This window comes from Elephas maximus, chromosome 4, assembly GCF_024166365.1.
Source record: "Elephas maximus indicus isolate mEleMax1 chromosome 4, mEleMax1 primary haplotype, whole genome shotgun sequence".
Classification (NCBI taxonomy): Eukaryota; Metazoa; Chordata; class Mammalia; order Proboscidea; family Elephantidae; genus Elephas; species Elephas maximus.
Window position 1 is genome coordinate 94,941,331 of NC_064822.1, and position 144,179 is coordinate 95,085,509.

Here is a 144,179-nt window from a genome sequence, read left to right on the forward strand (position 1 = left end):
TCCCACTCAAAAAGTGATTCTCAGTATCAGGTACTTTGTTCTCTTGTTTACCGGATCTGAAAAATAAATACAACTTTGCAAGTAATTAATAAGCCTATGTGTTCATTTTATGGTGATAAGAGTACTATTCTGCAAATCAAAAAGAAACTGGGTCGTACCATAGCTCTCTAATGTACTCTCCTTCATCTCCTTAGGCCATTATCCTGTTTCATTTATTCCCTTCAAAACTAACTTCTTGAAAAAGTACTCTTTGTTCTCTTTTTCCACTTGTCTATGCCAGTTGTATCACCTGTCATTTCACTACAACTCCGTCTGCTTATGATTCTAGTGGCTTCTTTGTATTTCTTTCCCTCGGGTCTGATGTCCTCTCCTGTCCTTTCTTGCAACGGTTTTCTTGCTGTTTCTATAACATCACTTTTAATTAGTTCTTCTACATTTTTGGGCAACTTTATTTGTGCCAATTCTTTAAACCTTAGTTTTCTAAAGCTATATCCTTTTCTTCTCATCACTTTATTCAGGTTCCTTGACTACTCATTAACCCAGGTAGAGCTAACAACTATTTACACACTGAGGATTTCCAAATGTCCGTCTCCAGCCCCAAACTCTTCTCTGAAGTCCAAACACATTGATGCAACTCAGAGCTTAACATCTCTAACTGAATATCCAATAGGTTCTACAAACTCAGAAAGACCAAAACTAAATATTATTCTCAGCAAATTCACTCTTCCACTGTATTTTATATACCGGTTAATCAGTTATCTAGGAAATGTTGAGTTTGACCAACATTGTGATTGTCATCTTCAATACATCCCACTACTTTTTTGCCTCACAAACATAAGCTCCTTCCTAGACATATATTTCCAAATGTGCCCCATCTAACATTATTTGCATATTTATGTGCAATTCTTAACAATCTTATTCCCTTCCCAATGTGAAGGCAAACCCAATTTATCACAAATCATTTTCATACTGCTCCTCACCTTTCTTTAATACTTGGACTAATGGTAAATTTAACCATCATCAAACTACTATACATCCGATGGTGAAGGAAGGAAACTGGTATGTTAGTACACTGTTAACTGCCACCAAAAGGTGAATCATCACTAAATACAGGTGGATATTATAAATCTCACATCTTCATTTGGTCCCAAGGTCTTTGACTTTCCTTCATGTCTGCCACTGATTCCAGATCTTTCTTCCTCTCAACCCATACCAGAGTTGGCCAGTTGTCAAAATCATGAGGAGCCTAATGGAAGAGGTTATGGGAAGTTTTTAATATCTTTTACCCCTGGAAATGGTAGTACACAGAGTCAGCAATATCCTATCTCTACTGTGTTGTAGCAACTTTATTCTTCCTTGATAGTAAGAACTGATTATCCCAAATAATATAATGACAGTTTTTTCTGCTTAGGCTTCCCTAGAGGCATGAGAGACCCAAAATGGCTAGCTGAGAGTTTCAGCACATGGAAGAGAGATTGTGCAAATGTTGATTTCTGGTTCAGATAATATATTCTGCAATCAGTATACCAACTTCACATGGCAGTATCCCTCAGCTGGTGGCAGAGCTTTCTCAATATGCCAATATTTAAAGTCTACTATTTGCAAATGACATCAGTGAGTGATTTGTGTACCTATTGCCTTTCCTTTTTTTTAATTTTGAAATAAGTTCCTGGGTTGGGAACAATGCCGTGCAACATTTCATGGCAGTAAATAAAGCCCAGTAAGCCCACAGATAGCACCACATAAGGCACATCCGACACAAAAAGAAAATCCAAATCAAGAACTGGTAATCTCAGAGAAAACAAGTGCTGCTCTCCACCCAAGGATCAGTGTTGTCCACCCGTTAGTTACCAGGTGCCCGGCTGGCTCCTCATGACAGTGCCAAAAAGTAAGATCATTCTGTTGTTGGCATAGTGGCTTTCAAACTGGCTTTAGCAGAGGAAATTTAGGCTGTTGAGCTCATGCATGACCTTGATCCCTGCTACAACGGCTAACTTATTCATTAACCTCATTTAGCAAGTCCTGTGCAGGCTGGTTAAGAAAATGTATTGTTAACCACAAACTGTGACAATCACAGTCAATTCATACTATTTATTACCTGATTCTCCCATGAAAATCCCTACCGGGGAACTTCTGGTAAGCATCCAGTTACTTATGTTCAGACTCAGGGTCTATTTGGGTGACCCATAAAATTTCCTAACCTTCCTTGACAACTTCCTTCACATTTTCACCATTGAAGTCCTTGGCTAAATATCTAAATTGCTACTTCTTAAGAATCAATGTAAATCCTGACTGCAGGCCAGTCGCCAAGAACAATGGTTAATGAGAATTTTCTTTTTCAGTTTTTTTTCATGGTCACTCCTGAGATAGGATATAATGCTACACAGCTCACTTTTCATTGATAGTGGAGCCACAGACAACCCAGGCTTGAGAATTTTCACCCTGTATCAACTAGTCATAAGCAAAGTCTCCTTCCAACAGAAGACATAAATTCATAGATGTCACCCAGTTAGGTGGTATCATATTATTGGTATTAAGAAACTATCTCATGGATCTGATGTGTGCCTTTGAGATCTGATTTATGGTTATCAAAAGCCAATTTCTCCAAACCTAAGAGTAAATAAATGTCAAATCTATCACTGCATATGAAAAAAAAAAAAAAAAACATGGAGAGACATTGTCTAACCATTTAGACTTTTCTGTTGTCCATGACGCAAACACACCACCTAATCATAGGGTGATTGTAAAGACCAAATGAGCTCATTGATACTTGGGATTTTCTATGAAAGTTCTAGTCATATGTCAAGAGTTCCTCTGTTCTTACTGCTTTCCCTGCTTTCCTTTTCTTGTCCTTCTAAGGCCCTCCCTGCTTCCCAGTCTTTCCCTACTCTCCCCAGGGATGGAGCTATGTGATGCACAGCCTTACAAAGTCTCTAGGGTCAATTCTACCTCAGGAATCAGAGATTAAGAAGTTCTCACTCAACTTTTTACACTCTTGTCACCAGTCTGGAGCAGACTTTGTGCCTTGATTCTGATAACTGATCCTCCACCTTGTTCTTAAAATCTGCACCTACCATGTTCTCCTTTTTTGAGTGCATGCTTTATTTTCCTAATGGTTGAATCTCTTTCTTGGTAACTTGACAAATAATATCATCTCAACAGATCTACCTTGCTAATTTTTCTCTCTCTTCTCTCACTTTTGCTCTTTTTCTGAGTTTTGTGTTCTGCTATTTGCTGACAAATTTCTTCTGTTCTACTTATTGTCTGCCTGGATCTACAAATAAGTTTTGGCCCAGTTAGGAAATTTTGTTAAGCCAGCACGTGGCTTAGCCAACACTGCCCTCTAGAGTATTCAGTTGCCCTGGGCAGTAGGCTCAGGAAATTTCTCTGTTGTGATAGATTATTCAAGGACATTGAAAGAGTTGTCCATTCACATTCCTTGATTTGAATGGAGTTTAGGAGTCTTGGGACAAAGGACATGAACCTGCCTATATGGTGTTACCATGAACAGACCTGTCTTTCCACGTGGTTTAAGGCTATTCTCAATTACATTAAATGTTAAGCTCTTAGTGATCCTCACCAACCTTAAGCTACTTCTTACGAGGTTCATGAGAGAGCTACATATTTAAGAAACAACGGGAAATGAAATACAAGCTGTCCCTATACTCTTAGACAGACTTCTTCTGATGGCATATTTGGAATATTTTCTTCTCTTTGGGTGAGAAGTCAGGTAAGGAAAGAAAATGTTCACCTATCTTCTCAATTTTCTGCATTGTGAATCAATTCACTGATCATAATACCACGTTTATGGTCAGGGTAAGACGGTCTTGCAAGATAAAATAAATAAGTGGACTATATAAGAGAAGTATTGCCTGCATATTTATGTAGCTGTTTAGCAATGTTTCATATTGTGCCTATGCATCCATTTGGTTCTAATAATGAGTTGGGAATTTTAATTTTTGTCTTGAGAAACCTCTATCATTAAAATGTATCAGAAGACATTATCTAAGTTAATGCTAATTTCTCACAATACAGTTGGCCAAAAACTCACCTGCTGTTTTCAGATTATGTCCAGCTGTGTAATCCAATCTGGTGCACTGTGTAATAGCCACCACATTGATTCCTTCCATGAATATTTACTGAGCACCTCCTATTGTAGATCCTGGAAATACGGTGATTCTTAAGCAGATTAGATTCCTTACACAAAGTTTACATTCTAGTTGAGTGGGAGTATAACGGAAAATAAATAACTATTGTTAGGAGCTACGAGGTTAGTGAAACAGAATGTTAAGACAAAGAATGAAAGGATGATGAAGCAGTTACTTAAAATCGTGTATTTAGTGTACAATCAGAATAGGCCAGGGTATGCTGCGCTAACAAATTAACTCCAAAATCGTAGTGGCTTATAAAAACAAATGTTTCTCTGTCACTTATGCAAAGTCCACAATGGGTCTTTTAAACTCTCTAAGACAGCATTTTTTTTTTTTAAGACAGCAGTCCTTCTTGTCATGACTCAGCAACCCAGGCCACTTTAATCTTTTGATTTGCCATCCCAACATGAGACTCTTCAATTGTGACAGCAAAGGAAAAAGAGAGGTTAGAATATTGAGCAGAGAATTTCCACTGCTTTAGCCTAGAAATGAGGCATTTTACTTTTGTTCATAGTCTACTAACCAGAACTGGTAAAACACCCTTATCATACTGCAAGAGAGTTCAAAAGCATAGTCTTCCATATGCCCAGCAAAGGGAGATGGGCTCTAGTGATATTATGTAGGAAAGTCATTCTGAGGAGGTAGTATTTCAGGTGAGATCTGTATAACAAGAAAAAGCCAGCCATTTGAAAGGAAAGCGTGAGAAACATACTAGGCAGAAGAGAGAGCTAGAGCAAGGGTCCTAAGGTAAGTACGGGAGGACCAGTGCCGTAAAGGAAGAGTTGTTTTTGGGTGCCGTGGAGTAGATTCTGATTCATAGCAACCCTACATGATAGAGTGATACTGCCCCATAGTGTTTCCTAGTCTGTAATCTTTACAGGAGCAGATCCCTAGGTCTTTTCTCCCATGGAGGCAGAGCCGCTGGTGGGTTCGAACCAGGACTTTGAACCAGTTCATTCCAGTTTGAACCCTTACTGAGAATTTGCTTTTCCACTCCAGACATACTGAATCAGAATCTTCATTTTAACAAGATCTCCAGGTGATTCTTCTGTGTAATAAATTTTGAGAACCCCTGCTCTACTAGTGGTTCTCAGAGTTGGCCCCTAACCAGCAGTATCAGCATCACCTGGGAACTTGGTAGCCCAGTAGTTCAGTATTCACCTGCTTACCAAAATGTCGGCAGTTCAAAGCCACCAGCTACTCCTTAGGAACCCTATGGGTTAGCTCTACCCTGTCCTATAGGGTTGCTGAGTTGGAATCCACTAAACTATACGGCAACGGGTTTGATTTGATCGGTTTTGGGAACTTGTCAGAAATGCAAATTCCCAGCAGGGGTACAAACTGGTTTGAGGGTCTTGTTCAAACCACTGACCTTTCAGTTAGCAGCCCCAGCACTTAACCATTGAAAAACCAGGGCTCCTCAAGGGAAGAGTATATGAGATTATATCAAAGAAGAACTTAAGAGACACATAGGGCACGTAGGACACAAAGAGCAAGCAATTTGGGTTTTATTGTAAATATGATAAGAAACCACTGAAGGTGGTTAGAAAGAGGAGTGTCATAATCTAATTTATATTTTTATAAGAACAGACTGACTGATATATAGACAGTTGACTATATGAAGGCAAAAGTAGAAGCAGAGCATTATTGTAAATATCCACACGAGAAACAGTAGTGGTTTGGCACCTCATAGTATGGTAGATTGCAAAGTGGCCTCAAATTCCTCCTATCTTTTTATGCACAACCTTTGTCATGTGACTTTGCCATTCCTCCCCTCAAGAATAGAGTCAATTTCTCCAGTCCTTGAACCTGGACTTGGCATGGTGACTTGCTTTTATGATACAAGCAGAGGCTTGAAAATCACAAGCCCACTGGAGTTTGTGCAGCCTCAATCCTGGTAATCCACCACCGTGTGAACAAGTCCAAGGACTAGCATCCTTGAAGATGAATGATTACATGGAACAGTGTCCCAGCCATCCCAGCTACCCCAGGTGAGGCCTCAAGCATGTAAGCAAGGTCATCCTAAACTCTCTGGACCTAGCTGAACTAGTAGTGGGGACAATGGAAAAAAGTAGACATATTTAGAATATGTCTTAGAGAAGAAGTTTGTAGGACCTCCTGAGAGTTTAAATAAAGAGTAAGAGAGAGAAAAGAATCAAATATAGCTCCTAGATTTTTAGCAACATTTATTATCATTTGTTATCAGAGTAAGTCATTTGCAGAGAAGGGGAAGTTCACTTAACAGAATTACTCACAGTACCAACCATGTGAAATTCTCCAAATATAAACACTATTCACTCCTTACCATTATTATTTCCACAGAAAAGCATATAGCCCATAGACAAATGAAGAGATAAAAGCTTAAGAGATAAGAGATACAAATATAAAATCAAATGTTAGGCAAAAAAAATACTTTTCATTTTTGCAAGTATTGGTATGAACTCATTCTAAAAGTATATCTGTTTCTTAGCTCTATTCACTCAGTTGTCTAGAAGCAATGGCAAAAGGTAGAAATGAACACTAGTGCACTCAAATACCATTTTCCACTAAAAGGAGCCACTTTTACTTAGAGAAATGACTTATTTCTCATGTGAGAAGTACAAGATGATTCAGAGATATTTTGTCATTCCTAAAACCAAGGAAGCTATCAAAAACTCTTGAGATCATGACAAAAAGTCATAGAAGCTATTTTGAAAGGACTCATGCTGGCCAAAGATGGATCAATTTGAGCAGCAAAATAATAATTACTTAAATGCACTGAAGCACATCAAATATATAAAAGTCTGTGAGTTTGTAATGATGCTATTAAGAAAAAACCCCAACTCTTTAGCCACTTTTGGATAGTTGCTAGATACCAATTGATTTTTCTGGAAATTGTTGAATAAAGGGAAAGAACCAAGCATTTATCTAGCTATTACTGCATGTATAGGTAAGATAACTAAATAGTTGATGAGAGAAATTTTTTCTTTATAGATGCTAATATATGTAGGAGGAATGACAGCAGTCAAAGATCACCATTTTGCAAACCCTATTAGAAACCCTGATGGTGTAGTGGTTAAGAACTATGGCTGCTCCATCTAAGATGCATCAATTGGTCTCAACCCACCTGGATCAAAGGAGAATGAAGAACACCAAGGACACAAAGCAATTACGAGCCCAAGAGACAGAAAGGGCCACATGAACCAGAGACTACATCATCCTGAGACCAGAAGAACTAGATGGTGTCTGGCTACAACCAATGACTGCCCTGGCAGGGAACACAACAGAGAACCCCTACGGGAGCAGGAAAGCAGTGGGATGCAGGCCCCAAATTCTCATAAGACCAGACTTAATGGTCAGACTGAGACTAGAAGGACCCTGGTGGTCATGGCCCCAGACCTTCTGTTGGCCCAGGACAGGAACCATTCCCGAAGCCAACACTTCAGACATGGATTGGACTGGACAATGGGTTGGAGAGGGATGCTGGTGAGGAGTGAGCTTCTGGATCAGGTGGACACTTGAGACTATGTTGGCTTCTCCTGCCTGGAGGTGAGATGAGAGGGTGGAGGGGGTTAGAAGCTGGCATAATGGACACGAAAACAGAGAGTGGAGGGAAAGAGCAGGCTGTCTCATTAGGGGGAGAGTAATTGGGAGTGTGCAGCAAGGTGTATAGGGGTTTTTGTGTGAGAGACTGACTTGATTTGTAAACTTTCACTTAAAGCACAATAAAAATTATTTAAAAAAAAAAAAGAACTACGGCTGCTAACCAAAAGGTTGGCAGCCCAAATCTACCAGGAGTGCCTTGGATACTCTATGGGGCAGTTCTTCTCTGTCCTATAGGGTCGCTATGAATTAGGTTAGGTTAATGAAATAATGAATCTAGGCAATGACCATCAATGGCTGCTTAAACCATCATGTAAAAGATTGAAGAGGATTTTGTGAAGACTGACACGTCCTAGTCCATCTTTTGTCATATTAATATTATCAGTAATGGAGAAATCAGACGCTATGTTCAATGGTGCACAGTTATACACTAGTCTTGCTGTAAGCATTAAGCCTGGATCTAATCAGGCATCTAACTCAAACTATTAATTACTGGAACATGCTAAGTGACACTGCAAAGATACAAAAAGTCAAAACGAGAGTGTGGGATATTTAGAGAAATAATGATCCAGTTTCTTCGGCAAATGGAAGTATAAAGGAGGAGGCAATGTTTGTATTAGAAAAGACTTAAAAATCGTGAGTTCAATGCAATGCATAGATGTGATTTGAACAAACCAATCATAAAAAGACATGTTTAAGACAAAGAAAATTGAACATAAATTGTGCATTAATTGATAGTAAGGAATTATTATTAATTTCATTTGTTATGATGTTGGCACTGTGGTTATACTTTCTTTTTTAATCCTTATGTTTTAGATATACTTACAAGAGTATTCACTGATGACATGATGTAATGCCTGTGATATGCTTTAAAATTCCCCAGGAAAAAAACTGGTAATAATCTTGGGCAAGTCCTATGTCACATGCTGGGTGGAATTTAGCAAAAGAGACATTCTCTAAAGACAATGAGGCACAAAAGGGCTAATATCGGGCTTTAACTACAGAAAGTTTTGAAATAAAATTCATTTATATTTCAGTGAATTCAAACTGTGACATTTTATAGGAAAGTAATGCTAGGTTGGCAATATTTCTATGTTTGTTGTACGCTTTCAAATACTGCAATTCTTATCTGCGCACTTGAAGACATTAAAAGACCCAGTGTGACAAAGTCATCACCATTCCATTACATTCTCTCTCACAGTGTGACAACAGCTCCCAGTATGTGTAAATCATCATCTTTTCAAGCAGTTACCTCAGTTGCCCTTCAGCAATGTATGCTGTATTTTCCTGCCCTGGCTGTTCTCTTATACATTCACAAGTCAAAAGTTCTTGCACATTTCCATAAAAATGAGATCTAATTTTGGTGCCAGCTTGAAAGTTTCACTGTCTGACATTGTCATCATAGTGTGCATATTCAATTAATTATCACTGAACAGAAACAGACAGCCTTCCTATGGGTTTTAAAGAATAATTTGAGAACCACTGTCACTCACCACATTATTGCAACTGTTTTGGTAGACATTTCTAAACAGAGAGCTACTTACATCTCTTGTTGACTCCTCCTTCACTAAAATATTGAAGGGAAATGGACCACGTGACATGGCTGAACTTCAACAAATTCCTTTGGAATAACCAGTAGGCTATTTATTTTAACATTCCTGATACATTGGATGTTAATGTTTTACGGCACAACATAATAATCTTGTAAACACTTTATGCAGACGAAGTGGTTAAGGTCTTTGTTTAAATTATATTAAATTGCTGATTTTATATGTCAATATTACCAAATGGCTACAATTTCATCTAACTCCCTATGATATTTAAACCAATACATGTATGCTGGAGAGACTTATTTTTCTAGCAATCATTTTATTTATTTATTTTATTGTGCTTTAGATGAAGTTTTACAGAGCAAATTAGTTTCTCATTAAACAACTAAAACATACATTGTTTTGTGACATTGGTTACCAACCCCACAACATGTCAACACCCTCCTCTTCTTGGCCTTAGGTTCCCCATTTCCATTTGTCCAGCTTTCCTGTCCCTCCTGCTTTCTCGTCCTTGCCCCTCGGCTGGTGTTCCCATGTAGTCTCATACATGGTTGAGCTATGTGTATTATTGTTTGTTTTTATGGGCCTGTCTAATCTTTGGCTGGAGGGTGACCCTCAGAAGTGACTCTTTGGCTGGAGGGTGAACCTCAGAAGCGACTCTAGTACTGAGTTCAAAGGATGTTTGGGGGCCATACTCATACTCTCAGGGTTTCTCCAGTCTCTGTCAGACCAGTAAGTCTGCTTTTTTTTCTTTTTTTTTGATGAGTTTGAATTTTGTTCTACATTTTTTTCCAACTCTGCCTGGGACCCTCTATTGTGATCCTTGTCAGAGCAGTCAGTAATGGAAGCTGGGCACCATCTAGTTTTGCTGGACTCAGTCTGATGGAGGCTGTGGTAGTTGTGATCCATTAGTCCTTTGGACTAACCTTTTCCTTATGTCTTTGGTTTTCTTCATCATCTCTTGCTCCATATGGGATGGGCCCACTGGAATATCTTAGATGGCCTCTCACAGGATTTTAAGACCCCAGACACTACTCACCAAAGCAGGAAGTAGGACATTTTCTTCATAAGCTATGTTATGCCAAATGAGCTAGATGTCTCCTGAGACCATGGTCCCCAACCCTCAGCCCAGTAATTTGGTCCCTCAAAGATCTATCAATGACTTTAGAACTTTGGGAGAAAAATTCTAAATTACTATTGTGTACCTGAAGTCCTTAGTAAATAATTCTCAGTAATTTTTTTAACTTTAATTATACCAACATCTTCTTACAAAAAATTATTTGCAAGCACTTCCAATAAAAAGATAAACACCAAATATTGTAACTTGGACAAGGCCCTAGCAGATGTGGGAAAGGGAGAATAAGGGATGGGCCAAGATTACAAATCCAGAAGTAACCAGCTGGATTGAGAACGATGGGTATACACTGAAGGTCTGACAAGTGAGAGAATCAAGTTAGGAGCCAAAGTTAAAATTCAGGAGGTCAGGATCCCTGCCCTACTCATACATATTCTTTAAAAAGACACGGTCGGTGTCTGGCTTAGAGACTACTATAACACTAAGTAACCAAAATATAAAATGGGAAAGAAAAAAGAAGAGAAAAAATTATACCAGAGTTGACATCTGAGCATGCCAAAAGGAAACAACAACATTTTTAACTCTGTCTAGTGTAAAATTGCACAGCACATGAGAGGATACAAACTCTGTCCTAGTTCTGCACTATGGGAATAATTTGTTATGAGATTATTAGAGTTCCTTTCAATACCACTTTTGAAAAGAAATAGACTTGAAGAATGTATATTTAATATAAATATTTGTAAAAGAAATTATGTATAAAAACTGTGCGTATTTAAATAAATTTCTCTCATAGTGTAACAGGAATGAGTTCATCTCACAAAAACAGGTGAATGTTCATTTTATTCATGTCTTCTTATAATTACTATTCATTCTTTCATTCCTCCATTCAACAATTTCGTTTTTAATTGTACTTTAGACGAAGGTTTACAGAGCAAACTAGCTTCCCATTAAAAAGTTAGTACACATATTGTTTTGTGACATTGGTTACCAACCCCAAGACATGTCAACACTTTCCCTTTTCAACCTTGAATTCCCTATTACCAGCTTTCCTGTCCCCTCCTGCCTTCCAGTCCTTGCCCCTTGGCCGGTGTGCCCCTTTAGTCTCATTTTGTTTTTTGCACTTGTCTAATCTTTGGCTGAAGGGTGAACCTCAGGAGTGACTTCATTACTGAGCTAAAAGTGTGTCTGGGGGCCATACTCTCAGGGTTTTTCCAGTGTCTGTCAGTCAGTAAGTCTAGTCTTTTTTTTGTGAGCTAGAATTTTGTTTTACATTTCTCTCCAGCTCTGTCCAGGACCCCTATTGTGATCCCTGTCAGAGCAGTCAGTGGTGGCAGCCGTGCACTATCCAGTTGTACTGGACTCAGTCTGTTGGAGGCAGTGGCACTACTGGTCCATCAGTCCTTCAGACCAATCTTCCCTTTATGTCCTTAGGTTTCTTCAACCTCCCTTGCTCCTGATGGTATGAGACCAGTGGAGTATATTATATGGCCCTTCACAACCTTTTAATACCCCAGACGCTTCTCACCAAAGTAGAATGTAGAATATTTTCTTTTTAAACTATCTTATGCCAATTGAGCTAGATATTCCCTGAGTCTATTGTCCCAACATCCCTCAGCCCAGCAATTCGGTCCCCCAGGGAGTTTGGATGTGTCTGTGGAGCTTATACAACCTTGCCTTGTACAAGTTGTGCTGGCTTACCCAGTATTGCTTACTGTCTTATCCTTCACCAAAGTTACTATTTATCTATTGTCTATTTGGTGTTTTTCCATCCCTACTCCTCCCCCCCATAACCATCAAAGATAGTTTCTTTTTGTGTGTAAACCTTTTCACGAGTTTCTGTAGTAGTGGTCTCATACAATATTTGTCCTTTTGTGATTGACTTACTTCACTCAGCATAATGCCCTCCAGATTCATCCACATTGTGAGATGTTTCACAAATTCATCATTGTTCTTTATCATTGTGTAGTACCGCCATTGTGTGTATGTACCATAGTTTGTTTATTGATTCATCTGTTGATGAGAACCTAGGTTGTTTCCATCTTTTTGCTATTGTGAGCAATTGCATGATACAATTTTGCAAGACCAATGACTTCTTCATTGCAAATACCTTTTTTTCATCAACATAAACAATAACTATACAAGTGGACCTTGCCAAGTGGAATACACAGGAGTAAAATTGACTACGTCTGTGGAAAGAGACAATGGAAAAGCTCAATATCATCAGTCAGAACAAGGCCAGAGGCCAATTGCAGAACAGATGGCCAATTGCTCATATGCAAGTTCAAGTTGAAACTGAAGAAAATTAGAACATGTCCATGAAAGCCAAAGTACAACCTTGAGTATATTCCACCTGAATTTAGAGACTATCTCAAGAATAGATTTGATGCATTGAACACTAATGATTGTAGACCAAATGAGTTGTGGAATGGCATCAAGGACATCTTACATGAAGAAAGCAAGAGCTCATAAAGAAGACAGGAAAGAAAGAAAAGACCAAAATAGATGTCAGAAGAGACTCTGAAACTTGCTCGTGAATGTCAAGTAGCTAAAGCAAAAGGAAGAAATGATTAGGTAAAAAAGCTGAATAGATTTCAAAGGATAGCTCAGGAAGACAAAGTATTAAAATGACATGTCCAAAAACCTGGAGCTAGAAAACTAAAAAGGAAGAACGTGCTCAGTATTTCTCAAGCTGAAAGAACTGAAGAAAATATTCAAGCCTCAAGTTGCAATATTGAAGGATTCTACAGGGAAAATATTAAACAACACAGGAAGCATCAAAAGAAGATGGAAAGCATACACAGAGTCACTGTACCAAAAAGAATTGGTGAACGCTCAACCACTTCAGGAGGTAGCATATAATCAGGAATCAATGGCACTGAAGGAAGAAGTCCAAGCTGCACTGAAGTCATTGGCCAAAACCAAGGCTCCAGGAATTGAGGGAATACCAAATGAGATGTTTCAGAAAGTGGATGCAGCTCTAGAAGCGCTCACTCATCTATGCCAAGAAATTTGGAAGACAGCTGCCTGGCCAACTGACTAGAAGAGATCTATATTTATATCTATTCTCAAGAAAGGTGATCCAACTGAATTCAGAAATTATCAAACAATATCATTAATATCACACATAAGTAAAATTTTGCTGAAGATCATTCAAAAGTGAGTGGAACAGTATATCGACAGGAAACAGCCAGAAATTCAAGCCAGATTCAGAAGAGGACGTGAAACGAGGGATGTCATTGCTGATGTCAGGTGGATCCTGGCTGAAAGCAGAGAATACCAGAAAGATGTTTATCTGTGTTTCATTGACTATGGAAAGACATTGGACTGTGTAGATCATAACAAATTATGGATAAAATTGCCAGGAAAGAGAATTCCAGTACACTTAATTATGCTCATAAGGAACCTGTACATGGGTCAAGAGGCAGTCGTTTAAACAGAGCAAGGGGATAATGCATGATTTAAAGCCAGGAAAGGTAAGCATCAGGGTTGTATCCTTTCACCATACGTATTTAATCTGTATGCTGAGCAAATAATCCAAGAAACTGGACTATATAAAGAAAAATGGGGCATCAGGATTGGAGGAAGACTCATTAACAACTGCATTATGCAAATGACAACCTTGCTTGCTGAAAGTGAAGTGGACTTGAAGCACTCACTGATGAAGATCAAAGACCACAGCCTTCAGTATGGACTGCACCTCAACATAAAGAAAACAAAAATCCTCACAACTGGACCAATAAGCAACATCATGATAAATGGACAAAAGATTGAAGTTGTCGAGGGTTTCATTTTACTTGGATCCATAGTCAACACCCATGGAAGCAGCAGTCAAGAGGTCAAACAATGCATTGCATTGGGCAAATCTACTGCAAAAGACCTCTTTAAAGTGTTGAAAAGCAAAGATGTCACCTTGAAAACTAAGGTGTGCCTGACCCAAGGCATGATGTTTTCAATCATGTCATATGCATGCAAAAGCTGGAAATGAATTAGGAAGACGGAAGAAACTTAGAACAAGTCCATGAGAGCCTTTTTAATTGTGGTGTTGGCCAAGAATGTTGAATATACCATGGGGTGCCAAAAGGACGAACAAATCTATCTTGGAAAAAGTACAACCAGAAAGCTCCTTAGAAGCAAGGATGGTGAGACTATGTCTCACACACTTTGGACTTGTTATCAGGAGGGAACAGTCCTTGGAGAAGGACAGCATGCTTGGTAGAGGGTCAGCAAAAAAAAAGAGAAAGACCCTCAATGAGATCAATTGACACAGTGGCTGCAACAAAGGGCTCCAGGATAACAAAGATTGTAAGGATGGCACAGGACCAGACAGTGATTCATTCTATTGTACATAGGGTCGCTATGAGTCGGCATTGACTCGAGGGCATCTAACAACAACAACAATCTTGTAGATTGAGTTTATAGTTATGCTAATCCCATCTCATCAACAACTTAGAGGTAGGATTTACAAAACATAGGGAAATCACGTCAGGTGACAAAATGGTGGGCAATCATAAAATACTGGGAATCATGACCTAGCCAAGTTGACAGATATTTTTGGGGGACACAATGCAATCCATGACAGCATGTATTATCCTGAGATTATCCTGAGATGAGGCCAGAGAACAAGCAGGTGCCAACATGTAAGGCTGTATAGGTAAAGGTGTGGCTTTCAGATTTTATTCCAATTATAATGGAAGTCATTGAAAAGTTTTAAGCGGGGAGTGACATGGTTTTATTGATTTAGTTTAAGAACTTGGTTGTTATGTGGAGAATAGATTGGAAAGAAAGAAAGAAAAGAACATCCAGGTGTGAATCCTCACATTTATATATCACGTATCCACAAAGAAGAACGTTATATAGATACAGCCTTTGGCTTACAGAAATACACTTTTTATATTGTGGCCCAATGAAGTATTCCTGAATTCTGATTGCCTCTACAGTTGAATTGTGTGTTGCTTGCAAATACGTATGCAAATCCCAAATTATCTGAATACTCTTATATCTTATTTGAACTCTCAGCTACATTCACCCATTTTCAGGTCAGTAATCCAGTTGGTGACTTGATCATAACCCAAAAAGTCACAGTAAATCTGAGCTAATTACAAATTTCTAACCTGGAGAAATATAGAATAAGGGCAAAGGGACATACACCTGACATCATCTCTCCAGGGATAAATCATTCTGTATTTTTATAAGGAAAAACAAACTATTTTAGAGTTCTGTAGCTCTGTGTTTATATGGGAGCCCTGGTGGCACAGAGGTTAAGAGCTTGGGTGCTCACCAAAAGACTGGCAGTTCAAATCCACCAACAGCTCCTTGGAAACCCTATGAAGCAGTTATATTCTGACCTATAAGATCACTATGAGTCAGAATCGACTCAAGGCAACAGATTTTTTTTTTGGTATTTATATGAGTTATTTCACTGTTTGACTTGATCCAATTTATATTTCATCCAAATATACTGATGAAGACGGTTTAGTATCTTAAGCCCAATATTGGGCTAACTAAGTTTTGTTAATTTGGAAAGAAGAAATATATGCAACTAAAAGTAATCAAAGTAACCAAGGCTTAGAGACATTTTGCTAAGGATGCTGGATTTCAAGGCCTATGTGATCATAATAATTTAAACTTTAGTTTGAAGGAAAGGTAGGATTCAAGTTCATTCCAGGTTTAAATCGTGAGTGATTAATAGTCAAATTCAGTGTGGTGGACAATCTAAATATGACGGAAGAAATTCATCCATTTGTGGAAATAATCCAACATTCAACGTTTCCCAGAGATTTTACTTAATTTTCTGTATTTTAATTCTCAAATGGAAACATTTTAAAGAATTTTTTTTTTTATGGACAAATAGGCCTTTCCTCTATGACATTCTGTTCTATAAAAGGACAGAAGACCAGTAAAAGTACATTTGAAGGACTTTATAAACTATTTTACCTACTGCCTGGACAATCTAAAGAGTTATCCAGAGCAAGAGCATGGCAAGTTAATTTATTTCTCACTGACCCAGCAACTAATGTATGCAGTACTACTGAAACCTTTGTGCATTGTCATGGCAGGGCTAAGAAAGGTATTCCCATGTGGTTTGCACCTTTAGAGCTTTTTCAACATTCTCTGAAATATTTGACATGTATTTCTACAGAGGTTTTCTCTCCTAGTAGCAGAAACCTATTTTGTTTAACTGAAAACTAACAAAACATAGGCGTCAATAGTAAATTAGCAAACACTAGTTACAATTTATAATCCAGGGTCAAATTTAGCCACAATAGTAGTATAGGAAAAAAAAAAGAGTTTGTGAACACTGCATTTGGCATTTTAATGAGTGGAATTAGCAGGCAGTTCTCATAAAAAAAAAAAAAAAAAGCCACCCTCAAATAATTAGAGAATTGTTGTAGAGCACACAAATTATTTCATTTTGCACTCTTAATGTTATATCTCACACTTTCTATTTTTCTTTCAAGTGCAAATTCATTGACCTACTTTTTTTGGTGCCTACTTGTTCATGAAAACTTGCTTTATGATAGATATTCCTCTCTAGTCACCATATGTGAAGGATTAAACCAACACTTTGCTCTTCAAATTTTTTTTAACCTAATTCTACAAACCTTAAATATTTAAGTATTCTTTATCCTAAAAAATCATGGTGAAGTGCCTGAATTTTCTTGGATGTGCCATTCTGTCTCATCCTTGTGCCATCATTTATTATTTTTTCTTTGCTACCTTGTCCATATTTTAAATACCCACTTGCCTGTTATTGCCTACCTGCTCACAAGCCCTTCTCATGAGAGTGCATAACTACTGGAAAAGAAAAATCCTTTATATATGGTGAAGCTCTGCTCCCTCTTAGCCACAGCCGACTGGACCAGGGTGGGTGACCGATTCAACCAGGGCTAACTGGTTTCTCTTTCCACAGAATTTGGGTTTGAGATCCTGAGGGGCTGTATAGAAGCAGCCTCAGGCTGTACAGGAACAGATATTGAGAGATACAAAACCACTGATTAAATAGTAGGTACAATTCATAATTGTCATCAGTAAATTGAAGCTACAAGCAAACTAACATTAAAAGTCTTGAACAAGAAACCAAGAGTTTTGAAAAGCGAGAAGACTGGAGAGCAGCAGAACTGAGAGACAATGTTGTCCTAGAGAAACAGAATCAATAGTTAAATTTGTCATTCTCATGAGGCCACACTGTTGTGTTTTGTTTTGCTTTTTTCCTCCATAGAAGTTGATTCCATTCAATCTTTTAAAAAATTAAAAAAAAAAAAAAAACTGAATTCCTTTTCAACTTGAGCTAGTGGAGTGAGCTTCTGTAGTTTATAACAAAAAAGTTTTGATAAGAACACCATTTTTCTGTATTCAACTCAATTTCACCCCTTCAACTCCCCAGCCATCTCTCTCCCACAACTCCTATCTTTTCCTGCTTTTCCTAGTAGAACAGCCCTTCTATGATGATAAAACCAAAAAAACAGAAACAAACAAACCAGTTGCTGTTGAGTTGATTCAACTAATGAAGACACCATGTGTGCAGAATGGAACTGCTCCATTGGGATTTTAAGGCTGTGACTTTTCGGAAGCAGGTCTCCAGGTCTTTCTTCTGAGACATCTCTAGGCAGGTTCAAAATGCCAACCTTTCAGTTAGTAGCAGAGTGCTTAATTGTTTGCACCACCCAGGGACTCCTCTATGATCATATCCCCATATATACTGTATATGCTGCCTTCACAACCCCCATAATACTTACTGAATATATTTTTATGTGTCTGCATTTCAGTTATGGTGTTAACAAAGAATATTGAATATATCATGGGCTATCAGGAGAATGGAAACCTGGTGGCATAGTGCTTAAGAGCTACAGCTTCTAACCAAAAGGTTGTCAGTTTAAATCCACCAGGCATTCCTCGGAAACTCTATGGGGGCAGATCTACTCTGTCCCATAGGGTCGCTATGAGTTGGAATCGACTCAGCCACAGTGGGTTGTTTTTTTTTTTTCTTTTTGGTTTGGTCAGAAGAATGAATAAATTTGTCTTGCAGAGGTACAGCCAGGATGCTCCTTAGAAGTGAGGATAGAAACACTTCGTCTCATATACTTTGGACATGTTATCAGGAGGAACCAGTCTCTGGAGAAGGATATCATGCTTGGTAAAGTAGAAGATCAGCAAAAAAAAAAAAAGACCCTCAATGAGATGGATTGATTCAGTGGCTGCAACAACGGATGCAAACATGTTGCAACAATTGTGAGGATGCAGCAGGACTGGGCAGTGTTTCATTCTATCGTGCTTAGGTTTGCTGTGATTCAGAACCGAATTGCTGGTATTCTAAACACAATAATTCCCGCATGTTCACCCATGTTAGATGGCAATGTCTTCTTAAGAGATGGATTTTATTTTTTGACATTTATATCCCTAGCACCTAGCACAATGCCAAACACATAACTGAGTGCTTGATAAATGCTTATTGAATAAATAACCGAAGGACTAAGCAAATAAAATAAAGAAATAAAACATTGTATATTCCATTAAACTATTTTCTAATATTTCTTTCTGGAAGTTCTAGAGTGTTTTCCAAATGTGAGTCCACAAATAAGTACTTGGTTGGTTGCCTAGGAGTAAATTCAAATTCAGTAGGTCTAATGTGCGGGCTACACATTTTTTTAAGCAGGTTTGGGAACCCCTGGTTTCAGATAAATACTGCTTCTATGCTAGGAAAATTACTCTTTCCAAAATTAATGAACGTCAAATGGCCAAACCTCATGAATCTTTTTTAGTCCTCATGCTGCCTGTGTTACTTTCAGCAACTGCCACTGGGACCCCTTATTCCACTGGTTTTGGAGATAGCACTACTTTAATATTTATCCCATCTTTTTAAATATCCATTAGTTTTGATCTTTGGTTTCTCTTATTTGGCTTAAATTTCAAGCGGATGTGCATCAAAACCTAAATACTGGTCCAGCAAAGCAAAGAGAATTGGAAAAAAACAGAAGTCACAAATAACAAAACAGCCCAAGCATGTCTCAGTATCAGGTTGTGGAAGAGGAGGTGGCATGGCTGCACGGACAGTGGCAACTCGAATGATATCAAGTAGACCTTGCGGCCTTCTGTTCCACTGTTTCTCATAAACGCAGAATTTGGATGGACATCATACAGCCATCCACCTCAACCTTCAAATTTAAAGATAAGAAAACTCACCCCCTGAAAGGTGAGGAGACTTGCCCAAGGTCACACAGTTAGTTGGTGGCAGAGCTAAGCCTGGAGCATATTCACTGGTGGTATAATCCAGTGCTCTTTCCAGGAAACAATTTTTTTTTGTCTTATTTTGTATTTATAATAGGTTAATTTTGCACCTATGATAATTTTGGAAAGCTGCTTGGCAGTATCCACTGAAGCTGAGAAGAAGCAAATCTATGACCCTTCTATTCTTGGAAATATACCCAACAGAAATGTACACCTATGTCTATCAAGATCGTTCATGTTGTTTTTGTTGTTGTTAGGTGCTGTTGAGTTGGTCTGACTTATAGAGACACTATGTACAGCAAAAAGAGAGTACCTGGTCCTGTGCCATCCTCGTAGTCATTGCTATATTTGAGCTCATTGTTGCAGCCACCATGCCAATCTATCTCTCTGAGGGTTTTTCTCTTTTTCGCTGACCCTCTCTTTTAGCAAGCATGATGTCCTTCTCTAGAGACTGGTCCTTCCTAATAACACATTCAAAGTAAATGAGACAAAGTCTCACCATCCTCACTTCTAAGTAGTATTTGGCTATCCTTCATCCAAGACAGATTTGTTCATTCTTTTGGCAGTCCATGGTATATTCAATATTCTTCGTCAACACCATGATTCAAATACATCAATTCTTCTTCGGTCTTCCTTTTTCATTGTCCAGCTTTCACCTGCACATGAGGCCACTGAAAATACCACGGCTTGGGTGAGGTGCACCTTGTCCTCAAAGCAACACCTTTGCTTTTCAAAACTTTAAAGAGGTCTTTTTGCTGCAGATTTGTCCAATGCAATATGTTGTTTGATTTCTCGACTGCTGCTTCTATGGCATTGATTGTGTATCCAGTAAATGAAACCCTTGACAATGTCAATATTTTCTCCATTTATCATGCTGTTGCTTATTTGTCCAGTTGCAAGGATTTTTGTAAAGATCCATATTTTCATAGCAGCACTAATTTTAATAGCCCTAAAGAAAAAACAAGGAGCCCTGGCGGCATAGGGTTAAGAGCTCGGCTGCTAACCAAAAGGTCGGCAGTTGAAATCCACCAGCTGCTCCTTGGAAACCTTATGGGGCAATTCTACTCTGTCCTATAGAGTTGCTATGAGTCAGAACCAACTCGACGGCGCACAACAACAACAAAGAGAAAACAACTCAAATATCCATTAAAACTAGAGTGGACAAATAAATTATAGTATGTTCACAAAATGGAATATTACATATAGCAATGATAATGAAAAAAATTACAACTATGTACAATAATATAGATGAACTTAATTACAAAAAATAATATTCAGGCAAGTGCATGAGACACTAAAGATTACGTGTCTTATGATCCCATTCTTGGACAAAACCTATGACGAAAATAGAGAGTAGTTACTCTTAGGTGGTAGTGTTCGGGGAATTACTGGAAAGGGGCAGAAGAGAGTCTCTGGAATTCCAGTAATATTTTGTTCCTTGATCTGGATGCTGGTTACACAATGTGTTCACTTTATAAAAATTCATAGAGCTATACACTTTTCTATGGAGTGCATGTATTTTTGTAAATTTTATTAAAATAAAACATATATTTAAAAAAGGATAAATCATCTCGGTAGAAAATTAGAAATGCACAGAAGATATTAAATGAGCAAAAAATAAATCATCCATATTTCCACCTCCCAGAGTAAACAACTATTAATATTTTTGTACATTCCCTACTGTATTTTATGCATATAAACGCTATTTGCATTTTTTAAACCCCAGAAGTTCTAAAAACTTTTTTTTTTTTTTTTTTTGGACCTTATTTGACGGCAAAATCCTGACCTCAGCTGAACTTATTTGGTGACAAAATTTGACCTCTACTGACATGAGGTTATTTATAGTCTTTATTTTTCCACTTGGTATGAATATTCATACATTTTCTATAGAAAAATTAATATATTTGAATATGGGATGCTGCTACAGATACCAGTGAGGATGCTGTCTTCCTAATTTTTAATTTCTAATTGAAGTTCACATGGCAAATGGTACAGACACAAGGAAAAGTGTAGAACTGGGACCAAAAATTTAATCTACCATAATCTCTTTTGCTATGAATCAAAAAAGCACCACTGAAATTAAATATGGGCTTGGACTATGCTAAACTGTCAAGGATCCAAAAAGGACCGTAAACTGTCACGGAAGAAAGAATGTATGGATGGGATGCAAATACCGAGGTAAAAGGGTTTTATCTGATTAGTAAGAAATTAACCATGAGTGAGGAAATGGTTTAAAACAGCAGTTTATAAATATCTGGAAAAGCATCCTTACAGCTGACAATTATTAGGTTATATAAAAGCAGTATCTAGAACAAAGTATACATTCACTTAAAATATTAGAAAGATGATCAAATTTATGCCCTGGTTTCTTAAACCAAACATATTTAGGCTTAGATTGACTTCAAAATTTTATGGGTTAAGAAATTCATCTTTAGGAAGGAGGTGAGTGTAAAGAGCCACTTCAAAGCCCTTCATAATCTCCCTATTACTCATGGTCAAGGTGAGCCCTAATCCATTGCTGTGAAGTCAATTCCAACTCATAGAGACCCTATGGTACAGAGTAGAACTGCATAAGATTTCCGTGGCTGTAATGGCAGTGGGTTTTTAATCTTTATGGAAGCAGACTGCTACATCTTTCTCCTCCTGTGGAGTGGTGGCTGGTAAACCCCGCTCGTAACTGCTGTGACCCCAGCGCTCCTTATATACATGTATAGTGCTTGGATTTTTAGTTCTTATTTATTGCCCTACACTCTCTTTTACTCTCTTCGCATTGTTGTTGTTAGGTGCTGTTGAGTTGATTCTGACTCATAGTGGCTCAATGTGACAGAGTAGAACTGCCACATTGGGTTTCCTAGGCTGTAATCTTTACGGAAACAGATCGCCAGTCTTTCTCCCTCCTTGCGCCACCAGGGCTCTTTACTCTTTGAACAGCCACGTCATATTCAGGTCAGATATGAAATTTCACTTTTCTGCCTGAAAGCCCTTTCTTAGAACTTCCTCAGTTCCACCACCAAGGCCCGTATCTCCTTGCACAGCCAGTCCAGTCCCAGCCCAGGCTCCCAGAACTCCAGTCCTGGTCTAGCATTTCAGGCTCTGGCTGTTGACAATAAGAAGAACAAAGACCTAAATAGAATGGCCTATCAAAGCCAAATAAACTTTTCACTTATTAATTTGTACGCTCTCATAATTCCGTGTCATATCTTAATAAAGGAAGTATGATGCACACATCATGGGCAACAATGTGATCATTCACACATTTTGCTTCCATCAAAGCATTTTCAGGACTTTATGTGGCTGAGTCCTCTATGTGACAGATTCTAAATATAGAATATGATTTGGGCTAATGGAACCAGAAATAATTGATTCTTGAGGAAGTTACTCTTATTAACCACATTTCGTGAGACTAGCAGTCTCTTCCCATGGGCAGGCTTCACAAGAGCCATAATATAATCACTACGGAATTTAAGTAACTTGAAACAGCCTTTCCCATCATAAAATACCCTTGCCAGTACAACTGTGCATCTTGAAACCACTGGTCAGGTTTCCTTCCCTAAAAAGTGTCAGCTTTAGGCATTTACCAAATTCTGTATCTATTCCTCCTTTTCTAAATGAGATGTGATTTGTCTTCTGTTGCCAGCTCCTTCCTTTGGCTATGTTAATGTTTCTATCTATGCCAATTTTAGACTTCGAATAAATATCTTCATTGGAACTTGGATGCTCAGGAAACTTCTTAGCCATACATGTTCATGAAATCTCATAGGTGAGGTGGCTTTGAATGATTCACTCTATGTGTTATATACAGATGCTATTAGATTAGAATGCTGTGCTCTGGGGAACCTCAATGATTCCCTCAACAAATATTTATTGAGTGTCACTATGTGGAAGGCACTGCTATGAATACTGTAGATATAGCATTAAATTAAAAAAACCTGCATCCTCATGGATCTCGCATTATGATGGGTGCGACTACTTTGGTTCAGCAAACAAACAATTATAACATTAAGCTGTTATATGAGCAATAAAGAAAAAAAAAAGGAGAGAGACAGAAAGAGTCTGGAGGTGGTGGGAAGGGATATTTAGATTGGGCTGTCAATAAAGCATCCCTGAGAAAGTGATATTTCAATGCAGACATACGAAGAATAAGGATCTGGGGGAAAAATATCCCAGGGAATAAAATCTTGAGTTAGAAGGCACTGAGTTATGCTTAGTATTTTCCAAGGTGGCTAATGTGGCTACAGCGCAGTAAGCGAGAGGAAAATGGCAGGATATGAGGTAGAAGAAGGAGCCAGGGTTTAGGAATTGTAGGACTTTGAAGGCCATGGGATGACATTGGATTTTTTTCCTAACAGTTATGAAAAACAAAAGGAGAGCTGAGATTAAGATATTAACATAACCAGTTTTAAATTTTAAAAGGATTACTAGTAACTCTTAAGGACCATACCCAGGAACCCAATGAGAAATGGTCTACCAGGCTGTATAGAATGTATTTTGGCAGGGAGCTAGTGCCACCTAACATGGGCTGAAATTGAACAATTGGCTGCCACACTATGGGATGGAAAAATGGTGTCCCTGCTAAAAGACCCTATACCTAACATGGGCTGAAATTGAACAATTGGCTGCCACACTATGGGATGGAAAAATGGTGTCCCTGCTAAAAGACCCTATACATTTGGTATGAAAAGGGGGCATGACCCACAGAAGTATAGGGATTTCTTTGTTGTATTAATGAGGTCATGACAGTGTAGGGTATGTTTTAAGGCAATCACTTTTGAGATATGAAAGAGCAGAATAGGCACAGAAGAAAGCCAGCACAGATGGGGAAAATGGATGCCAAGCCACATGAAGATTGCCAAGGAGCCCAGGAACAAAAATTGAAAAGAGATAAGAAGCTTCCTCCAGAGCCGACAAAGAGGGAAAGTCTCCCCCTAGAGCCAGTATCCTGAATTTGAACTTCTAGCTTCTAAACTTTGAGAAAATAAATTTCTGTTCATTAAAGCCACCCACTTGTGGTATCTCTGTTATAGCAGCACTAGCAGTCTAAGAGAAGTGGATAACTTAATTGTGATCATCTCAATTTTACTTGACTTTTTCTTTCTTTTTTTTTTTGCTCTTTAAAATTCTTTTACTTTTCTTCAGTCTCTGAAACTGCCAACAGACTTAATAGGTTTGGTTTAAAGAAGTGTTACTACAAGTAAACACTTAAAACATTGTAAATTCTGAATCAATTTTAAAAGATTAAAAATATACTAAAAACTAAAGCTAATTTTTTTTTACATACAATTTTGTTAAACACTATTGAAGAGCTTAAAAAATAACTTTAGTTCAATCCATTAGAGGAAATATTTTTTTAATACAAGGAAGTTTCTGAGAAACAAACTGATTAGTTATGTTGTCGTTGTTGTTAGGTGCCATTGAGTTGGTTCCGACTTATAGCGACCCTGTGCACAACAGAACGAAACACTGCCTGGTCCTGCACCATCCTTACAATCGTTGTTATGCTTGAGCTCATTGTTGCAGCCACTGTGTCAATCCACCTCATTGAGGGTTTTACTCTTTTCCGCTCACCCTGTACTCTGCCAAGCAGGATGTCTTTCTCCAGGGATTGATCCCTCCTAACAACATGTCCAAAGTATGTAAGACGCAGTCTTGCCATGCTTGCCTCTAAGGGGCATTCTGGTTGTACTTCTTCTAAGACAGATTTGTTCGTTCTTTGGCAGTCCATGGTATATTCAATATTCTTTGCCAACACCACAATTCAAAGGCGTCAATTCTTTGGTCTTCCTTATTCATTGTCCAGCTTTCACATGCATATAATGGGATTGAAAATACCATGGCTTAGGTCAGGCGCACCGTAGTCTTCAAGGTGACACCTTTGTTCTTCAACACTTTGAAGAGGTCCTTTGCAGCAGATTCACCAACGCGATGCATCTTTTGATTTCTTGACTGCTGCTTCCATGGCTGTTGATTGTGGATCCAAATAAAATGAAATCCTTGACAACTCAATCTTTTCTCCATTTATCACGTTGTTGCTCATTGGTCCAGTTGTGAGGATTTTTGTTTTCTTTATGTTGAGCTGTAATCCATACTGAAGGCTGTGGTCTTTGATCTTCATTAGTAAGTGCTTCAAGTCCTCTTCACTTTCAGCAAGTAAGGTTCTGTCATCTGCATAACGCAGGTTGTTAATGAGTCTTCTTCTAATCCTGATGCCCAGTTCTTCTTCATATAGTCCAGCTTCTCGGATTATTTGCTCAGCATACAGATTGAATAGGTATGGTGAAAGAATACAACCCTGACACACACCTTTCCTGACTTTAAACCAATCAGTATCCCCTTGTTCTGTCTGAACAACTGCCTCTTGATCTACGTAAAGGTTCCTCATGAGCACAATTAAGTGTTCTGGAATTCCCATTCTTTGCAATGTTATCCATAATTTGTTATGATCCCCACAGTCGAATGCCTTTGCATAGTCAATAAAACACAGGTAAAAATCCTTCTGGTATTCTCTGCTTTCAGCCAGGATCCATCTGACACCAGCAATGATATCCCTGGTTCCACATCCTCTTCTGAAACCAGCCTAAATTTCTGGCAGTTTCCTGTTGATATACTGCTCCAGCCGTTTTTGAAGGATTTTCAGCAAAATTTTGCTTCCATGTGATGTTAATGCTATTGTTTTATAATTTCCACATTTGTTTGGATCACCTTACTTGGGGATGGGCATAAATATGGATCTCTTCCAGTCAGTTGGCCAGGAAGCTGTCTTCATATTTCTTGGCATAGACGAGTGAGCACCTCCAGCGCTGCACCTGTTTGCTGAAACATCTCAATTGATATCCCATCAATTCCTGGAGCCTTGTTTTTCACCAATGCCTTCAGAGCAGCTTGGACTTCTTCCTTCAGTACCTTCAGTTCCTGATCATATGCCACCTCTTGAAATGAATCAACATTGACTAATTCTTTTTGGTATTACTCTGTGTATTCCTTTAATCTTCTTTTGATGCTTCCTGCATCATTTAATATTTTTCCCATAAAATCCTTCACTATTGCAACTCGGGGCTTGACTTTTTTCTTCAGTTCTTTCAGCTTGAGAAACCCTGAGCATATTTTTCCCTTTTGGTTTTCCATCTCCAGCTCTTTGCACATGTCATTATAATACTTTACTTTGTCTTCTTGAGAGGCCCTTTGAAATCTTCTGTTCAGTTCTTTTACTTCATCAATTCTTCCTTTTGCTTTAGCTGCTCGACACTCAAGAGCAAGTTTCAGAGTCTCCTCTGACATCCATCTTGGTCTTTCTTTCTTTCCTGTCTTTTCAATTACCTCTTGTTTTCTTCATGGATGATATCCTTGATGTCATTCCACAACTTGTCTGGTCTTTGGTCACTAGTGTTCAATGTGTCAAATCTATTCTTCAGGTGGTCTCTAAATTCAGGTGGGATATACTCAAGGTCATATTTTGGCTCTGGTGGACTTGCTCTGATTTTCTTCAGTTTCAGCTTGAACTTGCATATGAGCAATTGATGGTCTGTTTCACAGTCGGCCTCTGGCCTTGTTCTGACTGATGATATTGAGCTTGTCCATCATCTCCTTCCACAGATGTAGTCAATTTGATTTCTGTGTGTTCCATCTGGTGAGGCCCATGTGTATAGTCGCCATTTATGTTGGTGAAAGAAGGTATTTGCAATGAAGAGGTCATTGGTCTTGCAAAATTCTATCATTCAATCTCTGGCATTCTTTCTATCACCAAGGCCATATTTTCCAACTACTGATCTTTCTTTGTTTCCAACCTTCACATTCCAATCACCAGTAATTATTAATGCATCCTGATTGCAAGATTGATCAATTTCAGACTGCAACAGCTGATAAAAATTAGTCATAAGGGCCATTATATCTCTTAAAATGAACAGAAGATTCCCCTGGAAATTATATAAATATTCATAAAAATATTACTTTCACTAAGATGACGTCATTAGCTTTATTAAAATCACCTAATTTGAAGTATCCCCAGAGAAATATGAGAATATAAGGTAAATGAATATTAAATATGACAAATTTTTTAACACAGCGGTCCTCCTCTCCAGTTCTTCTTATTTGTCTTTTTATGGCAAGTGAATTTAATGAGTAGCTTTAAAACTTAGAAACTACTGTCATCTGTACTACAAGGTAATTCAGAAGGTGATAGTCTTTGGTGTGATGGTTTGTTGGTAATGGCCAAATACTGATAGAAGAAAGTCTATATTACCTAGAAAATAGCTTACAAAGCATGAAATGGCAAATTAGGATTCAGGAGTTCTATTCCTTGATCATACAAGGAGTTGCAAACCAGGGAAAACAAAATAAAGGACTGTAAAACTAGGTTTGGTCTATTCACTCTGAATGATCTTAGCTGATAATTTGATTTTTGGCCATGAAACCTCAAACTGACTTGCTGATTCCAGGATCCAACTGTCTTAGTCATCTAGTGCTGCTATAACAGAAATACCACAGGATGGCTTTAACGAAGAGAAGTTTATTTCCTCACTATAAAGTAGGCTAAAAGTCCAAATTCAGGGTATCCACTCCAGGGGAAGGCTTTCTCTCTCTGTCGGCCTTCTCATCAATATTCCCCCAGACTAGGTGCTTCTCTGCACAGGGATCCTGGGTCCAAAGGAAGCACTCTGTTCCTGGCACTGCTTTTTAGTGGTGTGAAGTCCCTAACTTTCTGCTTGCTTCCCTTTTCTTTTATCTCTTGTAAGATAAAAGGTGGTGCAGGCCACACCCAGAGAAACTCCCTTTACTTTGGATCAGGGATATAACCTTAGAAAGGGTGTTACAATCCCACCTTAATCCTCTTGAACATAAAATTACCATCACAAAATGGAGGACAACACAATATGTGGAATCATGGCCCAGCCAAATTAATACACACATTTTCGGGGGGACATAATTCAATCCATAACACCAACCCAAACCAAACCCATTGCCATCGAGTCAATTCTGACTCATAGCGACCCTGTAGGACAAAGTAGAAATTCACCATACGGTTACCAAGGCTGTAATCTTTAGGGAAGTAGACTGCCATATCTTTCTCATGCTGAGTGGCTGGTGGGTTTGAACCTGCCACCTTCTGGTTAGCAGCCAAGTGCTTTAACCAGTGCGCCACCAGGGCTCCTGGGATTCCAGATGTGTCCACAATTTATAGTAGAGCTAGACTAGTAATACAACTTTTCCTTAATTAAAAATAGAGGGTTTAAAAATCATCATAGTTATGTGAATATGTATTTTTTCATTATGGATCTATGTTTCTCTAGAAAAATTTTTGGGCTCAAAATGTGGTAAAATCAGCCTCAAGAATGTGTCAAAGTTTTTTAAATTGCCTAAGACAAAAAAAAAAAAAAATTTTTTTTTTTTTTTTAAGAACAAAAATTCCCTTATTCTGAGAATTATAATTATCACTCTAATTTCTGTTAACCTAGATTGTACTCTCTGCCTACTATATTATGCCTACTTCGGGAAGTGAAATGTCAGACATTAGAATATCACTAGAATTATTCTGCTTTGCTAAAAAATGTGTTACTGTGTAGGGCCCCAAGTATGGTTTACGTATGTGTCTCCAAAGCAGAAATAGCAATCCTTAAAATTTTGTCAATTTTCTTCAGTCTCAATTGCACTTGTAAAGTTATATTCAATTCATTTTTTATCATATTTATTTTGAATTTCATATTATTTCCTGTTGCTCTTCCCATGATCCCTTTTTAGGTACCTTAAAACATAATAACCCCTATAACTTTTATTTGCTGAGCACTTACTATGTGCCCAAGTGCTGCTCCAAGCATATGATACATAGTAGCTCATCTAATCCTCACAGCAGCCATAAGAGGTAGGATAGTTTTCGCATCCTCATTTTACAGCCGGAAACGGAGGCACATTAACATAAAGTAGATTGCTTAAGGTCATTCAGCTGGATAGTGGCAAAGATTTAAAAAAAAAAATTTTTTTTACCTTTTGATTTCAGACCCCACGCCCTTAACCATCTTGCTATATAAATTATTTCTTTACTTCTTTGTCTTTGTTTAGTTTGGTGGTAACCTTTAAAAGAGCACACAGGTGGTCCCCGACTTATGACGTATTTAGGTTATGACGATCTACCCTTACAACCTTTTTTTTTTATATACACCTTATAGTTAGTAATATGTGCTATATAACAATTTTGCAGCATGTAATTTGCTGTTGTAGCATTCTGATGCCAGCCTCCGAAGACAGACTGGCTTTATAAGATACCGATAAAGGCAATAATAATGAAAACTAAAAAAAAAAAAAAATGTGGTATTCCTCTTATGTCAGAACCAACTAACAACGGAGTAAACCGAATCGAACCCCGCGGTGAGTGCGGACTACCTATATTACATAAAGCTAAGGAAAGAAATCTCCAGTTCTTGCTTAATGACTGAACTTTAGCTCCGGAATCTCTTCAACATACCATACCATTCCGTCAACAACTAGGGCTCTCTTGCAATGATTGATAAAAGTGTTTCAAGGCCCTATGCAATTACTGATTTATTTGATTATTGCTTGGGATAACATTCTGGTCTCCGTGAACAGTATCAGATACTTGCACTAAGAAACATGTTTAATGCAGAAGATGGAAAAATTAAGTACTGTAGGAGAGAATGGGTACCAGATGAGGGGCAGCTTGAATAGATCAAATATCCCTAATTTGGAAAAACATTTTTACTAGTGGTGATATCTGGCTTAAATCAGGAGGTTTTTAACTTTGAAATTCAATTAGGGAGTCTCTATTATGAATTAACCGTATTTTTATGTAATTATGGATTTCCCTGAATAGCCCAACATTATATTGGTAGCAACAATTTCGTTAAAATTGCTCATATCAAAACAGACAATGAAGCATGTTTTTATGTCTCTTTATGTCACCTTTTTATTTCAAAACGGTTTTGATTATTCACCCATGGATATTTTAGAGAAATCTCTAAGAAAATCTTCTATACTATTAATTTTCAGTTGCCCATTATAGCATTCTTTGATGATTATCAAAGAGCTTTTAACAAAATGTTATTATATTAAAAACAAGTGGCAGGCATCACCAACCATATCATACAGGTGATCACTCCTGAGGCACAGAAACATAATGGTTTTGCCTGATATTACAAAGCAAATTAGTTTCAGGGCTCAACAGCTGATCTGATCTATTATCTATGGCATGATCTGATTTAAAAAAAAAAGTTAAAACTCCTAGGAAATACATATAATAACACCATGAAAATATCTGTGGTAGGACACAAAATTTAAACTTGTATTTATAGAATTCTTGAACTGAAAGAGACCTTAGGGAACAATTTTGTCAAGTTTCCTGGTAATTTACAGGTGAGGAAAGATTAAGTGACTTACCCAGTTTTCTCCTCATAGAGACAGTACTAAAATTTCATTTTCTTCCCTGTCTACAGTAACTGAAAGGAAACTATTTGCCAGTTCTCTGCTGTGTGATAGGAGTTGAAAAATTAATAATGCACTAGAATTGCTAGTACCCAAAACCCATTGCTCTCTAGTTGATTCCCACTCATAGTGACCCGATAGCAGAGTGTAACTGACCCATTGGGTTTCCAAGGAAAAGCAGACTGCCACAGCTTTCTCCTGTGGAGCGGCTGGTGGGTTCAAACCACAGACCTTTTGGTTAACAGCTGAGCACTTAAAGACTCTGCCAGGATTGCTAGTTTAGGAGGTAAGATGATTATTGTAACACCACATGAGAGCGCATGCCATCCCTCACACCACTGCCTCCTTGTATTTCAAGTCAGGAAAAAAAATGCACTCTTGTTAAAATGATTTTGGCTTAGAAACCACACCTGTAATTATGCTTATTAAAATCTGGAAAAGTCAAAGTTATGGCTGGCAAAAATATTTTTTCAAATTTTATTTCTCTGGAAAGATTATAGATAGATAGATATAGATATAAATACAAATGGATATTATATTCATATTCTAAGCAAATAATCACAAACTTGTCCCTGTTTCCCCTGAAGCTTAAAATTTGTTATCAGCAACACATAAATGCACATGTCAGCCAAAAAAGGAAACTGAATAGATGAGGAAGTACAATAATTAATATAAAGGATGCATTGTAACTTGGGACTTTGGAGATATTTATGGCTCTCATAGCAGGGAAAGCCCAGTAGAGAAAAGATGAGCTGGAGAAAATCATTGCTGAAATTCACCTCCAGGATGTCTTGAAGAATTGTGACAGTGGTGAGAATTGCTACAATCAAAACACTTCTTAATAAAAAAAAAAAAGTAATATAAATGTGATGCCTTAATTAGTACAAGCACCTGGCGTACATTACATTTCCCCTAATTGTCGAATATTGAAGATTTTTTGTATCTGCACATTCCCTCATTACACTCTATTCTTTTTTAATTTCACTACTGAATTCACACTTCTAAGGGCAAATAATAGCCTAGAATCTCCTATAATCCCACATTGTATTTTACATAACTGCTTTCCTTTGAGCACATTATTACCACTTCTCAATATCTGATCATTCTCTGCCTGGTCCTAAGCATACCAACACTAGCATATCATTTTCCGCAGACGTTAAGTTTATGAAATTAGTTTTGCCAAGACCAGCTCTAATATGAAAGGCACAGTTGTCACAGAGAAGGCTCCACTGGTTTTCTGACCAGTCTCGGGCATCTCACTGAAACTCTTCACGGTTAATGTTTTTTCCTCTTTTTGAATGTTTTTATTAGGCTTGGAGAGGCATGAGGGCTTAAAAAAGTCATTTCTGAGAGAGAAGAGGGGTACCCTGGGGGAAATTCTCTCAGTAACATCAAGAAGTGACAAACGGAAAGGTGCAATAGAATGCAGAGTATAAAGAAAACTGGTGGAGAAATTGGAGCCAGAGTGGTGAGGGGAAGCCAGCAGGCTGTGCAAGATGGGATTTTCTGTTTGTTTGTTCTTATGATTTCCCTTTGTCAATATTGTCTCAACCTTAATACTTCTAGGTGGAGCACACGTGCTACAACTCACTTTGTACACCAACATATGGTATTACATAGAAAAATGTTAAACTCTCTGAAGGCAGATGTTCAAATTAATTGGATCAATGTGATTTTTTTTTTAAATATCCATGTATAGCTTTTGTTCATGAGAGAGTATTTATAGTTACCCAGTGTCATCCTGTTGATTCCAACTCATATTTACAGTTATCAGGATTTAAATCAACATTCAGTTTACTAAGGCTGCAAATTAAAACAGCCTGATTGTTTTTTTAAGCCCTCAAGTTCTGCTTTAAAAACTCATTGTATTTATAAGTCTAGGAAAATGAGAGTGATCTCCTTCAATTTTTCTTGGATTTGTGTTTGGTTGACTTAAATGAAGCAAGTTTTCTAAAGCAAGAAGTCTCATTTACTAACTGAATTAATTAAATTTACTGGAAAATTTTAAACTGCTTTTATAGATACAACACATTTGAACTGCAAAACATTGCTGAAACTACAAAACATTGCTGAAAAGTTAAACTAAAAATAAATAAATAGAAACCCCATTGCCATCGAGTTGTCTGTTCCAACTTGTAATGACCTTATAAGACCGACTCATAGAACTGCCCCCATAGTGTTTCCAAGGAGAGGCTGGTGGATTCAAACTGCTGACCTTTTGGTTAGCAGCTGAGCTCTTAACCATTGCACACCACCCCCTGCCCGAGAGCCCCAAAATATTAAAGAATAGCTAAATACATGGAAAGATAATCCATGTTAATGAGTTGGAAAACTTAACATTATAAAGATGGTAAGCTTCCCCAAACTGTCCTACAAATACAATGCAATAGAAGGCCGTGGGGGCTCAGTGGTAGAATTCTCACTTTCCATGTAGAAGACCCAGGCTTGATCCCTGGCCAATGCTCCTCAAGCACAGCCACCACAGGTCTAAGATGCTGGAAAGGCTTTAGCAGAGCTTCCAGACTAAGATAGACTAGGAGGAAAGACCTGGTGATCTACTTCCGAAAATCAGCTGATGAAAACCTTAAGAATCACAATGGCCTGATCCCGTTGTACATGGGGTTGCCATGAGTTGGGGGCTGGCAGCTAAAAACAACAAAAGGATCCATAAGTGTCTTGGATGGTCTAGCAGGTGCAGCCCAGGGAAGTAAGACTCATGCATAAAGGGCAGAAAATAAATAGAATTAATTACTCACAGGTCCTAGAGAGGAAACTACAGCAAACTTCACCTCAGGGCTAAGCAGGGGGTTGAAGGGGGTCAAAGTAACAAAAAACTGGAATTTTAGGAGAGGGCTTATATATGGAAAGTAATGTGGAGTCTCGGGGTTAGCATGTACTGAAGTCTTATTAGCCAGTTTAAAAGTTTCTAGTGAATTAGTACAGGAAAAGAGAGAAGTTTTAATCTTTTAATCACAGGAAACCATATGGCCATGACTGGTAGAACTTGTTAGAGACTACAACTGTTGATAGGCTGTTTGATAAAACAGAAACAGCCATATTAGAACCTAAGTGAAAGGGCAAATAGGATAAATTAATGGATTCCAAGGTAGCAAACCACGTAGGCAATAAACTGGCCTTATGACAACAAAATGACCTTAAAATCTATATGGAATAGCCAAAAGTTCTTGAAATAGAACAAACTTGGAGGACTCATACTACCTAATTTCAAAATTTGCTACAGAGCTACAGTAGTCAAGACTGTGGTAAAGACAGACATATAGATCAATGGAAGAAACAGAGTATAGAAATAAACCCTACTATATTTTTTATATACCATATACATGTATGGTCTATTGATTTCAGATAAATGTGCTGAGGCAATTCAATGGGAAAAAAAAAATAGTCTTTTCAACAGATGGTGTTGCAACAATTGGTTATTCATATGCAAAAAGATGAATTTAGACACTTGTATCACGTCATGTGACATGTGCAATGACATGTGCAAAAAGCTGAGGCTAGAAAACCAAAAGGGAAGAACAAGTTCAGCATTTCTCAAGCAGAAAGAACTGAAGAAAAGGTTCAAGCCTCGAGTTGCGATATTGAAGGATTTCTACCGGGAAAATATTAAACAAAGAAGGAAGCATCAAAACAAGATGGAAGGAATACACAGAGTCACTATACCAAAAATAATTGGTTGCCATTCAACCATTTCAGGGGGTAGTATATGATCAGGAACCGATGGTACCGAAGGAAGAAGTCCAAGCTGCACTGAAAGCATTGGTGAAAAACAAGGATCTGGGAATTGATGGAATACCAATTGAGATATTTCAACAGTCGGATGCCACCCTGGAAGCGCTCACTTGTCTATGCCTAGAAACTTGGAAGACAGCTACCTGGCCAACTGACTGGAAGAGATCCATATTTATGCCTACTCCCAAAAAAGGTGATCCAACCAAATGTGGAAATTATCAAACAATAATATCAATATCACATGCAAGTAGAATTTTGCTGAAGATCACTCAAAAGTGGCTAGAGCAGTATATTGACAGGGAACTGCCAGAAATTCAAGCCATGTTCAGAAGAGGTCATGGAACGAAGGATATCATTACTGATGTCAGATGGATCATGGCTGAAAGCAACTACCAGAAATACTTCATTTTTGCTTCTGTTTTGATTATTCAAAGGCATTTGACTGTGTGGATCATAACAAATTATGGATAATATTATGAAAAATGAGAATTCTTCTTTGTGCACGTGAGGAATTGTACATAGATCAAGAGGCAGTCGTTCCAACAGAACAAGAGGATACCGTGTGGTTTAAAGTCAGGAAAGGTGTGCATCTGAGTTGTGTCCTTTCACCATACTTATCAGTATGTATGCTGAGCAAATAATCCGAGAAGCCAGACTATCTGAAGAAGAATGGGGCATCAGAATTGGAGGAAAACTCATTAATAACCTGTGTTATGCAGATGATACAACCTTGCTTGCTAAAAGTGAAGAAGACTTGAAGCACTTACTGATAAAGATCAAAGACCACAGCCTTCAGTAGGGATTACACCTCAACATAAGGAAAACAAAAATTCTCACAACTGGGCCAATAAGCAACATCATGATAAACAGAGAGAATATTGAAGTTGTCAAGGATTTCATTTTACTTGGATCCACAATCAACACCCATGGAAACAGCAGATGAGAAATCAAAAGATGCATCACACTGGGCAAATCTGCTGCAAAAGACCGCTTTAAAGTGTTGAAAAGCAAAGATGTTACCTTGAAGGCTAAGGTGAGCCTGACCCAAACCATTGTGTTTTCAGTCACCTCATCCGCATGCGAAATCTGGATGATGAATAAGGAAGACTAAAGAATTGATGCCTTTGAATTATGGTATTGGTGAAGAATATTGAATATACCACGGACTCCCAAAAGAATGAATAAATCTGTCTTGACGAAGTACAACCAGAATGCTCCTTAGAAGCAAGGATGGTGAGACTACATCTCACATACTCTGAATACGTTATTAGGAAGGATCAGTCCCTGGAGAAGGACATCATGCTTGGTAAAGTAGAGGGTCACCACAAAAGAGGAAGACCCTCAACGAGATGATTGACACTGGCTACAGCAATGGGCTCAAGCATAGCAACAATTGTGAGGATGGTGCAGAACGAGGCAGTGTTTCCTTCTGTTGCACATAGGGTTGCTATGAGTTGGAACTGACATTAAGGTACCTAACAACAACATCACATCATACACAAAAATTAGCTCAAATGGACTTTAGACCTAAATGTAAAACTATAAAACTCGTAGAAGAAAACATAGAAGTAAATTTTTATGACCTTGGGTTAGACCAAGATTTCTTAAGTATGATACAAAAACACAAGTGATAAAAAAATTTATACCAAAACCTTTGTCCTTCAAAAAACACCATTAATATATTTATGCACCCAATGACAGGGCTGCAGGATACATAAAAAAAACTTTAACAGAACTGAAAAGTGAGATAGACACCTCCACAATTATAGTAGGAGACTTCAACACACCACTTTCGGAGAAGGACAGGACATCCAATAAGAAGCTCAATAGAGACATGGAAGATCTAATTGCTACAATCAACCAACTTGACCTCATTGACTTATACAGAACACTCCACCCAGCTGCTGAAAGTATGCTTTTTTTCTTCTAGCGTGCATGGAACATTCTCTAGAATAGACCACATATTAGGTCATAAAACAAACCTTTGCAGAATCCAAAACATCAAAATATTACAAAGCATCTTCTCAGACCATAAGGCCATAAAAGTGGAAATCAATAACAGAAAAATTAGGGAAAAGAAATCAAATACTTGGAAACTGAACAATACCCTCCTGAAAAAAGACTGGGTTATAGAAGACATTAAGGAGAGAATAAAGAAACTCATAGAATGCAACGAGAATGAAAATCTCTGGGACACAACAAAAGCGGTGCTCAGAGGTCATTTTATATCGATAAATGCACACATACAAAAAGAAGAAAGAGCCAAAATCAGAGAACTGTCCTTACAACTTGAACAAATAGAAAGTGAGCAACAAAAGAATCCATCAGGCACCAGAAGAAAACAAATAATAAAAATTAGAGTTGAACTAAATGAATTAGAGAACAGAAAGACAATTGAAAGAATTAACAAAGCCAAAAGCTGGTTCTTTAAAAAAATTAACAAAATTGATAAACCACTGGCCAGACTGACTAAAGAAATACAGGAAAGAAAACAAATAACCCAAATAAGAAACGAGATGGGCACATCACAAAGGACCCAACTGAAATTAAAAGAATCATATCAGATTTTTACGAAAAATTGTACTCTAACAAATTTGCAAACCTAGAAGAAATGGATTAATTCCTAGAAAAACACTACCTACCTAAACTAACACAATCAGAAGTAGAACAACTAAATAGACCCATAACAAAAAAAGAGATTGAAACAGTAATCAAAAAACTCCCAACAAAAAAGAAAAGCCCTGGCCCGGACGGCTTTACTGCAGTTCTACCAAACTTTCAGAGAAGAGTTAACACCACTACTACTAAAGGTATTTCAAAGCATAGAAAATGACGGAATACTACCTAACTCATTCTATGAAGCCACCATATCCCTGATACCAAGACCAGGTAAAAAAAAGACATGACAAAAAAAGAAAATTACAGACCTATATCCCTCATGAACATAGATGCAAAAATCCTCAACAAAATTCTAGCCAATAGAATTCAACAACATATTAAAAAAATAATCCACCACGACCAAGTGGGATTTATACCAGGTATACAAGGCTGGTTTAATATTAGAAAAACCATTAATGTAATCCACCATATAAATAAAACAAAAGACAAAAACCACATGATCTTATCAATTGATGCAGAAAAGGCATTGGACAAAGTCCAACACCCATTTATGATAAAAACTCTCACCAAAATAGGAATTGGAGGAAAATTCCTCAGCATAATAAAGGGCATCTATACAAAGCCAACAGCCAACATCACTCTAAATGGAAAGAGCCTGAAAGCATTTCCCTTGAGAACGGGAACCAGACAAGGATACGCTTTATCACCGCTTTTATTCAACATTGTGCTAGAGGTCCTAGCCAGAGCAATTAGGCTAGACAAAAAAATAAAGGGCATCCGGATTGGCAAGGAGGAAGTAAAATTATCTCTATTTGCAGATGACATGATCTTATACACAGAAAACCCTGAGGAATCCTCCAGACAGCTACTGAAACTAATAGAAGAGTTTGGCAGAGTCTCAGGTTATAAGATAAACATACAAAAATCACTTGGATTCCTCTACATCAACAAAAAGAACATCGAAGAGGAAATCAACAAATTAATACCATTCATAGTAACCCCCAAGAAAATAAAATACCTAGGAATAAATCTTACCAAAGATGTAAAAGACCTATACAAAGAAAACTACAAAGTACTAGTGCAAGAAACTAAAAAGGACCTACTTAAGTGGAAAAACATACCTTGCTCATGGATAGGAAGACTGAACATAGTAAAAATGTCTATTCTACCAAAAGCCATCTATACATACAATGCACTTCCGATCCAAATTCCAATGACATTTTTTAATGTGATAGAGAAACAAATCACCAACTTCATACGGAAGGTAAAGAAGCCTCGAATAAGTAAAAAAAAACCACATTACTGAAAAAGAAGAAGAAAGTGGGCGGCCTCACTCTACCTGATTTCAGAACCTATTATACAGCCACAGTAGTCAAAACAGCCTGGTACTGGTACAACAACAGGCACATAGACCAATGGAACAGAATTGAGAACCCAGATATAAATCTATCCACATATGAGCAGCTGATATTTGACAAAGGTCCAGTGTCAGTTAATTGGGGAAAAGATAGTCTTTTTAACAAATAGTGCTGGCATAACTGGATATCCATTTGCAAAAAAATGAAACAGGACCCATACCTCACACCATGCACAATAACTAACTCCAAGTGGATCAAAGACCTAAACATAAAGACTAAAACGATAAAGATCACGGAAGAAAAAATAGGGACAACGTTAGGAACCCTAATACAAGGCATAAACAGAATACAAAAGATTACCCAAAATGACGAAGAGAAACCAGATAACTGGGAGCTCCTAAAAATCAAACACCTATGCTCATCTAAAGACTTCACCAAAAGAGTAAAAAGACCATCTACAGATTGGGAAAGAATTTTCAGCTATGACATCTCCGACCAGCACCTGATCTCTAAAATCTAGATGATTCTGTGAAAACTCAACCACAAAAAGACAAACAACCCGATCAAGAAGTGGGCAAAGGATATGAACACGCACTTCACTAAAGAAGATATTCAGGCAGCTAACACATACATGAGAAAATACGCTCCATCATTAGCCATTAGAGAAATGCAAATTAAAACTACGATGAGATTCCATCTCACTCCAACAAGGCTGGCATTAATCCAAAAACACAAAATAATAAATGTTGGAGAGGCTGCAGAGAGATTGGAACTCTTATACACTGCTGGTGGGAATGTCAAATGGTACAACCACTTTAAAAATCGATCTGGCGTTTTTCTTAAAAAGTTAGAAATAGAACTACCATACAACCCAGAAATCCCACTCCTCGGACTATACCCTAGAGAAATAAGAGCCTTCACACGAACAGATATATGCACACCCATGTTTATTGCAGCTCTGTGTACAATAGCAAAAAGCTGGAAGCAACCAAGGTGTCCATCAACGGAAGAATGGTTAAATAAATTGTGGTATATTCACACAATGGAATACTATGCATCAATAAAGAACAGTGACGAATCTGTGAAACATTTCATAACATGGAGGAACCTAGAAGGCATTATGCTGAGCGAAATTAGTCAGAAGCCAAAGGACAAATATTGTATAAGACCACTATTATAAGATCTTGAGAAATAGTATAAACTGAGAACACATACTTTTGTGGTTACGAGGTGGGGGAGGGAGGGAAGGTGGGAGAGGGTTTTTTACTGATTAGTTAGTAGATAAGAACTACCTTAGGTGAAAGGAAGGACAATACTCAATACACGGAGGTCAGCTCAACTGGACTGGACCAAAAGCAAAGAAGCTTCCAGGATAAACTGAATGCTTCCAAGGTCAGCGGAGCAATGGCGGGGGTTTCGGGACTATGGCTTAAGAGGACTTCTAAGTCAATTGGCAAAATAATACTATTATGAAGACATTCTGCAACCCACTTTGAAATGTGGCGTCTGGGGTCTTAAATGCTAACAAGTGGCCATCTAAGATGCATCAATTGGTCTCAACCCACCTGGATCAAAGGAGAATGAAGAACACCAAGGTCACACGATAACTGTGAGCCCAAGAGACAGAAAGGGCCAAGTGAACCAGAGACTTACATCATCCTGAGACCAGAAGAACTAGATGGTGCCCGACCACAACTGATGACTGCCCTGACAGGGAGCACAACAGAGAACCCCTGAGGGTGTAGGAGAACAGTGGGATGCAGACCCCAAATTCTCATAAAAAGACCAGACTTAATGGTCTGACTGAGACTAGAGGAATCCCGGCGGTCATGGTCCCCAAACCTTCTGTTGGCCCAGGATAGGAACCATTCCTGAAGACAACTCATCAGACATGGAAGGGACTGGAGAATGGGTTGGAGAGAGATGCTGATGAAGAGTGAGCTACTTGTATCAGGTGGACACTTGAGACTGTGTTGGCATCTCCTGTCTGGAGGGGAGATAGGAGGGTAGAGAGTGTTAGAAACTGGCAAAATCTTCACGAAAGGAGAGACTGGAAGGGCTGACTCATTAGGGGGAGAGTAAGACTGACTTGATTTGTAAACGTTCACTTAAAGCTCAATAAAAATTATTTAAAAAAAACACCATTAATAAAGTGAAAATAATAACCACAGAAAGGGAGAAAATATTTGCAAATCATATATCTGAAAACGACATGTATGCAGAACACATGAAGAATGTTTTCAACTCAATAAGAAGATAATCTGGTTAAAAAAAATGGTCAAAGTTTTTTTTGCGTGTGCATGTGTATGTGTTTTTACTTTAGATGAAGGTTTACAGACCAAACTAGTTTCTCATTAAACAATTAACACATATATTGTTTTGTGACATTTGTTGCCAACCTGGGGATGTATCAACACTCTCCCTTCTTGATCTTGGGTTCCCCATTATCAGCTTTCCTTTCACTCCTGCCTTCTCATCTTTGTGCCTGGGCTGGTGTGCCCATTTAGTCTCATTTTGTTTTATAGGCTTGTCTAGTCTTTGGCTGAAGGGTGAACCTCAAGAGTGACTTCAGTACTGAGTTGAAAGGGTGTCCGGGGATTATATGGGGTTTTTCCAGTCCCTGTCAGACCAGTAAGTGTGGTCTTTTTTTGTGAGTTAGAATTTTGTTCTACGTTTTTCTCCAGCTCTGTCCAGGATCCTCTGTTGTGATCCGTGTTGGAGCAGTGGGTGGTGGTAGCTGGGCACCGTCTAGTTCTGCTGGACTCAGTCTGGTGGAGGCTGTGATAGTTGTAGTCCATTAGCCTTTTAGACTAATCATTCCTTTGTGTCTTTGGTTTTCTTCATTCTTCCTTGTTCCAGGCAGGGTGGAGTATCTTAGATGGCTGCTCACAAGCTTTTAAGACCCCCAGTGCTACTCACCAAAGTAGGAAGTAAAACATTTTCTTTGTAATCTATGTTATCCCAGTTGAGCTAGATGTTCCCTGAGACCATGGTCCCCACAGCCCTCAGCCCGGTAATTCAGTCCCTCAGGGAGTCTGGATGTGTCTGTGAAGCTTCTATGACCTCACCTTGGTCAAGTTGTACTGGCTCCCCCAGTATTGTGTACTGTCTTACCCTTCACCAAAATTACCACTTACATATTGTCTGTTTAGTGTTTTTCCCTCCCCACCCTTCCCCTCCCTCGTAACCATCAAAAATTGTTTCTTTTTGTGTGTAAACCTTTCCATGAGTTTTAGTGGTCTCATACTATATTTGTCCTTTTGTGATTGACTTATTTCACTCAGCATAATGCTCTCCAGATTCATCCATGTTGTGAGATGTTTTGCAGATTCCATTGATCTTTATGGTTGCGTAGTATTGTGGGGTTTTTTTTAGTATTCCATTGTGTGTATGTACCATAGTTTGTTTATCCATTCATCTGTTGATGGGCACTTAGGTTGTTTCCATCTTTTTGCTATTGCAAATAATACTGCAATGGACATGGGTGTGCATACGTCTATTTGTGGGATGGCTCCTATTTCTCTAGAATATATACCTAGGAGCAGAATTGCTGGATCATATGGTATTTCTACTTCTGCTTTCTAAGAAAGTGCCATATCATTTTTCAAAATGATTGTACCATTTTGCATTCCACCAGCAGTGCTTAGAAGTTCCAAATTCCCGCAGCTTCTCCAACATTTGTTATTTTCTGTTTTGCTGATTCGTGCCAGTAGTGGTGGTGTGAGATGGTATCTCATTGTAGTTTTGATTTGCATTTCTCTAATGGCTAGTGATTGCAAGCATTTCCTCATGTGTCTGTTAGCAGCCTGAATGCCTTCTTTGGTGAAGTGTCTGTTCATATTCTTTGTCCATATTTTAACTGGATTATTTATCTTTTTGTTGTAGAGGTGTTGGATTTTCCTATGGATTTTAGGGATTAGATCTTTCTTGGATTTGTCATAGCCAAAATTTTTTCCCAATCTGTAGGTTCTCTTTTGGTGAAGACTTTTGATGAGTATAAGAGTTTGATTTTTAGAAGGTACAAGTTATCTTGCTTATCTTCTGATGTTTGTGTATTGTTAGTTATGGTTTCTGTGCTTTTTATGCCATTTATTAGGGCCTGTAGCATTGACCCCTATTTTCTCGTCTATGATCTTTATAGTTTTTGGTTTTATATTTAGGTCTTTGATTCATTTTTAATTAGTTTTTGTGTATGGTGTGAGGTATGGGTCCTGTCTCATTTTTTTTTTTTTTTTTTGCAGATGGACATGCAGTTTTGCCAGCACCATTTGTTAAAAAGACTGTCTTTTCCCTAGTTAATGGACTTTGGACCTTAGTCAAAGATCAAGTGACCGTAGGTGGATGGATTTATATCTGGGTTCTCAATTCTGTTCCATTGGTCAATGTGTCTGCCATTGTAGCAGTGGGCTGTTTTGACTATCATAGCTGTATAGCTGGTTCTGAGGTCAGGTACTGCAAGTCCTCCTACTTTGTTCTTCTATTTCAAAAGTGTTTTATTTAACTGGGACCTCTTCCTTTTCCATATAAAGTTAATGATTAGTTTTTCCACCTCATTAAAAAATGCTGTTGGTATGGTAAAGGATTTTAATAGACATTTCACCAAAGAAGATACATGAATGGCTACCAAAACCAAAACCCACTGTAAGCACATAAAATATCCTAAGCACTGTTAATAATTAGGGAAGTACAAAATAAAGCCACAATGAGATATCGTTTCACATCCACTAGAATGGTGATAATCAAAGAGAAAGACAGTAAAAAGTATTGGGGAGAATGGAGAGAAATGGGAACCCACATCCATTGCTGATAGAAACCTAAAATGGCATAGCCACTTTGGGCAACAATTTGGCAGTGTCTTAAAAAGTTAAGCATAAATTTACCAAAAGACACAGAAATAGCACCTAGGTACCTATCAAACAGAAATGAAAACGTATACCTACACAGAGGCTGGTATGTAAATAATCGTAGGAGCATATTCTTAATAGCCCAAATGTGGAATGAATCCAAATATTCATTAACTGATGAATGATAAACAAATTGTGGTATTGCCACACAATGGAATACTATTGGGCTATAAAAAGGAAAGAAGTTACAATATGGATGACCGTTAAAACATTAGGAGCCCTGGTGGTACAGTGGTTAAAATGATCAATTGCTAATCAAAAGATCACTAACTGAAAGATGGGCAGTTCATAGCCATCAGACTGCAGATATGGCAGTCTGCTTCTGTAGAGATTTACAGCCTTGGAAACCCTATGAGATTGCTATGAGTTGGAATCAACCCGACAGCAATGTGCTTAAAACATTATACTAAGTGAAAGAAGCTGTTTTATGAAATGTTCAGAAAAAGCTATCTATAAAAACAAAAAGTATATTAGTGGTTGCCTGGGGCTTGGTGTGGGAATGGAAAATGTGGTGGGTGAATAACAGCTCCCCAAAGATACCCACATCCTAATCCCGAAAATCTGTGAATATGTTACCTTACAGAGGAAAAGAGACTTTGTAGATTAAATTAAGACTCTGGAGATGGGGAGAGACTATCCTAGATGATCTGGGTGAGCTCAATGAAATTACAGAGTCCTTAAAAAAGGGAGGTAGGAGTGTCAGAGTTAGGGATAGAGATTTGACTATGCTGTATTGTTCTCTTTGAGGATAGAGGAAGGGGCGGAGAACCAAGGAATGCAGACAGCCTTCAGAAGCGGTAGAAAGGTAAGGGAACAGATTATCCCCATGAGAGTCACAGGTAGGGGAACAGATCTCCCCTAGAGACTCCAGAAGGAGCACACCCTGCAAATATACATTGAGCATACCATATGATATAAAATGATCTCCCTGTGTCAACAGCCTTAACTTAATTACATGTATAAATTTCAGTCTTGTAAGATCCGGTTTGGATTTCCGACACCTAGAACTATAAAATAATATATTTGTGTTGCTTTAAACCATTAAGTCTGTGGTAACTTTTTACAGACGAAATAGAAAACTAACACAAGGAGTAACTACAAATAGCCATGAGAGATCTTTTTAGATTATAGTGAAGATTGCACAAATCTGTAAATTTACTAAAAAATAGTTAAGTGTACACTTAAAAGTAGTAAATTCTCTGGTATATAAATTATACCTCAGTGTATTAGTTTTATGTCCAAAATGGGTCTCAACCATAAAAAAAAAAAAAGAAAAACCCTTGCAATCGAGTCAATTCTGACAGCGACCCTATAGGCAGAGTAGAACTGCCCCATAGGGTTTCCAAGGAACAGCTGGTAGATTCAAATTGCTGACTTTCTGATTAGCAGCCTGAGCTCTTAACCACTGTGCCACCAGGGATCCTTAAAACTGGGTTAAAATCAAGGCGTCAGCAGGGCCACACTCCTTCTAGAGACTCTAGGGGAGAATGGATTTCCTGACCTTTTCCAACTTCTGGAGGCTGCCCACATTCCTTGGCTTACGGCCCCCCATTACTCTGATTTTTCCTTCTGTCATCATATCCCTTTCTCTGATTCTGACTCTTGTGCCCCTCTTTTCATTTACAAGAACCCTTGTGATCACATTGGGTACATTCACATGATATAAGATAATCTATCTCAAAGGCCTTAATTACATCTGTAGAGTCTTTTTTGCAAGGTACAGGAACATAATTCTACATTGTGTTGTGCTTGTTTGAGTTCCAGAGATGGGAAACTCACCCCTCCTAAGATAATTAATTCTTTTCCTAGATATAGCAATGTTATGGATTGAATTGTGTCCTCCCCCAAATTAATGTTGAAGTCCTATCCCCTGGTACCTGTGAATGTGGCTTTGTTTGGAAATAGGATCTTTGAAGATGTTATCAGTTGAGTTAATATGAGGTCATACCAAAGTAGGGCGCATTCTTACTTATCCAGTTTGAGTGGTGTCTTATAAAACAGGAAAAGAAACACAAAGGGACAGAGAGGAAGACAATCATGTGAAGATGCATTTGTAAGTCAAGAAGCACCTGGGCTACCAGAAGTTTAGAGAGACAAGAAACGATATTTCTCTAGAGCCTTCAGAGAATGACCCTACTGACACCCTAAATTCAGGACTACTAGTCTCCAAAACTGTCAGACAATAAATTTCTGATGTTTAAAACCACCCATTTTGTGGCACTTTGTTACGGCAGCCCTAAAAACTAATACAATCTATTAGAATGTCTTTTCCTTTATTGATTCAAATCTGTCTTCTATTTTTTAACCAAGGGTCTTACTAAGGTAGAGCTTATCCTGAAATTTAAACACACTGAATGATAAACGTATACTTTTCTGTTGATAGTTTTGGATTTGGGGGTCACTATTATTTTCAATATAATTTTTGTTTGTTTCAAAGGTAAACTATTCCCCGAAATGTCTTCCATTGCAGTAATAATTCTCTTTAATGCTTGTTGCCAGCATGACTCCAGTAAGTGGCTGCTTTTATAAATTAACTTTGATGTTACCTAACTAATGAATATGAATGTGTCCAGTTTTTCCATTTCCTTTCAGAGTAAGCGCATCTGATACTCAGAAGCATTGCTGCAAACTCACACAAAGAGGGTTAGTTGATGAGGCTTCTTGAATATCTCAAGTGCCCAAGCAAAGCAGCCTGGCTTCGCCTGAATACTCTATTTCATGCACAAATACTGTGTGAGTATCTAAAGCTGCACATGTCTTTCTGATAGTTTTTTGCCTCCCTGATATGCTGGCCAATATCAAAGGCTTTACTCTATCTCTTTGGTCATTAGCTGGACCCCGGGGTATCTTCCAAGCCTGATGTTTTTATGAGACTGGAAGTCAATAAGCCCATTTGCCCCACCGGAAGTGTCTCTGCCATCTGGCATCAGAAAATTGGGGCATATCTTACTGGTTCAAAGTAAACCAGTAGTACATCTTTCTTATGTGGCAGCACAAAATACAATCATGAAAAGACTGCCTTTGAAAGGCATGTACATCTTTGGAGTAATCCGCAGCATCATTTGACCTACGTGTGCTCACCAGGAATCCATCAGTCTAATATCATTCATGAACACCTATTACATTGTAAATGTTTTATATTCATTATCCTTAATACTCACAAGAACTACATGTAAGTTTTATTTCCCCAGTGAATAGATGTGCTATTAGGCTCAGAGAGATTAAGTGAGAAGCCCAAGGTTGGGCAGCCCAGCAGAGATGCCTCTTGAACCCAAACCTGCATTGGTACCAAGGCCTCATGCACACTTGCTTTCTACAACCTAACACCAGCTCCCCGGCAGCGTAATGTTTCAGCACTCAGCTGCTAAATAAAAGGTTGGTGGTTTGAACCCAACAGTGGCCCCAGTAGAGATAAGATCTGGCCATCTGCTCCTGTAAATATTATAGCCCAGGAAACCCTATGGGGCAGTTTTACTCTGTCCTATATGGTCACTATGAGTTGGAATCAACTCAGTGGCACACAACAACAGCTTGCTTGGATCATTCTTTCCTGTTCTGGTACCATTCATTTACACTGTGATCAAAGAACATTAGATGAATATTACTTGTAGATTCTTTTCCTGGAAAAGTAAACAAAATTTGAATTAGAAAAAAACAGCAACAGTACTTGCACTTTAATATTTTCCAAAGCCAGAAGAGAAGAGGGAGTACTTAAAAGACTTCTGTAAGTTTTCTTTCATTACATGTTAGTCATTCTGGTTTTTAGCTCTTTCTTAATTACAAAGATTGCTTTGTTTACTTACCTTCAAACAATGTGTTTCAAGCCAACTTATTTCTATTCATTTGGGCAGAAAAACTTAAGTAGCATGTAAATGTGATTGAAAAGGAAAAATCGTTGTTGTTAGGTGCTTCTAGTCGGTTCTGACTCATAGCAACCCTATGTACAACAGAACGGAACACTGTCCAGTCCTGCACCGTCCTCACAATCATTGCTATGTTTAAGCCCACTGTTGCTGCTGCTGGTTCCATCCATTTCATTGAGGGGCTTCCTCTTTTTCGCTGACCCTCTACCAAGCATGACGCACTTCTTCAGGGACTCGTCCCTTCTGATAACATGTCCAAAGTATGTAACACAAATGTCTTGCCATCCTCCCTTCTGTAGAGTATTCTGACTATACTTCTTCCAAGACAGATTTGTTCATTCTTCTAGCAGTCCATGGTGTATTCAATATCCTTCGCCAACACCGAAATTCAAAAGGAAAAACTATTAACTAATCCAAATTCTTTGATCATTTCAAATGATAAGCCTCAGTCAGAAAAGAAAGAAGGCTAAGGCCAGATATGTCACCATCTCAGCTGGGGAATAAAGGAATCCAGAAAGAACTTCTCTTTTGTTTAAAGTCACAATCAATAAGGATTTTATAGATAGCAAGCTAATTGTACATTTAAACGTAACCTTCTGATCTTTAGTGCACATTATATCAGAAATTTGGAGTAAAAGAGCAAGACAATTTCTTTTCAATTTCTAGTATCAATTCTCCAGGAAAAAGTACCAAATGAATGTTTTAGAAATCTTAGAATATTAATTTGAGAAGTCATTTTCTGTGACAAACTGCATACAAGAAAACAAAAACCTTCTTTTGTATTTGACCTCTAGAACCAAAAGCTTTCTTTTTAACCCTTTTTGTGTCATCCAAGTTTAAAGATGTAGAAATTGCATTAGTTTTCAGAGGAATTGAGATATTAATTTTTGGAGAAGATATATATAGATATATACCAAAATATTAAAATGGCATGAATTAAAGCAACAAAAAGTAATAATCAGAAATCACTAATTTCAATTGGAGGAAGAACATCTCTGCAGTGCAATGGATCACTGTGTGGCCTTTCTCACCATGTTCTTGTAACTTCCACCTAGGTGACTGGGCGGGACTGTGAAGATAGGGTAATTGTTGCCCACCAAAGTGATTGGTCAGTTTTGCCATCCCACAGGGCTTGAGGTGAGCAACTCCAGAGGTGGGAGGGAGAAAAGATTTCACCACCACCAAGGAAGAAACAGCCAGGAGCTAGCACATCCTTTGGACCCAGGATCCCTGTGCTGAGAAGCCCCTGGAAGCTGGAGACAGAGAGAGAAAGAATTGTAACACTGAAGACACTAAGAAGCGGCAGCAGAGACTCGACAGCAGGGGATGACCTGGTGAGCTTCTTGTCCCACTGAGAGAAAATCCTGAGTGACTTTGGGCAGAGGCTTAGGGCCAGCAAGAGGAATGCCTGCAAGCGCAGCTGGGAAGAGGCTGTCCTGATGGAAGGACTGTATCCTGAGTACTCCTGAACCTGAATTGTAACTGTTACCTTTCAAATAAAGCCCATAATCATGGTATCGTCTGTGAGTTCTGTGTAGCCATTGCAAGGAATTACCGAACCTAGCAGAGAAGTAGATAGTGCCATGGGAGGGACAGTTGTCAGAATTGGTAAAGATGGCAGAGAGAGGAGGCATGTCTGACCTACACCTCACAAGAAACAGCATTGGGCTGATGATCTTAATTCTCCTTCCCCCTTGTGAAGTGAGAGGAGGTCAGACTCAGCCCCCATGCCATTTTTAAAAATTCAGAAAAAAAAGGTGAGAATGGTTGCAGAACTCGAAGAATATAATCAATGTCACTGAATTGTACATGTAGAAATAGTTGAATTGGTGTATGTTTGCTGTGTATATTCTCAACAAAAAACAACAAAATAATCTTTTTTAAAAAATCACTAATTTCATGCAGTTGTTTTATTTTTGGAGTCCCTGGGTTTTGCAAACATTTAACATGCTTGGATACTAACTGAAAGGTTGGAGGTTCAAGTCCACACAGAAGCACCTTGGAAGAAAGGCCTGATAATCTACTTTAAAAAAAAAAATCAATCACTGAAAACACTATGGAGCACTCCTCTGACAAACATGGGGTTGCCATGAATCCAAATCAACTGCAACAGTTATTGTTTGTTTTACTTTACCAGTAACTTCATACTTCGTCAAATGAACAGACATCTAACAATGGAATATGAAAATTTTTGTATTTCATGAAGTTTTTTTGTAACACTCTATCTTCGTGGTAGTCTCTAGTCATCCAATCTACGCAGTAGACTTAGGTTCTACAGGTCTCAATCAAAAGGACAGTTGCTTGGTTTGGGGCTGATTATTCAAGTCTCTGGCTAGAAAAGTAACCAGGAATAGGGTAATATGGATTGAAAGACCAATTCATCTGAATTAGGACTGAAAGCTTCTTAGGTAAGAGCAAGCTGGAAGTCAAACTTGGAAGACAGGATAGAGGTGGAGTTTGGTATAGAGCTAACTCATCTGTCAGTTTGTTGCATTGTGGTGGCTTGTGTGTTGCTGAGATGCTGGAAGCTAATGTTAGTAATGTCAAATACCAGCAAGGTCACCCACAGTGGGCATGTTTCAGTAGAACTCCCAGATTAAGATCGACTAGGTAGGTAGAAGGACCTGGAGATCTACTTCTGAAAAAAAAGATCAGTGAAAACCTTATGAATGGCAGCAGAACATTGTCCGATATAGTGACGGAAGATGAGCCCTGATGTGGCATGACTCAAAATGAGAAGAAACTGCTACAAACACCCATTAATAACTGGAACCTGGGATGTATGAAGTATGAATCTAGGAATATTGGAAGTCATTAATAATGAAGTGGAATGTATAAAGATTGATAACCTAGGCATTAGTGAGCTGAAATGGACTGGTATTGGCCATTTTGAGTCAGACAATCATATGGTCTACTATGCTGGGAATGACAAATTGAAGAGAGATGACATTGTGTTCATCACTAAAAAGAACATTTCAAGATCTATCCTGAAGTACAACTCTGTCAGTAATAGGATAATATCCATATGCCTACAAGAAAGACCAGTTAATACAACTATTATTCAAATTTACTCACCAACCACTAAAGCCAAAGATGAAGAAACTGAAGATTTTTACCAACTTCTGCAGTCCGAAATTGACGAAACATGCAATCAAGATGCACTGATAGTTACTGCTGATTGGAATGCAAAAGTTGGAAACAAAGGAGGATTGATAGTTGCAAAATATGGCCTTGGTGATAGAGGCGATGCTGGAGATCACATGAATGAGCTTTGCAAGACTGATGACTTCTTCATTGCAAATACCTCTTTTCACTGACATTAACTACGACATACACATGGAACACGCCAGGTGGAAGACACAGGAATCAAATTGACTACGTTTGTGGAAAGAGATGATAGAGAAGCTCAATATCATCAGTCAGAACAAGGCTGAGGCCAACTGCAGAACTGACCATCAATTGCTCATATGCAAATTCAAGTTGAAGCTGAAGAAAATTGGAGCAAGTCTATGAGAGCCAAAATATGACTATGATTGCTAAGGTTGTGTGTCAACTTGGCTAGGCCATAATCCTCAATGGTTTGGCAGTAATGATGTAGTTTGGCAGTTGTATAATGATGTAATAATCACTTCCATGATGAGATTTGATATATTGTGACCACCCCCATGATGGGATCTGCTGTGAGTAGCCAATCAGCTGAAAGGGAGTTTCCTTGGGTGTGTGACCAGCATCGAGTATAGGCAGACTTTCTGGCAAGGCTCTCAGGCTTTTTTTTACCCTGGATCCTGAAGCTGGTTCCTGTTCATCTGACCTCCAGTTCTTGGGACTTGAGCTAGGGACACCTGCCAATCTTGGGATTCATCAGCCTCTGGGTTCTGTGAGCCAGTGGCCTGTTGTCTGACCTGTCAGTTTGGGTTCTCCAGCCCCTGCAGCTCCATGAGTCAGGAGAAGCCTCCAGCCTGACCCACAGACTTGGGACTTTCCAGACTCTACAACCATGTGAGCCATTTCCTTGATATAAATCTCTCTCTATATACAGATAGGTTGGTAGGTAGGTAGGTAGACAGACAGACCGGCCGACCAACCGACCGATTGACCCACTGATCAACCGACAGACAGACAGATAGATAGATAGATTAGATAGATAGATGCTTCACTGGTTTTGCTTCTCTAGAGAACCCAGCCTAAGACAACAACCATAAGTATATCCCATCCAAATTTAGAGATGATCTCAAGAATAGATTTGGTAAACGCAACAGTAATGAGTGAAGACCAGACAAGTTGTGGAATGATATCAAGGACATCATACATGAAGAAAGCAAAAGGTTGTCAACCCAGAGCTAAAACCATTCCCGAACCCAACTCTTCAGACAGAGATTAGACTCGATTATAAGACATAAAAGATTATTGTGAAGAGTGTGCTGCTTAGTTCAAGTAGATACATGAGACTAAATGGGCAGCTTCTGTCTGGAGGTGAGATGAGAAGACAAAAAGGGACAGGAGCTGGTTGAATGGACATGGGAAATCCGGGGTGGAAAGGAGGAGTGTGCTGGTATATTACAGGGATAGCAACTAGTGTCAGGTAACAATGTGTGTATAAATTTTTGTATGAGAAACTAACTTGAGCTGTAAATTTTCATTTAAAGCACAATAAAAAAAGAAAGCAGAAGGTCATTAAAAAGACAGGACAGAAAGAAAAGACCAAAATGGCCATCAGAAGAGACTTCAAAACTTGCTCTTGAAGGTTGAGTAGCTAAAGTAAATGAAAGAAATGATGAAGTAAAAGAGCTGAACAGATTTCAAAGGGCAGCTTGAGAAGACAAATTAAAGTATTATAGTGAAATGTGCAATGTCGTGGAGTTAGAAAACCAAAAGGGAAGAATACACTTGGCCTTTGTCAAGCTGAAAGAACTGAAGGAAAAATTCAAGCCTCAAGTTGCAATATTGAAGGATTCTATAATGGAAACCCTGGTGGTGTAGTGGTTAAGTGCTATGACTGCTAACCAAGAAGTCGGCAGTTCAAATCTGCTAGGCGCTCCTTGGAATCTTTATGGGGCAGTTCTACTCTCTCCTATAGGGTTGCTATGAGTCGGAATTGACTCAATGGCAGTGGGTTTGGTTTTTGGTTTTTTGATGGGCATAATATTGAACAATGCAGGGAGGGTCAAAAGAAGATGGAAGGAATACACAGAGTTGTACTAAAAAGAATTGGTTGATGTTCAACAATTTCAAGAGATAGAACTGGTGGATTTGAAGGAAGAACTCCAAGCTGCACTGAAGACATTGGCGAAAAGCAAGCCTCCAGGAGTGGATAGAATACCAATGGAAATGTTTCAACAAAAAGGTGCAGTGTTGGAGGTGCTCAGGCATCTATGCCAAGAAATTTTGAAGACAGCTACCTCGCCAACCAACTGGAAGAGATCCATATTTATGCCCATTCCAAAGAAAGGTGATCCAACAGAAGGTGGATATTATCAAACGATATCATTAATATCACACACAAGTAAAATTTTGCTGAATATCATTCAAAAGTGGTTGCAGCAGTACATTGACAGGGAAATGCCAAAAATTCAAGGTGGATTCAGAAGAAGACATGGAACAAGGGATATCATTGCTAATCTCGGATGGCTCCCGGTTGAAAGCGGAAAATACCAGAAAGATATTTACCTGGATTTTATTGACTATAAAAAAGCACTGGACTGTGTGACGGTAACAGATTAAGGATAACATCGTCCATAGCATACAGTCACTATGAGTTGGAACTGACTATAGGTCACCTAAGAACAGCAACTACACAGAGCCAAAGAATTTAGAAAGAACACACGGGTGGGATACTATAGGACCACAAAGTTGGTGAGTTGAGAGAAAGAAACCAAGTGTTGGGACCACCTAACAGAATAGGATTTCTATAATCCTGCTTTGTCCTATCATCTTTTGCCATATATCCTCCTAGATGATATTTTCAGTTATCATGGATTAAAATAACATTTTTGCAATGATCACCTTGAATTTACGTTTATTTTTTACAAACTTCTGCCTAAATGCTATTTTCATAGAGTGGAAGCCCCTAAGGGTACAGTCTCTGTGAAGTATAGAACCCCCTTGCAGTGGATGATTTGGCCTTGACATTGAGAGTAGGACCACACCTGAGGCCAATTAGTAGGGGTCTACCTAAGAGGGATCACCTGGGGGCCCGATGCTGGCTAAGCCTCTGGAGGCCCATGGTGAGGTCAATAAAACCTGGGAAGCTGGAGGCTCATGGGCGATTCCTGAGTTGGAGAGTGTGAGCTTTTGGCATTTGGAGGAGGCATGAGTATGTCCCCTGGGGCCATGGAAACTCTGTGCTGAAGAACACCCCCTCTCCTCCTAATCCTTGTCCCAGGGTGGAGACATCAGCCTGGGAGATAAGAGATTGGAAAATTCTTCAGAAAAGACTGGCACCAGTAACAGCACAATCCTTGGGCCCGGAGAGCTGGGAGAAAGCACTAGCCATTGTTCGCTGAATAGAGTGGTATCAGCAGAGCAGTCTGAGAGAAGTCACCAAGAACTGTAATGCAGTTCCAACACTGGAAGCGGCAGAGAGCATGAGTGAGCCTGACTAGGAGCAAGAAGCCAGATGTGGCAATGGTGGTGGTGGCAGTGGTGGCAGTAAGATGGAGCAGGCTAGGCAGCCACGAGGCTACGGGGTAAGAGCTGGACCAGCAGCTAAGGGGGCAGAGCATCTGCTGACACCTGAAATGCGCCCACCCAGTGATGTAAACATTGATTTTCCATCTTGAGCCTGTTATTTAAGAGCGGACATTGATTTCTATTTATTGTTTTTTAGCCACTTTCTATGTGCTAATGCTCTAGGAGTGTCTTGTGTGTTCTGCCTCTGATTGGATGAACATGATATTTATTGAGGTATCACCATTAATGAACCACTTGCGTGTGCACCACAATAATAAATTTGTACTGTTTAAATAATCTGTGCATACCAGTCTCAAAAATAGAAATCTTGCATTTTCCCCAACTAATTTTCTTTCCTCTGTTCTTCAGTTCAATAAATGGTACCACCATTCCCTTGCCAATCATGTAAGTCAAAAAGTTTTCCTTTCCTTGCACTCACCTAAGCAAGCAAGTACTGCTTAGGTGAGTGCAAGGAAAACAGAGTCCAAAGGATTTCTGAATTTACACACTTCTCTGAAAGTGCACTGCCATCACAACATACAAGGAGCATCTCTCATCTACTGCAGTGTTATCCCAATTCATTTTCTTATTTTCATTCTTGTCCCCTTATAATCCACTATTTGTCAGCAGTAAGTCAACTTAAAATATAAATTACATCATGTTTTCCACTTGCTTAAAGCTTCTCTGTGTTTTTTGATTTAACGCAGAATAAAATCCAAAGTCCTCTCAGTAGTCTAAAGGCCCTGCATTATCTGGACCTACCAACATCTTTTATTATCTTTCTCTTCATCACACCCCCACCACAGGCCTCCACAGTCCACCATATGCTAAATATTCCAAACTCTGTTCTCACTGCCTTGGCAGATGCTACCCAGTTTGTCTAGAATTACCCCAAGTTTCTACATGACTGGATCATTATTTTTGGGGGGACTCTCAAATGCTACATCCTTATGAAGTCCTCCCTGAACACCTTTCCTAAAGTAGGCTCTCATCTGGTATTCCATCCAGCCCTTGTTTCCTTCAAAACCATCATTACAGTGTACAGCTGTGAATTTATTTGCCCATTTCCATTTCTTTTCTTGTTTCCCTTCACTACAGGGTAAGCTCCCTGAAGTCAGGGGCTGTGTCTTCCTTTTTCACTATGGTATCCCAAATATCTAACATACCAGAGCCCTGGGTGGTGCAGCAGTTAAGAGCTCAGCTGCTAACCAAAGGGTTGGCAGTTCAAATCCACCATAACCGTGTCTTCCTTTTTCACTGTGGCATCCCAAATGTCTAACATAACCCAAAAACCCAGTGCCTTCGAGCCGATTCCGACTCAATAATGCTTGGCATATACTAGGCACACAAAGCTATTTATTTAAAAAAATGAATTGATTGATGGTCAAAGAGCCTAATTTATTTGTAGAAGGCAATCATTTGAGAAGGTGGGCCAAGAGGGCGATTTTTAAGGTTTCCTGAGGAGGATTGCTGGGTTGAAAATGTTGAGGAAAAGAATTTCCTCCAGAATATTCTGGTCAGCCCTGCCTTGCCTCAGAGTAGTCTGTCGCATCACTTGTATTGTTACTCTGACTGTCATTTCACTCTTAGTTGTTAAAGAAGTAGTGGAGCCGTTGAAAATCTCTAAACTATGGAGATCTGAGAAACCTTATCCCAGATCAAGCAAATTCTCCTAGATTCTCAGTAGAGTGCTTAATTATTGCTTATACTGGTCTAGTCACCTTCTCAGGGGCTTGAAAGGACTAGAAGAATCGGTCAGGTGGCAAAATGGATTGTCACCAGGTGGCAGCAAAGAGTTGTTTCTTCTTGCATGGCTACGTTTTAACTTTGCCCTAATATAAGGATATATAATATTATAATATATTATATATATATATATAAGGATATTAAAATATACCTCTTTTCCAGACACATTTAAAGCATCAATGAATTTCCCATTTGGTATTTATCTGTTTACTTCAAACATCACCAATTAATAGTTAAATGGAAAAATTCTACTGGATAATGGGATATCTTCAGAAAAGAAAAACATTTAAAAGTTACACATTTATTTGATAGGTTTTCCTTTCCTAGAAAATTATTCTTTTCCTCTAATACTCTCAGAATAATTATAGGCTGTACATAGGCTAAATGATAAGTTATGATGCAGAGGTTTTATATTTGAAGATGAATTAATTCACTTGACTACGATTTGACTCAAGAAAAAGAAAATAATGTGCATCGTTCCATTAGGTGTTCTTAGTAATAATGCACAACACCTGTGTAATTTTAGTACTCATTATGATCATTTTAGGAGTCCCTGGGAGGCACAGATGGTTAAGTGCTTGACTAGTGGCTGAAAGGATTGCAGTTCGAGCCCATCTAGAAGTGCCTCGGAAGATCTGCTTCTGAAGGGTCACAGTCTTGAAAACCCTGTGGAACAGTTCTACTCTGCACACATTGGGCCGCCGTGGGTCAGAATCAACTCGGCGGCAACTAACAAACAATGAGAACAACATGATCATTTTGCTTTCCTGTTAGAAAACGAAGGGAAGAAAAACTCCGAACTACTTAGTCTGGCATAAAAGCTGTTAACATCCTGAAGCCTAACGAGCTTTATCAACAGTTATGTTGTTGTTGTGCGTCCTCAAGTCGATTCCGACTCTAGTGGACCTGTAGGACAGAGTACAACTGCCTGATAGGCTTTCCAAGGCTGTACTCTTTACAGGAGCAGATCACCAGGTCTTTTCTCCCTTGGGTTTGAACTATCAAACTTTTGATTAGCAGCCTAGAACTTAACCATTGTGCTGCTAGGGTTCTTTTAACCAACAGTAGCTACCGCCATTTTCCCTCCCCATCTTCTATTCTGATCGCATAACTCTCCATTCCCCAAACACTTCATTCACTTCAGCGCTTTTGCTCAAGCTAGTCCCAGTTCTGGGAATACCCCACAAGGTCTATCTGACAAGTTCCTAGTTTTCAAGATGAATTGCAAATGTAACTTCTTCTGGAAGTGTTTCTGTTCTTTACTCTCAGGCAACAAGGCCCTCTTCTTTTGTTTCTGTAATACTTTATATATGTTGCACTTCATTCATTCGTCCAGCAATTATTATGCTACTACTGTATGCCATGCCTGGGTGCGAAGAAGTATAACAATCATGCAGCTGCTCTCAGAGATTCTACCAGGATAGAAAGACATTGCGTGAATAATTAGTAGTATGATTAATGCTATGAAGATATATAAGACGTAAAAGAAGCATGTCTTTTACGTATAAGCTTTCCTGAGGAATGACGCAAAAATCTGGAGAATGAGAAGTTAGGTAGACAAAGAGAGGGGAGACAGGTATTCCAGGCAGAGGGAATAGCATGTGAAAAACCATGTAGTTAGAAGATGGTATATGTTAGTTCAAGGAACCGCTAGAAGTCCAGTGTGGCTAAAGCAGAGGGAAAGAAGGGAAGAATGACATTCAGATGAGGCTGCAGCTATTGGCAGGGGCTGGATTCTGCAGGGCCCTTAAAGCCTTATTGAGGATACTGGACTTTACCCAACAGCAATGAGAAATCACCAGAGCTTTTAAAAAGAACAATAAAATAGTCAGATGTTGTGTTTTCAACATTACTCTGATTGCAAAGTGGAGAATGGATGAGGAGAACATAAATAGGTTTGAGAAAGTGTAGGGAGGCTATTGCAATAATCTAGGCAAGAGGTCTTGGTAGATTGGCCTACAGTTTTAACGGTGGGGGAAGAGGGAAGTGGAATAATTTGAGTGTTATTTAGGCAAATTAACAGGATGTGATGATTGGCTAATGTGGAGTGAAGGAGCAGAAGGAATATAGGAGGGCTCTAAGATTTCTGGGGGAAAGACATAGTGATCTACTCTTCTAAAGATTACAGCCTAGGAACCCGTATGGGGCAGTTCTACTCTGTCCTATAGAGTCGCTTTGAGTTGGAATTGACTTGAAGGCACCCAACAACAATAATAACTAAGATTTCTAGATTGAATAGCTGAGTAGATAGTTGTGCTATTTCCTAAAGTGTATAGACTTTTATATTTTTTTGTATAGGGTCGCTATGAGTTGAAATCGACTAAACGGCAATGAGTTTGGTTTTGGGTTTATACCTGTTGCATTGAGTCAGTTCTGATTCATAGTGACCCTATAGGACAGAGTAGAACCGCCCCATAGGGTTTCCAAGGCTGTAATCTTAAGGAAGCTGATTGCCCATCTTTCTCCTGAGGAGCCACTGGTGGGCTCAAACCGCCGACCTTTTGATTAGCAGCCGAGCACTTAACCACTGGACCACCAGGGCTCCTGATTTTTATATTATCAGCTAGTAAATAGAATTACACTGATACTCTACCTTCTTATGTGACTGAGAAGTATATAATAACAGCATATGTAATGACATTTCAAATCTAGAACATGGGCTTTCTAAAAAATACCCAGTGCCGTCGAGTAAAGGCCATGTTAAAAAGAATTTCTGGGATTCCCAAAAAATACAAGTTGTAAATATTTCTGTTGTGCTGATAAAGGGACATACTGGACTGGGATACTTTCGGTAGCAATAATTCCTCCTGTGGTCAAACTCTTCCTGTGGCTGCTTCCCAAAGGAAGCATTTACGTTTTCACCTCTCCTATTTTCCTGTTGCTATATTCACACCCTGCTTTTGTGTCTTGCATATGTAATGCTTTAAAAATTAAAAATAGTTTCTCCAAGCTGCAGAGGTTCTAATTGAACGATTTAATAACTTTTTTTCTTTGTGGTAATCAACTTCTTAAAGTGTGAGCTATTTTTAGCACTAGTTACATTTGTACCTTGTGGCCCAATTCTCATTCTCTTCACATCGCAGATGATCTTTCGGCAGCGCTCTCTTTGAAATCAATCAGTGCTTTCAGGAGAGAAAGCTATGCAGTGGGGGATGAGAACTGGGTCATGGTGAGCATTCTCCCTCACATAATGCTGGATTCTTTTACTTCCAGGTGCACAGACAGGGTTAGATGATTACCATTTGGAGAGCACAAAGGGGACCATTGGAGTAAGCCACAAAAAAAAAAAAAAAAAAAAAAAAGTGCATCTCAGGTTATTTCAGACTGGCTACATTGTTGTTTTGCTTCCAGAATTTTGAGTTCACTTAGAAACAAATTGCAGAGTAAATTTGCTATTAAAAAAAAAACAAAAACTAAGTCTTAAAAATGTAAGTTTCAGATACAGCCTCCTCACACTCACACTTTCTACTCAGCTTTCTGAGAAGACTAAGAAAAGACCAGCAGATAATTTACTTCCAGGAGCTTTAAAAATTTCCATTAATTTTAAGTTTGATGAGATTTGGAGTTAGGAAAAAAATAGTGATTTGCCCTCTTTTTTCTTTTAAGGGAAAGTGAAAAAACTCATACCTGAAAGAAGGTTTGCAAGATCTTCATTCTTCCCACATTGTCTGTCTTTTTATTAGCAGTTCAGGTTCTATATCAGCCAGAAGAAAAGTACATCATTCCTTTGCTATATTCTTATTCATTTTGAAATGATCAGAGGTTATTCTTTCAGACTTTCTTCCCCACCCCCAACATTCAAGTAAAAAGGTAAGATTGGCGTGGACTAGAGCCCTTAAGAAGCTGTAAGAAAACTTTAATTCCATGCACTTAATATCTTGAAATTGGTATATAATTTGGAGTTATTTCCCTAAATTTTCACACAGATGTGATTTCTTATTTATCCACCTACTCATTGAAGCAAATGGTCTTAATCGCCTTAAGAGCCTTTCAATTGCCTCTGTGAAGGGAGAGCACTAAAATTCTTGGGGGAAAAAAAAAGTCCTGAACAAGTTCTTAGGAAATAACATATCAAGAAGAATGGTCTTAAAATCCAAGAGAAGGAAAAATCTGATTTTGAATTCCATAAATAAATGCTTCAACTCTTCTAGGCCAAAGCTTGAAGGAAGACAATGTCATGTTGGACTGGGAAGTGAGTAGACAAGGAGCCGATTTCTGATCCTCCTCACTATACACATCCTTCCCTTTGGTGGCACAGAAGAAAGGTAATAAAATCCATTATCGTCTTGGGGAAAGAACTTGAAGACAGGGAGAGAAGAGCAAAACTGGTGCCATGTGGGCATCTGAGATAGATATCTCAGATACCCCTCCCAATATCAAAATCTTGATAGATATTTGCAAACAGTTTTGAGAATTGGAGAGTGGGAGTGCCTCGTGCCCCACTTCTTATCTGGATTGCTGGGAGAGGGATCTTTTACAGAGAACTATGGAGTAAAACTGAATGCAGGGCAAGATATTTCTAGACATGCAGAGCAGCATGCATGAGTATCTGAATGATTTCCATGTCTCTGGGAAAATGATGCAGAAAGAGACTGAGAGAATCTAGGTGACATTGGATAGGTCTTGGAGCTGGAATGAGGAATATGTGGGGTGGCTTGTATTGTCCAGGCAATTGGAGAGCAAGACAAAAACTTAGTTGTCAAGTCAACTCTGACTCATGGCAACCAAATATATATCAGAGTAAAACTGTGCAAGAATCTAGTATGGATATCAGCAGCAGATGTCGGAGAAGACAGACGCTGATAACTAAAGGCCAATATGGATTATATTTCTTAGTGGAGGCCAACTAGGGCAGAAAATGACCATGGATCGCTATTTGCCCTTGCAGCCTTGCTCATATGGAAGCTCTTTCTCCCCTGAGGAGAAGGAGGAGCAGATAGTCTTGAATTAATAGAATTAATATTCCTATTTTAAATTCAGTACACACTGAAATTAATATGAGCTGACCAGTTTAAGATTTTTGTCATTAGCCAAAACAAAATGGAGGCTTGGGGCTAAGTTTAGTTCAGTTAATGAGAAACCAAAAGAGAGTTCAATTTTTGCATATCTGAGTTTTGTGATACTGATAATCTCACCAGATGGGATAAACACATGGGCATAGAACCTACCTTCTGAAACTGTCACTACAGTACTCCGGTGGTTTATGACCTTAGCCAAAAATGATCCAGATATTCTGTTTCCTAACACCCAGTGGATCTCTGCAGCTATAGCTTCATTTATTGATGAATAGTATAATTGACCACCACTCATCTGTCAGTTTGCCGTACTGTGGTAGCTTGCATGTTGCTGTGATGCTGGAAGGTATGCCACTGGTATTTCAAATGCCAGCAGGGTCACCAATAGAGAACAGGTTTCAGCAGAGCTTCCAGACTAAGACAGGCTAGGAAGAAGGACCTGGCAGTCTACTTCTGAAAAATAGACCACTGAAAAACTTACGAACAGCGGTGGAACATTGTCTGATATAGTGGCAGAAGATGAGCCCATCAGGTTGGAGGGCACTCCACATAAGACTGGGAAAGAGCCGCCTCCTCAAAGTAGAGTTGACCTTAATGATGTGAGTGGAGTCAGGTTTTTGGGATCTTCATTTGCTGATGTGGCACAACTCAAAATGAGAACAGCTGTAATCATCCATTAAAAATCAGAATGTAGAGTGTACGAGGTATGAATCTAGGAAAATTGGAAGTTGTCAAAAATGAAATGGAACTCATAAAGATCGATATCCTAGGCATTAGTGAGCTGAAATGGACTGGTATTGGCCATTTTGAATTGGACAATCACATGGTCTCCTATGCCAGAAATGACAAAATGAAGGTGAATAGTGTCACATTCATCATCAAAAACAGTATTTCAAGATCTGTTCTGAGGTACAATCCTCTCAGTAATAGGGTAATATCCATATGCCTATAAGGAAGACCAGTTAATATGACTATTATTCAAATTTACACACCAACCACTAAGGCCAAATATGAAGAAATGGAAGATTTTTACAAATGTCTGCAGTCTGAAATTGATCAAACATGCAATTAAGATGTATTGATAATTAGTGGTGATTGGAGTGCAAAAGTTGGAAAAAAAGAAGGATGAGTATTGGAAAATATGGCTTTGGTAATAGAAACAACACTGGAGATTGCATGATCAAATTTTGCAACACCAATGACCTATTCATTGGAAATACCTTTTTTAAACAACATAAACAGTGCCAAATGGAATACACAAGAATCAAATCAAGTACATCTACAGAAAGACAATGAAAAGCTCAGTATTATTGGTTGGAACAAGACCAGGGGCTGACTGTGGAAAAGACCATCAATTGCTCATAAGCAAGTTCAGGTTGAAGTTGAAGAAAATTAGAGCAAGTCCACAAGAACCAAAATACAACCTTGAGAATAGCCCAACTGAATTTAGAGATCATCTCAAGATTAAATTTGATGTGTTGAATGCTAATGACCGAAGACCAGATGGATTGTGGAATGACATCAAGGACATCACACCTGAAGAAAGCAAGAGATCATTAAAAAGACAGGAAACAAAGAAAATACCAAAACAGATAACAGAAGAGACTCTGAAACGTGCTCTTGAACGTAGAGTAGCTAAAGTGAGTGGAAGAAATGATGAAGTAAAAGAGCTGAACAGATTTTAAATGGCAGCTCAAGAAGACAAAGTAAAGTATTATAATATAATGTACAAAGGCTTGGAATTAGAAAACAAAAAGGGAAAAACATGGTTGGCATTTCTCAAGCTGAAAGAACTGAGGAAAAAAAAAAAAATCAAACCTCGAGTTGCAATATTGAAAGATTCTATACGGAAAATGTTGAATGATGTAAGAAGCTTCAAAAAAGATGGAAGGAATACTCAGTCAGAGTACCAAAAAGAATTGGTTGACGTTCAAGCATTTCAGGAGGTAGCATATGATCAAGAACCCATGGTACTGAAGGAAGAGGTCCAAGCTGCACTGAAGGCCCAGGAATGGATGGAATATCAATTGAGATGTTTCAACAAAAGGATGTTGGAGTGCTGGAGGTGTTCGCTTGTCTATGCCAAGAAATTTGGAAGATAGCTACCTGGCCAGCTGGCTGGAAGAGATCCATATTTATACTCATTCCAAAGAAGGATGATCCAACCAGAAATTATTAAACAATATCATTAGTATCACACACAACCCGACGATCCAATGCAGAATTATAAATAATATCATTGCTATCACACACAAATAAAATTTTGTTGATGATCATTCAAATTCGGTTGCACCAGTACATTAACAGGGAACTGCCAGAAATTCAAGCTGGATTCAGAAGGAAATGTGGAATGAGGGATATCACTGCTGATGTCAGATGTATCTTGGCTGAAAGCAGAGAATACCAGAAAGATATTTATCTACGTTTTGTTGACTATGCAAAGGCATTTGACTTTGCGGATCACAACAAATTATGGATAACATTGCAAAGAATAAGAATTCCAAAACACTTATTTGTTCTCATGAGGAACCTGTATGTAAACCAAGAGTCAGTCATTCGAACAGGACAAGGGAATATTGTTTCGTTTAAAGTCAGGAAATGCGTGTGTCAGGGTTGTATCTTTGCACCATACTTATTCAACCTGTATGATGAGCAAATAATCCAAGAAGCTGTACTATATGAAGAAGAACACAGCATGAAGATTGGAGGAAGATTCATTAAGAACCTGTGATATGCAGGTAACACAACCTTGCCTGTTAAAAGTGAAGAGGGCTTGAAGCACTTACTGATGAAGATCAAAGATTGCACCTTTAGTATGAATTCACCTCAACATTAAGAAAACAAAATTACCCACAACTGGACCAATACGCAAGATAATTATAAATGGAGAAAATATTGATGTTGTCAAAGATTTCATTTTACTTGAATCCACAATGAATATCCGTGGAAGCAGCAGTCAAGAAATCAAATGACATATTGCACTGGGTAAATCTGCTGGAAAAAACCTCCTTAAAGTGTTAAAAAGCAAAGATGTCACTTTGAGGACTAAGGTGTGCCTGATCCAACCCATGGTATTTTTAATCACCTCACATGCGTGTGACCACTGGACAATGAATAAGGAAGATTGAAGAATAACTGACGCCTTTGAATTATGGTATTGACAAAGAATATTGAATATTCCACGGACTGCCAGAAGAACAAACAAATCTGTCTTGGAAAAAATACAGCCAAAATACTCCTTAGGAGTGAGTATGGTGAGACTTTGTCTCACATACTTTAGACATATTCTAGGGAGGGACCAGCCCCTGGAGAAGGGCATCATGCTTGGTAAAGTAGAGCATCAGCAAGAAAGAAGAAGACCCTCAACAAGATGGATTGACACAGTGGCTGCAACAATAGGCTTAAGCATAACAATTAGGAGAATGGCACAGGACTGGGCAGTGTTTCCTTCTGTTGTACATATGGTCACTGTGAGTCGGAACCAACTCAAGGGCACCCAATAACAACAACAGTGTAATTGAAAACATGTGCTCACACACACATTAACAAATAACTCACAATGTAGGATTTCTGATAAACTTCTACAGCACTAGAAAAACAAGCATTTCTTTGAAGAGTGAAGGAAAACATACCCAGACCCAGTGCCGTTGAGATAGTGCAGGAAATTAATTGTCACAAGAAAAAAAAAATTGGCAACCTGAATAGAACACAAGAGAACATAGCCACAATGAGATAAGTTGAATCTGGAAGATGATGAAAAGGGGAATAAATAGAAAATGAAGAGGGTTTGCAAAGATAAAAACTTCCATCATCAAATTAAAATGTGTTTTTGTAGAGATTGAAGTTATCATATTGACTTTGTGGAAAATTATATTGAGGATATCTTGAGAAGCACTCACTGAATAAACAGGGAAGGAAAGGAGCTAAAAATAACAAGCTAGAAGATAATAAATATGGAGGTCATAGAGCAGAAACCCCAATTAAAGAATCAGGCTTTTTTTTAATATTGTGTTTTCAGTAAAGGTTTACGCAGCAATTTAGGCTCCCATTTAACAATTTCTACACAAATTATTCAGTGACATTGGTTACATTCTTCAAAAGGCATATACATTCTTATTCTGTTTTAGTTGTTCCATTTCCATTAATCTAGTTTCCCTGCGGAAACCCTGGTGGTCTAGTGGTTAAGTGCTATGGCTCCTAATCAAAGGGTCAGCAGTTCTAATCCACCAGATGTTTCTTGGAAACTCTTTGGGGGCAGTTCTACTCTGTCCTGTAGAGCTACTATGAGTTGGACTCAACTTGATGGCAATGGGTTTGATTTATTTTTTGTTTAGTTTCCCTGCCCCCTTACATTCTCATCTTTGTTTTAAAGTAATTGTTGGCTGCTTTGTCTCATACATGTGATTTTTTAAAGGACCACAGTACTTACAGGTGATATTCATTAATTTGGGAGCCAGTCTATTATTTAGCTACAGCGTGACTTCAGGGGCTAGTTTCAGTTCAAAGTTTGAAGAGTATCTCAGGGCAATAAGTCTCAGGGAATCCTCCAGTGTCAACCAATCCAATAAATCTGATTTTTTGTTTGTTTGTTTTAAGAATTTGAGGTTTTGTTCTACATTTTTATTCCATTCTATTTTCTTCCTTGGTAGTGGTGGGATCCTGTCCTTTCTGCCTCTAGCATGGCTCATTTCAAACCCAGCAGGATGGCAGAACTGACCAATCCCTTTGGTGGACCACGATTACCTTATTTTCACAGTCCCACCCAATCACTTGTATCCCACCCAATCACAAGACCATGGTGAGAAAGGCCATATAAGAACAATCCATCACACCACAAATGGTTTCCCTAAAAAAAATAGCTGCTGTTCTTCTAACTAAAAAGCCAGCACAGTCTAATCTTAGAGATTCTGAATTATAACCCCAGTTAGATTTACACATCAACTTACATGAAGTCTTTAAAACTGAAATAGATGGGAAATCTTGATGGGTACATCTTGAGCTACATAATTAAACATTCCATTGATCTGGACAGTGGAGACCTGAATTCAGTTGTCACAATAGAAGGTAATAACCCTTCAGCCAATTCCCAACTCTAAATGAGTTTACAAATACAGAACATCTGAAGGAAGGGGAAACTGTGTACTTTTGAGGAATTATTCTGAAATACCAAGAAAAGCATATAAGTCTTCCCCATATGAATCTGTAGACATTTACCAGGTTATATGTACACTGGAGAAAAGGAAATCCTTAGGACATTTAGGAATTATCAGAAACTGAGATTATCCTGATCTCAGGGGTTGAGAGCACCATTTTGATCCACCAATGAGAATAAGGTCTCATGATGATAGGCAGAGAAATGAAGCACTGGCTTGAGTTCATCTCACAGTGAGTTCAATAAATGCTTATATTTCTCTTGTGGTTACTTACTTAGTTCCTAAGTATATTTTGGAATAGAAAAGTGTGGAAAAATGTTCACACGTTGACCCTCTGCCTTAGGATAGTTTTGTAGGAAGAACAAAATGAAAGACCCTAATCCTTCTCTTCTGGTTGACCTTGAGGATCTTCACAAACAGAAGTGAAGACTCACATAGAATGTGATATTTGGAATAAAAATTTCCCTAGAAGGGCTCCTTGAAATATTTGAATTGGCAGGAGAAAGAATCAATGAACTTAAAGATAGGTCAATTGAGATTATCCAGTTTTAGCAAATGAAGAAAAATGTACCAAGCCTCATGGATCTGTGGGATATCCTCAAGGGTATCAACATACACTAATAGCAGTACTAAGAAAATAAGAGGATGGAAAGGATATGTGAAGAAATACTGGCCCAAAGCTTCCAAAATTTGATGAAGAACCTTAATATACATATCCAGTAAGTTCAATGAACTCCAAGTAGGATAACCAAAGGGATCTACACCTAGGCACATCATAGCCAAAGACACAGAGAAAATCTTAAAAGCAGTAAGAGAAAAGTGACTCATCACATACAAGGGAACATCATAAGATTGATAGCTGATTTCTTATTAGCAACTATGGAAACCATAAGGCAGTGACCTGACATATTCAAACAGCTGAAAGAAAAAAGACTGCCAACCAAGAATTCTGTATACGGAAAAACTATTATTCAAAATAAAGGAGACATTAAGACATTCTCAGATAAACAGAAACAAAGAATTAATTGCTATCAAACCTGCCTTATAAGAAATGCTAAAACGAAACCTTCAGGCTGAATAAAAGGACACTAGGCAGTAACTGGAAACCCTGGTGGCGTAGTGGTTAAGTGCTACTGCTGCTAACCAAAATTCTGCAGTTCAAATCTACCAGATGCTCCTTGGAAAATCTATGGGGCAGTTCTACTCTGTTCTGTAGGGTCGCTATGAGTCGGAATCAACTCTACGGCAATGGGTTTTACAGGATTAGACAGTAACTAGATATCCTGGAATGAGTGAGCTGAAATGGACTAGTATTGACCATTTTAAATCAGACAATCATATGGTCTGCTATGCCAGGAATGACAACTTGAAAAGGAATAGCATTACATTCATCATCAGAAAGAATATTTCAAGATCTATCCTGAAGTATGATGCTGTCAGTGATAGGATAATATCCATATGCATACAAGGAAGACCAGTTAATAGAACTACTATTCAAATTTATGCACCAACCACTAAGGCCAAAGATGAAGAAATTGAATATTTTTACCAATTTATGCAGCCTGAAATTGATCCAACATGCAATCAGGATGCGTTGATCATTACTGATGATTGGAATGTGAAAGCTGAAAACAAAGAAGGATTGGTAGTTGGAAAAAATGGCCTTGGTGATAGAAACTATGCTGGAGATCACATGATAGAATTTTGCAAGACCAACCACTTCTTCATTGCAAATATCTTTTTTCACCAACATAAACGGTGACTATACATGTGGACCTTGCCAAATGGAGAACACAAGAATCAAATTGACTACATCTCTGGAAAGAGACGACGGAAAATTTCAATGTCATCAGTTAGAATGAGGCCAGGTTCCAACTGCAGAACAGAACACCAATTGCTCATATGTAATTTTAAGTTGAAACTGAAGAAAATTAGAACAAGTCCATGAGAGCCAAAGTATGACCTTGAGTATATCCCACTTGAATTTAGAGATCATCTCAAGAATAGATGTGACCCATTGAACACTAATGACCAAAGACTAGATCAGTTCTGGAATGACATCAAGGACATCATACATGAAGAAAGCAAGAGGTCATTAAAAAGGCAGGAAAGAAAGAAAAGACTAAAATGGATGTCAGAAGAGACTCTAAAATTTGCTCTTGAACATAGAGTAGCTAAAGCGAAAGAAAGAAATAATGAAGTAAAAATAATGAAATAAAGAGATGAACAGAAGATTTCAAAGAGCGGCTCGAGAAGACAAAGTAAGGTATTATAATGACATGTACAAGGACCTGGTATTTGAAAACCAAAAGGGAAGAACACGCTCAGCAATTCTCAAGCTGAAAGAACTGAAGAAAAAATCAAGCCTCGCATTGCAATATTGAAGGATTCTATGGAGAAAATATTAAATGACGCAGGAAGCATCAAAAGAAGATGGAAGGAATACACAGAGTCATGGTACTAAGAAGAATTGGTCAACATTCAACCATTTCAGGAGGTAGCATATGATCAGAAACCAATGGTACTGAAGGAAGAAGTCCAAGCTGCGCTGAAGGCATTGGCAAAAAACAAGACTCCAAGAATGGGTGGAATACCAATTGAGATGTTTCAACAAATGGATGCAGCACTGGAAGTGCTCACTCATCTATGCCAGGAAATTTGGAAGACAGCTACCAGGCCAGCTGACTGGAAGAAATCTATAATTATGCCTATTCCCAATAAAGGGTGATTCAACCAAACGTGGAAATTATCAAACAATATCATTAATATCACATGCAAGTAATGTTTTGTTGAGGATCACTCAAAAGCAGCTGCAGCAGTATATCAACAGGGAACTATCAAAATTTCAAGCTGGATTCAGAAGAGGACGTGAAACAAGTGATATCATTGCTGATGTCAGATGGATCATGGGTGAAAGCAGAGAATACCAGAAAGATGTTTACCTGTGTTTTATTGACTAGGCAAAAGCATTCGACTGTGCGGATCAAAACAAATTATGGATAACCTTTCGAAGAATGGGAACTCCTGAACACTTAATTGTGCTCTTGAGGAATCTGTACATGGATCAATAGGCAATCGTTCAAACTGGACAAGGTGATACTGCGAGATTCAAAGTCAGGAAAGATGTGTGTCAGGGTTTTATCCTTTCATCAAACATGTTCAATTTGTATGCTGAGCAAATAATCCAATAAACTGGGTTATTTGCAGAAGAACGAGGCATCAGGATTGGAGGAAGACTCACTAAACAATCTGCCTTATGCAGATGGTACAACCTTGCTTTCTGAAAGCAACTACTAACTGGAAATGCTACCTGATGAAAATCAAAGACTACAGCTTTCAGTATGGATTACACCTCAACATAAAGAAAACAAAAGTCCTCACAACTAAACCAATAAGCAACATCATGATAAATAAAGAAAAGATTGAAGTTGTCAAGGATTTCATTTTACTTGCATCCGCAATTAACACCCATGGAAGTAGCAATCAAGAAATCAAAAGACACATTGCATTGGGCAAATGTGCTGCAAAAGACCTCTTTAAAGTGTTGAAAAGCAAAGATGTCACCTTGAAGATAAGGTGCAGCTGACCCAAGTTGTGGTGTTTTTAATCACCTCATATGCATGTGAAAGCTGGACAATCAATAAGGAAGACCAAAGGAGAATTGACACCTTTGAATCCTGGTGTTGGTGAAGCACATTGAATATTCCATGGACTGCCAAAGGAATGAAAAAATTTGTCTTGGAAGATGTGCAACCAGAATATGCCTTAGAAAAAAGGATGGTGAGACTAAGTCTCATATACTTGGGACATGTTATCAGGAGGGATCCGTCCCTGGAGAACGACACCTTGCTTGGTAAAGTAGAGGGTCAGCAAAAAAGAAGACCCTCAACGAGATGGATTGACACAGTGGCTGCAACAATGGGCACAACCGTAGCAACGATTGTGAGGATGGCACAGGACCGGGCAGTGTTTCATTCTTTTGTACATGGGGTCATTATGAGTCAGCACCAACTCAATGGCACCTAATAACAACAACAAACAGTAATTCAAATCCACGCGAAGATTCAAAAGCACACTGCTAAAGATAACTACATCTGTAAAATTAAGACAGTATAAATATATTTTTATTTATAGCCCCTTTCTTCTCCTAAATGATTTAAAAGGCAACCATGTAAAGCAATAATTGTAAAACTGGGTTAATGGGCTTATAACATAATAAGATGTAATTTGTGCAACAAAAAAAGAAGGGGGGAGAAATGGAACTCTATTAAGGCAAAGTCTGGGATACTATTGAAATCAAATTGGTATTGATCCAAACTAGAATGTTTTAAGTTAAGATGTTAATTATAATCTCCAGGCCAAACACCAAGAGAATAACTTTAAAAAAATAGAGTAAAAGAAAAAAAACAAGGAATTAAACTAAAACCAAAAAGCAAACCTACTACTGTCTAGTCAATTCCGACTCATAGCAACTCCATAGGACAGAGTAGAACTGCCCCATAGGGTTTCCAAGGATTTAAAGGTAAATCTTTATGGAAACAGACTGCCACATCTTTCTCCAGAGTGGCTAGTGGGTTCAGACCACTGATCTTTCAGTTAGTAACCGAGCACTTAATTACTGCACCACCAGGGCTCCTAGGAATTAAATTGGTACACTAGAAAATATTTAATACAAAATAAGGCAGTCATGGAGGAATAGAGGAATAATAAGACAAAGTACATATAGAAAACAAATAGAAAAATGGAAGACATTAAGTCCCATCTTATCAATAATTACATTAAGTATAAAGGAATGAACCATTCTAATCAATTTTTTTTTTTTTAATCAAAGGACAGAGTCTGGAAAAATGGATAAAAACATGATCCAACTTTTTACTGTTTAGAAGAGACAATTAGATCCAAATATTTAAATAACAAATAGATAAAAATAAAAGGATGATATAAGGTATGCCATGCAAATAATAAACAAAAGAAAGCTATATTAATAACAGACAAAACATGCTTTAAGCAAAAATTGTTACTAGAGACAAATATGTGTATTTTATAATGATAACACTGTTAACACATCAGGAAGACAAACAATTGGAACATATATGCACCTAAAACAATGTCCCATAGCTCACACTGTGAAAACTCACAGAATCCAAGGGAGAAATACACAATTCAACGATAGTTGGAGAATTCAATATCCCATTTATAATAATTTATATAACCACTCTGTAGAAGCTCAACAAGGAAATATAAAACCTGAACAACATTGCAAACAAAAAAAAGATAGACAAAAGTGTTGACAAGGATGTGGAAAAAATTGGAACCCTCTTGCATTATTGATGGGGTTATAAAATGGTACAGTTACGTTGGAAATAGTTGAGTATTTTGTCAATATGTTAAGCATATAGTTACCATATGACTCAGCAATTCCATTCCTGGCCCTGTATCTAAGAGAAACGAAAACATGTGTCCACATAAAAACATGTACACAAAAGTTCACAGCATCATTATTCATAATAAGCCAAAGGTGGAAACTCTGTAAACGTCCATCATCTGATGAATTAATAAACAAAATGTAGTTTGTCCATAAAAGGGAATATTTCTAGGCAAAAAAAAAGAATGAAGTACTGATACATACTACAGAATGAATGAACCTTGCAATCATTATGCTGAGTGAAAAAAACTAGACAAGCAAAAAAACCTATTGTATGATTTTATTTACAAGAAACATTCAGAATAAAGAAATCCATAGAGATAGGGTGTAGATGACTGCTGGCTAGGGTTAGGGGAAGGGGAAGATGGCGAGTGACTGCTAATGGTTTTGGGGTTTATTTTTAGGGTAATGGAAAGGTTCTGAACGTAGAGGTGATGGTTCTGCAACCCTGTGAATATATTAAAAGTCGTGAATTAAAACTTTAAAAGAGTGAATTTTAAGATACATGAATTTTATCTCAATAAAACTGTTATTAGAAAAAAATTCCTGTAAGAGTCAAAGCTTGAATTAATAAATATGATATTTGTTATTAATAATATTCATAAGTAGATATCCTGAATGCATCTTCATGAGGTGATCTCATTGTTTGAAAAGTTACTAAATGATAAAATCACATGCTATGAAAAATTACTTTATTATGCAGTGGTTTTTTTTTTTTTTTTGGAAGCATTTGTTCAAGATGCATGCTTTTTTATTCTTCAGTAATGACCTGAAAAAGATAAATAATTTATTGATGGCAATATGCAGCAAAAAAAAAAAGAAACAAGAGAAGACAAGTAAAGCCAAAAAGAAGAAAAACTGCATGATTTGGGAAGAAGATAAACAGCTTCGTGACTGGTTATCCCAGAGCCTAGTGACTATGACGGAGAATATAGATTAGCTCGTTTCCATTTCCAGCTGGCTAAAGTTCCTTCAACCTGTAGCACAACTTCTTTTACCTTCAGTTCCTCTAACTGCTCCAATTAAAAGTGCTGGTTATTTGACCACTTGACAATTAGATATTAATGTGATAAAGGAACTTAGATCTTGCTGCCAAAGGATTAAAATTAATAATAGAAGTTTTTACTAAATCAGAGTAAGGGAAAGATCAATAATGTCATAATTGCAGTCCGATTACATAGCAGTGACATCGAACTGGAAACAGAATGTTCTGTTGTGTTTATAAACAGAATTCAGAAATAGTCTAGCCATAACTCCCTGAACTGTTTTGTAGCTTGCCAAGAAAAGAAAAAAATGAATAAATAAACAGTTTGCAAAAAGGCATGTGGCGTGTAGTTAGTATTAAATGTGTTTGACGTAAAGTAGTGTGTTAGAATTTTAAAAATAAATTGTGAAGTAAACCGTTTATTTCAGAACGATGATACTAAGGCTAAAAAGTCCACACGTTTGGTTCTTAAAAAAGAAAAGACCAAAACTCTAAAACTTTGAATTCCGAGAAAGTAGTATCTCCATTATTGCACTGCAACTTGTGGAAACTCTTGAGACCATAAACAGTCTATATTTATTAGAATATTTCTACTGAAGCAGCTATTCTGGGGGACAGACCTTTTTCCTGATTTAAATGTCTGAGAAACAAACTCTTCTTTGTCTCCTTGGCTGCAATGGAGCCACTATCCCAGGGATTTGGCATTTCCTTTCCTTTACAAAAAACATAGTTAGCAAACTGCACCAGTTAACTACGGATTGGTAAATTGCTATTGTAATAATTGTGACCTTTGTAATGTTTCCACAGCAACCAATTTAGTAAAATCACAAATTGGACAACTTAAAAAAATCAGATGAACAAGATTTATGCAAGTCAGCCACCTTCTCTCCCCAGCCAGCCCAGTGTTGCTTAGTGGGCTCAGAAACAAAATGGCCATGGTGGTGAGGGTGGCATTTATGTCCCGGCTTCCCCTTGCCAAGGCTATTTGAGGTAACAGTATTGTTATGTGTCCCTCTTGCAGAAAAAGAGACTAATGCTGCCCATAATATGCCAGCATACTCCAGACGTATCAGGAAACATCTTGGGGTAGGTCGACTGTTTTGATCTACATCTAACATGTTGATTTGTTCTCCCTGGAACAGACACATATTCTTGGTTTGAATTTGCCTTCCTTGTCTGTATTCTGCTAGCACCAATATCCATGGACTTAAAGAATGCCTTTCAGAATTGCATCCAGTGCTGTTTCTAACCAAGAAACTCATTTTCTAGGAAAAGAAGAGCAGCAACATGATAAAGCCTGAGGAATTCCCAGGTTTTATTACATCTCCCATTCCCCCCAAACATCTAGCCTTTTAGAACGATGGGACAACAAATCGAAGACTCAATTACAGCACCATCTGGGGGATAGCAGTTTGTGAGGTTTAGAGGCCATTTTGGAGAATGCATTATATGATCTTAATCTGTGATTCATACCCTAATTCATCACATGTAAGCTGGCCGTGATTGTAAGGTAGGATGCACCATTTTATGTACTATTAAGAAAGAGAATACTATCAAGTTACTTATGACTTGCAATCACTGTAAGAAGCAGGCCAATTTCAGAGACATAAAATCTAAAGACAAAATAGAAGCAGCTTAAAATAGAAGCAACACTGTACATGGTGCATTAATTTATTTTTTCCTATAGCCATAACACCAAAGTCAAGGAACCAAGGAGTGGGATGAAAGTGATGCTTTAGTCTCCTGTACCAACGTCACCATCACAAAAATCCCTTCTATTTGGAACTCTTCTAAAAAAAAGATTTTAAATGTATTTTGACAATTGTAAACATTTTATTTCAAGATTTTGCAAGGAAAGAGACTTAACATACCAAAGATTTGTCTCTTGGTACTGGCATTTATATAAAAAAAAGAGTGATTAGATAATCGAAAAAAGACTTTCTGATATCATTAGACCTCTAACAGTCAGCTGACAATCAGCTGATGTGTGGGTGACTAGCTTCCCCAGATTTTAGACTTATTAAAGTTCATAGGGCAAGTATACAATGGCACCTAAGTAATTTCATTAGGAATGCTAATTTCTTCTCAGAAGAAGGTTGTGAAATACATTCCAGACCAGTTTAGAGACTTTTTTTTTTTTTTCCTTCAAGGCAACAAGGAGAGAAATGCTTCCACGAGGGACATAACAATTATATTTTAGGGTCTTCTTGCAACAACAAAAAAAAAAACAACAGTAACAACAAATGGCATGGGAGTAGAATAAGTATCTAATTATCAAAGGGAAGTAAATCTACTGTTTTCCAATAGGGACAAAGAAGAATATATCTGGAGCCTAGGAAATCTTTTGGGCTATTTCTAGTACTGGTCTATCTAGCAGTAAAATTTAATAGAAGACTATAGTGACCATTCGGTCATTCAGTCAGGACCACTAAGAAGCCAGATACCTCAGAATAAAGGCTTGAATTAACTTACAAACCAACAAAACAAACAAAAGGTGTTGAATGAGGGCAAGGATATATGGCATAGGTCTCATGACTACTTGCAGAAGTGAGGACTATAGCAGCTACACATAGTTTCTATCTGTACTATGTATATAGTTATACCTACTAATTAACTCTTTTCTACTTTTCCCTTTTTTACTATTTTATATAGGATATATAATTGATGTTAAAAGTATAATTTAATTGATAGATTTATATATAAGGCAACCAATTAGGCTGCTGTAGCAAGAGACCCCCAGATTCTTTGGTTCTCTCCTTTTTAGGAGAGGATGAGTTCATTTTATCTATATGAGGAATAGGTATTTTAGGTTGCCATTGTTGTTGGAAGTTTAAGCATAGGAGAATTTGCGTATGGTTGTTGAGTACCCAAAAGCTTGGACTATGGTAGATACAGTGAAATGACACTCCATATTCACTACAACTTTCTTTTAATGTGGTTTCCTACACTGCAGATTTCCAAAGTTAAAGCTCTAGATTCCTTTGAAGCTAATATTGAGGGTGAGAATTAAAATCCATTGGATGAAACTGCCTAATACAAAAAGCAGAAGTTTCTCTGTTGACTTTGGGTGTTGCTTTTGGCAGACACCATGGTATACTTTGGATTTTTCTAAAACAGCATTCTAAAAACTGATTTCTAGAGCAGGGGTCAGTGAACTTTTTCTGCAAAAGGCCAGAGAGTATATACATTAGGCATTATGGAACTAAAGGCCACATATGAATTCAGCCACAATTATTTAACTCTGCCCTTGTAGTAAAAGCAGCCATAGACAATGTGCAAACAAATGAGAGTGGCTGTGTGACTGTGGGCTGGATTTGACACAGGACCATAGTTTGTCAACCTCTATTCTAGAGCCTGACTTTGAGGGGCAGATGTAGGCATCATTGGTGGTCTAACTCAGCACTTCATTTTCTACCCACTAACTTCATGGATGTCTCAGGGAGCAGTGGAGGTACTGGCAGTTTCTTATTTTCTGGATCGCAGCTGTTTTCTGATCACAGATTTAGAGATGGCCTCCTATTTTCCCATCTTCCTAATTGTGGTAAAGATTGTAATTCTTTGGATCAGTCTGATGATATTAACGGCAGTCATTCCTGGAGACTCAGGCTGAAGCCTAACTTTCTACTCCTTTAAAGATTTTATAAGCACCCAATTCCCTATGTAAAACCCTTGTCTGCTTAAAAGATCTTGAGTGGCTTCTGTTTCCTGCAGGTTAACCTTGTCTGAGCTGGCTTATAGCTATATATCATTCAGAGTCCATAACTCACAATAGGCAACATTCTAGGAAATAGGAGTAGATGCTTAGTGCATTCTAGAATATCTGATTGTCTAAAGAATGTTTTTTATCTTAACAGAAAGCAGAAATAATGCTGTGAACAGTGCAAAGTTGGACTTAGAAGTCTTGGCAACAAAAGTATAAAATTTAACCTTAACTCAGCAAAATCACACTAGATTATGGTTACTTACCACAAATTGAACAAATCAATTTTCCTTGCATTTGGACAGAAAATCTACAACCAGACAAGTAGAAAATAAATGGACAAGAGATATTCTACTTTGTCTTTTGGCAAATATTAGAGCTGCACTGGTGGCATCCATCCAAATTAGTAGAAAAAAAATAGTTTATGCATGTGTGAAAAATGATCATTATTTAGTGGTAGATATAGTTCTAAACATTCCTTTCCATTAGAGACTGATCAAACTGTTAAGAGGTATCTAATTGATGTCTCCAAGAAGATATAAAACAGTAGTAGAAACCAGTGGTGAAAACAAGAAGTGAAGGCAAGGATGCAAAGGGAGATAGCAAAAGTAAAAAAGGTATGAATAGAAATACCAAAAGAAATCAGAAAATAAAAATCAATATTGAAAAAGAAGAGAACATAATGAACTACCAAAATATCAAATCAGTGATATGGCAAAACAATTTCAGTGTTTTCTTCATAATATAGAGAAAAAGACATAGTTGCAATTAAGAGAAAAATGACATCTGGAGGGGAAAGAAAAACAGAGCTTTGATCTAAGAAATATATGAATTCCAAAGGAAACTGGACATAATAATCAATTACTTAATGGAAAACCTTTTTTGAACTGAAGTATCTGCATTCATTGAACTGAAAATGATCCCGAAGTTCCTGGCAACAGTAGTAAAACAAAGAAAGAAAGAAAAAAAAAAAAACCTGTCAAATATTAAAACAAAGCAAAAACCTCTAAGAAGATCTTCAAAATATTGTACTTAACCACCAGTATGGCATAGAAATAATGAATGGATGTGGCACTGGCCTTGTATGACCTTACTACTGAATACTGACTCCATACCATCCTTCATTATAACTGTGTATGTTTTCATCTTTGTGTGAATTCAACTAGAGACATTTTGAGGTTTGCAAAGTCTCAGAATATATATTGTTCAGAACACATTCTTACCAAGAAAACTTCTTGAAAGTGCTCTGTCTTAATTTGCTAGTGCTGCTGTAACAAAAAATATGAGTACCTTTAAAGAGCAGAAATTTATTTTCTCACAGTTTAGAAGACTAGAAGTCCAAATCAAGTCATTGGTTCTAAGGCAAGGGTCTTTCCTTGTCAGTAGCCCTGGCAGTTCCTTGGAAATTCTTGATGTTTCTTGGCATTGTTTGGCATCTGTCTTTCCTCTGTGTGTGATTCTGTGTCTATTCTGCTCTTTTTATAACCCAGAAGTGATTAGTTTAGGACCCACCCTACTCTGATATGACCTCATTTGCATGACTAAAGAAAGCTACTGTTTCCAAACAGAGGCTGGGTCTTCAATACATTTTTTTTTTTTGGTAGTGGGGGCGGGGGGGAGACTATTCAATCCATATCATGCTTTCAATAAACAAGTGATGAATTAAAGTCAAAATCTGGTGTTGATAATTGAAATTAATCACATATAGACAATTAAGTATAAATTATTTCTGTAAACAAAGATACAAAATTAAATGCCAACTCCTAAACTATAATTTCCTCTATTTAGGTCAAACATATATACACTGAACTACATCAATGTTACATTTATAGCTAGTTCTACATATGTATATATCTCTGAAACCATCAACCATACCAAAATATAGAATATTACCAGCACCCCCAGTGGCTTTCTTGTGTTCCTTCCCAGTCAGCAGTGGCCTCCACAAGATAACAATATTTGTACTTTATTTTTACATTAGTTTTGCCTGCTTTTGACCTTTTGCGTCCATATTCTGTATGAAAGATTCATCCGTGTTGTTGTATATAGCAGTTTTTTTTTTTTTAATTCCTATATAATTTCTAGTTTTTGCCTACTATGAAGAGTTATTTTGAACATTACTGTGTAGGTCTTTTGGTGAACTTAAAGAATTCATTTCTATTGGCTATATGATGGCAATTGACAGGCCCTAAATGGGATGGTATGCTCTCATGGATTTTGCAGAATAGTTTTCAGCAGTGATGGCAAACCTGCTCTGACCAGCAACTTAATAGGAGCTCCAGATTTTCCATATCCTCGCTAACACTGAAGGTTCTAGCTTGCGTTTCCCTGACGACTAAAAATGTCCACCTCCTTTTCAGGTAGTTATTGACGATTTGGATATCCCCTTTTACTAAGTGTGTGTTAACATCTTCAGGCCATTTGGAAATAGGGTTACATTTGTCTTACTGATTTGGAGAAATACTGTATCTTTGCCAGATACAGTAAAACCTGTGAAAACTGGAAACTTGTAAGGTGGAAACCTGTCAGAGAAGGAAAACAAATATTTTCCACTAAAATGTGTGATAGAAAAGTGGTGAGACTACACCCTGTCAAAGGTGAAAAACTTGCAAGTCCCAGAAAAATAAGGCAGTCCTTCTGAGTTCCACCTATCACAGGTATCATTCTATATGTAAAGAAAGTATCTTCTTCAATGCTTTTCACTCATGTAATGATGTTGTCAAGTGTCGTCAAGTCGATTCTGACTCAAAGTGACCCTATGCACAACAGAACCAAACACTTCCCGGTCCTGCAGCATCCTCACAATCGTTTCTGTTCTTGTGCACATTGTTGCAGCCACTGTGTCAATCGATCTCCTTGAGGGTCTTTCTCTTTTTCGCTGACCCTCTACTTTACCAAGCATGATGTCCTTCTCCAGGCACTGATCCCTCCTGATAACATGTCCGAAGTACCTGAGATGGAGCATCCACATCCTTGCCTCTAAGGAGCATTCTGGTTGTACTTCTTCCAAGGCAGATTTGTTAATTCTTTTGGCAGTCCATGGTATATTCAATATTCTTCGCCAACACCACAATTCAAAGGCGTCGATTCTTCTTCAGTCTTCCTTAATCATTGTCCAGCTTTCACATGCATATGATGTGATTGAAGATACCATGGCTTGGGTCAGGTGTACCTCAGTCTCCAAGGTGACATCTTTGCTTTTCAACACTTTAAAGAGGTCCTTTGCAGCAGATTTACCCAATGCAATGTGTTGTTTGATTTCTTGACTGCTGCTTCCCTGAGTGTTGATTGTGGATCCAAGTAAAATGAAATCCTTGACAACCTCAGTCTTTTCTCCATTCATCATGATGTTGCTTATTGGTTCAGTTGTGAGGACTTTTGTTTTCTTTATGTTGAGGGGTAATCCATACTGAAGGCTGTGGTCTTTGATCTTCATCAGTAAATACTTCAAGTCGTCTTCACTATCAGCAAGTGAGATTGTGTCATCTGCATAACTCAGCTTGTTATTGAGTCTTCCTCCAATCCTGATGCCCTGTTCTTCTTTATATAGTCCAGCTTCTAGGATTATTTGCTCAACATACAGATTGAATAGGTATGGTGAAAGGATACAGCCCTGACACACACCTTTCCTGACTTTAAACCATTCAGCATCACCTTGTTCTGTCTGAACGACTGCCTCTTGATCCGTGTACAGGTCCCTCATGAGCACAATTAAGTGTTCCAGAATTCCCATTTTCCACAATGTAATCCATAATTTGTTATGGTCCACACAGTCAAATGCTTTAGCATAGTCTATAAAACACAGGTAAACATCTTTCTCATATTCTCTGCTTTCAGCCAGGATCCATCTGACATCAGCAATGATATTCCTGATTCCACATCCTCTTCTAAAACTGGCTTGCATTTCTGGCAGTTCTCTGTCGACATACTGCTGCAGCTACTTTTGACTGATCTTCAGCAAAATTTTGCTTGTCTGTGATATTAATGATTTTGTTCGATATTTCCACATTTGGTTGGATCACCTTTCTTGGGAATAGGCATAAATGTGGATTTCTTCCAGTTGGTTGGCCAGGTAACTGCCTTCCAAATATCTTAGCATAGATGAGTGAGCACTTCTAGGGCTGCATCGGATTGTTAAACATCTCAATGGACGTTCCGTCAATTCCTGGAGCCTTGATTTTTGCCAGTACCTTCAGTGCAGCTTGAACTTCTTCCTTCAGTACCATAGCTTTCTGATCATATGTTACTTCCTGAAATGGGCGAACATCCACTAATTCTTTTTGGTATACTGACTCTGTATTCCTTCCTTCTTCTTTTGATGCTTCCTGCGTCATTTAATATTTTCCCTGTGGAATACTTCAGTATTGAAACTTGAGACTTGAATTTTTTTTTTCAGTTCTTTCAGCTTGAGAATTGCTGAGCGTGTTCTTCCCTTTTGGTGCTCTATCTCCAGGTCATTGCACATGTCATCGTAATACTTTATTTTTTCTTTCTGAGACCCCTTTGAAATCTTCTGTTCAGTTCTTTCACTTCATCATTTTTTCCTTTTGGTTTAGCTACTCAATATTTAAGAGCAAGCTTCAGAGTCTCTGCTGACATTCATTTAGGTCTTTTCTTTCCTGCTTTTTTCTTGCTTTCTTCATGTATGATTTCCTTGATGTCATTCCAAAACTCATCTGGTCTTTTGTCATTAGTGTTCCACATGTCAAATCTATTCTTGAGATGGTCTCTAAATTCAGGTGGGATATACTCAGGGTCATACTTTGGCTCTCATCGACTTGTTCTAATTTTCATCTTGAACTTGCCTATGTGTTATTGATAGTTTAATCCACAGTCAGCCCCGGCTTTGTTCTGACTGATGATATTGAGCTTTTCCATCATCTCTTTCCACAGATGTAGTCAATTTGATTACTATGTATTCCATCTGGCTAGGTCCATGTGTATAGTGACTGTTTATGTTGGTGAAAAAAGGTATTTGCAATGAAGACGTCCTTGGTCTTCAGAATTCAATCATTCAATCTCCGGTGTTATTTCTATCACCAAGGCCATATTTTCCAACTACCGAGCCTTCTTTTTTGTTTCCAACTTTCACGTTTCAATCACCAATAAATATCAGTGCATCCTGATTGCATGTTCAATCAATTTCAGACTGCAGGAGTTGGTAAAAATCTTCAGTTTCTTCATCTTTGGCCTTAGTGGTTGGTGTGTAAATTTTGTAAATACAGCCGTATTAACTGGTCTTCCTTGTAGGCATATGGGTATTATCTTATCACTGACAGCGTTGTACTTGGGTATAGATCTTGAAATGTTCTTTTTTTTTTATTCATTGTGGTTTAGGTGAAAGTTTACAAACAAGTCAGTCTCTCATACAAAAATTATACACAGCTTGCTATGTACTCCTAGCTGCTCTACTCTTAATGAGACAGCACATTCTTCCTCTCTACCCTGTATTCCCCATGTCCATTCAACGAGCTCCTGTCCCCCTCTTACTTCATCTTGCCACCAGACAGGAGTTGCCCACATAGTCTCAAGTGTCTACTTGAGCCAAGAAGCTCATTCCTAACCAGTGTCATTGTCTGTCTTATAGTCCAGGCCAATCCTTATCTGTAGAGTTGGCTTCTGGAATGATTCTAATCTTGTGCTAACAAAGGGTCTGGGGACCATGACCATCAGGGTCCCTTCCAGCCTCAGTCAGACCATTAAGCCTGGCCCTTTTATAAGAATCTGAGATATGCATCCCACTGTTCCCCTGCTCCATCAGGGATTCTCTGCTGTGTTCCCTGTCAGGGCAGTGATTCATGGTAGCCAGGCACCATCTAGTTCTTCCAGTCTCAGGCTGATGGAGTCTCTGGTTTATGTGGCCTTTTCTGCCTTGTGGGCTCATCTTTACCATATGATTTTGGTGTTCTTTATTCTCCATTGCTCCAGGTAGGTTGAGACCAATGGATGCATCTTAGATGGCCACTTGCTAGTGTTTAAGATCCCAGATGCTTGTCACCAAAGTGGGATGCAAAACGTTATCTTAATACATTTTGTTATATCAGATGACCTAGATGCCACCAGAAACCATGGTCCCCAGACACCCGTCCCTGCCACTCTGGCCTTTGAAGCATTTGGTCATATTCAGGAAACTGCTCTTGGTTTAGTCCAGTTGTACTGACTATCCCTGTGTTGCATGTTGCCCTTCCCTTCACCTAAAAAAATTTGTACCTACTATCTAGTTAGTGTAACTAGAATATCCTTCTCCCTCCCTTCCCACCGTCATAACCATCAAAGAATATTTTCTTCTGTGTTTAAACTTTAGCTAGGGTTCTTGTAATAGTGGTCTTATATACAATATTTGCCCTTTTGCAACTAATTTCACTCAGCATAATGCCTCCCAGATTCCCCCATGTTATGAGATGTTTCACAGATTCATCATTGTTCCTAACGTTGCTTAGTATTCCATTGTGTGAATATACAATAATTTATTTATCCATTCATCTGTTGATGGGCACCTAGGTTGCTTCCATCTTTTTGCTATGGTAAACAGTGCTACAATGAACATGGGTGTTCATATATCTGTTTGTGTGAAGGCTCTTATTTCTTTAGTGTATAGTCCAAGGAGTGGAATTGCTGGGTCATATGGTAGTTCTATTTCTAGCTTTTTAAGGAAGCACCAAATGGATTTCCAAAGTGGTTGTACCATTTTACATTTCCACCAGCAGTGTATAAGTGTTTCAGTCTCTCCAAACCTCTTCAGTGTTTATTATTTTGTGCTTTTTGGATTAATGCCTTCCTTGTTGAGGTGAGATGGAATCTCATCGTAGTTTTGATTGCATTACTCTAACGGCTAATGATCATGAGCATTTCCTCACATATCTGTTAACAGCCTGAATGTCTTCTTTTGTAAAGTCCGTGTTCCTATCCTTTGCCCATTTTTTTATTGGGTTATTTGTCTTTTTATTGTTGAGTTTTTGCAGTATCATGTATATTTTAGAGATTAGATGCTGATGAGGAATGTCATAGCTAAAAACTTTCTCCCAGTCTGTAGGTAATCTTTTTACTTTTTTGGTAAAGTCTTTGGATGAGCATAGGTGTTTGACTTTTAGGAGCTGCCTGTTATCTAGTTTCTCTTCTGGTGTTTGTACATTGTTGATAATGTTTTGTGTACTGTTTATGCCATGTATTAGGGCTCCTAGAGTTGTCCCTATTTTTTCTTCCATGATCTCTATCGTTTTAGATTTTATATTTAGGTCTTTGATCCATTTTGAGTTGGTTTTTGTGCATGGTGTGAGGTATGGATCTTGTTTCATTTTTTTGCTGATAGATATCCAGTTATGCCAGCACCATTTGTTAAAGAGACTGTCTTTTCCCCATTTAACAGACTTTGGGCCTTTGGAAATATCAACTACTCATATGTGGATGGATTTATGTCTAGATTCTCAATTCTGTTCCATTGGTGTATGTTTCTGTTGTTGTACCAGCACCAGGCTATTTTGACTACTGTGGCGGTATAATATGTTCTAAAATCAGGTAGAGTAAGGCCTCCCGCTTTGTTCTTCTTTTTCAGTAATACTTTACTTATCTGGGGCCTCTTTCCCTTCCATATGAAGTTGGTGATTTGTTTCTCCATCTCATTAAAAAATGTCACTGGTATTTGGATCAGGATTGCATTGTATCTATAGATCGCTTTTGGGTAGAATAGACATTTTTACAATGTTGAGTCTTCCTATCCATGAGCAAGGTATGTTTTTCAAATTATGTAGGTCTCTTTTGGTTTCTTGCAGTAGTCTTTTATAGTTTTCTTTGTATGGGTCTTTTACTTCTGTGGTTAGATTTATTCCCAAGAATTTTATCTTCTTAGGGGCTATTGTAAATTGTATTCATTTGGTGATTTCCTCTTGAACATTTTCTTTGTTGGTGTAGGGGAATCCAACTGATTTATGTATGTTTATGTTGTATCTTGATACTCTGCTAAACTCTTCCATTAGTTTCAGTAGTTTTCTTGAGGATTCTTTAGGGTTTTCTGTGTATAAAATCATGTCATCTGCAAATAGACATCTTTACTTCTTCTTTGCCAGTTTGGATGCCTTTTATTTCTTTATCTAGCCTAATAGCTCTGGCTAGGACTTCCAGCAAAATGTTGAATAAGATAAAGGGCATCCATGTCTAATTCCCATTTCCAAGGGGAAGGCTTTCAGTCTGTCTCCATTTAGGATGATGTTGGCTGTTGGCTTTGTATAAATGCTCTCTATAATGTTGAGGAATTTTCCTTCTATGCCTATTCTGCTGGAAGTTTTTATCATAAATGGTTGTTGGACTTTGCCAAATGCCTTTTCTGCATCAATTGATAAGATCACGTGGTTCTTGTCTTTTATTTTATTTATGTGATGGATTACGTTGATTGTTTTTCTAATGTTGAACCATCCCTGCATACCTTGGTTGAATCGCGCTTGGTTGTGGTGAATTATTTTTTTGATGTGTTCTTGAATTCTATGGGCTAGAATTTTGTTGAGGATTTTTGCATCTGAGTTCATGAGGGATGTTGTAGTAGTAGTTGTTAGGCGCCATCAAGTCAGTTCCCACTCATAGAGACCCTATTCACAACAGAACGAAACACTGCCCGGTCCTGCACCATCCTTACAATCGTTGTTATGCTTGAGCTCATTGTTGCAGCCACAGTATCAATCCACCTTGTTGAGGGTCTTCCTCTTTTCTGCTGACCCTGTATTCTTCCAAGCATGATGTCCTTCTCCAGGGACTAATCTCTCCTGACAACATGTCCAAAGTATGTAAGACGCAGTTTCGCCATCCTTGTCTCTAAAGAGCATTCTGGTCGCACTTTTTCCAAGAGAGATTTGTTCATTCTTTTGGCAGTCCATGGTATATTCAATATTCTTCGCCAACACCACAATTCAAAAGCGTCAACTCTTCTTCGGTCTTCCTTATTCATTGTCCAGCTTTCACATGCATATGATGTGATTGAAAATACCATGGCTTGGGTCAGGCTCACCATAGTCTTCAGGGTGACATCTTTGCTCTTCAGCACTTTGAATAGGTCCTTTGCAGAAGATTTGCCAAATGCAGTGCGTGTTTTGATTTCTTGACTGCTGCTTCCATGGGTGTTGACTGTGGATCCAAGTAAAATGAAACCCTTGACAACTTCAATCTTTTGTCCCTTTATCATGATGTTGCTTATTGGTCCAGTTGTGAGGAGTTTTGTTTTCTTTATGTTGAGGTGTAATCCATACTGAAGGCTGTGGTCTTTGATCTTCATTAGTAAGTGCTTCAAGTCCTCTTCACTTTCAGCAAGGAATGTTGTGTCATCTGCATAACGCAGGTTGTTAATGAGTCTTCCTCCAATCCTGATGCCCCGTTCTTCTTCATATAGTCCAACTTCTCATATTATTTATTCAGCATACAGATTAAATAGGTATGGTGAAAGAATACAACCCTGACGCAAACTGTTCCTGGCTCTAAACCAATCAGTATCCCCTTTTCTGTCCAAACAACTGCCTCTTCATCTACGTAAAAGTTCCTCATGAGCATAATTAAGTGTTTTGGAATTCCCGTTCTTCGCAATGTTATCCATAATTTGTTATGATCCACACAGTCGAATGCCTTTGCACAGTCGATAAAACACAGGTAAACATCCTTTTGGTATTCTCTGCTTTCAGCTAGGATCCATCTGACATCAGCAATGATATCCCTGCTTTCATGTCCTCTCCTGAAACCGGCCTGAATTTCTGGCAGTTCCCTGTAGATGTGCTGCTCCAGCCATTTTTGAATGATCTTCAGCAAAATTTTGCTTGTGTGTGATATTAATGATATTGTTCTATAATTTCCACATTCAGTTAGATCATCTTTCTTGGGAATAGGCATAAGTATGGATCTCTTCCAGTCAGTTGGCCAGGAAGCTATCTTCCATATTTCTTGGCATAGAAGAGTGAGTACCTTCAGTACTACATCTGTTTGTTGAAACATCTCAATTGATATTCCATCAATTCCTGGAGCCTTGTTTTTAAACAATGCCTTCAGAGCAGCTTGGACTTCCTCCTTCAGTACCATAGGTTCCTGATCATATGCCACCTCTTGAAATGGTTGAATAGGTACTAATTCTTTTTGGTATAATGACTCTGTGTATTCCTTCCATCTTCTTTTGATGCTTCCTGTGTCATTTAATATTTTCCCCGTGGAATCCTTCACTATTGCAACTCGAGGCTTGAATTTTTTTCTTCAGTTCTTTCAGCTTGAGAAATGCGGAGCTTGTTCTTCCCTTTTGGTTTTCCATCTCCAGCTCTTTGCACATGTCATTATAATACTTTACTTTGTCTTCTCGAGAGGCCCTTTGAAATCTTCTGTTCAGTTCTTTTACTTCATCAAATCTTCCTTTTGCTTCAGCTGCTCGACACTCAAGAGCAAGTTTCAGAGTCTCCTCTGACATCCATCTTGGTCTTTTCTTTCTTTCCTGTCTTTTCAGTGACCTCTTGCTTTGTTCATGGATGATGTCCTTGATGTCATTCCACAACTTGTCTGCTCTGCAGTCACTAGTGTTCAATGCGTCAAAGCTGTTCTTCAGATGGTCTCTAAATTCAGATGGGATATACTCAAGGACATATTTGGCTCTTGTGGACTTGCTCTGATTTTCTTCAGTTTCAGCTTGAACTTGCATATGAGCAATTGGTGGTCTGTTCCACAGTTGGCCCCTGGCCTTGTTCTGACTGATAATATCGAGCTTGTCCATCATCTCCTTCCACAGATGTAGTCAATTTGATTTCTTTGCGTTCTGTCTGGCGAGGTCCATGTGTATAGTTGCCATTTATGTTGGTGAAAGAAGGTATTTGCAGTGAAGAAGTCCTTGGTCTTGTAAAATTCTATCATTCAATCTCCGGCATTGTTTCTATCACCAAGACCATATTTTCCAACTACTGATCCTTCTTTGTTTCCAACTTTCTCATTCCAATCACCAGTAATTATCAATGCATCTTGATTATATGTTCGATCAATTTCAGACTGCAGCAATCGATAAAAATCTTCTATTTCTTCATCTTTGGCCCTAGTGGTTGGTGCGTAAATTTGAATAATAGTCTTATTAACTGGTCTTCCTTGTAGGCATATGGATATTATCCTATCACTGACAGCATTGTACTTCAGGATAGATCTTGAAACGTTCTTTTTGACGATGAATGCAACACCATTCCTCTTCAAGTTGTCATTCACAGCATAGTAGACTGTATGATTGCTAATTCCAAATGGCCAATACCAGTCCATTTCAGCTCACTAATGCCTAAGATATCGATGTTTATGCATTCCATTTCATTTTTGACAATTTCCAATTTTCCTAGATTCATACTTCGTACATTCCAGGTTCCGATTATTAATGGATGTTTGCAGCTGTTTCTTCTCATTTTGAGTTGTGCCACTTCAGGAAATGAAGGTCCCGAAAGCTTTACTCCATCCATGTCATTAAGGTCGACTCTACTTTGAGGAGGCAGCTCTTCCCCAGTCATCTCTTAAGTCCCTTCCAACCTGAGAGGCTCATCTTCCAGCAGTATATCAGACAATGTTCCGCCGCTATTCGTAAGGTTTTCACTGGCTAATGCTTTTCAGAAGTAGACTGCCGGGTCCTTTTTCGCCCTTGCAATATAAAAGACAGGTCCTATCTGCTGTAATGGGGCTACCTGGATCCATGCAGGGGTGAAAGACAAAGTCTGTGGACCACTTGTGCCTGGACAGGAGCCACTTCTGCTCTGAGTTTCCAGATTAGGGGAGTCGGCAGAGTATTTTTCCCCTGTTTGTTAATTTTTTCCTTCTCCAGGCTGGGGGAATGGCTCAGGGAGCACAGCAGGACTTATCTCAGGCCCAGGGAAATCAACTGTTACTGAAGCTTGCTGGGACAGGGAAAGGAGGGATCAGATAGATGGGAGAGAGTTCTTTCAAAAGGAGGAGCTGTTAGATCCACACAGTAAATTAGACAAAATCACTTATCTTGTGCTGAGAATGCTGTTTTATCTCAGATTCTGAAAGTGTGTATAAATTCTGTGCACTGGCTTGGTCCTGCCATGGTGGCTCCAGGGAGTCGAGGCTGTGCCACCTTGCTTGCCTTCTTTCACTTAAGCAGCCATGTTCTGAACACCAGCGCTAGCTCCACCGTGGTTGCGCCAGGGAATCAGGGGTGCACAACCTCATTTGCCTTCTTTCGCTGAAGCTGCCACATCCTGAACACTACCGCCAGCCCCACCACAGTTGCACCAGGGAATCGGGGCCGAGGCACTCCTGCCCACTCAGCAACTCCTTGCTGCTTCTGCACCATCTCTCCTTCCTCCTGTCACTCAGTCCAATTTCTTAGCTTTGTCTTTGATGATCAGGGTCCCTAGCTTGTCGTATATATAATCTATTCACTCATTTTTTTCAGGTCTTTGTTGTAAGAGGGACCACCGGAAGTATCTGATCACTCCATCATCTTGGCCCTGCCTCTCGAAATGTTCTTTTTGACAATGAATGCAACACTATTCCTTTTCAAGTTGTCATTCCCAGCATAGTAGACCATATGATTGTCCAACTCGGAATGACCAATACCAGTCCATTTCAGCTCACTAGTGCCTAAGATATCAACATTATGTGTGCCATTTCATTTTTGAGAATTTCCAATTTTCCTGTATTCATACTTCATACATTCCTGGTTCCAACTATTAATGAATGTTTGCAGCTGTTTCTTCTTATTTTGAGTCATGCCACATCAGCAAATGAACATCCCACAAGCTTGATTCCATCCACGTCATTAAGGTTGACTGCTTTGAGGAGGCAGTTCTTCCCCAGTTGTATTTTGAGTGCCTTCCAAATGGACGGGCTCATCTTCAGGCACTATATTATAAAATCATAAGATTTTCACTAGTTAATTCTTTTCAGAAGCAGCCTGGCAGGTGCTTCTTCCTAGTCTGTCTTAGTCTGGAAGCTCAGCTGAAACCTGTCCACCATGGATAACCCTGCTGGTATTTGAGTACTGGTAGCATAGCTTCCAGCATCACAGCAACACACAAGCCCCCACAGTATGACAAACTGACAGATGCATACTCTCTTAATAGTGCCTATCTTATGACAGAGAATCTTTAAGCTAATGAAGACCAATTTATCGATTTTTCCTCTTTTGGTTTGTGTTTTCTTTATGTTCTGTTTAGAAACTTATGCATACTTCAAGGTCATGAAATTATTCACCTATGTTTCCTTCTAAAATATTTTTGTTTATGTATCACAATTAGGTCTGTCACCCACCAGCAATTAATTATTATGCATGGTATAAGGTGGGGTCAAAATTCATTTTTAAGATATGGATATCCAATTGATCTAGTACCATTTATTGAAAAAAAAAATTATTTCCTTACTGATTTGCAATGACAACTTTGTCATCTGTTAAATTAATTATATATGTATGGGTCTGTTTGTGGGTTCCCTGTTCTATCTTATTGGTCTGTTTTCTGCCCTTGGGCAATACCACATTGCCTTAATTACTGTACGTTTATACTAAGTCATGATATCTATAATTGTAAGCCTTCTATCTATATTTGCCTTCTTCAAGATTGTCTTTTTTCAGCTTATTTTACATTTCCATGTGAACTTTATTTTTTTCTTCTTTCATTCTTGTGAATTTTAGAATTAGTTTGTCAACTTCCATATATACAAGTACAAACCTGCTGGGAATTAATTGCAATGTCACTGAATCTATAAATTAATTTGGGGCAAATTGATATTATCTTTACTATTAAGGGGCTCACAAACTTCCTCATAGTTTTTCTATAGGTAGCTATGGATGAATACACCTTTTCAGAGGTTTCTAAAATGTCCTCCAGAACTCACCTTAAAGAATAAAGTTTGTGTAACATAAATGACATAACTCCCCTGTAATGTCACACATAAAATTTCAGAAGCAGTTGTAGCAGTACATCAATAGGGAACTTCTCAAAATCCAAGCAAGATTCAGAAAAGAACCTGGAACGAGGGATATCATTGCTGATGTCAGATGGATCCTGGCTGAAAGCAGAGACACTAGAAAGATGTTTACCTGTGTTTTATTGACTGTGCAAAGGCATTCAACTGTGTGGATTGTAAAATATTATGATAATGTTTTGAGGAATGGGAATTCCAGAACACGTAATTGTGTCCATGAGGACAAGAATGGAACAAACAGAACAAGGGGATACTGCATGATTTAAAGTCACTCAAACAGAACAAGGAGATACTGCATGATTTAAAGTCAAGAAAGTTCAGGATTGTGTCCTTTTACCGTACTTGGTCTGTATGCTGAGCAAATAACCAGAGAAGCTGGACGATATGGAGAAGAATGCAGCATCAGGATTGGAGGGAGACTCACTAACAACCTGCAATATGCAGATGAACAACCTTGCTTGCTGGAAGTGAAGAGGACTTGAAGCACTCACTAATGAAGATCAAAGACCACAGCCTTCAGTATGGACTACACCTCAGCATAAAGAAAACAAAAATCCTCACAAGTGGACCAATAAGCAAGATCATGACAAAGGGAGAAAATATTGAAGTTGTCAAGGATTTCATTTTACATAGATCCACAGTCAACACCAATGGAAGCAGCAGTCAAGAAATTGAACAATGCATTGCACTGGGCAAATCTGTTGCAAAAGACTTCTTTAAAGTGTTAAAAGCAAAAACATCACTTTTAGGACTAAGGTGCGCCTGACTCAAGCCATGGTGTTTTTAGTTGCCTTGTATGCATACGAAAGCTGGACAATGTATTACAAAGACCAAAGAAGAATAGATGCATTTGAAGTATGGTGTTGGCAAAGAATATTGAATATACCATGGACCGCTAGAAGGTCAAACAAATCTGTCTCGGAAGAAGTACATCTAGAATGCTCCTTAGAAGCAAGAATGGTGAGGCTTTGTTACATGTACTTTGGACATGGTATCAGGAGGAACCAGTCCCTGGAGAAGGACATCATGCTTGGTAAAGTGGAGGGTCAGCGAAAAAGAGATCCTCAACAAGATGGATTGACACAGGGCTGCAACAATGGGCTGAAGCATAACAATGATTATGAGGATGGTACAGGACCAGGTAGTGTTTCACTCTGTTGGACATAGGGTCACTATGAGTCAGAACTGATTCAATGGCACCTAACAACAACAACAACTCCCCTTCTAAATCCATATTTCCGTCTCTAATATTCAAAGGCCTTGAAGTTGTCTTTTCCAAGTCTGATGTCAATAGGGTAAGAAATAATAATTCTTCCACAGGGAAGAACAATGAGTTCTTGTGAAAACAACACAATCAACTAGGTCTAGTCTAAGAGGCTCACCAAAAAATACACAGTCACCTTCATCACTGCATTCCCACTGTAGGACTTAGGGTCCTCTGCAAAGCAAAGCCAGAAACAGCTCTAGAGAATTTGCAGAAGTGAACAGGAAATTGCTTTTTAACAGTGACTCCAGTTTACATTTATAAAGGTTGAAATTGGTTTGTCACAGCCAACTAGTGGAGAGGAAAAGTGTATTCAAGAATGAAATTAAATAATCTATGTATATGTACACAAATAATTTTTTAAAATATCCACCATGAAATAAACTGTTCCTATTTTATTTTATTCCATTGTGTGATTTAGTGGCCAGATGTGGTTTATAGGTCCTAGTCTGATACTTTAAGCATCAGTTATTTGAAATGATTCTCTGAGTACCTAGATAAATGGAGAAATTCTTTTCTACCAGGAGTTCATAAGGGATCACTGGCCTCTGGAGCTCAAAGAAGCATTCCATGGGTTGAAGCAAAGCCTGTGTGTTGGGGATGTGGGAGGTATTTTGAATCTACCAGCTGCTTCTTGGAAACCCTATGGAGCAGTTATACTCTGTTCTATAGGGTCGTTATGAATCGGAATTGAGTTGACGGCAAAGGATTTGGTTTGGTTTGGTTTGGAAGAGGGGGCCAAGAGTGTCTTGGATGGTCTGTCAGCCTTGGCACTAGGAAGCGAGACTCCTGGAGGAAGGCCAGAAAACAAAATTTACTACTCACAGCTCCCAGAGAGGAAATTATAGTATGCCTCAACTAACGGCCAAACGGGGTTGCTCTTGAGGACAAGGCAAAGATAAGCTGGAATTGTAGGAGAGGGCTTACATATGGAAAGTAAGGTGGGGTCTTAGGGTTAGCCTGCTGAAGTCTTACTGATCGGTTTCAAAATTTCTAGTATATTAGCTCAGGAAAAGGGTGACATTTTTCATGGGTGACTATATGGGGCTTAGCTAGGAGGGACAAGGACTAACTACGTTGAGAGAATGGGTTATAAGATAGCAATGGGTTCCTATTACAGGAAACCATATGATCCATGGCCAGGAAGGCCAATTAGAGAGTGACCTGTTGAGATGCTGTGTGATGAAATAGAAATTGCCATGTCAGAAACTGGTTGGAAAGGCAACTAACCCACTGCCGTTGAGTCCATGGATGCAGATGCAGCAAATTATGTTGGCCATTGCCTTAGTTATCTAGTGCTGCTGTAACAGAAATACCACAAGTGGATGGCTTTAACAAAGAAAAATTTATTCCCTCACAGTCTAGGAGGCTAGAAGTGGAATTCATGGTGCCAGGTTCAGGGGAACGCCTTCTCTCTCTGTTGGCTCTGAGAGAAGATCCTTCTCATCAATCTTGCCCAGTCAAGGAGCTTCTCAGTGCAGGGATGCTGAGCCCAAAGGCCACGCTATTCTCGTGGCTCTTGTTTCTTGGTGGTATGCGGCCCCCTGTTTCTCTCTTTTGTATCTCAAAAGAGATTGATTTAAAGCACAACCTAATCTTGTAGATTGAGTCTTGCCTCATTAACATAACTTCCTCTAATCCAGGCTCATTAACATCATAGAGACAGGATTTATAACACACAGGGAAATCACATCAGATGACAAAATGGTGGACAATCACATACACTGGGAATCATGATGGCCTAGCCAAGTTGACACATAGTTTGGGGGACACAATTCAATCCATGACATTAAACTGTCCTTATGGCATGGACTTTTTGCCTAACATCTTATTAGTAAGCAAAGATGATTTAGCGGATAGATTTGTAATTCAAACTGGCTGCAGGGGCTTGTAGAAACTAAGTATTAATTTCAATTATCATTTGAAGTCACTGAATTTTGTTAGCTTATAAAGATATTTTGAGCTCTTGTATTCTCCTAGGAATACAAATAATGAAAGTTAAAATGTTGGCTGATACACTTTTTCTTTGAAAGAACCTGGGACTAGTAGCATTCTGGATTATTGTACTGATTTATTGGCTGCTTTTTACTACTAGCAAATGCTTACACTGAGCTTTCTGCTTTAACTATGGTCTTATAAGTGTAAATTTCTGCTGCAATTGCTGAAATTCTCACAGTCATACTAATTGGAGTTATCCAAGTACAATTTAAAACAACATAAACAATGTCAAATAAGGTCATTTCTACTTGACTAAGAAGATGAGGTGAAGTTAAAATCTCCATGTGTAATGACAATTACAAACAAAGTTTCTAAATGAAATACCCTAGCTACTGGGAAGGATTGTTAGTGGAAGAAGCAATATACTTTAAATACTAGAAAGATAATTAAACTTTCATTAATACTGTGATCAAAATAAAATAAGTTTGAAGATTGTCCACATCAACTGGACAACTCCCACTCTATCCTGGAAAAATTGCTGATGGAAACTGTCAGGTTGGAGGATATATTTTCTAATCTTTTGACTTCAATATGCAAATAATTTGACTTCTTTCTTTTCCTCTCTCTCTAAAATTCCAAACCCTAGAGGTGATGATTGCATCCTTGCATATAGCATGTAAACAGAGCTATCTAACTCCTAAGATTACTGTTAAGTAGGTAGAAATTTATCTTCTTTCTTCTTCTTCTTCTTTTTGTGCCCTTTTCTTATCCTCATTCTCCCCACCTATACATACACAGACTTGTGTACTTCTGCTGCTAGCCCACTTATTACTGCTTGCCAGAGTTTGTTAGTACTCTCCAATATCTGTGTTTGCCTCTGCTTCCCAAGCACACTGTTACCTTGTGTTTTCCAAAATCTTTCTCACTTAGTTGGGGCAGTGAGACTGAGTTCAAGTCTAGACCTTAAAATCTGCTTCGAGATCCTTCTTTTCTTGGTTTTCCTGTCTCTGTTAGCTGGGTGCAAACCATACAATGGAAGACTTGGAGGCCCTAGGTGATTGCAGAGTCATTAGATGAAAGGAACCTGGATACCTGAATGACTTTGTGGGGCAGAGCAATCCTTTCCTATTCTCTTCATCTCAACCAACTGCCATATTGGACTGTGATGAGAGTAAAAAGTAATTCTTCATTTTGTTAGGCCACTAGGATTTGGGAGTTGTGTGTAATAGAAGTTAGCATACCCTGAAAAATAGAGTGCCTTCTTTCAAGATCATTTCTTTACTCTCCACTTATTCTTTAGGACAGAAGTTGGCAAACTATGGCCTGCTGGTCAAATCTGACCGATAGCCCATTTTTTACATCCTGAAAACTATAAATGTTTTTTCTCCATTAAAAAAAAAAATTATTTAAAAAGGAGAAGCATAAAAAGACCAGACTTAACGGTCTAACTGAGACTAGAGAAATCCCGGTGGTCATGGTCCCCAAACCTTCTGTTGGCCCAGGACAGGAACCATTCCTGAAGACAACCCATCAGACTTGGAAAGGACTGGACGAAGGGTTGGAGAGAGATGCTGATGAAGAGTGAGCTACTTGTATCAGGTGGACACTTGAGACTGTGTTGACATTTCCTGTCTGGAGGGGAGATAGGAGGGTAGAGAGGGTTAGAAACTGGCAAAATTGTCACAAAAGGAGAGACTGGAAGGGCTGACTCATTAGGGGGAGAGTAGGTGGGAGTATGGAGTAAGGTGTATATAAGCTTATATGTGACAGACTGACTTGATCTGTAAATGTTCACTTAAAGCTCAATAAAAATTATTAAAAAAAAAAGGAGAAGAAGGAAGGAGAACATGAGGAGCTAGAGGAGGAGGAGAAGAAAGAGAAGGTGAAGGAGGAGAAAAGGGAGAAAAAGGAGGAGGGAGAGGAGCAGAAGAAAGAAGAGACAGAGACTACATGTGGTTTGAAAAGCCTAAAATATTTAATACCTGGTCTTTTACATAAAAAGGTTGGTAGTCCAAAATCCCTTGTAAAAGCCTCTGTGTCTAGAACTGCCCATTATGAGAACACCAGTATTTATGCTAAGAGTGCTGACTCTTCACATTATTACAGCCTTCAACATCCAAGTATCAGAACAGTGCAGGGCTCTCTGAAGAGATAGAAGGTGAGCATGGGGTGGGGAATCCTAACTCTTATTTTTTTTTTTAGATGAAGTTTTACAGAAGAAATTAGCCTCTCATTAAGCAGTTAGTACACATACTGTTTTATTACATTGGTTAACAGCCCATGACATGACAACACTCTCGCTTTTCAAGCTTGGGTTCCCTATTACCAGCTTTCCTGTCCCCTCCTGCCTTCTAGTCCTTGCCCCTGGGCTGGTGTTCCCCTTTAGGCTCGTTTTGTTTTACAGGCCTGTCTAATCTTTGGCAGAAGGGTGAACCTCGGGAGTGAGTTCATTACTGAGCTAAAAGGGTGTCCAGGGGCCATACTCTCACAGCTTCTCCACTCCCTGTCAGGCCAGTAAATCTGGTCTTTTGTGTGTGTGTGTGTGTGTGTGTGTGTGTGCCTAACTCACTGTTAACCCTCGCTTTTCCTCTTGGGCCTCCAGAGCAGTTCTTTTTGTGCCCAGAGTTTCACAACTTCATTTAGGGCTATAAGCTGTTGTTTCTAACTATCCATGGGCTGAAAATCAGTCCCAAATGCCTGGGAAAATATATAGTCCCCACTATCCCTCTCATAGTTCTCAAGCTCTCATTTATGTTCCTGGCTTTGCCCAAAATTCTTCTCTCGTATATTGCCTACCTGTCCCACCCCCCCCCCCGGAAAAAAAAATACATAAATGTATGAATGGAGACAGATACAGGTTGCATATGTTTGGAATGTATATCTGAGTGTGCGTGTGTGTGGTATGGTGTGTAGGGTGTTGTGTACTCCAGTAAGCAGTTAGCTAAAAATATTCTATTTACACTTGCATTTGTATAGGGCTGACCATCTAATAAGAATATTTAAGGTTTCATCAGGCCAGTGAAGAAAATATCTATGAAAGACATTGTAAAAAAAAAATTTTTTTACAAGACAGGTTTTTTTTTTAATTGTGCTTTAAGTGAAAGTTTACAAATCAAGTCACTCTCTCACACAAAAGCTTACATACACCTTGATACACACTCCCAATTTGCTCTCCCCCTTATGAGACAGCCCGCTCCCTCCCTCCACTCTCTCTTTTCGTGTCCATTTTGCCAGCTTCTAACCCTCTCTACCCTCTCGTATCTGCTCCAGGCAGGAGATGCCAATATAGTCTCAAGTCTCCACCTGATCCAAGAAGCTCACTCCTCACCAGCATCCCTCTCCATCCCATTGTCCAGTCCAATCCCTGTCTCAAGAGTTGGCTTTGGGAATGGTTCCTGTCCTGGGCCAACAGAAGGTCTGGAGGCCATGACCACTGGGGTCCTTCTAGTCTCAGTCAGACCATTAAGTCTAGTCTTTTTATGAGAATTTGGGGTCTGCATCCCACTCCTCTCCTGCTCCCTCAGGGGTTCTCTGTTGTGTTCCCTGTCAGGGCAGTCATCGGTTGTAGCCAGGCACCATCTAGTTCTTCTGGTCTCAGGCTGATGCAGTCTCTGGTTTATGTGGCCCTTTCTATCTCTTAGGCTCATAATTACCTTGTGTCTTTGGTGTTCTTCATTCTTCTTTGATCCGGGTGGGTTGAGACAAATTGATGCATCTTAGATGGCTGCTTGCTAGCATTTAAGACCCCAGACGCCACTCTCCAAAGTGGGATGCAGAATGTTTTCTTAATAGACTTTATTATGCCAATTGACTTAGATGTCCCCTGAAACCATGGTCCCCAAACCCCTGCCCCTGCTACGCTGGCTTCAAAGAATTCAGTTTATTCGGGGAACTTCTTTGCTTTTGGTTTAGTCCAGTTGTGCTGACCTCGCCTGTATTGTGTGTTGTCTTTCCATCACCTAAGGTAGTTCTTACCTACTATCTAATTAGTGAATACTGCTCTCCCACCCTCCCTCCCTCCTCCCTCTTGTAACCATCAAAGAATATTTTCTTCCCTGTTTAAACTATTTCTTGAGTTCTTATAATAGTGGTCTTATACAATATTTGTCCTTTTGCAACTAATTTCACTCAGCATAAGGGCATTGTAAATTTTAAAAGTTGGAGTTTCCTGGAACTAAAATTATATAGAAAATGGCCATTAATTAATCTATTATATTTAAGAATATTCTTAAAAGTGAAAACCATGATATTGGGTATGAGGAGCAAATAACATGACCTCTATTAGCTCAGAAAGATCACGTATTTCTCAGTAGGTGGTGAGGGTCATTGTCTTAGAACCTGAGGTATAGGAATGAATTTTATAATGGCAGTATCTAACCAAAATACCCTACTAGACACTGTACATCTGACAACAGAACTATCATAGAATATAAGAATATAAAACACAATTTACAATCAGAATTTTAAGAATTTAAAAAAATTTTAAAATCCTTTGGAATTCAAACTAATGTTAGACCAAATTAGTTTCATTAGAATAAATTTAAAGACCAAAAAAAGAAGAGTACAAAGAAATGGCTGATTGCCCAAACATAATTCCAGACTTCCAGACACCTACCGACCATGGATTTATTTGATTTTGTAAATGTTTCATTGAAAAATAAAGCATATCCATGCTTAGCAATCACAAAATCTTTAATAAAGTTGGGTTGGGAAAGTTTCAAAAGGGAATTAAGTTTTAAATCCTGGGTTTTGGAGAACATCTGAAACAGACAAAAGGTTTTTAGGCTCTGCAAATATTTTTAAAATTATATACCTAACCTGAATAAATCACCTATTTCTCCAAAATCAATAGACCACCGAATGTCATGATTGACTCTGTCTTGCACGTCTGAGAGAATTACCTCAGAACCCGTGCATGGAAGAGCACATGGATGAAACAAATCCTCTTGCCAAGCTTCTTCAGCACTTCCAGAGAATTAATATTGACAGGCTTCCTGATGTCAGTCCATCTCCTCCAACAGGCTTCTTACTCATTTTAATTCCCTGATGGATTCATTGGATAAACAAATCTACAGCATGTTGACATCAAACACTAATATTTTTATATGGCTTCAATTTAATAACTTTGGCTTTTTGGTCAGGTTTGCCCTCTCAGGGAAGAAAATGTTAAAAAAAAAAATTTATAAAATCCCACAATTATTGCTATTCTTTCAAAGACATTTTAAACATTTTAAAGATAGAAAAATTGGCATGAACTCTCAGCCTTTAAAGTCTTTGATTTAAACTGGAAGCAACATGGCATACAAAATCTTTCTGTGTTTCTGGGGATAATGGTGATGTTTCCTACCAGGTAAGGGTCTCAGTACTTACAGGAGGGAATTTTTAATTTGCAGCTTTCCCATAGAAAAAATATTTATCTTTGGTAGAAAACATATTTTAATCATTCCACAAATTGACTGGCTAATTGAAATTTTGAAATTTTAGTTAAGAGAAGAACTGAGGTTGAGCTTCTAAAAAAAGACTGGCATCAAAGACTGTACCCTGGACAGGGCTAATGTTTCTTGAACATGCATAAAACCTGAAGCCGGCCATATGGCTTCTATAGGAGGGCAGTTTGCCCAAATGAAGAGGTCTGTTTTCTTGGAATGGCATTAGTTTTTAGGCTGTCCCTCCCTTTGTCTGTGTTTTAACAAAGTAAATAGGAGAAATTGTCTTCTGGCATCTTAGTTTCTTCTTTTCCCAATTACCTTCTTATTCTTGCCTTCAATGATAGAGCCCCTTGGATAGGAACCCCTAGGAAGCCCTCAGAGTTTTTGCCCAGATTTTGCAAATTTGATCTTATATTCTTTAGTGTTAATTCTGATTCCATCTTGAAGTGATAATCTGTAAAACAAAGGTTAGTTTATTTTTCTACAGAATAATTTAAATTGCCTATATGCTTCTAGAATTATATTACAAAAGTTAATTTACTGTCATTTGGTGTATTTTATTTTCCTCTGTATTACCTCATAACTTATATGAATAATAAGCTGTTTCTTCTAAAATTGAGTACAGACCTTTGTTTCTTTCAGTTTATTTTCTTATCTTCTAAATATTACCATGCCTTGGCGATATGATTATCAATTTTTTTATAGAAAAATAACATAAGAATAATAATTTTGGTAAAATAATTTAGTACATTTAGATAATCTACATTTAGATACACATATTTTATATATAATTTATTTTTTGTATTCTTCTGAAAAATAGCAAGGCATAATTTTTTAGGAAGAAAGGGCTGTGAAAGTGCAAAACTGTATTTTACTCATTCGCTGAAGAAGGTCAGAGTTACCTAGAATATTTTGTTTCACATTTTGTAACTTAAAATAACTAAACTCTGTAAATCATGGAAAAGAATATTACAATTTTTTTTTTTTTAATCTGAGATGGCCCAGCATCCTGAATAAAATTATTTGAATCAAGCTAAGTACAGACTATTGGAAGATTTCCAACAAGGGGTGTTTGATAATTTTGACAGGAATTAACAACAAAGTCCATTAATCTTCGTGCCACGAGAGGTACTATCACAACCTTGTGACGTGTCTGGCATGATGGAAGGCCAGGCTGATAAGAAAGCTGATGTAGCTGCTAGAAGTTCAAAAGCTTTCTTTTTCCCTGCCAGGCAGATATAACATGTACCATGTAGACAGGAAGAGGGAACTGAATTTACTTTCAGGGTAGATATTAAAAGCAGCCTTTTTTTTTTTTTCCAGACTTAAGATATTCCAAGATAACTAAGATCTTACATTTATAAAGCAATCTTACCAAAATATAATAATCATGCCTACCCAAAAAATGGTTCTCACCTTAAAAGAAAGTGACTGATACAAGGTAGGAAATACATTCTCATTTCATCCTCCCATTCCAAAAAATAATATTCACAAAAACAAGGTCAATGGGAACGTTCTGGAAGATTATACTAAATCTCAGGCCAGAGATACTACAAACTAAAGGTAACCAAGGAAAGTCAAATACAAGTCAGAATTAAAGCAATTGGATTTTGTGAAAAATAGCAGGCTTATGTTTCCTTCAAGTATATGAATTTAAAACATTTTCATTTATTCTGCTGATAGCTGGGGGGAAAGACATTGGAGGAAAAAGGATACCCTGTTTAACTCAAATGTTCCTGGATCTCCAGCATTAACACCTCTTGGTCATGAGATTCAGTGCCTGTCAAGAAAAAGGAAGAAGAAAGCGAAGGGAGAAAAATGGGTTCGGTGTTAGGAAAGAAGGGAGGGAGAAAATGAAAAGAAAAGGAAGAGTGTGAAATTCGACTGGTAGTGGTATCAGTAGTAGAGCCAGAACTTAACTTCAGGGAGGATAATGGGACTGAAGATCACTCCAGAGCTGATCCCTATGAGGTGAAGGTCAGACACAGTGATGTTACCAGGTAGATGGGGGGGGGTTGCAGACCACACTCCCTGACACTGTCAAAGGGGGTGAGTGACACCAAAATGACCCCGGGGTCTGCCTCAGTGGCAGTGGCAGTAGGCAGGCTGGTGCCATCAAGGAAGGGGCAGTGGCATCACCAGGGTTGGTGTCACCCAGCACCCAGTGAGGTAACTCATCACTTCCTCCCCATCACCTGTCAATGAGGGTGCAAGTGGCTGGGCCAGGATGCCTGCCATTGGGTGGAGAGGAGGGCCTCTACCTTGGCCACCAATGGGACAGGGGAGGAGCTGTGGGGAGCCATGGTGGGGCAGGGCTGGGAGAGGTGGAGCGGTACAACACAGCCTGGCCCCATCCTACCCCCCCCCATGGAGGGCGTTCAACAGCTGGCCCCGCACACCCTGGGGGACAGGTGACACCATGAGTTACTGAGCTGGGTGACACCAACCCTAGTCAGACATACCTCCATTCTGCAATCTTTAACCAGCCACCCTCCCACGACAATCTCTACTCCTCTTCTGGGTTTGATAATCAGTTGCGGTGGCCACACAGAAATCACAGACCATACTTACAATTAAGTGTTTTTTTAAGGAACAGGGTACAACTTGAGATCAGAAAGGATATAGGCAAAGGTTCACTTCTTCAGTGCAGGACAGCTCTCTCAGCTCCTCTTGACTCATCGTGCAGGCCTCCTCTTGGCCCTGCTGTGTGTTGCTGCCAGGTCTACTGCTGGGCCTCTTCCAGGCCTATCACCTTTTTCAGTGTTACAGCCCTTGATCTGTTACAGCTCTTTTAGAAGGTTCCTTTTCTCCTCTCTCTCTCTGCTTCTCTTTTCTTTCTGCTTCTTCCTGCTGCTTCTCTTCCTTTTTCATTCTGTCTGAAAAAACCTCTGTGGGATAAGCTGCTTATATCTACAACTTCTTGTCAATTTCAGGGCATGGTCCTCCCACCAGGGCCCGGAATTTATCAATCGCCTCTTAGTAGGGCACAGACACTTTATTTGCATTGTAGGCTAAAACTCACCTCATTTGCATAGTCTCTTGTCCAATCCCTACAAGGTGCATACCAATCACAGAGCAGGTAGTACCCCAGGACCATACAAAAGTATCAAAACCAAGCTGTTTACAGCTTATCCAGGAAATGTCAACCTGGACAAAAGTAACAAACACTTTGAGGTGGAAACTAGGGCAAAGGTAACTCCTCAGGGCTTAGGGGAAAAAAAATCTCTCAAGCTGTTTTTCCAAAGAACCAAGGCAAAAGACCACATAAAGGAACTCATTTCACCACAAGGAGAAAGAGAAAAGCAAAAGCATCATTTTCTGAGCATTTACTATGCTTCAGGTACTGTGATACACACTTTCATATATGTCGCCTGAGCTAAACTTCACAATAATTTTTGATATAAACATTACCTCATTTTTATAGATGAAGAAACTGAGATTCATGAAAAATTAACTGAAGCAAACTGAAGACAGGATTCAAATGAATTTTTCACTGTTAAGCTCATTCATTTTCCATTCTACCATAATTCATTCTTTGAAATGCATAAAGATTAATCTTCTCATATTTAAATCACTAATCATTGCCTGGTGAAGTTGATTTAATTCGTAGAGATGGTGAGATAGTCATTTTCCATTCAAAGCTTGAATCTCCAAGAGGATCTGGTGCTTTCTTTCTTTTTTTTCCTAAGGTACAGACTGTGTAGAGGGTGTTCTGTCTGTGAGGTCAGCAGTGTGAAAATCATGTAAGGCAATCCAAGGAGCTTCAGAGTCCATCAGGCTGTTAGAACACACTAACTAGGGAATCTTTCTGTGGTGGCTGTTGTTTCCTGAGGCAATGGTGATGACCTCCCTTTAAGGTGCAGAGCAGTGCAGATTCTGAGAGGGGAGAATGTCATTGTGGAGAAACACCCTCCTTTGTAATTAGCTTCTGGACTCCTGGACTAGACAAAATTGGCTTTGTGTCCTGGGATTTCAGCCATCTCCCATATTTCTCTCTTTGATTTTGTTCTCTGTGTACAGTAGTACTCCCTCATAAACTCTGCTCATAATCACTAACAAGACTTTCTTCCTCTTTCCCCATTCCTTTATCTGAGATCACTGAACCTTGCTTTGTCTCTTGCATCCTCAAATCATCAATTTATCTTGACCACTTAACTGATCTTTTTTTAATCCTATGTCATACCGTGCTGTCTGGTTTGGGCCATACTACCTCAAACAAAAACACTTTGATACCAGGGTCTAGGATCTTATATGATTCCCTTTTCTCTATATTCAAGCTAAATCTCTGGGTTGTCACTATAAAATTGGAACACTTTGGACAATGCAAACCTAATGACAGAGCTGGAATATATTAATTTAATCATTCTCTTTTGTACTCTTGTTCCTTTTTCCTTCCAACATTATACCTTCATTCTTGAGTTCTTCAGTGCTTTTCTGCAACTCTACTATGGTTGCTTAGAATTTCTACTCTTCTACCCACCTAGATGACTATTTCATACCTTCCTATTTTTCCTTCATTTACTACCCTCCTTTCCCTTTCCAGTCTCAACTGATGACCTGTTTCCAGAGAAAACAGAAGAAACAAGAAGGGGAAATTCCACATGCTCCCAACATCACCTATACAAACCTACTGGTAAATGTGTCTTTCTTCCTGACCAATTAAAACCAATTGCTAACTCATGGCAACTCCACGTGTGTCAGAGTATAACTGTGCACCACAGGATTTTTAATGACTGATTTTACAGAAGTAGATCTCCAGGCCTTTCTTTCAAGGTGCTTCTGGGTGGACTCAAACCTCCAGTCTTGCAGTTAGCAGCCAAGCATGTTAACTGTTTGCACCACCTAGGGAGTCCTGTCACTATATAAAATATTCACATTCTTATCTGAGGTCATTCCTTCCATTTGGACATTGGATCCCAAATTTTCATGCTTATTCAAAGTAATAATCCAGCGACCGTCTTCTCTCTTTTTCCTTCTTCTTTCTTTTTTCAATTTTCCATCTTTACTGTGTTTTTCCCAACATTATACCAGTATGCCATAGTATCTCTTTTCCTGTCTTACAACTGGCCCATTTTCCAATCATCTTTCCAGTAAAGCTTAAAAATGTCTACTCCTACAGTTTCTATTACTCTCTTTTAGTATTCTCCTGAATCCACTCCAAACAGGCTTTTAATTCACTGAAACTTCTCTTGACAAGGTCTCCAAAGACCTGTACATTACCAAGTACAATAGCCATTCCCTGACTTCATGTAATATTTAACACTTGACTTCTGGGATATTACTCTCTCTCTCTCTCTCCCCTTTGTCTCTCTCTCGGTGTTCCTCCTTTCTCACTAGCTACATCTTCTCAATCTTCTCTTCTGATTCCTCCTCATCTTCCCAAACTCTACACTGAAGGACTCCATGACTCAGTACTGACACCTATTCCCTCAGTCCTTAGGTGATCTCAAACAGTCTCATGGTTTCAGTATTTTGTCAATTCTTATACCTTTGGACCAGGTGTCTTCTCTGAACTTCAGACTTATATAGCCAACTGTGTACTTGGTATTTGTATTTGAATGTCTAATAGACACCTAAAGTCTAGCATGTCCAAACCAGGTTGCACTTTCCCACCCTAACCCACTCCTCCTGAAGGCCATGCCAGCTCATTAAATGGCAATTTCATTCATCCATTGCTTCAGCCAAAACCTTTACCCTTCCTTTTCTCTTAACAACTAATATATAATCTATTAACTAATTCTATTTGATCTATGACCAACATCTATCTAGACTCTATTTCTCATCACATCTACCACTATTGCCACTGTCCAAGCCTCTATAGTCTCCCCTGCCTGCATTGTAGCAATAAGCTATTAACTGGTGCCTCTACTTCCACTCTTGTTTCCTTTCATTTGTTCACAATAGAGCAGGTCAAGTCAGGTTATCATATTTCTGATCATTCTTTTTCTCACACTCACTGAAATCTAGTATTTTGCACTTAGGGCACATCTCATTTCAGACTTTCCACATTTCAAGTGGCTAGTAGCTACTGTGTTGGACAATACAGTTCTAGGAAAGTACAATTTTTGTTTGACTTACCATTTATTTTTGATTAAGGTCCAGATTTTGTAAATTTGGATCATAGTGTTAATTTAGAGAAGATTGATATACATAAAAAAAATTTGCCCAGTAGATATACCAATAATATTTATATTAATAGTATTTATTCAGTTACAATTTTATTGCTGTATAGAAATTTAATCAGGTTTGTATCTAAGTTTGCAATCCTTTTTCAGCGTTCTTTTTTCCCACTGACTATGTTTCCATTGACCGGTCTCTCCTCTGCTCCTTGAATCAACTTTATCAACCTGTTAGTTCTCTCATGAATGAGTTAAACGTGTATTTGACATGTATTCAACATATGTTTGCCTGAAAATGTTTTTAATCTTTGGAAATTTATATTTTCACATTATGGACAATTTAATGGGCAGAGTTTAAGGTGTAATATTTGTACAATGAAAATTTGAACGGTCTCAGCAGTATCAAATCTGTGTTTTACCTGACATCCCCAAAACCAAACCCAACCCATTGCCATCTTGTTGACTCTGACTCATAGTGACCCTGTAGGACAGAGGAGAACTACCCCATGGGCTTTCCAAGGCTATAAATCTTTATGGAAGCAGAATGTCACATCTTTCTCAGGCAGAGTGAGTTTGAACCACCGACCATTTTATTAGCAGATGAGCACTTAACCACCAGGGCTCCTGTTTCAGTGGTCATAAGATGTGTCTAATCAAAGAACAAGTGAGTGACTGCTAGTGCAAAGGAATTTGAAGAAATTTTTTTTTTTGGAGAAGTTTTTATTATTATTATTAAGTTTGTTTTATTTTTTTTAATAATTTTTATTGAGCTTTAAGTGAACGTTTACAAATCAAGTCAGTCTGTCACATATAAGCTTATATACACCTTACTCCATACTCCCACCTTCTCTCCCCCTAATGAGTCAGCCCTTCCAGTCTCTCCTTTCATGACAATTTTGCCAGTTTCTAACCCTCTCTCCCCTCCTATCTCCCCTCCAGACAGAAGATGCCAACATAGTCTCAAGTGTCCACCTGATACAAGTAGCTCACTCTTCATCAGCATCTCTCTCCAACCCATTGTCCGGTCCCTTCCATGTGTGAGGAGTTGTCTTCGGGAATGGTTCCTGTCCTGGGCCAACAGAAGATTTGGGGACTATGACCGCTGGAATTCCTCTAGTCTCAGTCAGACCATTAAGTCTGGTCTTTTTATGAGAATTTGGGGTCTGCATCCCACTGACCTCCTGCTCCCTCAGGGGTTCTCTATTGTGCTCCCTGTCTGGGCACTCATCGGTTATGGCCGGGCACCATCTAGTTATTTTGGTCTCAGGATGATGTAAGTCTCTGGTTCATGTGGCCCTTTGTGTCACTTGGGCTCTTAGTTATCGTGTGACTTTGGTGTTCTTCATTCTCCTTTGATCCAGGTGGTTGAGACCAATTGATGTACCTTAGGTGGTGGATTGTTAGCATTTAAGACCCCAGACGCCACATTTCAAAGTGGGATGCAAAATGTTTTCATAATAGAATTATTTTGCCAATTGACTTAGAAGTCCCCTTAAGCCATAGTCCCCAAGCCCCGCCCTTGCTCCGCTGACCTTTGAAGCATTCATTTTATCGCGGAAACTTCTTTGCTTTTGGTCCAGTCCAGTTGAGCTGACCTTCCGTGTATTAAGTATTGTTCTTCCCTTCACCTAAAGTAGTTCTTATCTACTAACTAATCAATAAATAACCCTCTCTCCCTCCTCCCCTCGTAACCACAAAAGTATGTGTTCTTCTCAGTTTATACTATTTCTCAAGATTTTATAATAGTGGTCTTATACAATATTTGTCCTTTTGCCTCTGACTAATTTCACTCAGCATAATGCCTTCTAGGTTCCTCCATGTTATGAAATGTTTCACAGATTCATCACTGTTCTTTATCGATGTGTAGTATTCCATTGTGTGAATATACCACAATTTATTTAACCATTCATCCGTTGATGGACACCTTGGTTGCTTCCAGCTTTTTGCTACTGTAAACAGAGCTGCAATAAACATAGGTGTGCATATATCTGTTTGTGTGAAGGCTCTTATTTCTCTAGGGTATATTCCAAGGAGTGGGATTTCTGGGTTGTATGGTAGTTCTATTTCTAACTTTTTAAGAAAACGCCAGCTCGATTTCCAAAGTGGTTGTACCATTTGACATTCCCACCAGCAGTGTATAAGAGTTTCAATCTCTCCGCAGCCTCTCCAACATTTATTATTTTATGTTTTTTGGATTAATGCCAGCCTTGTTGGAGTGAGATGGAATCTCATCGTAGTTTTAATTTGCATTTCTCTAATGGCTAATGATCGAGAGCATTTTTTCATGTATCTGTTAGCTGCCTGAATATCTTCTTTAGTGAAGTGCGTGTTCATATCCTTTGCCCACTTCTTGATCGGGTTGTTTGTCTTTTTGTGGTTGAGTTTTCACAGAATCATATGGATTTTAGAGATCAGGTGCTGGTTAGAGATGTCATAGCTGAAAATTCTTTCCCAATCTGTAGGTGATCTTTTTACTCTTTTGGTGAAGTCTTTAGATGAGCATAGGTGTTTGATTTTTAGGAGCTCCCAGTTATCTGGTTTCTCTTCGTCATTTTGGGTAATGTTTTGTATTCTGTTTATGCCTTGTATTAGGGCTCCTAAGGTTGTCCCTATTTTTTCTTCCATGATCTTTATCATTTTAGTCTTTATGTTTAGGTCTTTGATCCACTTGGAGTTAGTTTTTGTGCATGGTGTGAGGTATGGGTCCTGTTTCATTTTTTTTGCAAATGGATATCCAGTTATGCCAGCACCATTTGTTAAAAAGACTATCTTTTCCCCAATTGACTGGCACTGGGCCTTTGTCAAATATCAGCTGCTCATATGTGGATGGATTTATATCTGGGTTCTCAATTCTGTTCCATTGGTCTATGTGCCTGTTGTTGTACCAGTACCAGGCTGTTTTGACTACTGTGGCTGTATAATAGGTTCTAAAATCAGGTAGAATGAGACCTCCCACTTTCTTCTTCTTTTTCAGTAATGTGTTTTTTTTTTTACTTATCCGAGGCTTCTTTACCTTCCGTATGAAGTTGGTGATTTGTTTCTCTATCACATTAAAAAATGTCATTGGTATTTGGATCGGAAGTGCATTGTATGTATAGATGGCTTTTGGTAGAATAGACATTTTTACTATGTTCAGTCTTCCTATCCATGAGCAAGGTATGTTTTTCCACTTAAGTAGGTCCTTTTTAGTTTCTTGCACTAGTACTTTGTAGTTTTCTTTATATAGGTCTTTTACATCTTTGGTAAGATTTTTTGCTAAGTATTTTATCTTCTTGGGGGCTACTGTGAATGGTATTAATTTGGTTATTTCCTCTTCGATGTTCTTTTTGTTGATGTAGAGGAATCCAAGTGATTTTTGTATGTTTATCTTATAGCCTGAGACTCTGCAAAACTCTTCTATTAGTTTCAGTAGTTGTCTGGAGGATTCCTTAGGGTTTTCTGTGTATAAGATCATGTCATCTGCAAATAGAGATAATTTTACTTCCTCCTTGCAAATCCGGATGCCCTTTATTTCTTTGTCTAGCCTAATTGCTCTGGCTAAGACCTCTAGCACAATGTTGAATAAAAGCGGTGATAAAGCGTATCCTTGTCTGGTTCCCGTTCTCAAGGGAAATGCTTTCAGGCTCTTTCCATTTAGAGTGATGTTGGCTGTTGGCTTTGTATAGATGCCCTTTATTATGTTGAGGGATTTTCCTTCAATTCCTATTTTGGTGAGAGTTTTTATCATAAATGGGTGTTGCACTTTGTCAAATGCCTTTTCTGCATCAATTGATAAGATCATGTGGTTTTTGTCTTTTGTTTTATTTATATGGTGGATTACATTAATGGTTTTTCTAATATTAAACCAACCTTGAATACCTGGTATAAATCCCACTTGGTCATGGTGGATTATTTTTTTGATATGTTGTTGAATTCTATTGGCTAGAATTTTGTTGAAGATTTTTGCATCTATGTTCATGAGGGATATAGGTCTGTAATTTTCTTTTTTTGTGATGTCTTTACCTGGTTTTGGTATCAGGGAGATGGTGGCTTCATAGAATGAGTTAGGTGATATTCCATCATTTTCTATGCTTTGAAATACCTTTAGTAGTAGTGGTGTTAACTCTTCTCTGAAAGTTTGGTAGAACTCTGCAGTAGAGCCATCCGGGCCAGGGCTTTTTTTTGTTGGGAGTTTTTTGATTACCGTTTCAATCTCTTTTTTTGTTATGGGTCCATTTAGTTGTTCTACTTCTGATTGTGTTAGTTTAGGTAGGTAGTGTTTTTCTAGGAATTCATCCATTTCTTCTAGGTTTGCAAATTTGTTAGAGTACAATTTTTCGTAATAATCTGATATGATTCTTTTAATTTCAGTTGGGTCTGTTGTGATGTGGCCCATCTCGTTTCTTATTCGGGTTATTTGTTTTCTTTCCTGTATTTCTTTAGTCAGTCTGGCCAATGGTTTATCAATTTTGTTAATTTTTTCAAAGAACCAGCTTTGGCTTTGTTAATTTTTTCAATTGTTTTTCTGTTCTCTCATTTAGTTCAGCTCTAATTTTTATTCTTTGTTTTCTTCTGGTGCCTGATGGATTCTTTTGTTGCTCACTTTCTATTTGTTCAAGTTGTAGGGACAGTTCTCTGATTTTGGCTTTTCTTTTTGTATGTGTGCATTTATCGATATAAATTGACCTGTGAGCACTGCTTTTGCTGTGTCCCAGAGGCTTTGATAGGAAGTATTTTCATTCTCATTGCATTCTATGAATTTCTTTATTCCCTCCTTAATGTCTTCTATAACCCAGTCTTTTTTCAGCAGGGTATTGTTCAGTTTCCAAGTATTTGATTTCTTTTTTCTGTTATTGATTTCTTGTTTTATTGCCTTGTGGTCTGAGAAGATGCTTGGTAATATTTTGATGTTTTGGATTCTGCAAAGGTTGGTTTTATGACCTAATATCTATTTTAGAGAATGTTCCATGTGCGCTAGAAAAAAGATTATACTTTGTAGCAGTTGGGAGTAGTGTTCTGTATAAGTCAATGAGGTCAAGTTGGTTGATTGTAGCAATTAGGTCTTCTGTGTCTCTCTTGAGCTTCTTACTGGATGTCCTGTCCTTCTTTGAAAGTGGTGTGTTGAAGTCTCCTACTATAATTGTGGAGGTGTCTATCTCACTTTTCAGTTCTGCTAAAGTTTGTTTTATGTATCTTGCAGCCCTGTCATTGGGTGCATGAATATTTAATATGGTTATATCTTCCTGGTCGATTGACCCTTTAATCATTATGTAGTGTCCTTCTTTATCCTTTGTGGTGGATTTAACTTTAAAGTCTATTTTGTCAGAAATTAATATTGCTACTCCTGCTCTTTTTTGCTTATTGTTTGCTTGATATATTTTTTTCCATCCTTTGAGTTTTAGTTTCTTTGTGTCTCTAAGTCTAAGGTGTGTCTCTTGTAGGCAGCATATAGAAGGATCGTGTTTCTTTATCCAGTCTAAGACTGTCTGTTTGTTGGGGGCGTTTAGTCCATTTACATTCAGCGCAATTATAGATAAGTATATGTTTAGTGTTGTCATTTTGATGCCTTTTTATGTGTGTTGTTGACAATTTCATTTTTCCACTTACTTTTTTGTGCTGAGATGTTTTTCTTTGTAAATTGTGTGTTCCTCATTTTCATAGTATTTGAATTTATGTTTGCTGAGTCCATATGTTTTTCTCGGTTTTTATTTTGAGTTATCGAGTTGTTATACCTCTTTGTGGTTACCTTAATATTTACCCCTATTTTTCTAGGTAAAAACCTAACTTGTAATGTCCTATATCGCCTTGTATCCCTCTCCATATGGCAGTTCAATGCCTCCTGTATTTAGTCCCTCTTTTTGATTATTTTGATCTTTTACATATTGACTTCAATGATTTCCTGTTTTGAGCATTTTTTTCTTTTTAAAATTAATTTTGATTTGTTTTTGTGATTTCCCTATTTGAGTTAATATCAGGATGTTCTGTTCTGTGACCTTGTGTTGTGCTGGTATCTGATATTATTGGTTTTCTGACCAAACAATTTCCTTTAGTATTTCTTGTAGCTTTGGTTTGGTTTTTGCAAATTCTCTAAACTTGTGTTTATCTGTAAATGTCTTAATTTCACCTTCATATTTGAGAGAGAGTTTTGTTGGATATATGATCCTTGGCTGGCAGTTTTTCTCCTTCAGTGCTCTATGTATGTCATCACATTGCCTTCTTGACTGCATGGTTTCTGCTGAGTAGTCTGAACTTATTCTTATTGATTCTCCTTTGTAGGAGACCTTTCTTTTATCCCTGGCTGCTTTTAAATTTTTCTCTTTATCTTTGGTTTTGGCAAGTTTGATGATAATATGTCTTGGTGTTTTTCTTTTTGGATCAATCTTAAATGGGATTCGATGAGCATCTCGGATAGATATCCTTTCCTCTTTCATAATGTCAGGGAAGTTTTCTGCCAACAGATCTTCAACTATTCTCTCTGTATTTTCTGTTATCCCTCCCTGTTCTGGGACTCCAATCACAAGCAAGTTATTCTTCTTGATAGAGTCCCACATGATTCTTAGGGTTTCTTCATTTTTTTTAATTCTTTTATCTGATTTTTTCCAGCTATATTGGTGTCAATTCCCTGGTCCTCCAGATCTCCCACTTTGCATTCTAATTGCTCGAGTCTGCTCCTCTGACTTCCTATTGTGTTGTCTAATTCTGTAATTTTATTGTTAATCTTTTAGGTTTCTGAATGCTGTCTCTCTATGGATTCTTGCAACTTATTAATTTTTCCACTATGTTCTTGAATAATCTTTTTGAGTTCTTCAACTGCTTTATCAGTGTGTTCCTTGGCTTTTTCTGTAGATTGCCTTATTGCATTTCTGGGGTCATCCCTGATGTCTTGAAGCATTGTGTAAATTAGTTTTTTATATTCTGCATCTGGCAATTCCAAGATTGTATCTTCATTTGGGAAAGATTTTGATTCTTTAGTTTGGGGAGTTGTAGGAGCAATCATGGTCTGCTTCTTTATGTGATTTGATATCGATTGCTGTCTCTGAGCCATCACTAAAATATTGTAGTGATTTATTCTATATTTCCTCACTGAGTCTTATCTTGTTTTGTTTTCTTTCAATATACGTAGATGGGCTACTAGATTGCGCTGTCTTGATTGTTGTAGCCTTTGAGTCACTTATGTCCTATTACCAGCTGGTTTGGGCTGTTACCAGATATATAAGCCTAAGAGTCCATTCACTATTCTTGAGTAGAATCTGATTTTGGGTCGTCAAGTGTGTGGTGCAGACTGTCACCTATCCACCTAGAGAAGTAGTGGTGATAGTTGTGTGCACCAGATTCTAGTAGCAGCAGGGGTTGACACTCCAGGGGGGGGGCAGGATGCTGACAGGCTTCCCCCAAGTGCCAGCGAGGTAGGTGTGTCTCTATTCCTAAAGCACTTTGGTGGGTGGGCTCTGCAGTTGTACCTTAGGCCCCCAATGCAAGTACCTCTACAGATTGGTAGGTGTCACCCTCCTTAGACCCCTAAGGCAGGAGGCTAGGTGGTCTGGGGGGAGCTTCAGCCCTCAGTTCCCTGTTGTGGGTCAGTGAGGGCTCTGTTGAATACACAGAGATATCAGACCTGGGAAATTTATCTTTCCAGTAATCTGGTAAAAGAATTACAGTCAGATCCCTATCAGAAATGCCTTTGCATTATAATAGGCACCTTGTTCCCTGCAAGGATGAAAGCCCAAGACTGTCAATCACATATGTTTGGCTGGAGCTGGATCTGTGTTTTTAGTCCAATTACCGAAGGATTTTTGGTCCCTGGGTTTTTTTAGCTGCTTCTCTCAGGCCAGGAGAATGGGTTAGGAAAAGATCAAAAAAAAAGAAAGAAAGAAAGAAAAACCGCAGTGCAGTTCACTCTCTGGCTCAGGAAATTCCAATGTTAATGAAGCTGCCTGGGAAGGGGAGGGGAGGGTTCAGATAAATAGGAGAGAGTAGCACCCCGGAATATAGACAAAGTTACTTATCTTGCTTGGGATGACTGTTTTATCTGAGATTCCCGTCGGGCGCATCGACTGTGTGCGCTGGCTGGGTAGAGATTGCCCCCAAGGGTCAGCCCTGCGTCCCGTGCTTGTGCTGTCTCAGAAGCCCTGGTTAGTTCCTCCGCTCCCAGTCCAAAGCCCAGCGCCAAGGTTCCCTGGCTGGTACGCTGCAAAACCAGTCGCTGCCTCCTGGTGACTTCTTCTTCTGTCAGCCGCGTCGCTGCACTGCCTGTGTGCACTGGCTGGGCTTCCCCCAGGTCAGTTCAGGGGGCTAGGGCTGCGTCCCGTGTTCGCGCCATCTCAGGATGCCATGCTCAGCTGCCCTGTGCCCAGTCCAAAGCCCGGTGCCAAGGTTTCCTGACTGGGACGCTGGCTCCAGGCTCCGAAAACAGTTGCTGCTTCCCCATGGTTGTTCGTTCTCAGTCTATCACTCAGGTCAACCCTTTAGATCTGTGTTTGGTGGTCAGAGCTCGTAGATTGTCATGTATGTGATCGATTCACTTGTTTTTCTGAGTCTTTGTTGCAAGAGGGATCCGAGGTAGCTTCTACCTAGTCAGCCATCTTGGCCCCCTCTGAAGAAATTAAAAAAAAAATTCTCTTCATTTAAAGATATTATCCACCCCCAAGCCTGAATGAAATTCCAGATAGGTGTCACATTAAATATCTAATTGGGCAACACAATTATCTGGAAAGGAAAACAATTAGCGAAGTCCTTTACTACCTATTACTATGCACCTGATAACTTCACTCAGGAACGACAGTAGGTATTAGTAGGTATTAACATTGAAGTATGCTGAGGAGAGGACTGGAAATATAAGCTCTTATTCTTTTTGGGGGGAAGGGCAGTGGCAGTGAGTAGGAAGATGGTAGAGCACCAGGATAATTATGACAAAGGGGTTCTGAGATTTTCTAAAGACAAAATACTTCCAAGTTTTATTTAGATTTTGCCTAACCACCATTTTAAAGAAGTGGGGATACTATGGAATTGGCATTGTATCAAACATTTATTTAACTTATTGGAATTTACTTTTCACTTTCTGTCTTCCCTATGATTCTGTCATGAACGCAGAAATTATATATTTTTTACCACACCATCTGCTCATCATAGGCTTTTTTTTTTTGAGTAATCAATTGAACACATCAGGGGAGGTTGCTAAATAAGCAGGTGTCTAAATTAAAGCTATCAAAAACTTGAAGGAAAGAAACAAAAGATTGCTGAATGAGGACTGTTTCAAGCACTTTGTTTACATTATTTTGTTTAATCCAGCAATGCTGTGAGAGATGATTCATAACCATTTTATAGACTAGGGATTTGGGAGTCAAAGGAATGAAGGGAGGATGCTGGTTTGTGCTTGGCCTGTTGGCAGACCCCTGCTGGGTGAATTTCCCAGGCTTTCTGTATCACTGGCTTCTGGCCAAGTTTGTACAAGGAGTAGCATGGAGCCTGGAGGGCATGACAAAGAGAGACTAGAGAGTATTTCTCTCTATCCTCTTGCATCTCAGAGAACAATGGTGTCTTCTCTGGGCCTCCCTTTTCTGGTCTTCAGGTCTCTCATGATTCTAGCTTTTTCCAAGTTGGCCCCAGGATCCATTAGATGTTCTTTCCCTTGTCCCTTCAGCCTACCAATGGTAGTGACTTCCTGCTGCTACTTTTCATGATTGACTCAATACATCCTCTTTAGCTTTTCAGCTCCTTTACTATTATGTAACTCTTTCCTGTGTTAAATTGCCTCTTCTTTAAATGCTACAGCTGCTAACCAAAGGGTCAGCAGTTCAAATCCACCAGGTGCTCCTTGGAAACTCTATGGGGCAGTTCTACTCTGTCCTATAGGGTCGCTATGAGTTGGAATCGACTCAATGGCACTGGGTTTGGTTTTTTTTTTTTTTTTTTTTTTGGTTAAATGCTTGGAGTGGTTTCTATTTTCTGGTTGGACTTAGACAGGTACAGGGACTTTGACAAGCCTTTCTGACTCTAAATCTCCGGGAACCTATACCTTTTCCTGATGAATATAGTATGAGTTCCAGAGTACTGTTGCTGGCATAGGTCTAACAATCTGACTTAGTGGTAAATGATGGCAACACACATCTCTCAGAGTCCCGGAGAGATACAGGAAGATAAATAATGATAGTAATTTATAGTTTTATAATTATCTATGCAGCCTTAAAATCATTTTACATGACATATTTCATTTTCACTGCATCTAGTGGGAGTCAAATATTATTCCAGCCTTTCCAGCAGTAAAGCTGAGACAAAGTAAAATCAAATGATTTTCCCAAGTCTGTTAATAAGCCAAAGATCTTTCCACTAGGTTGTTATTATGAAAGTCAACCTTTGCAAACTCTTTCTGACCTATTAAAATTATAATTCAGGAAGAGGAACAGAGGAGTGTATCCAGCAGTCAGTCGCACTTCAAATGCTTTCAGCCGTGCTGCTTGGGATCCTCATAGCAGTGCTTGCAGTAATCCTGAAGTTGATTATCAGTTAAAATTACCACAAAACATACAGAAAAAATGCTAAAGAAAGCATATATAGTATATACGTACACGTATAGATATGCACACATCTATATCTGCATGTATATCTGTGTTGATTTTGTCTGTGTACCATAAGGAAACCAGAGACTTGACAACTAGTCTCTAATTCCTCCCTACTACTAAAATAAATCCTTTTATTTTCAATACTAAGGCAGATTAAAACATGTATATAAGCAGTCACTTCTCTTATATAAGGCGATCAGAGAGGAAAGAAAATATTAAGCATATATAAGTTGCCAAAAAGTTAATAATCAGTGATGGGAGTATTATTTTTAAAGAATCTATGGAATAAATAAAAAAGAATGCCCTGAAGGAAAAAGAAAAGTCTTCTAAAATCTTTGTTTTTGAATGTTAAAAGCATCAGCTAAGTAAAGGTGAAGGCAATGTTATGTTACTACGGAGGAAGTGTCATTCATATTTTGAGCTTCTATTGTGTTCTGGCCTAGTTCTTAGAGTATGAAGGGTATGACTATATTTATGTTATTCACGCTACCTATCGACTGCCTCCCCACGCTGTGTATAAGGACATTGTAACCGATTTTAATTAAATCAGTAGAGCAGACAACAGGCATTCAGTAAACTTTGCCTCTTATTCTTTTCTATGGAGAAAACTGTCATGTCTTCAGACATAACTAGTCTAGTTCATGATCTACCTTAACCTATGGAGGGGCAGCTCCGAGGTGTAGGAACAGTAAGAAGAACATAGCATGGGACAGAAGTCAATAGTGAGTAGTCTAGGCAAGCAAGTCTCACAGGAATGGGGGTTTTGAAATAAAGTAAAAGAACATCCTAACAGAACATGAATAGGGAATAGAGCATGCAATTCAGGAACCAGTTTATTAGTTAGGAATCCTTCATTATAAATGACAGAAACCAAACTTAAAGTGGCTGTCATGTATTGAATTATGAGCCCCCCCCCCAAAAAAAAATGTGTGTATCAACTTGGTTAAGCCATGATTTCTGGTATTGTGTGGTTGTCCTCTATTTTGTGATTGTAATTTTATGTTGAGAGGAATAGGGTGGTATTGTATCACCACCCTTACTCAAGCCACCTCCCTGATTCAAGGAAAAGGGAGTTTCCGTGGGGTATGGCCTGGGCCACCTTTTATCTTTCAAGAGATTAAATGAAAGGGAAGCAATCAGAGAGTTGGGGACCTCATGCCACCAAGAAAGCAGCACCAGGAGCAGAGCATGTCCTTTGCATGCGGGGTCCCTGCGCCTGAGAAGCTTCTCAACCAGGGGAAGATTGAGGACAAGGACCTTCCTCCAGAGCCGACAGAGAGAGAAAGCATTCCCCTGGAGCTGACGCCTTGAATTTGGACTTTTAGCCTACTTTACTGTGAGGAAATAAATTTCTCTTTGCTAAAGCTATCCACTTGTGGTATTTCTATTATAGCGGCACTAGATGACTAAAACAGAATTTGGTACTGATAGAGTGGGGTGCTCCTCTAACAGACACCAAAAATGTGGAAGCAGTTTTGAAACTGTGAATGGATAGATTTGCGACAGTGGCAGAGGACCAGCGCAGCAGAGAACCAACAGCAGCAGAACCAGACCAGTGCAAGACGGTGCCGGAAGAGGGAGAGCTGAGTGCCTATGCACAGGAGGCTTCCTGGTGGAATGGGAAGCCTCCAGGCACTAACTGGTGGAGCTACCAAGCTTTGGAACACTTTATCCAGCAGGGCAGATGTGGGCATGAGGCCCCAGAGCTGAGGGGCAAAGAAACCAGGAAACAGAAGCTGAAGAGACAACACAAGAAGTCGAGATGCCTCAGTCTCAAAAGGTATGGCCATGACCGCAGGGGTTTCAAAGAGTGGAACCATGGCCTCTTGTGTTTCTAAGGGTGGAGTTGCCACTCAGATGGACTAGGAGAATTGTGTGTCTAAAGTTGAGGGAGCAGAGTTGCTGTCCCAGTGGGCCTGGAAGGCAGAGCTGAAGTCCAGGCCTGAGGGGCCTCCACTCAGAATCTGGAGAGCATGACCAAAACCTAGAGTCTCAAGGGCAGGGCCATTGTGTAAACTGTCTCAGAGAACAAAGAACTATTTTCAGAGCTTTTAGGGTTAATGTAATGTGGTCTGCTGATTTGCTTGGTGCCTTCTATCCCTTCTTTTCCTCCAGTTCCTACCATTTGTAATAGAAATGTCTAGCTAGTGCCTGTTCTGCCATTGTACTTTTGAAAGCAAATAACTTTTGTTTCAGATTTCACAGATGAAGAGGAATTTTTGGATTTTGTACTTGGAGTTAAGACTTTTGCTGTAATATGATGTAGTGAATATGTTTTGCATGTTGCAAGGATGTGATTTTTGGGGGGCCAAGGGATAGAATGTCATGGATTGAATTATGTCCCCCTAAAAATGTGTGTATCAGTTTGGCTGGGCCATGATTCCCGGTACTGTGTAATTTTCCTTTGTGTTGTAAATCCTGCCTATATGATGTTAATGAGGGAGGATGGGCGGCAGTTGTGTTAGTGAGGCAGGACTCAATCTACAGAATTGGATCCTGTCTTGAGGCAATCTCTTGAGATATAAAAGAAAGAAGCAAGTGGGGGGGGGCCCTCATACCACCAAGAAAGGAGCACGGGGAGCAGAGCATGTCCTTTGGACCAGGGGTCCTTGTTTGAAGAAGCTCCTAGTCTGGGGGAACATTGATGAGAAGGCCGACAGAAAGAATGTCTTCCCCTGGAGCTGATGCCCTGAATTTGGACTTTTAGCCTACTTTACTGTGAGGAAATAAATGTCTCTTTCTTAAAGCCATCTACTTGTGGTATTTCTGTTATAGCAGCAGTAGATAACTAAGACAGTGGCTTTATCACAAAAGGGAATATATTGGTTCATGTACCAAGACATCTGAAAGCACCCAAGTTTTGGGCACAGCTAGACCCTTTTTTTAGACCCAGGGACCCAAATGAGGTTATTAATGCTCTGTCTCACTCCTCATCTCTTGAACAGGCTCATTCTACACGGTAGACCAAACGACTCCCCACAAGTCCACTTCATGTCTCACTATATTACCAACCCTAACAGTGTAGGTCTTTTCTGATAGCTCTTTCCAGGAAAGATTCAGCCATGTTTGTATTCCGGAGAATTTGACCAAGCTGCGATCATATTTCTACCGCTGTATTTCATGGGGTGTGACTCACATGAGTCATATGAAATGGTTCCCCAAAGGAAAGGGAATTCTATTACAAAATGAGAAGGGAAAGCTGGTTAGGCAGAAAACGACACAGGCCCACTACATAGGCAATAAAAATTCAGAAAGATAGTCAGATGCATGACATGAGGGAAGCTTTCAAGGTGTGAAAAAGAATGCATTCTTTATCTGTGCCAGGAATGCCCAGAGGAAGTAAAGGTGCCTGCAGGAATGGACAGGATGCCATTGTTGTATTTAGTTTCTTCAGGAATAGGCATAAATAAAATGTAACAATTGAATAGCAACAAACTAAAAGATAAAGGAAGACTTTTATACCATATACATATATAAATATATGTATTTTTTTTTACTTCTAGATGAATGGCATATAAAAATTTGTTATTGTTAGGTGCCATCGAGTTGCTTTCAACTCATAGCAACCCTATGTACGACAGAGAGAAACACTGCCTGGTCTTGCACCATTCTCACCATCATTGCTATGTTTGAGCCTGTTGCTGCAGCCACTGTCAGTCCCCAAAATGGAATATTCATTTGAAACTTGCCATACTTAAGATGTCAGAAAAATGGCTTTCCAGAGTTATGGAGAAAAGTGAAAACATAGTGTTTAATTGCTTAAATATGAAAACAAAGCACAAACTGTCTCCATTATTAAAAATGATGTACCATATACCTGTGGCCCAATTTTTAAATAATGATTATAAAATGATCTATATATATTTGCTGTTTATTCGTTATAACCTACATTATCATTGACTATTTTTGACATTTTCTATTTGACTATTTCTATTTTTAAGTATTGCCTTTTACGGTCAATTAAAAGGTGTTTCTCTTCCAGTGTACGAGGCATAGACATCTTCAGTAGAGAAGAAAGAGACTAGGTTTGGGGTTATTGACTGATTGTATAGACTTCCTATGAACTACTGCTTCGGTCTAACAGGGAGTGAAAAAATATATACTGGGCATAGCATTAAAGTGTCAATTTAAATTTCTCTGAATAAAGAGGAATTGTTGAAAATAAACATTAATGATAGTGTTACTGACCATGAATCCTTACACTATGTAAATCATTTTGCTCATGATCTTTTAAAAAAAATACTCTTAAGACTCTTTTAACCCAAAAAATCCACTGCCTTTGAGTCAATTTTGACTCAGAGCAACCTATAGGACGAAGTAGAACTGCCCCATAGAGTTTCCAAGGCTGTAAATTTTACGGAAGCAGACTGCCACACATTCCTCTCATGGAGTGGCTGGTGGGTTCAAACAACCCACCCTTTGGTTTTCAGCTTAGCACTTTAACCACTGTACCACCAGGGCTCCCTAAGATTGTTTCAGGAACTTAGTATCCCAAAATTCTGGAGCTTTGTCTGTCACTCCTCTCTTTAAAGTCTGAATAACAGTAGTTTGCATTTCCCCATCCTGCTTGAGTTATAAGAAATAATGTCTTTTATCAAGCTTCCCTACCCACACAACTCTTGGTAACTATCAGGAATGTTTTCTTGTCCCACAAATAATTCTTGTATGTCACTTGGCATCTTCCAGTTTGGGCTGCTATTCTGGGCTTCTTTACAGATCACCTTTTGGCAGGTCAATATAATAGCCCCAGGATACCAGAGCTCTCCTAAGTGGGGCTGTATGTTCATCCACTAATTCCTTAAAGTTTACCGGTTAACAAAATTTACCCAAAGGCCTGAGAACAGAAAAAGTTATAATGCAGACTAGGAAAGGAAAGCATGGAAATCTACCCTCCCCTCCTTTACCAGATAGAAGACATAATAAACTCATTACTGTCAAGTCAATTCCAACTCATATAGAGACCCTATAGGACAGAGTAGAACTGCCCCATAGAGTTTCCAAGGAGTGGCTGGTAGATTTGAACTGCTGACCTTTTGGTTAGCAGCCACCCGGGCTCCAGAAGACATGCCAGTTTCTAGAATTCACGCACCATACCCTTCCATGCACCATACCCTTCCTTCAGGTATCGGTCATCACTCTCCTAAGCTCAGACCTGACACCCTGTTGCAGGTGCCGATTACCCTTGCATCATCACATTCCTTTCAAGAGTCCTGGAGCCCTGGTGACGCAGTGATTAAGAGCTACAGCTGCTAACCAAATGGTTGGCAGTTCAAATCCACCAGCCACTCCTTGGAAGCCCAATGGGGCAGTTCTACTCTGTCCTGTAAGGTCACTGTGAGTAGGAATCACCTTAACGGCAACAGATTTGGGGTTTTTACTCAGACTCCAGATTCCTAAACTCAGGAAATATTATGCCAAGCATTTAATGTCCTGATATATGGAAATTCTTGTTTCTAGAATAGGACTGACTACATTCTCATATCCAAAAGGCCCCTTAAAGAGTTTTACCCATACAAACTCAATCACACACACATACATAAAAAACACACACACCCACAGTCTTCATGAAAAGGTAAATTCTGACACTACAAAAGAGTACTAGTTTGCCCTGACTACACTAAGAGGAGAAGTCAGTAAATATACTTTTAAGGTCATGAATCACATTTCGGAAATGAGAAAAACTTAAGCCTCTCTGGAGATGCAAGAGAGTGGCATATAATCTCTCATTTTCATGAATATATCTTTGTTAGTATCTAAAAATGGTTCTGCCTTTCTAATATGCAAATTCTTCACTGTGAACTTAGGAGTAAATGATTGCGACAATTGAAACTGCACTCCATCTATGGGCCATTTCTAAATATAAAATGATTTGGACGTTTCTGGAGTAGAAAGTGAATTACCGGAGTCTACGTTTATAAACTATCAGTGTAGCTTATAACAGCTTGACTTTGACATAATTATCAAATTTGTGCAAATATTTCCTCCCTTTCTAAGGATTTGAATACCACGATAAAAGTGGAAGGACAGCACATACAAGATGCAATGTCAGAAGGTGCCACTGCTCTTCAATAGAGAGGAATTCTTTTGTCAGGCAAGATTTCTGCGTTCTTCAGCTAACTGGTAGATAAGAAGCAACAGGTAGAAAGACAACTGATGTACAGAAGATGACTTGTGAGATTGAAAAATCTTTTATGTCTAATCAGAACTGTGGTTTCATTGGGAAACATAATCACTCTTTTATTCAATGCACACTTTTTGAGTACTTACTGTTAGTAATATTGTAAATTGAGGAGGATATAAGGAAGAAACTATTCTGCAAAAACAGTTTATTAGTTTTGCATAAACACACACGCACACATACATGCACACAGGACTGTAAAACAAGATAATATGAAATGTATATGATAAGGAAAGGCAGAAAATGGTTAGGAAGTTCAGAGGTGAGCCATTACAGAGCAAGTGAACAAAGAATTAAGAATAGCAAGAAGAATAATTAATAGAATACATGTAAATGAGTGCTGGAATATAATACTGGGAACATAAGTCGAATTAAATTGAGAAGGGAAGGCCCTTGAGTGCTGCGTGAATAAACTTGCACCTGGTTGGATAATAATGAGGTTCTACTAAAGCTTCTGAGTCAGGGAGTTCTGCTTTAGAAAGTCAAACTGTTTAGTGGTGTGGAGAATGTGAGGGTCAGATAGAGGAAGAAGATGAAAAGTATGGATCAAAATTGGCATACTAACAGTTCATTCTTGGAATTTGTCATGTAGATTATTAATGCATTTCACAGGAGGGAAAATAGTCTGACCTTTAAAAGTCCACATTTAATGTTTATCCAAGCTTATGTAAGTTATAAGCTAAAAATATTCTGGATGCTTCTCAGTGTTGACCAAAGTAAAGTTTCTTCCTGGCATTTCTTTTATTTGCAAATATATTGCAATACTTTAGGAAATGCTTAGAATTGTGGGAGGGAGAAATCTGTCATACATATATTTAGTAGCTGTATAGAATATGCATGTCAAGATTACCATACGAGCACAGAGCCTGCTGTGCATGGGCCTGGCCGTGGCAGGAGGACCTAGAAGGCATTCACAAAATATTATGGATAACAGATTTGCTATTACTTCTTTTCCTTTGTTTCCTTTTTCCTGTCGAACATTTTAACCTACCTAGCCATTGGAGAGTTAACAGTGTCAGAAGATGGAAGCAAAAGCTGCCTATGGATAATTCTTGTGGAAAAAGTTATGTTGAAGGAGTTTTTTCATTACTCTTTTTCTGGGGAAATATGTTGTTAGCATTCACTCTAACAAGAGCAGGGAAAATGTTCATCATTATCCTGCAATGCATCTCCTTAATTCATTCCTTCACTAATCTAATAAAGCTTTAATGAATACCAACCACATATTGCCATGCTAAAGTCTGGCAAAAATGTCAAGGACTCCTTCTTCCGGTACAATTAACAGGACAGCAGGTTAAGGGCAACATAAGAAGCAGACACAAGGTGCAGAGGTAACAACACAAGAGAGATATTAGTGCATCTGGGGCATAGGGAAAACATTCTAGGAGGCAGCATCTGAGCTGGATTTTTGCAGATGGATAAGAGTTTGTCATCTCATTCAAAGGGAAACGTGCAAAGACATAGGAACATGAAAAGCACGGCATGCTCAGGTGTTGGAAGTGCCAGGGAATGAGAGTAACCGGAAGGTACAGACCAGATCATAACATGTCTTGCATGAGTCATTAAGAAGTTTAGAACTTAACCTATGACAAATACAATTTTTTATGGCCATTTCATATACACTAAACCTAGAATATATGAGCACCATACTTACAAACTAAATCTCTTCTGGTTAACATTCTTTTTTATCCTCTTCTGAATTTTGTATGATTCACTCGATGTTGACATAATAAAGAGAGACTGTTGTTAGAGCTATCTAGTCTGCCAGAATTTTGAGTAGCTGGTTTAGGGTTTGAATGTGAAGTTGGGCAAACGGAAGTACTTTGCAGTGATCATTCTGTGGTCAAAGTAGCAACATCAAGTAGTCAACACTGTTTGCACTAGTGAAATTCAGATTGTGAAATACGCAATGGAAGAAGAGCTAAGAAAACTTTTCCTTAGTTATCCTAAGTTAATACCTATAAAGTGCTAAGAACAGTGTTTGACACATAGTCAGCACTCAGCAAATGTTAGCTATTATTAATAATAATACTGCTTACGTTTTAAAAGAAAATTGGAGTAGGAAGAAATAAGGAAGATTATAAATATAGAATCAGATTATTCACTTAATTTGCCATGAAGATATTCCAACTACTAAATTCAACAAATACTTCAGGAGCACATCCTCTGCTCCAGGCACTGACTGAAGGAGTAAAAAGCCCTGCTTTGTGGAGTTTATATTCTGCTTGGAGTTTGGCTTAAGTTTAAGAGTCTGAAGCAAGGGTCACACAATAGACTTCCAAATCATTGTGTACTGCAATGGCTTCTTCCATTTCCTACTGCAAAGTCTGCCAAAGAGGGTTCTGGTGAGGAGAAGGAAAATGGCCAGACAGGACGGCTCCAGCCCAAAGGCTATATCACATGAGTACAAGACCCAGCTTTACTTAAGGCTGCTGCTTCTGGATCTCCTGCCTAAGACCTATTGTCCAACTCCACCCTGATGACTTCTTTTGGTGTGGAGAGCTGTGGTATTATTAGAGCATGTGATTCCTTTTGCACAAGGAGGTTGTGCCTTCTGCAGGGTGAGCTACTGGTATGTTGTTGTCCTTAGGTGCCATCGAGTTGGTTCTCTTAGCAACCCTATATACAAAGAACAAAACACTGCACAGTTTTGTACCACTCTCACAATCATTACTATATTTAGCCCATTGTTGCAGCTACTGTGTCAATCCATCTAATTGAGGGTCTTCCTCTTTTTCACTGACCCTCTACTTTACCAAACATGATGTCCTTCCCCAGGGACTGGTCCCTCCTGAGAAGATGTTCGAAGTACGTGAGATGAAGCCTCTCCATCCTCACTTCTAAGGAGCACTCTGACTGTACTTCTTCCAAGACAGATTTGTTCATGCTTCTTGTTACCGGAATAAGGTTCTTGCCTCTCGCTGGTCAAGAATGAGCAGGTGAGGCATGCAGAGTTTTCCACATGAGCAAAGCTTTATTGAAGAGGCTTGCAAGTGGTAACGAGGAGGGCCTAAGCAAGGCATACCCCCGTCTCACAGACCAAAAGACAGGCCTGGGTTTTTAAAAGTCCTTGGGTGGTAAAAGATTCATGTTTATTCACAGGCATAGGTGGGGACATGTTAACCACGGTGCCCATGCAGCAGGTTTCCAAGATGGTTCCTGTCCCGGAGGCCTCTGGGATTTGTAGCAGGACTTATGGGGTATCGCACCTGCACAGTCTCCCAGCTGCTGCTGCAGCCCCTCACTGCTCCTGGTGGAGGTCACACTGCGGTCACAGGTGGATGTTCTGCACATGTCCCGGGGGCTGGTTTTCTCCAGCTGCTTCTGAAAGACAACTTTAAAGAAGTTTGCGGGCTATTTTCTGATACCCTGTCCCATTGTTCTGGAGAATGGCTTTGTTTCTGCACCCTGGCCCGTTTCTTGTTATTTGTTTGCAGATTTGGGGGCCCCTCTGTTCCCTGTCTTACTAACTCCTTTGGTTCCACACCCAAACCCCTATTACCTCCCTGATAGTATAGCCTATCTCTCTTTTACTTGCTCTTCCTCTAACCACACCAGTCTCTTTGCTGTTCTTCAAACAGGCACCCTCCGATCTCAGGGCCTTTGCTCCCTGTCTTATTCCGGCAGTTCACGGTATATTCAATATTCTTTGCCAACACCGTAATTCAAAGGCATCAGTTCTTCTTTGGTCTCCCTTACTCATTGTCTCGCTTTCATATGCATGTGAAGTGATTGAAAATATCATGGCTTGGGTCAGGCATACCTTAGTCTGCAAAGTGACATTTTTGCTTTTTAACATTTTGAAGAGGCCTTTTGCAGCAGATTTGCCTGATGCAATATGTCATTTGATTTCTTGACTGCTGCTTCCATGGGCATTGATTGTGGATCCAAGTAAAATGAAATGCTTGACAACTTTAATCTTTTCCCCTCTTGTCATGATGTTGTTTATTGGTCTTGTGAGGATTTTTGTTTTTCTTTAAGTTGGGTTGTAATCTATACTGAAGGCTATAGTCTTTGATCTTTATCAGTAAGTGCTTCCAGTCCTCTTCACTTTCAGCAAGCAAGGTTGTGTCATTTGCAGGTTGTTGTTGAGTCTTCCTCCAATCCTAATGCCCTGTTCTTCTTCATATAGTCCAGCTTCTCAGATTATTTGCTCAGCATAAGGTTGAATAAGTGTGGTGAAAGAATACAACCCTGACATACACCTTTCCTGATCTTAGACCAGGCAGTATTCCTTTGTTCTGTTAGAACGACTGCTTCTTGGTCTATGCATAGGTTCCACAAACTGACAGAAAAATGGTAGGACAACTGGCATAGCTAAGTTGAATTTTCAGCTTAATGCTGAGATCAATTATTACTTACGTTGGGGGAAAGTTACTAAAACAAAATCTATTTCCAAACCCGAAAACCTCTCCACAAAACTAGAAGAGAAAGAAAAATTTTATTTTCGAACAAGCATTGAACCAGAATGTGCTGCAAGCAATCTGCTAAAGAGACTGCAAAGACTGAAAGAAATTTTAACCACTATGTAAGTAAGGTGGTATAATCAGTACATTCATATTTTTAAAGATAAGTGTTAATCTTCTAAACTTTCAGCCTGGAGAAAGGGCTGGGCCTTCTGAGTTCATGTTAATTTCCTTCCAGGAAAAACAGAAAGGTAGAGGAGAACTACCTGGAACTACATTTACATACTTTTTAGAAAGACAAATTATTTACAAGTTATCTAAAGTGAATTCTAAAGGAGTGGAGGAGGGGAGCTCTTTCCCCTGTTTTCACGGGGAGAGTTTACCAATTTAGTTTCCATTTGTACTTGTCCTTACGTTTAGAAGCATTTGAAGGTGTTCTAAGCACCTTCACCTAATCTAGCATTGCCAAACTGATACTTCCCAGAAAACGAACAACAGCAACAAAAAATCCCCCTTTCCTTTCATTTAACTATGTACTAAATGTGGGGAGCCAATGATGTTAATAGAATGAGGAATTTCCTAGCCTAAAATTATCTTTCTATTGTTGAAATTGTATTTTTTTCTTATGTAGAATAAAATGTTATTTTTAAAATCTCCAAAAATTTCATGCAGATATCTGTGAAAGTTGTTAAATTGGTTATCCTTAGTAATGATTCCTTTAATTGTGGTCTATGTGGTATTAAAGACTTGGTAAAAAAAAAAAAAAATTTTTTTTTTAATAACACTGTTTGCTCTATAGAGCAATTTAGTACATGTTTCATCAGTCCAAGTACCTAAAAGAATTTTTTGCTTTGATACTTTGCGTGGTTTTTTTTTTCCCCCCATCTTTTCACCCACAGGGATGTAGGGTCAATTATATCATTGATTCTTGTCAAAGAACAAAATCCCACACTATGTTAGGAGTGAAAGAAAAGGAGTTTTATTGAGGAATAATAAAGCTTGAGCTGGGCAGTGCTAAGTAAAAATACAAAGCACTCTATAGTTCAAGGGGACATAAGGGTCTATATACATAGAGAAAAAATAAAAGGTAGGGGGTTAATGGTTGATTATAGATAAGATCAACTTCAGCTTGAAGTCCTTTAAATGTACATGTTGGCAACTTAGCTAGGAGGGGGTGAGTTGCCACCTAGGTAAGTGGTGCCAGCCAATTTGGTTATATATGATTACAGTTATGAACATATTTTTCCCAGGAACAAATTACATCTTGACATATTTGTCCCATGAACAAATGGTTTACATTTTTACCTTTTGCTTCCTGGGAATGCACATTGGCACTGTCATTCTTAGGTATGACATGAGTGCCTCTGGTTTGAAACTTTTCTGTTTACATTCTGAAAAAAAACATTCTGAAGTAGTTCTTAAACCTTGGAGTTGTACCTAGGCTTTCAGGATTGAGGAATGGTGTCTGAATTAGTGTGAATGGATTCAAGAAACTCTGTCTTTTATACACAAACACACACACACACATAACACTTGGACTTTCTTCTGCTAATACAGGAATTAGCCTGAATTAAGGCATCAAATAAAAGATCAGGAAACTCAGGAAAATAGGTTTTCGAACCTTTAGAATGCAATGTGTTAATTGCTCAGAAAATGGATTCACTAAATGTAAGTTAGCCTAAAGCATGCTCTTTTTACAAACAAAACAAATCTATTGCCTTCGAGTCAATTCCAAATCATAGAGACTTTATCGGACAGAGTAGAACTGCCCCATAGATTTTTCAAGGAGCACTTGGTGAATTCAAACTATTGACTTTATGGTTAGCAGCCGTAGCACTTAACCACTACCCCACCAGGGTTTTCGTGCTCAATTTAGGGGTTGGTATATGTGGACTGCTGAGCGAGCAGACTTACATATAATTACTGTGTATGGCTTTCAACAAAAACCTTTAACAAAGAGCCTCAAGGTACTGTTGAGAAATATCCTCAGAACAGTGTATATTGGATGATAATACATGTAAGAGAATTTTAGAGGAACACAATAGTACAAAAGGCTGAAACTAACAATGGCATATTTAAGGAAAATTAAAGTTTTGCATTTAAATTAAAAGTAAACAAACAACATGTGCTGTAAAAGAAAAGTATACAGGAGGAGGTACCTGAATTCGTAGTAGATTATGTGAAAAAAATGAAGTTTTAATTGACTAGAGATTAATATAAATATCCCATCACAATGAAAGATACCATGTAGACCAAGAAAGGCAAAATAATTTTGATCTTCGGTGGTTATGATACATCTGAAGTATCGTGGTCAGTACTTAATGTCATATTTTAATAGAAACATATGCAAAAAATGGTGTCTCCAAAGGAAGTAAACTGATACGGTGAAAAGAATGGAGAACACTGAAATGTTTAGACTACAGAAGAGAACATGTACAGGAGAAATGCCAGTTTTATTAAAATATATGGAGCAGCATTAAATAGAGAGAAATTATATTTACTCTATATTGGTCAAGGAGGCACATGCAGAACCAGTAAGTACACATTTAAAAAGAGGCATTTGACTCAAGGTAGAGAAGGACTTTGAATTCATCAGAATTGTCATGGGAGAAATCATAAGAGGAAAAAGCCTCTTATCACTGGGAACATTCAACCAGAAATTAAATGCCCATATTTTTAATGCTGTTGAATAATGTATTATTGTACTGGGTAGAAGTTTGAACTATTTTATGTGCTGGATTCTTTGGGACTTTCCAAATATATTATTTTTAAATTTTCTAAAATAGTTTGACTAATGTTTCAATTCTCATATTTTGATATATAGTGCTCTAGGATAGTTTCCTTTACTTCTATTAAAAACCAAACTCACAGAAAATGAATGCAAATGGGAGTCAGCACACGTTCCAACTCTTTTAATGAAGAAAAAGAGTTTTTTTTTTTTCAGCTTGATATGGCCAATCAGTTTTACCATGACATTATGCAGAGACAAGTCATTTTCAAATAAATAATCAGTTTTTCTTTAATTAACATGCCCAATATGCCATAGTTTCAGTTTTCTGAACTGTTTTTATATGTTTGTAAAAGTTATTTATCTCTGCTTGGAAACATTCCCTCTCTTTTTTCCTTTCTCTCTCTCTCTCTCTTTTAACTTATATGCCCACTTCCTTTAACTTCCCTTATTCTTAGAGAATCAAACCTACTCTCAATATCACAGTCCTAATTTCTCACACAGGCTTATTTCCTGGAGCTAATTTATGGCCTAGTCCCTATTTCTGGCCATATGTGCATCCCCTTTGTGTCCACTTACTCATCCTTCTATCGACCCTCTCATCTTTACCTCAGTATATCCAGTGAACCATAAGAAACACTTCCCTTTTTCCTCAAGACTTGAAGCTTACCTTCTTTATTTTTCCCAGAGTATTTGAAATTCGGGAAACCCTGGTGGCATAGTGCTTAGGTGCTATGGCTACTAACCAAACGCTCAGCAGTTGAAATCCACCAGGTGCTCCATGGAAACTCTATGAGGCAGTTCTATTCTGTCCTATAGGGTCTCTATGAGTTGTCAGTGATTCCGCAGCAACAGGTTTGGTTTTTTTTTTTTTTTTTTTTTTGCTTATTTGAAATCTGACATTAGATTTTGAAAATACATGCGTTCATTTATATGTTCTGGGTACAACATTTGAGTACCCTAGACATTTGGAAAATGGAAACATGTTAATGAGTAAATAACACGGGTAGTTTAAAACTAACCTTTGACTCTGATTAAAGCATTTTGCAATACTTTTTCATTCATTCAAAAAAATATTTATTGTCCACCTGCTTTTTCCTAATGACAAGTCTATGGGGTTGCTATGAGTCAGAATCAACTCGATGGCAATGGGTCCGGTTTTTTTGTTTCTTAGTCTAAATGAAGCAGAAAAAGTCTCTGCTTTCACGGCTCTTAACTTTCTCATGGGAAAGCAGTAAGTAGGCAAATAAATAATACATTTCATACTAGTGATTAGAACTTCAAAGAAAAGTGAAGTAGAGTAAGAGAGTAGAGAATGTTAGCATGGCAGTTGCTATACCATTTTCTATAGATAGTGCTTGAGAAGAAACAGGAGTGAAATTGGGGGATGAGTCAAAATATCTGAGGGAAGAGCTTTTTAGGAGGAAGAAAGGGCAATTGGAAAGGCCCTGAGATGGGAACATGCTTGGCACAATTGGGGGACCGGTGAGAAGGCCCTAGTGACTACTGAGTGAGCAAGGCATACGCTACAGTGAGGAGTTGAGATCAGAGGCAAGGGGCAGAAAATGTAAGTCCTTTTAGGCCATGGGAAGCAGTTTTTTTTTTTAATTCTAAGAGCTGAGAAGTTATAGATTTTTGAGTGGAGGGGCACATGATCTGTTTATATTATTCTACTACTGCCATATGCCAGAAGAATGGCAGAGGGCCAAAGTGGAAGGAAGCAGCTATACGCAGTTTTCAAGCCAGAAATTATGGTAGCTTGGGCTAGAGTGGTGGTTAATGGTAGAGGTGGCAAGAAATGCTAGGGTTTAGGATATACTGTATTTTAAAGAATTATTTCTCACATAACCTATAAGATTTAACAAAAGTGTATGTTTTGCTACAGAAAAACTGGAATTTGGGCTCTGTGAATTTGTTTTCCTAAGCCTCTTCTTATTTGTAATTACAAACATGAGGGAAAACTTAGAAGGGCATACAATATTTTGCAAGTAAGTGTTTCTGCACTAGGGCTGAGAACAGTTGTTAGTCATCAATTCAGATTTTCTCTGCCTCTTTGTCTTTACTGTATTAGAAAAATAGAAAATAGACTCTTTAACCCCAAAGAAATTGCAAAGGCAGACATAGTTATAAAGGCGTGTGTATGTGGTTTTTGCTTGTGTTCATATAAGCCACTTTTATCTTTGTTCTTCCCAGGGAAGACACATAAATAATCATTTGCATTAGTCATACTGTAGGATAAGTAAAATGCCTGACTTTGGAGACACATGCATTTTCTGAAAATGTAAGCACTTTAGCATTGTCAAAGAAGAAAATCCCACACTCTATTAGGAGTGAAAGAAAGAGAGTTTTATTGAGGAATAATATAGCTTGAGCTGGCCAGTGCTAAGTAAAAATACAAAGCACTTTGCCATTCAAGTAGAAAGAGAGGTCTATATTCACAGAGAAGAAAGAAAAGGTAGGGGGTTAATGATTGATTATAGATAAGATCAGCTTCAACTTAAAGTCCTTTGAAATGTAAAGGTTGGCTACTTGGCTATGAGAGAGTAAGTCACCACCTAGGTGAGTGGTGCCAGCCAGTGTGGTTATACATGATTGCAGTCATGAACACATTTTTTCCCAGAACAAATTGTTTACATCTTCACACATTCTTCCCATGAACAAATGGTTTACATCCTGACCTTTTGCTTCCTGGGAATGCATGTTGGCCCTATCATTCTTATGTCTGATATGACTACCTCAAGTTTGAAATTTCGCTTTACATTTCCCCCTTTTGATAAAGCCTCCGCTAGGGGGCACTGATCACCCACAACAGAGTAGCGTTTCTTCTGCAAGGACTTTGTTTTCCTGAGGAGCTTTGGTTAATAAAAATTATTTTCTTCACCTTGCCTAGCTAATAGGCCTCATCTTCAGGTTGATTAGGTTTCATGTAGAACACCTTAATGGACAAGGCCGTATTTGAGGAACATTTCTCAGTCAGGACAGAATGATAGCGGTCAAGATGAAACATACACAGGGAGATAAAAAGGAGATGATTAAACAACACAATCATTGGTGAAGTCCTGCGAAGCCAGTTATGTGAAGGGTCAAAAGGTTTTGAAGTACAGAATTTCATGGATAAAATGCATTGAACTAAAGCCAAACAGCATTTTATAATTGCAATAATAAAAATGATGAGGAACATAAAAAGTCCAAAATAAAATGGCATTTTTTTTTTTTTTTTTATCAACCACCCCGAGAGGAAAACCAAATACTTATAATATCAGTTAATGAAGGAACAGGATACCCACCTGGAGCAACGGAGAGTGAACATCAAAGACACAAGGTAATTATGAGCCCAAGAGACAGAAAGGCCCACATAAACCAGAGAGTACATCAGCCTGAGACCAGAAGAACTAGATGGTGCCTGCCTACAACCAATGATTGCCTTGACAGGGAACACAACAGAGAATCCCTGAGGGAGCAGGACAGCAGTGGGGTGCAGACCTCAAAGTCTCATAAAAAGACCAGACTTAATGGTCTGACTGAGACTAGAAGGACCCCGGAGGTCATGGTCCCCAGACCTTCTGTTGGCCCAGGACAGGAACCATTCCCAAAGCCAACTCTTCAGACAGGGATTGGACTGGACTATGGGATAGGAAATGATACTGGTGAGGAGTGAGCTTCTTGGATCAAGAAAACGCATGAGACTATGAGGGCAGCTCCTGTCTGGATGGGAGATGAGAGGGCAGAGGGGGTCAGAAGCTGGCCAAATGGGCACAAAAATAGAAAGTGGAAAGAAGGAGTGTGCTGTCTCATTAGGGGGAGAGCAACTAGGAGTATATAGCAAGGTGTATATAAATTTTTGTATGAGAGACTGACTTGATTTGTAAACGTTCACTTAAAGCACAATAAAAACTTAAAAAAATAAAATAAAGTGTGGCTAGTTCAACTGAGGAGCTTACCTTTTTAAAACTCTAATTAAAATTTAAATTAAAAAACTGAAAAAAAAAAAGAAGGGACAGGATCATTAAGGCAAGATAATATACATTGTGTATGACCTTGGGTTACAGAGAGAATGTCAAGGCCATTCTATGTTGGAGTACTCTTTTCTCATCATAGCTATTTTGGTATTGATCTCTCGAGGCCCATGGGCAATGTCATTTAGGGTAGTTTATATATATTTGGAGCCCTGGTGGCACAGTGGTTAAGAACTACAGCTGCTAATCAACAGTTTAAATCAACCAGCTACTCCTTCGAAACCCTATGAGACAGTTCTACTGTGTCCTATAGGATTGCTATGAATCAGAGCTGACTTGATGGCAAAGTGCTTTTTTGTCTGGTTAATATTTCTACGTGTGCCATAACATCTTCAAGTCCTATCTGAGGTATGAATACTGTTATTAAATGATCAAGCCAAAGAAACACTGACCACGACGACCAAGCTTTTAACATGGGTACATTAGCTGATAGAGGAAGTTCAGTTAAAATAAGTCCTTGAGTCCATCGCAGTCCAATAGAGCATCTTCCATTCCAGTCTGGCAGGAACCAGGGCTTAAGGTTGGTTCCACATAGCCAAAAGGTGCCATTTAGGGCTACCCAATGGATACCTGAGTGCTGTAGCCAATTGGTGGTGAACCAATCACCAGTTTATAAGATTATAACTGATATACATTCAGACCTTGGAAGCCATCCCATAGATCTCATGAAGGCTGGGCTATTCATATGGGTATGGTTAGATGGTTCAGAGTAAAAAGGCCTCCTCAATTGGGGAATTAACTAGATGAATCTGTCACACAGTTGTTGATATGAAACTATAATATGAAGAGTACTGTTTGTGGGTCGGGAAAATCCTTTAGCTCGCCCTTCTTGAGTGACTTTATTTAGTCATTGTGTTAAGACTAAAGGTTAAGTTATGGTCTGGTTTTGTTGATATCTGAAAAAAGGCCATTTATCAATGGAGAATTTAGTAATAGTAATTTCCTGCAGTAATGAACTATTTCTCCATTGTTCTTGTATCCATAGATCAAGAGCAACCCAGTCAGATCCTTGTAGTGGAGAGACCCACCATGGAAGGCCAGGCTGTCTTGAGCTTGGGAGGATACCACATATCTAACAGTTAAACCTTTTAAAATGGGAGCATAAGCAGCTGTCCAATCTAGGAAACATTAGTAGAGGCATGACTGTAGCAAAGGTAAAAAGATAAAGAGGTGCATTTTCAGACCGGGCCCAAGGCCTTGGGTCAGCTATCTGCCTCGGATGTCATCTGCTTCTGGCTACAGGGACATTTAAATGTAACCTTTAATTCTCAATCGGGTTGGCTAGCCCAAAGAGGAGTCTTAGGCTTTTTTAACTGTGACAAATGGATCCAAAGTTTTATTCCCTCTAATTTGGCTGCACATGGATTGGTGAGGAGGATTAAGTATAGTCCCTTCCAACAAGTTTCTAATGAGTCTTCTACTTGATATCTCTTTCAACATACTTATTCTCCTTGGGTGAGGTTAGGCAGACTTGAGGAGTCTAGTTTTGTTCGTCAGAGGCTTCTCTAACCTGTGAAATATGTTCTTGAGAACATGGGATTAAAGACTGGCAATACTTCAATAATTCAGGTTGAATAATGTTAAGGTTGGTGCAGGCAACAAAAGAAAGGACCATGGGTCCTCTAGTAATTATAGGGGGTAAGTTTGTGAGATTCAAATGGTGTGGACCTCAGATTTAAAAGAACTAAGGAAAGGCCTTAGCTCAGGATAAATTTAAAGTTTCACAAAGCTTGACTATTTGGGTCTTTATTACTCCATTAGTTGTCTCTACTAGCCCAGAAGATTGAGGACGATAGGGACAATGTAGCCTTTGATAAATGGGAAAAACTTGACACAATTCGTGGATGACTTCACTGGTGAAATGAGCTCCCTGATCACCACAAAGAGTTTTTGGTGCTCCCCAGGTGGGTATGATGTTTTCAGGAAGTTTTTTTTTTGCTACAGAGGCTGCAGTGGCATGATGGCAGGGCAATGCTTCTACCCAATGTGAAAATCTAAAAATTATTACAAATACGTATTCATTACCATTTGAGGGTGGAAGCTGAACAAAACCTAGCTGCCATTCAAGCATAGGCCTGGAAGGTAAAGGGAATTGCCCAGGTAGGACTTTAAGGTGTTTTCTAAGATTGTAGTGAGGGCAAATAAGACAATGGGAAGCAACATGTTCAGCAGCCTCAAAAATGTTCCCCACCAATGTTTTTTAAGGTCTCAATCATTTTATTTCATTCCATGTGGGAACCTTCATGTAAGGCTCACATCATAGGAACATGCAGGAAATTGGGTAAGACAGTTTTCTTATTAGGCCTAGTCCACAGTATAGTGGCAGAATCTTGGTAAAAACTTACTTTTTCTATGCCTTAATTTCATCTGTTTGGGCTAATTGTTGGTGTTTAAAAGTTTTTATAAAGTTAATTCATGAAGGTTAGAGTTATCAATAGATAAATTTGAGGAATCTTTTTCTTTATCGTAAGTCCAGAAATAACTTAGGCAAGTTGTTTGGCTGCCATATGAGCGAGATTATTTCCCCTAATTTCTTCAGTTTGGGATGCTTGCTCGTTTTGGTGGGTGAGGTTGTATTTTTATCATAGCAATTTTGGAGGGAAGTAATACAGAATCTGAAAGTTTCACTACTAAAGCTCCATTTTTTATCACATTTCCAGAAGAAGATAAAAACCCTCTTTTTTTCCATAACATTTCCAAATCACGTACAATTCCAAAAAACATTGACTATCTGTAAAAATACTAACATATTTTCTAAAGCAATTCTAAAAGCTCCAGTGAGGGCAATTAATTAGATGTGATGAGCTGAAGTGGCTTCAGCGAGGGCCTGACTCTCAAGGACTTCAGTAGAAGTCATAACAGCATATCCAGCTTGACAGCAAGGGCTAGGAGAATTAGATTTTAAATAGGAATTATCTACAAACAAAACCAAATCAGGATTAGATAAAGGGATCTCTTTTAAGTCTTTCTGAGGGGCTACAGGTTGCTCAGTCAAGTCTAGACAATCATGTGTAGGATAATTGTTCCCATTAGTCTCAGGGAGAAGAGTAACTGGATTTAAACAGGCAATGGATTGTAGTCTAATGTTAGATGCACCCAGAAGGAGAGCGTCATAGGAGGTGAGCCTGCTGGCAGAAAACTGTTGTGTCAAGGCAGAATTAAGTAAGGCAGACACAGCATGGGACACATGTTGTTGTTGTTGGGTACCCTCCAGTTATTTATGACTCATAGCGACCCCACGTACAGCAGAATGAAACACTGCCTGGTCCTGTGCCATTCTCACAATCACTGTTACGCTTGAGCCCATTGCTGCAGTCACTGTTGCAATTCATCTCATTGAGGGTCTTTCTCTTTTTCACTGACCCTCCACTTTACCAAGCATCATGTCCTTCTCCAGGGACTTCTTCCTCCTAAGAACATGTCCAAACTACATGAGTCAAAGTCTCATCATCCTTACTTCTAAGGAGCATTCTGGTTGTACTTCTTCCAAGACAGATCTGTTCGTTCTTTTGGCAGTCCATGGTACATTCAATGTTCTTCACCAACACCATAATTCAAAGCCATCAATTCTTCTATCTTCTTTATTCATCATCCAGCTTTCGCATGCATATGAGGTGATTGAAAGCACCGTGGCTTGGGTCAGGTGCACCTTAGTGACATCTTTGCTTTTTAACACTTGAAAGCAGTCTTTTGCAGCAGATTTGCCCAGTGCAATGCATTGATTTCTTGACTGCTGCTCCCATAGGCATTGGTTGTTAAGATCCTCCTCTGCTGTGGTCACCCTTTGGTGAGCATTCACCATTCACATGAGACACAAATATCTTCACTTCTTGGCCCTTTCAGAGAGTTCTGTCCGCATACCTCTTCCCCGTACCCCCTTGTCTCCAATTTTCCAATCATGTCCCTTCCAAGTCCCTGACCATCTGGCCGAACCATTGGTCATAGCCCATGAATCAGTATACGATTGCACACCTGGCCATTTCTCCTTCCAAGCAAAGTGAACAGCCAGATGCATTGCTCGAAGTTATGCCCATTGGGAGGATTTCCATTCACCACTGTCCTTCAGGGAGGTCCCAGAAAGGGGCTGTAGTGCTCCCGCTGTCCACTTTCAAGTAGTGCCTGTATATGGTGCAAAAAAAAAAAAAAAAATCTGTAAACCAGGAATGAGTTTTCTCTTTCTCAGTCAACTGATCATAAGGAACTCCCCATGAGGCCATAGATGCAGACTGGGAGATGGAAAGTAATATGACAGGAGTGGAGAGCATGGGCATTTGGGTTACTTCCTCATGCAACTTATTTGTGCCTTAAGGCCCTACTCAGGCCCAATCTCATATACACCACTTCCATTTAATGATGAAGTGCTGCTGTGTATGTCTAACTTTATGACTCTGAGGGTCACACAGCACCAAGTTCATGATGGGCAGCTCAGACCACATGGTGACTTGGTGTCCCATAGTTAAGTGTAAAGTCTCTACTAAGGCCCAGTAACAAACCAAAAGCTGTTTCTCAAAAGGGCAGTAGTTATCTGCAGAGGATGGGAGGGCTTTGCTCCAAAATCCTAAGGGTCTGCACTGTGATTCACCAACAGGGGCCTGCCAAAGTAATGAAACTATATCTGAATCAGCAGCTGCAAATGGAGCCAACACCTGGTTAAGTTTTCGATAATCCACTATCATTCTCCAAGATCCATCTGTTTTTTGCACAGGCCAAATAGCCAAGTTGAATGGCAATGTGGTGGGAATCACTACCCCTGCATTCTTCAAGTCATTGATGGTGGAAGTAATCTCTGAAATCATTCCAGGAATGTGATATTTCTTTTGGTTTACTATTTTCCTGGGTAGGTGCAGTTCTAATGGCTTCTACTTGACTTTTCTACCATAACAGCCTTTACTCCATTTGTCAAGGATCCAGTGTGGGGGTTCTGCCAGATGCTGAGTATATCTATTCCAATTATGATTTTTGGAACTGTGGAAATCACTACAGGATGGGTTCGGGGACCCACTGGACCTACTGTGAGAAGGACGTGAGTTAAGACTCTATTAATAACCTGACCTCCATATACCACCACTCTGACTGGTGTGCCACAGTGAAGTTCTGGGTCTCCTGAAGTTTAGTGTCATTTCAGAGCCAGTATCCAATAATCCCCCAAAAGTCTGATTATTTCCTTTTCCCCAAAGAGCAGCCACTTCCATAAAAGGCTATAGATCACTTTGGGGAAGGGTGGGAGAAAGAATAACAGCATAAATTTTGGGCAGAGCATTGGAGTCCTTCCTGAAGGAGACCCTGCCTCCCCTTCATTCAAGGGGTTGTGGGTCTTTAAAAGTTCACTCAAGTCTAGGAATTGATTGAGGAGTTGTGACTGTCTATTCTGGCAATTCTAGTTAGACTGCTGTTAACTTGACCTAGAATGCATCCGTTTGTACAAACCAAGTAAATATTTACTAGATTTTCTAAAAATTTCACTCCTAAGGACACCATGACTAAGTAGTCATACTAGTCAGACTATTCTGATTACTGCTTTGACTCTGCTGTCCGTTACTGTAACTGCATTCACCTTGTCTGTTTCGACTGATTACTGCAATTTGGCCCCTACTACCATGGGGTCCAATCAACGCCATTGTAGTTAGGTGTCTTAATTCAGTTAGGGCAGTTCCCACTGCCAAATCTGACTTACATAAAGTATCAATCACAGCCGACTTCAAGGATTCCTGGGTTCCCTTCACAAATTTGTTCCTCACAGTTGTAGTAAACGTATGTTCTCTGGGCACTCCATGTGTGGATCTGTGTGTCTAACCTGATAAGTCCACTCTAGCATGCCAATTTTCCTAAGTCTTTAGATACCTTCTTCTACAGTATACCAAGTCAGGTCTGGCACTTCAACTTGATTTAGTTGCATAATCCATGCTTCAGCGACCAAACCAACTAAACTATTAGATCATTTCCTAACTTCTGCATAATCCTGCTTCAGCAACCCAACCAAATAAACTATTAGATCATTTCTTAACTTCTGAGCCGAAACATTGAATGAAGTGTTTGTGCTTAGTGGACCCATATCAATAAACTCAGGCTGATCCATGTTTATGTTCCTTGCACATTTATCCCACACCCTGAATAGCCATTCCCATACATATTCCCCAGGTTTCTGTTTATACATATTAGAAAAGTCAAGCAGTTTTTTGAAGTGCAGCATACCTCCTCCTGGGTCATGCTATGTACTTCACCTTGTAGGGCTCACTGGGACTTAAGTCTAGTTAAGGGTCTAGAAACCAAAATTGGTAGTGGGGAAGTGTTTTGAGAACTTTCAGCATTGTCTTATAAAGCACCTGCGTAAGGCAATGTCCCAGGCAATGACTCAGACAAGGGATTTTTAGATAAGGGCTCTCATTACATGGGAGTGGGGAGGATAATGGTTTTACTGGGGAGGGTAATTTAGCAGACAAACATGGAGTAATCTATTCAGATGAAGTGAGAGGGCTGGTTCTGTTGGCAGAGTGATTCAATAGAATTTAGGGGCTCAGTGTCTGCAACTTCCTGATTATCTGCCCATATGTCCGCATCCCAAGTTTGAGGATCCCGTCTCTTTTCAATCAGTGCCCTCACTTTAACTTCAGACAACTTTTGAGGTTGGCAATTGAGTTGGCATTGTAATTCCACCACTCTAAGATTCTGGGTTTGGTTTTTGGCAATATCAGCTCTGTTACTACAAGACATAAAGCTTTTTTTCAAAGTACAAGTAGAAAGTTTGAGGTCATTTATGTGGCACTTGAGCTTTGACTCTGAAGCCCTGGGTTCATCTCTTACATGTACCAGTTGTCTAGCAAAAGTAGGACCAACCAACCAGCTTCCTTATACTTTTCATTCTGATAAAATTGTAGACAAAGTATCACACACATGATCACCCAGAGCCTCACCTTTCACCAGTACCTGATCTATTGGTGGTGATATTTTGTGTGTTTCTATTGTCACCTCACGCCATGGATTAGCAGTGCCCTCCTTACTACCAGAAGCAGAGTTATCAACATCTTTAAGACTAACCAGACTTGAGAACTAATTTAGAAACTCATAACAATTTTGTTTCTCTAGAACTACTCTTGGTACCAAATGTCTTAGGCTGGGTTCTCTAGAGAACTCAGTCTAAGACAATCAGTAAGAGCTTCAAGTCCTCTTCATTTTCAGCAAGCATATGTGCAGCACATAAACATCTAAAAAGTTTCCCAACACCACATCTGCTGTAGTTTCCACTAGTTTGGCAGTAGCAGCCAGAGCCCTGAGAGAGGGGGGCTATACCCTAGCTACAGAATCAAAATTCAAAAACAAAACAAAACAAAAACCTGTTGCCATGGATTCAATTCCCTCCATAGGGTTTCCAAGTGGCAGCTGGTGGAAATGAACTTCTGACCTTTTGGTTTGCAGTCCAGTTCTTAACCACTGCACCATCAGGGCTCCTCAGCTGTAGGCTATAATAGCCAACAGGCTTTTGTTGTCCTCCATATTTCTGAGTTAGTACACCTAAAGCATTTCTAGATACTTCATGTAGCAATAAGGAACAATCTAGTGGTGTCATGGATTGAATTATGTCCCCCCAAAATGTGTGTATCAACTTAGTTAGGCCATGATTCCCAGTATTGTGTGGTTATCCTCCATTTTGTGATTGTAATTTTATGTTAAGAGGATTAGGGTGGGATTGTAACACCACTCTTACTCAGGTCACCACCCTGAGCCAATGTAAACGGAGTTTCCCTGGGATGTGGCCTGCACCACCTTGTATCTCTCAAGAGATAAAAGGAAAGGGAAGCAAGCAGAGAGTTGAGGACCTCATACCACCAAAAAAGCAGCACAGGGAGCAGAGCACATCCTTTGGTCATGGGGTTCCTGCACCTGAGGAGCTCCTCAACCAGGGAAAGATTGAGCACAAGGACCTTCCTTCAGAGCCGATAGAGAGAAAAAGCCTTTCCCTGGAGCCGACACCTTGAATTTAGACTTGTAACCTACTAGATTGTGAGAAAATAAATTTCTCTTTGTTGAAGCCATCTATTTGTGGTATTTCTGTTATGGATGCACTAGATGACTAAGACAAGTGGTAATTAGTAAAACCTACAGCAGACGTGTTCATTAAAGCCCTTTTAGTTGAACTATGGCTTCTCAATCTTCTGGTGCAATTTGGAATGAATCCAGCTCAGGGGCTTTTAAATATTTGTATAAAGGTTGAGCCAACAAAGAAAAAATGGGAAATCCAGGTGTAACAATTACTGCAGTCCTAGAAATTCCAGTAGCTGCTTCTTTGTTTCAGGTATAGGAAAGACAAGAATAGCTTCTTTCTGTTTAGGATCAGTAGAGATGCCTGCTGCAGAAATTAGGTGGCCAAAGTATTTAACAGAAGGCTGAGATAATTGTAATTTTTCTTTGGAAATCTTTATGTTCACCAGCAGCCAGATATTTTAATACAGGTACATTGCTGTCAAGGCAGTCTTACTGGGAGGTTGAGCAAACTAGCAAATCATCAACGTATTGCAGCAATATGGATTTATTTGTAAATTGTAAAGGCTGCAAATCTGCATGCAGAATCTGAGAAAAATAGGTCTCAGATTCAGTAAATTCTTGGAGCATTACAGTTAAGGTAAATTGTTGATTTTCCCAGGTAAAAGCAAACAAATATTAACTTTCAGAATGCACAGGAATATTGAAAAGGTGCTGCAAAGATTCACAACCATAAAATGACTTGCCTCTGATGGGACATTGGAAAGTAATAAATGAGGATTAGGGACTTCAGTGAATCTAGGAATAACATTACGGTTGTTTGATGCACAATCTTGAACAAATTTCTAGCTGCTATCATCTGGTTTTTGAACTGTAGGAACAGGAGTTTTGCAAGGGCTGGTACCAAAACCAAAAAAAACCCAGTGCCGTCAAGTCGATTCTGACTTATAGTGACCCTATAGGACAGAGTAGAACTGCCTCATAGAGTTTCCTAGGAGCACCTCGTGGATTCGAACTGCTGACCCTTTGATTAGCAGCCATAGCACTTAACCACTAAGCCACCAGGGTTTCCAAGGGCTGGTACAAGGATAATTAAATTTTTAGAAAGAAAATCTTGTATAATGGTAGCTAGATCTTCTTTTGCTTCTCATCTGAAGGGAAAAGAGAATTTTTGGCAGAGATTTAGTTAAATCGATTCAAATTTTAACTAAGCTCAAATACAAAACTTGACCTACATCTGTGGTAAGATTTCAGGTACTAGAAAAAGATATCAGAAGGGAGAGGACTAGGCTTAGTTGAATTTTGGAGAGGCATAACAAGCGACTGCATATGACAAATGACTTCTTCTTCAATATTGTCTAATTCAGAGCCTGCCTCTGTTGGCTTAGGGATATCAGGAAGACTCAATAATTTTTCCCTATATTCATTAAATTGCTAATGGAAATTCCATTTGGATAAAAGATCTCTTTCCAATAGACTGACAGGTGTATAGAATTGAGGTTTTAATACAATGGGGCAGGTGCTTTTGTAAACAGGTGGGGGTTAATAGCAGACAGGATGGATTTAGTGTCAGTTAAAAAACTGGTGAGACTTCCAGCCAACATGGCACCATAGACGGAAGCACCACATTGTCCTTCCACAGCAAAGATCTAAAAAACTAAGTTAGACAGAGACAAACATCATTCCTGGAACCCAAAGTGTCCAATGAACAGATAAAGAACTCAGCCAAACACCAAATGGAATAAGAAACTGACAGAGAACAGAGAGCTAGGAGCGGTACATGTGGAGGTTCCTCATCAGCTAACACAGCTGGTATTTGCCATCTTGGACTCCTGCCAGAGATCAGCTGACAGAGAGCACAGGAAAGCAGCTTCACGGAGCTCCCACGAGGAGACAGAGCACCCGGTAACCAGCAATACATGCTTTTCCACCCCCATCCTCTCCCCGCTGCATACCTACAAGCTTCTTGGTTGGCTGAAGTGGCTAAGCTGGCTGGGAAGTGCAGTGTCTGTGTCCCTTGGATTCCCCCAACCACATCGCAGATTGGTGGACAGGGAGTGTGACCCTGAATACTCCCCAGCATGTTTTTCTTATTTCAAAGTGGGCAACTGAGAGCTTGACATAATCAACAGATGATGAACCTGAAAGTTTTCTCCTTCCTCTGCTTGCCCCCTCCTTCACATACCTCTGTTAATGATTTTGTTTTGACCACATGTTAATGACTTTGTTCTTTGCTTTAAACTGATGCAAATAACCTTTTGTCCGGACTACCTGTGGCATACAACCCCCACAGGAAAATTGAAGCCCAGGTATCGGATATGTATATCTTTAGCCTAATAAAGCGATGTCTGGCAGGTATCTTTTGTCACTATCCTGTAACGAATGGCCCCTCTTGAGCATATCTCCGGCCAACTAACTACAAAGAAATTTCTAACCATTGTAAAATTCTATATAAGCTCTAATGTCAAAATTGCCCTTTGGGACTCCATAGAGACAGCCTGTGTTGCTGCCGGTCCAGTCCGGGTGATCTATGCATCTCCTGAATAAACTTTCTCACTCTTTCTGACTTCGAGTACATTTATTGGTTCGACTGCTCCAGGGCACCGACCCTATTCGGGTAACAGGAGTATGGGAAAGCAGCTTAAGGAAGTTCCCAGCCGGAGACAGAACACCCAGTAACAAGCAATATACACTTTCCTAACCCCAACTCTTCTTTCGCTACCCCTTTGGCCTCCTCTGCTTCTCATCAGCCACGGTCTCTTGGCCAGGAGGCAACCATTTCCACCCCAGGCTGCTGGGATTCACCCTGCCCACACTGGCCAAGTCCCTGAGCAGGGGTTGCTTCTTTCCATCTCTTTTGGCTTCTTCTGTGCCTGCCACCACCTCCCTCTCCTTTCTCTTGAACACCTAGCCCTGTGTGCCATCTTTGCTTCTTCTTGAAGGGCTGTGAACCCCCAATTGACTAAGGAACCACTCCCTTGGCCGAGGACACCGCAGTGGTGGGATCCCTGTGGCTTTTTTTTTTTTTTTTTTGCTTGTTTTGTTTTGTCTCATTGTTTTCTTTCTCTTTTCACCCTTGGGAGCGCCTTCAAGCCAGGCTGCACTTCACAGCTTAGGAGACATTCCTGTAATCTGCACAGCCATGTAGGCAGTGTCCCTGGTGGCATTTTTTTTTTTCTTCTCCCTTTTTCACTTTCTGTCTTTCTTCATTTCTCAGTTCTCATCTGTCTATACTTAACCTTCTTTTCCTGTCTCCCGAATACCTAGTGCTGTGTGACTTCTATTCCCCCTCTAGCCAGGCTATAATGCACAGCCTGGGAGACTTTCCCAGTGTTCATGGCTGCACCGATTGGACCCCTGGGGGCTTTTCTTTTCTTCTTCTTCTTTTTTTTTTTTTCCAAATTTTTATCTAGTAATTTTTTTTCCTTTTTATTTTTTTCCATTTTGCTTTTCTCCGTTTCTC